Source organism: Manis javanica, chromosome 1, assembly GCF_040802235.1.
Source record: "Manis javanica isolate MJ-LG chromosome 1, MJ_LKY, whole genome shotgun sequence".
NCBI classification, from domain to species: domain Eukaryota; kingdom Metazoa; phylum Chordata; class Mammalia; order Pholidota; family Manidae; genus Manis; species Manis javanica.
In genome coordinates, this window is record NC_133156.1 from 74378119 (window position 1) to 74501849 (window position 123731).

Genomic DNA, 123731 nt, shown 5'->3' on the forward strand with positions numbered 1-123731 from the left:
TGACTATGTTTATAGGTAAACACTATTCAAGATATTATCTCATATATTGTTGAAATGTTTTTGTTTTGCCTTGTAAAAATGAAAATATCAAGACTTTTTCTGTGGTGTCCATCATATTAAAAAGCGAATACATTGTTTTTATCCAGGGCTCTAGGAAAATGCAAATCATTTTTCCTGCCACAGTGGTTCTCAACTTTGGCTTCACATTAGAAATACCCAAGGAACTTTAAAAAAAAAGTCCTAAATGTTCAGACTATACCCAGACCAATAAAATCAGACTCCTTGGAAGTAGGGCCCTGGCATCAGTATTTTTTAAAGCTCCCAGGGTAGTTCTAGTGTGCAAGAAAGTTGAGAACCATTGCTCTACCCAGGAAGCTCTGGCTCAGAGGTCTGTGGCCAACTAGTGGAAGCTATTACTCTACTTGGCCTTGGCCCAAAATTCAAATGTGCTCTTCCCGACTTAGGTAAGAGCAAAACCTTTTGCTTGGGCAAGAGGATCTCCTAGAGCCCAAAACACACATAAGCACACACACACCCCTCTTAGCAGGAGAGCCAGATTCTATCCCAGGGTCCAGGATTTCTTTCTCAAATATGATACATGAAATAGCCACACCAGAATCATCTGGGCCACATCCTATACCTGCTGACCAAATTCCATGACAGGGTCTGGATTATATACCACTTCACCAGGTGTTTCCTATCACACTTAAATTTGAGCTCTTTTGGCCTAAAGCTACCTAACACATTCTTTACTAGGCAGCACAGCCCTGGACCTTCTGACATAACCTGCCTCCAGGGGAAGAGCACAGAAAAGGAATAAGGGAGAGAGAGGAAAGCCCTCTCTCTCTCTACCCCTCCTGGAAACTAGAAAGCAGCAGAAGTCACAAAGAGATGGCTCCCTTTTCTCTCCAAAAAGAGCAACTCTTGCTCTTTGATCATATTGATCCAGCATTTGGAATTACTTTTAATGCCTTTACTAGAAACTGTGAAAATCTCTGTTAGATCGTGATTAAAGTCACATCTTTAAGTCTGACTCTACTCTGATAGCACTTCTCCTGAGGAGCAGAGTAGGTTGTGGGAAAGGCAAACAGAAGCTTCTTCCTGAGAATTGTTGATTCTCTAGTACTTGTTGGTTCCCAAGTGAAAATTCCAGATCACTATCTATTTATAGGCAGTTCCCAATTATAGCAGCAATTATGTTCCAAAGTCTATTTGTTGAGTTATTCAACCCTAAGGATGTATTTTTCTATAGAAACAGGTCATAAATGCTAGCTAGTTTCCCAGATTAGCCTATATAAGCAACAGCGTACCTCAAAGATTGTTGTATGGGGCCTCATACATCTGTAGGTAGTGACAGGGCAGAAGGGTAGAACGGGGGCAGCTGTGAGTATAGGGCATAGTACTAAAGAGCTCTATGGGGCATATTTCTCAGTCCCAAACTGATTCTTCAGACAGTCCCTTTATTTTTTCTTTGTCCCTGATAGATAAGCTTGCCAGTGCCCCACCACTGCCATCACTGGTGCTTTTTCTAATCATGTTGCTACTTGCTGACTTACTGAAGAAGAGGTGATTTTTTTTCCTGCCTTTCCTATAAATCCTTTGAAAATTTCAACGAGTTGGTATCACAAGAAACAGGAACTACTAAAAAGGCAGCTACTAAGCTTCTCTGTAGAGAATGTTTCCACCAGGGCCTACAGGGAAAGACACAGGTACATGCAGCAAGACTGCATTGGACAGGCTGGTATGGGACCTGGCCTGCTCACCTATACCCCTAAGGTTTCCTGCTGCTTTGGTGATATTATTTGGTTTCATATGACATTGCTCCATTCTGATCACAGCTAGCCAGTAACTAGACAGGGATTCTGCGTAACCTGATTCAAAGCTCCAGATTAGACTGATTCGTCTAATCTGTCGAAATGTGAACTAAGGGATATGGAAGGAACTTGCCAGTTTGAATGGGGAGCTGAAGTTGGAAGTCACATAAAAGCTGTGGTCTGTGCAGGTTGAAGGGATGAGGAAGTAGGAGCCATGAGTCAGCAGAGGAAGTCGGCTGTTGCAGAGAGCAGATCCAGAGAGAGGAGAGACATGGAGGGAAGGTGAGAGCATGAGGTCCCCTGGGGGATGGTGAGAGCTGCCCACCCAAGCACCCTGAAATAACTCACTTACTCTTTATCCAAGTGGACCACACACCTACAAACAGATATCTCATCTTACTCATTTCAAATCACACTAGATTATTCTGGACTTTTCATCCTATGAATAGACCAAAAAAGCTGCCATGAGCAAGAACCTCTTCAAGTGAGAGAAATGCGGCTGAGAAAACTAGATTTAGGACTGGTGACAGAGTTAACTTTTTCCCCTCCTATTCCCGGGTAAGGTCTCATAGCAGTTGTGAGTCTGTCCAACTCTAAAATGTTGTACGGACTCACAACTGAAATAAATTTATGAATTACATGCTAACCATCCTGTCCTTGTTCTCATTCATCCCTGGGTTCTCATATTCCTCAGGAGGCATGACCACAGAGGGAAAACAGAATTCTATTTTTAAAAAGAGAGAATTCATAACCTCAAATAATTGTTGTCTTCTTAAAAAACCAGTCACCTCGGGAAACTAGTAACATGCTCTGACAATGCTCAAGGAGGCCCTCTTTGTCGAAGACATTCTTGTCATGGACTCTTCCCGGGCACTGACCCTCTGAGTCCTTGTGAGCAAAGGAAGAAAAGAATCTCTTTCATTGGCTGAAGACACCTTGCCATCCTGAACTGACTCATTTATTTCAGCATCTCAAGCAGTAGGCCTAATACTTAGCAGGTGCTCTATGAATGTATATATGTATGTGCACATACATGTGTATCACTGCTCATTTCTCAATCTGCTTTCTTTTGTATTGACTGTTTTTAGATAGTCTCTCTCCTTGCAGCAAGATGGTAGTCAGCAGGTTTATGCTTACATCATAGAAAAATCAGGAATTCTCTTCCTGGCAGTTCAAATCCAAATTCCCAAACTGAGTACCGTGGTAGTATTTTGGTTAAATTAATCACTATGCCAAGCCCGAGTCACATGTCTGTTCCCCTGGAACTAGCAGTCAAGTCATTCCACCTAAACAACTGAGACCTGGGAGAGAGGAGTAGTCCCCTAAGGTAAATATGGGTTCAGTTTTCAAACAGGGAAAATGTGGCCATTTCCTAAAACATTTTAAACTGTTTCTCTTCAAAAGCCTTTAAGGACAGAATGAACAAGAAGAAATGCAGTCTCTCCAACCATTAGTTGAGACAAAGGATTCTGAGTTCACAAAAAACAGCAGACATCCACTACAAATCCATCATTCCATTTCCAAAAATCAAATCCACCCTCAAAGAACAAATTTTGTCACCGTTAAGGGTGCTCAAAAGAACATCCTCCCCTGAGGGGAAATCCAAAGTGTTTCCAGACCAATCACATCACTGGAACAAGCCTACAGGTTCTCTGAGGACTTACCTCCAGGGACAGTGCTCATTTTTATGTGAGAGTTTTGTCTTCTGGAGACCTAACCACTCACATTACTCTGCAGTCACACTTCATGTATCTTCAGGGCTGATGAATTGTTGCTATGCAAGTGAGTCAGGAAATTTCCTCTGGTCTATTTCCAGTGGGCCCTGGCTTTCATTATCAATGGCTGCTAATGCTCCTTAATAGAAAAGAAAACAGCTGATCCCAACAATTGAAAACAGTTGTGGCAAAACTGGACAGTTCAATAGCCTGGAGAGTTGATTTATCCCTACTATTACTGAGCAACATGCAGACCTTAAGGATGGCTCCACTCTGACCCATCAGTTGGGATGCAGTCAGACAAAAATGATTTTGGAAACAATTTATTCTGAGGCAATCCATTCTGTATCTCCCAGATATTTCCATGTATCCATGTAGTGGTTTGTTAGATGATGTCTGGAGGTAAATAGGCAATACTTAATGCAAGCCTGCTTTCATAGGGGAATTTTGAAAACACAAGTGATCCAGCAAAATACCAGATTGCCAGGTTAGTTGTAAGGTCAACCTGAAATCATAATGAATAAAACTAAAAAGTGAGGACTGTTTTATCTTTTCAGTTAATATTCTCTCAGAGGATCTGGGGATTTTGTTTTATTTATTCATTTATTGTGATTACTTGGATTTTAAAAAAATGTGTTTTGGTCACAAGGCCACTAAAATCAAATCCAAAGGCTGGGAGGGGATTTCTCTTCTCTTAAAGGTTGAAACAGATCCTTTTTAAATGATGACTCAGTAAAATACGTGTGTTAAAGATTGGGCTCACTAAAGTAGTAGACTAGATTAAGACACGTTTCCTTCATACTTCTTTCATCCAGAGCATTACTACTGGCAACAAAATTTGCATCCTTTTTATTTCTTCATAGAAATCCAAGGGTAGTAGCTCCTTGCCCAGTTTACCAGTTGGGCTCAGCTCTCACTCCACTGGAAAGATGCTTCAATAGGCTACATCTTGCCACACGGACAGCTTCATCCCAGGCATTGCAGGTGTTGCACACATTGACAGTAGGATTTACAGGGTCTAAAATGAATGGCCTAAAAAAACAAAAGCAAAACTGAAACCCCAAAACTATGCATTTCTAAGCCCAGTTTCAATTTGCTGTGTAGTTAGAAGAAAGGAGCATCAGAGTTAAGGAAGGAAGTCAGTTAAGAAAAGGTCTCCGGGAGCAGTGGATGCAAGTTAAGCCCACGGAGGACTAATGCTACCCATTAGAGAACAGCAGCTTGCTTCTGCCCTCTCACCTTCCTTTTCATCTGAGGAGGCCTTGCCTCCCTGCATTCAGCCTTCAGTTTTCTCCCCACTTGTCTCTATCCACATTCCATTCATTTTGTACAAATTACTCTAAATTCACACTTGAAAATTAAAGTTCTGGCAGGAGTAATCGAAGGGAATTGACTTATGGTAATTAAGACCTTGTAATTTACATTGAATCCCAACAAGCTACTCTGCTCCAGACTTTCTTTGATGTTGGCAAACATGCTTCTTACATCCTAAGGGCATATTAAAATAGTTACCTTGTGTGTTTCTGGTTAACCTTTAACAAAAATGGGGAACTTTCCATGATAGTATCTGTGCCAAACAGCACTGATTCCTGTATATTGTACCAGAAGTTTGAGAACTGCCCTCATTCCCTGCACCAGGCTGAAGGATGGGGGCTTTTCTCCCAGTTCCCAGATATAACTGTGAGAAGCTCCACTGTGTAAGCAGAATGATGGGCTGTTCCTAATCCCGTTAATCCAAAAAATGAAGACAGGTTTATTCAGTTGTGAGAAAAATTCAAGCTCATTAGGCAATTTGCAAAAGAAATATTTTCAACCTCACTACTTATCAAACAATAATATTTCCACCTCTTTTTTGGAGTCAATTCTATTAAAAGTTAACATGTTCTGTTCCTTTGACCCAGCATTTTTCACTTCTATGAATTCATTCTGTAGTAACATTTCTATAAATGCTCAAAGATATGTGCAAAAGTATGTTCTTTATTTTATTTTTGCTTATATGGTAAACACTGGAATGTTCATCAATAGGGGGCTAGTTAGGTAGTTTCATGATACATCTCTTACTGTGCTGTCCAGTATGGTAGCCACTTGCCACATATGGCTAGTCTGACTTGAGTATGTGCTAGATTTTTGAAGATTTACATTAAAAAAACTAAAATATCTCAATGATTTTTATATGGATTTGCACACTGAAATGATAACACTTTGGATATAGTGGGCTAAATATATTATTAAAATTAATTTCACCCATTACTTTTTACCTTTTTAATGTATGTACTAGAATATATAGTATTGCATATGTAGCACTATTTGAACCTCGCATTACATTTCTTAGGCAGCATTGAGCTGCACTACACAGGCATTAAAAGAAGTAACATAGACATTAGGTACAGATATAAAAATGTTGCCAGGCAGCTGCGCCCGGGGAGGTCTCTCCCTACTCACCAGGTGAAGCACTAGGAGAAACCTCCACCTGGATGGGGGAGGGTTCTTGACTCTGAATAAGAAAGAATTCTTGAGCAGGTCAGAGGAGTGCAGGTAAGGAAGGAATTCATTAAAGCAAGAGCAGCAGTGAATGGCAGCTGCCTTGCAGGCAGCAGAGAACAGGAAAAGTACAGAGGGAAAGAGGGAAAATTCAGCCTAGGGCACATTCCTTTGCCAGCTCCTGGCATCCTGTGTCTGCTTGGATCTGCGCTGCATGGAGACTAGCCCCTACTACCCAGCATCTGGGGGAGCCACGGAACACAGGATGGAGTGAGACTGTTTTGAGAACCTCCCAAAGAAAGGAGATATTCAGGCAGGCTACTAAGAGCAGATTGCACAGCTGCAGTTTTGTCCAGGTCATCCAGAAACATGCAGGCCCAAATCTGAGCTCTTAGCAGCCCCTTCCTACTTATCAGGAGTAAAGTGGAGATAGGGTGAAGACCTGTAAATAATGTGAAATTGCAAAAAGACAAACCTCAATTATCTGAGCAGTGAGAAAGCTTTATTTGAAAGTAAACACTTAAAGGAAGGAAAGTGTGGGCATCTTCAGAGAGGAGGCATACTGAAAGTTTGGGGACTCTGTATTTTAAGGCTTTCAAGAATGGGGCAAAGGGCTGAGAGGAGGTTGTTGGGCGTAGGCTTGATTTGTGGTCTCAAGTCCTCCAGCTAATTTTGCTAAAGAAACCCCACACAAGGGACTTACCATGTTTTTCTCTGAGATAGTGGTTACCCTCAAGCAGCAGACATACCAGTTAAGACTGATTGCCCTGCCTTAAGGTAGGCTGTTGGGTTATTATCTGATTACCAGAGAATATGTCAGCAATCTTATTTCTCAACTGTCTGCTTTTTAAAATGGAATCATAGTCTTAAGATGGGGTCCCTCCTGTTCTTACTATACTGCTTATATCTCAGCATTTTTCATCATAGGCAGGAAAACTTAATCATGAGGCTTGTCCCATGTCCTTGCCCTATGTTAAAAACACACAATATAGATTAATGAAAATAATTTTCAAACTAATACATAAACTGCAAACCCATTTGTTCTTTATTTTAAAAAAACAAAGTATATGTAAAAACAAGTTTGGAGGAATATGACCTAAGCATTGTTGGGGAAGTGAGGACTGGGATAAAGAAGGAAAACTTTTTTACATTAAGTCTGTTAAATTGCAGTTTATATACATCAGAGAAAAATAAAATAAAATTAAAGCCAAAGGTTAAAAACAAACTCAAGGGGGGAAAAAACTATCAGTTTTAAGATTTTATGTTAGTTGATACCCAAATATATGTTTTTCTTGCCTTCGATTTCATTAGCCATAACAATCCCTTTTGATTATGTATTTCAAAATCATGCAATTTTTTTCCTATAGTAGAATGGTAACACTTTCTTACTATTACTATTAGTCATTTGTTTTTACTTCAATAAAGGAAACAGAAAAAATTAAAAGTAGATGCACTTTCTTGTCCTGGTAATGAACAGTAAGCCAGATTTCAGTTGTTGCAATTCCGGCTATTTTCTCTTAGGAGTAGACAACAATAGACACACGACTGAAAATCCATCCCCTTTAACCATCTGATACTCCCAAGCGCCAAGAAGAAGCCATGGTTGAAAAGTGTTCAAGCAGCTGATGCTCTTCACATATTATACAAGTGAATTTAGAGGGGGGCAGGAGGCTTAATAAACATTAAACTACTTTACCTCACATTTTATAGCATGTTTACACATATATAATACTGATACATGTTCATATTATTTTGTGTTTTTGTTTTACTCATTTAACATTGTTTCATGTTAATCTTTCCATGTATTACTAGGTTTCCCAAACTTGTCTTGAACAGTTTCATTCCTGTAACAAGTTTATTTGTTCCTCAGGGCAATTTTTGTTGTTCCCAATTTTCATTATCTTTAGTAGCACTACTCTAAACATACTTACACAAATTACTATTTTTAATGTGATTTTCTCTAAGGGTATTTCTAAGTATTTCTGAACTCTTTTTAAATATTTACTTTGAGTACTCTCTTTTATGTCGTATTTTTAATATAAATGGCCTCACCTCTTTTTTTGGAAACCAAATAATTAACTTTTCTTTTACTTTTCACTTTTACTTTTTTTTTAATGCAGAGGGGAATTCACTTGACAAATGATTTGACTATTTTAAAATCTTTAACACATAGCAAATACTTAATACAACATTATCAGATTACTTTCCCAAAAGAGAAGAACAATTACCTCATTGTAACATATGTGGTCCAATTTCCTCACTTTTTTAAGTCTATTGTAATACCACCTTTTTAAGTCTATTGTAAGTGGAAGTGGGGCATGGGTCGTAGCAATACTTGGTTATGAGTCCTAAGGTGATATGTTTTGCTACTTCCTATTCTTTGTCAGCCTGGTCCGTGGACCTGTCTTGTCCATGTCTTGCCAAGACAACTACATGTCCTGCAGTGTGGGTTTAAAAGGACTATTTATCAGAGGAGAGCCTTAAGATTATCTGACCTGATAATATAAAGAAGCAGATTCTTGTTTTTAAGACCTATAAATCAAAGCAATAAGAAATAAGAGATAATGGGCAGAAATCCCAATTATAACTATAACTGCAATAGGCATGACACATACTTTACAACTCTGTCTGCTTAAAAGCTCAGAATATATTTCCCCATTGTGGTTTTCATGATAAACACACTGGTATGTAAAGAGAGAACAGTGTTCCTGGCGCATGAATGGGCTCCAGCACCTTCCGCTCAGTGGGGAGGCCTCCTGAGATGTTATTCACAAGCAAGGCCCCCGGAATGACTGACACAGAACAGTTGCTGTTACAGGTAGGTTAAGATGTGGACTAGTTCCAAAGGAAAAGAAAGGTTTTTCTTACACCCCTCTCTCAGAATAAAGTAACTGAATAGCCCTAAAAATAACTGCACCAACAAACAATATATCACCAAAACCAGGTATCAACTGAAACAATAAACTTCTCTACTCTCTTAGTGGGTGGGAGTCAAATCTGACTGTCAGGCTCACATATCTGCTTCTTTTCCATTTTTAATTCAATTTTCCCTTCAAACGAGATGTGGTATGGTCCTGGTTGCTTGGAGTAGTGAATAAAGCCAGAAGAAGTGACTGCAGCATAGACATCAGAGCAAGGACACAGCCTGGGACCAGGGCCTCCTGCCCTGACCTCAGGGCCCTCCCTCAGTCTGCCTGGACGTCTCATTCTTCGACAAACAGGCTCCTTGTTTTGCCATAGGAACCATTCAGCAACACAAAATGCGGGCTAAAAAATACTGTGGGCTGACTTAAAACCATTAGCCCCTTGAAAAATCACTCTGAGGAAGAGAAAAGAAGCAGGCATTTACTAGGAACAAAGGAAAGGGTGCTGGTTACCTGGGAATTTGGTTCAACTTTAAAGGCTTTTCAATTAAATTATTTAGTAAGTTAAAATAATAGAAGGAACCAAGTACAAAATGAGTTGCTTGTCAGGAACAATTAGAGCAAATGAAACAAGGTTTCTAGGGCTGTTATTTTTCATGGGTTCTACTTCAAAATTCAGTATAGAAATCTAACAAAAAATAAACTTCAAGCACTGTTTCTTTTTTTTAGGAGAAGCATGCTTGTTAGATAGAGGGGGGAAAAAGAGTTAGGGAGAGTACATGCATCCAGTTCTTTGAAATTTGGTGGGAAGGGAGTGTCGAAAAAGGACTTAACAATGAAGAAAAAAGATTTTGATTCCAAAAAAGGTCACCATGGAAAGGGTATACCCTAACTCTTATTTTTAATGTTTTGTTTTGATAAATAGTAATAACAGTGGTATAATGTACCCTTTAGTTTACAAATTTAATGGGGAAAACTTGGAAGAAGCAATGGGTAAAAATGAAAAATGCATTCTCACATTTTCTTTCTTTCTTACAGGTGGTCTTTCCTTGTCTAAAGTGTAATCTTATGTGAAACTCCATCATTTCCCCTTTGTCTTTCTAATTCCAATGTGTTTCATTATAGTCACCATTATGCCATTTATCTGACATCCTGTGCTAACTACCACAATTTAGTAGGTGTTTGGTATTCCTGAAGGTAGTGTTTTTCATTAAAAGACACATTCAAGCTAGTTCTCTATACTCAGTTGAATCAAGGGCTTGGTAATGAATCCATTATTTACATTAATTAACAGTTCTGGTACTTTGTTTTAAAATATTCATCTAGTTTAGAATTCAAGTGGCACACACCCTGTTTTTTTCCCAAGAAAAATGTTTTATTCACTTTACAACATAGGTATTTGCATTCTTCTCCATCTACAATTCACTAGACTGAAAAAATAGCGGGAGTTGTAAAAATAAAACAGAAAAATTAATAGCAACATGTCAAGGCTTTTTCTTTTAAGATCTCACCAAAAAAATAGGCCTGATTAGTTCAATATTCAGAGCAAAGAGACATTGTGTGTAATGTCAGCAAGCCACAGGCCAGAGAGCTGGGACATCGCTGAAGGGAATGTTTATCAGACAAAAGTGTCTCAAATATTCTTCACTTGGAGGCACCTTTCCCAATACTTCCTGTTTGCATTCCTCAGAGTCAGATGTCAGTTAAGGGGATGCAAATTAAATAAAGGTGCATCGGAGAAGACATAATTACTCCTTCAATCATGGAATCTCAAATTTGAGAAATTTCATTGACAGGTTAGCCAGAAGCCTTTAAAAAAAATGCCTCCAGGACAATCTTCAAGTTTTTTCCCAAGAATTTAATATTAGCATACACAAGTAATTACTACTCAATAATGCTCTTTTGTGCCAACGTAAGAATTTCCTCTAGCAGTCTTTCCCACCTGTGCAATAAAAGAATTCACAGAAACGTCGTCACCCAGACCTGTTCCCATGTGAAGTTTGCTTCAAATTTTCTCTCAGAGCATCCAGCTCTTCTCTCAGTTATTTCTTGCAAGGGCTCACATTGGCAAAAACACATCACCGAACAACATGGTGTCAATCTCAGAGCATCCTTGGGTGTCAGTCCCCTTCATATAAGAGCCACCCTGTGAAAGCAAAGGATACAATGTTGGGGAAATCTCAACTAACCTTGAGGGAAATGCAGATTTCAAGTAGCATTTTTAGGGTCAATGAACATTTTGGAAAAGTTTAAATATGTGCTTGCTTACCCCACCCCTGTTTGAAAAAGAAAAAAAAAGACAGGAAAAGGAGAAAGTAATCTATCATGGTCTACGGAGAATTTAGGTACTGTTGTAGAAAATAAAGTATAATTTTCAGGAAAAACCTGAAAAGTCTAATGAAGAGTTAGAGCTAGAAATTCTCAGATTCTTTCTGCTTGAGAACCACTAGGGTGTGAGGAATCCAGAAAGCAGGAATTAAATTGACCACCGTACACTCCGAACCCAGCCTGAGACTCACACATGGCAGCCCTCAGGGAACACCTGGATGGGCGACCGTGTTTGCCTTAATACAAACCATACCTGTGAGAGTTAGAACTGTGACTGATGTTTCTGGTAGACATTAGTTTGCTATATTTTTTAATAGATCATGAATGATTTTAATAAAGAATTCTGTAATTATAATTAATGATAATTTACTTCAAATTTCTTGCTAAATATAATTTTATAAAAATCGAAACTTTAAGTAATTAATAGCACATCTTTGTCTTCTTTAGCACTCAAGGGAAACTTTAGGTTGCCAGTTCCCAAAGGACACTCTTCAGCAGTAAAAGAAACTGTTACCTATGATTTAGGAACCATTGTGTCCATAAGGCAAAAGCAAGCTGCTAAAGGTAGACTATGACACATAGTGAAACCCAATTTCACATGAACTTAGGAAACATTCCAAAGCTCTGAACCCTTTGCTTTTGGTTGTATGTTAATAATCTCTTAAGCATTTCCAACAGCCCATTCAGTCAGACTTTGTGTGGAATCCTGAAGCAAGCAAGAATGTGCCATTTTTATGCTTGGCAGTGCTCTAGCCTGCCCTGGGAGACTGAGCTCTCCACAGACACATGGCAGCCAAGTGTCTTGCCAATGGGCTTCATCCCCAGGCAAGTTCACTATGGACTCAGTGTGACCAAAGAAATGACAGTAGAACTTTCTTGGGGTGAAACGGTTATACGCAACTTTATTTCCACAGTGGCAGGTCAATCACTAAAATCCCGTTCACTCAGAGCGAGTGTGCATGCAGCAAGCTGGTTTCTGCATCTGGGCCTCTGTCTTTGGCACTGCCACCACTCCAGCCTCTACTCTTTCTTGCAGCCTTGTAGCTGTGCCACCGTGTTGCCCAGAGTACTGGGCAGAGCTCTTTATATAGAGTCAATAGCAATGTATTGCCCACACGTGTATAGTGAGCCAGCCAACCAGGGCCAGGTGAGAATCCTGGCCATGAGAACTTTCATTTTATCCACACCAAGGCAGAAGGGAAAGTTCATGGACTGTGAAAAGTATTTACTACTAAAGAAAACAGGGGATGAACACCAACTATCAACAAGAGTTGGGTGGGTCAAGGGAAAGGGGTCTCTGCCTGTCTCTCATTTAATAGGATCATTCTTTCTAGCAACATTTCCAAAAGGAAGAGCCACAGTGTACCACAGGTAAGAAAAGCCATTCCAATTACTCTAGGTAGAAAGGGATTTAATTGAGGGAATCATTGGAATAGCTAGAAGAATAGGTTCTAGGCTGGGCCTTCAGGAATGACCTTCAGAATGATCTCAGAACTGGCCTGGGAAGGGTCCCGTTGCCCTAGCTACAATCAGAGACCTAGGAACCTGAAAGCTGTTACGGCAATTGCCAGCTCCAGCACCATACTGCCTTAGTTAACATCTAGGAATCAAGAAGCTGCTTCACCCTGCTCAGCTGGACTGAAAGTGAATCCAAGGACTGAAGTCATTACCAGAACTCTTGGCCTCAGAGTCATTCTTTGCTACATTTGGACAAGCTAAAATGGTTACCTCATGCCCTCATACCTCTCCCCCAGCTTAACTCAGTTTTGGACTCAATCTTGAACTAGTGCAACTAATTAACAAAATCTATTTCCCCTCAGAAACTACAGTGGCAAGGGAATATGGGAAATGTAGTTTTTAGCTTCCCTAACTTGAGCATCCTTAATACGCTACTGGGTACTGTCAATCTCCAAGAATGGAATATAGGGCAGACCAACATTGCAACTTAATTGACTGTTGGCCCTTGATTTGGCAAACATCTTGTAGGAATGGAACAGAACTCTGGCTCCTAATTTCCAGCTCTGTGCCCATGCTTTATCTCTGTAGAAGAAAATATGTTGTTTCATATTTAAGCTTTTGCTATAGCTATCTTAGCTAGAATTTAATTCTACTCATAAATCATATTTGCTATTGACTTACACTAAAAGATAATTTTTGCTTTTAAATAAACTTAAGATTTTTGAACAGTTATGTGTGCATTTTTAAAAGAAGGAATGGAAAAATTACAATAAAATGTCCTCAGAACTATGTTCTGTATTTTTTTCCAAACACTGTATGTACATAGGATGTACATAGGATGTAGTGATGGTATTAACAATAATAATAATCATCATCTTAGAAGTAAAACTACACTATTGTTGTTTGGATCCCTTCCCTGTGTTCAGGCCATTTTCTTTCAGAGAATTTTTCACAGAATGACTGTGCTCTGTGGACAAACCATTCCTGGACACAGTGAAGTATCTTTAAGTTGCCAGGGAGCCCATCAGGGTGTCACCTAATTACTTCCTCGGGCAGGTTGCTCAGGCTTGAAACATGGCCCTGGGGGACAGGCTTTCCTCCTTTGCCTGAAATTCCCTTATGCATTTACAAATATCTGTCAAGTGTGAGCCAAGTCCTTGGCCCTGCCATCTAAATGTGCTTTCACCCCTTGGGTGAAAATTGCCAACCTTAATGGGTTCCAGCTGTCACACAGTTGTGTGCCTACTCCACCAGCCTGCAGCCTGCCCTGGCTTTTCAAAGGGACCCATGCGGAAGGTGACCTGGCCTTTGAACATGTGGCCTTGCCTGTTGATGTGCATTCCCTCAAGAGAAAGGGGTGATTTCCTTAGGGCTGTGTGGCCTGGCCAGAGGGCTGGGGGCTCAGGTTACCTGGATCACTCCAGAGGCTGGCACCGGAAAGCAGCCCTAGGTCAGCTTGAGCGGAGAACTGAGTTCAGCAGCACCAGCAGCACGCAGTGCACGGGAGGCAGGGCAGATTTCTTCACCTGCAAATCTCTGTAGTTCTTGGGGCCTTTCACACTCCAACATGCTATGAGGTGAAAATCCTTTGGACATTCAGGCTGCACAGAGAAATAGTCAGTATTTGATATTCACTGCACAGAAATAGATGTGTGTATGTCTAAGAAACTAATTTTCTATGCAAATCATATCTAGTTAATTAGAAGGACGACCTTGTTATCATTAACAGGAATACTTTCTTTGCTGGTGGAGCATCAGGTAAACTAGCTGATTTCACTCCCTCCAGTCTCAGCTGACATGTTAACCCTAGATGTCTGTAGAGATATGGCTGAACTATTTAGAAAACAGATAGTCATACATTCTTTCGTCAGAGAAAATCTTGCCCCAATTTACGAAATCATTTTAAGTTTTCTAAATGAAAAACATGTATGTTAACAAGTTTCAGTAAAATGATCCCTGGGTAAAGAACTCCAAGTTAAGCCATCTATTTTAAAGGTCTCAAATCAGCCACAGGCCATATTCTGCCTGCAGACTGTTTGGTTTGGCCTGCCTCTTACTTCCAAAAAGAAAAACTGAGCCAACATCTAGAAATCAGGAAACATTTTTTAAATGGGGACATCAGAGGTGTGTGTTTGTTTTAAGCCAGAAGAACTGACAAGACTGATCATACCCTTTATAGAAAGGAACTGAATAACTGAATTGCTAGGTTCAGTGAATGGGGCAGGTGAACTAAATTGACAATAGATTAACAGAATAAAAGGCATACAGATTTTATTTCATTTATTTATTTTTTATGTGCACAGGGTCCTTTACAGAAAAGAAATGAAAACCCAAAGATGCAGTCAAACTTGGGGGCTTATATACCACTTTGACAAAGGACAATAAATTGTAGAGAAGTGTCTAGAAAAATGGAAAGAGGGCTGGGGGGCTTCTAGGGTGGATAAACAAACTGTGGGCAAGTGACTAGAAAATATATAGGGGAAACTAATGGAAGATACAGGTTATTTTAGTTAGGTTTGCATATTCAGATTTATGTGCTGGTTCTAGGACTCCAGTGTTAAGGGATGTTCTCTTTATCTTAGTACAGGAGAAGGGAACAATTTATGGCTTGATTTTAGGCAGAAAGAGGTAGAGCAAAAAGTTCTTCTTTTGTCTACTGTTTCTCAACTGCCTTAAGCTCAAAATAACCAATATGCCAAATTGGCATAATTTTGGGTGGCATTTCCTGATTTCTTTCCTCAGCAAAGAATAACTTTTCCCATAACTGTTGCACTAGATGGACAAGGAAAAAAAATCTCGGAGAATCTGCAGTCATAAAGTAGATTTTATGTTATGAATAAGAAACAAATTCATACTATCACTGAGAATTAATTTTAGAGTGGTCTCAGACCAGAAGCAGACCCAAATGCCTTGAGGAAGACTGCACTAATCCTCTCTTGGAGTGGATTTTCAACTAGACCTTCCTTTTTAAAGACAAATGGAACATTCACAAAAAATTGAAAAATTGAAAAAAAAATGGAATCAGCTATAAAGAAAACAACACATGTCAGAGAACAATGTCATACAGATGACATTCTCTGATCACCATAAAATTAAATAGAAATCAGTAACAAGACAATTAAAAATACCCACTCTTTTAGAAATTAAAAGTCAAGACATATTCAGAACTAAACAGTAGGAAGAAACTTCATGTCAACACTCAGGCGATTCACAGCCCCTTGCTTACATTTCATCAATTAATGCCAAATTAACAGATGGGGTGTTTTGTTTTGTTTTTTGACACTTTCTATTGTTTGAAAACGAATAGCCAATTTGTATACTACTTTCTTTAGGGATGATTCATCAAAAAATGATCACTTTTCAGTGACATACACTGTTTCCAGAGTTGATTATTGTTTCCTGGAAAAGGAACAGATTAAAAGATTTCCAAAAATAGCAACCACCTGTTTGTTTAGTGGATAGGCCGTAAGTATGAGAGCACAATGTACAATACTTAGCTTTGTGGTTATTTTTGACATGGACAGGCGGTAACCTGACTCCTGCCTGGATTCCTGACCCTCTGACCCTCTCCTAACTGGAAGCCCTTAGAAGTGTTCTTCTAACTGTGTTGTCTCTTGAACAATACCTCTGTTTCCTAGTTTTCTCCTTGCAAAATTATCCTCTATCCCTGCCACTGCAGAAGTGTGTAGTTTTGAGCTACATCCTGGTTCCATCCTCTTCCTCCTTTATTTCCTATTCCTGGAAACAAACTGCCATGCTTTGCACTGAGGGTAAACCAAAATAGGGTTTCTATGTTGTGTGAACATCCACAGAGGGACAGAGCCAGTCATCTCCTTTACCTCTTTTACTGGCTGGGAAGCGATGCTCCTGTATGTCATGATTCTCCCTACTAAGGACTGTTGCAAAGTGCCTAGAACACATCCTACACGTTTTGATATTTTTGTAGCCATATGCTTTATATTTCTTTCTTCTAGATTTTCCCAGGTTAGCTTGTGTGGCTCTGTGGTTGACCTGTCATGTACAGACTAAGAAAAAGTAAATACTTAACACAGGAATTATAAAAGCTATTGGAAAAATCTGTTGGACTTCATTTGGACTTCTTACTAAAGGCTCCCCATTCATGGCACAGTGAATTTTCATTCCAATTTCTCAAAACATAATAGCAAAGTCCTTTAGGTCTTTTGAAGCAGATGGAAAACTGCTGTAGATTAATAAAGCCATGAAACATGAGAACCACAGTGTTGAAAAAAACATAATTTTTTAAAAGTACAGGGTTTGGTTTTATAAAATTGGATGAATAAAATTCTAGTTCTTTCTGACATTTACTTTTTGTAGGTCTTGGGCAATTCATTTAACCTAACTGGGTCTTTGTTCCCTCATTTGTAAAGTGGAGAGGAGGAAGGAGGGAAGTACATGAATCTACCTCTAAAATCACATTGAAAGTAAAAAAAAGTGAGGATTGTGAACATCTTATCACTAAACAAGCACTTTGGAATAATAATTATAGTAATAGCAGTGGCCCTGGACAGAACACTTGTGCCCAGGGACATGTGCTGAGTGACCTTCACAGTCCTAGGAGATATGCCCTTCAGAGCTGGGGAGACGGGGACACACAGCTTCAATACAGTATTTATCACCTGGTCTGTGGCCACCAGTTTTGCTTTAATTTTTAATTTTCTGTTAATAAATTGCCACGAAGAGAATTAAAAACAAAACCAGCAAACAGAAAGCATGGGCATTTTAGAACCCACTGGTACCTTACTGGGATCTTGGAGCTCCTCCGTTAGGACTTCATAGCCACATTTTTCACAGCAAACTTTTCCAAGATGCTTCTGTTGAAAGTGATACCTCAGAGCTGTGCAGCTGATAAAATCACTCCCACAGTGCTCACAAGTATAGTATTTAAAAGCCCACATCCTTTCCCAGTGAAGTATTAGATTTAGAGCCTTCAGATGACAAAAACAAAAAGCATAAAACCCTTTGAAGAAAATCAAATCCCTCACAGTTAACTAGAGTAAAGATAATATTATTCTTAGTGTGCTAATTTGTGCTCTATCAAGAGTGTTTTCTAAGAAATTCATCCCTCACTAAAATCAAATAAACTATCATGAAAATATCCACTTAGATCAGCTGCTTGTAACTTGAGTTTATAAACATTAGGAGGCTGTAAAACCAATAAAAACAAATGCAAAAAATATGTGCATTTTTTCTTGAAAAGAGCTTTAAATGAATCTGTGACCCAAGAGATGTCACTAACCTCTGATTGAGGTATTACCTTTACTCAAGGAATCTCTGAGATCCATTGTTTCTTCAATTTTTATCAACCAATGAATTCCCATATTTGAGAAAATTATCACTCATGATGATTTCTACGTATCTTTGAATTACTCTCTGGATTTCTTTCTAAAGCAAGTAAGTTAAAAAAAGGAAAAAAGTAAAAGTTGATACCGAGAAACACAATCTGGAGTAAAATGGTGATTCTAATCTCCAGCTGGCTGCTTCTGAAACTACTTTTCTTGTTGCCAAGTAACTTTACTTGGCATTTGTAATAACTTGCTGGAAGCTTTCCATCCTTAGAGGTAGAATTCTGGGATTTGTAGTTATCAATTTCTTAGCAAGTGATTAGATCCAATTTATGTAACTGTACCTATAGATTATTTTGCATTTGCTGCTGTAACAGATTCCCACAACCTGGAATGGCTTAAACATAGAAAGCATTCTGCAGCTGGAAGTCTGACCTGGGTCTCCCTGGGCTACCGTCAGAGTACTGGCAAGGCTGCGCTTCTGTCTGCAGCTCTGGGTAAGATCCACTTCCTTGCTTTTCCCAGTTCCCGAGGTGACCCACCTTCCTGGGCCAGTGGCCCCTTTCCTCCAGCCTCAAAGGTAGCAAAGTCGAGTGTGTTGTTCCGGTCTCTTCTGTCTCCCTCTTCCACTTTAAGTGAGCTTGTGACTCTATTAGGCCTAACGAGATAATTAAAGATAATCTCCCAATTTTAAGGTAAATTATTAACAACTTTAATTCTACCCTCAAATTTTATTCTCGTTTGCCATGTAAGGTAACCATTTCATAGTTTCCTGAGATTAGAAGGCACACATCTTTGGGGGCACCCTTTTATTTGCCTACCACACTGTAGTTCTAAATTTCAATCAGAAATAGAAATGAATCCAAAATGTATCTGTATAGAATGGAAGAAAGCAAACTGTTTTTATTCCTTGCAAAAACTGCTTGATTGGTTTGGGAGCATGTCAAACAAATTTTGAGCTGCTGGATGATTTGCTACTGAGCAGTGCACTTCTCACTGAGATGGTGCCATTCTCCAGGCTCTAGGTCTTGTCACATTAAAAAAATGTGAAAGCCAGCTAGTGGGTTGTGACCAGTGTTAAAAAAAAAAAAATCAAATAGAACAAAAACTAGAGAATACTGAACATAGTGAAGGTAAGTAATGATTTGTGAAGCATTTGTTTTACAGTTACATTGTATATATGTGTATTGGGTTGCAAGGTAAAATGCATTTAAAAAAAAATCTCAATTACACTAATTAGTTTATTCCATATCTTCTTGTTGGTCGGCATAAATTGCTTCTCGTATTTCCCTTTTTCTCCCTATCCTCCTCTACCATTCACCTCCTATTTCCCACAGACAACCATTATTATGTATTTAATGTATTATTTTTTAGGCTATATGTATGCCTTACAAAATGTACCTTACACGTTTTTTGTATACATTTTTATACTTTCATTTTATTTATGTAAGATTAAATAAATAAGAAAGACACTATACTCTGGTCCATTTCTTTTAATTGCTACAAAATAATCCATGGTGATAGTTACTGTTACTAGTTCCTTTAGACCTCAGTTCTCTTTGTCTTCTCCAAGGAAAGAATTCAATCGAGAGTCTTAAGCAGCAGGAATTTATTAAGCAAAGCAAATGTACACTCTCCAGAAGGGTGTAAAGCAGGCTGTCTAGAAACCAGAAGCAGCCCTGTTATCAGGTTTAGGGTTGGTTTTTAAAATGGTGGAAAGTCTCTCCCTGTGTCTTATGTCATTTAACCAACATGTCGATTGATAGTTTTCAGGTTATATAACCTTCTTCCTAGTGAGCAGGCACTTACCTGTAAGTACCTAAGTGAAACCCATGGAGGGGGTTGGACGGAACCCGCAATGTAAATTTATTTTATTTATGACATAATGAGCCCTCAGAGCTCCCTTTCAGGTCACCTTTCGGGTCTTAGTGTGCCTGTGGCTGGCCTGTGGTGGTGGTCTAGGAGCCCGGTTGGGCTTTTCTGTCTTGTTTGGCCCTGATAAGGCCGGAGACTGAACCACAAACAGGAGGGGCTTGGGGTGTGTTCTGTCACCTGGTGACCAGGGGAAGGTGGGGAGGGGGAGGATCTTGTCCAGGACAGGCGGGACCGGCTCATGTCTGCCTAGCTACCTGACACCACTACATTTACTGTATGTCCTTCTCATCAGAGAAAGTAAAAAAAAATGTAGAAGTCAGAAATTGTTTGAAAGCCAGTGCTCTAGTGTGAATGTCCAGGATTCACGGGACAACTCTTGGAACAACCCTGGAACTTCCTTCATCTGAGGCACATGTGTCAGATGTCTGTTTGATTTTCCTATTCCCAGCCATTAAAATCCATGGGCGTCCCTGTTCCCAGACTTGGCCCCTCAGGAGGATCTAGGCTGAAATATACCATAAACAGGAGAGTCCTTTATGCACTGATTCAGAGTTGTCAAAGTTTTAAGCTGAAACACCCTCCTCCTGTCCTCTTCCCTGTCCCCTCCATCATTTTAACAGACAAGTATTTTAAGGATGGTTTGGTTGTAAGGCATAGAGGCCCACTGAACATAAAACGGAATTTCTTGGAAGGGTTTCACATCTATCTGGAAAATCCAAGAGTGGGAAGTCTACCAAGGCCTCAAAGCCATCTCCCTCCCCACCAAGTTGCCTGCAACAAGGTGAGAATTCAATAACCTTTGGTTCAACAAGTGGATGAATAGGTGGGTACGTGAAGGAAACAGAAAATCATCAGGAATCAAGGCAGCTGCTCTCACTGACTCTAGGTTTAGCTCCATAATGTTACATATCTGCTTCCATGTGACTGCTTGCCTTGTGTGGGGAAGATGGAACTTGCTGACAGGATACCTGCCTGGCCTTAATTGTGCTCATTGTATATATAATATGAGTGTGTTTGCACCTATATGGGATGTTTGTCGGTGACAGAGCCACCGGTCAGTCATGGGGAGTACCTGCCCAGAGGAGGGGTAGAGAGGAAACACACATTCTCTGCCTGTGTTCCTGGTATGTAATTGGTCAGGCACCCGCCAGTCACCAGGGGCCCAGCCCACAGAGTTCCTCCTCCGTGAGTGCAGCTGGAGGGAGGGAGCCGGGGAACTGTGCGAGAGGGGATTCTGATCTGTGTGAGCCAGGGGAGACTGAGCCGTGAGGGTAAGTCCTTTAATTCCCAACTTTTTGCCCTTGCCTTAAGTCGGTCTTACTGAATTCATAGGTACCTTGCCCCAGGCAGGGAACCCTTCCTTCTGGAGCAACACCTTGTCTCTTTCTGCACAGGTATATCCTGCTCTGCAATATTACCCTTCTAAGGTAACCAACCACCAAGTTTGCCTGGGACTGAAGGGGTTCCTGTGATGCAGGACCTCCCCTGCTGAATGAAGCCAGGAAAGTCTCAGGCAAACCAGAATAAGTTGGGCACTGTGACATAATGAGTTATTTTAAGAAATATACATTTGGTCATTCAGGTGAACAAAATATATTTCCCACATGTAGCTGGTCGGTATCCAGTTTCTGAAAATGCTTCAGAGGCCCCACAATGTTGAAATGGGTGTCTTGTTAGGTTAATGGAGAGTCTTTTGGACTCCACCCAAGGTTAGGGGCTGGTTGCTAGGGGGGCCAACCAAGTGTTTAGAGGGTGGGAACTTTCAGCCTCCAGTCCACAACCCTTGGGAAGAGAGAGGCCAGATGGGGTGAAGGTTGGATGATCCAATGGCCAGTGATTTCGTGGATCATGACTACACAGTGAAGCCCTCAGAAAAACCCAAGAGAAGTGAATTTTTCTCCCTCTCTCTCTTTTCCATCCTGCTTCTCTGTTGGAGAGAGCTTCTATGCTTGGGGAGTCAGGCCCTAAGCTCCACAAGGAAAGAAACTCCTTTATTTGGAACCTTTCCCTATGTATCTCTTTGCTGGCTATTAACTTGTTTGTTTTATTAAACTGGTAAACATAAGTGTTTTCCTGAGTTTTGTGAGCTGCTCTAACAAATTAATTAAACCTAAGGGAGAGGTCTTTGAAACCTCCAATCTGTAGCTGGTTGCTCAGAAATGCAGATAATATCCTGTGGCTGTAACTGGTGTCTGGAGTGAGAGGTGGAGGGCAGTCTTACAGAAAGGTGCTTTCTCTGGGCAGATAGCATCAGAATTGAATTGAATTATTGGAACTTGCTGGTGTTTGAGAATTGCTTGTTGTTGTGGTTGGGGAAAACTCCCTCCCATAAACACACACATTGGAATTGGGTCCAGGAAACTGAAAGGAGTCACTTTGTCATTGCCTCAGAGATACCTTTAAACCAGCTTCATAAATCCAGCCCTAAAACCCCTTTGAATTAACAGGTTTGGAGAACTTGTTTGGATTAGCCTAGTTTGTGATTTGTTTCTCCTGCACCAAGTATTGATTCCTGGTCCAATCAACCTTGACCGAGTTACAGTGTACAGTGAAAGTGGTAGGCAATCCATAACTCATCCACAATCCTATGTACCAAGTTCTCTAAGAAAGGGGTATTGAGGCAATGGTGGGCATTTGTAGTTCATGGAAATGACCTCTGTGTCATTCAAAGGTTCCTGGCATGAGCTCTTTCCAGGATTTGAAGGGTGAAGGAATGAAGAGAATGGTGGAATTGTTAGGTTTCCTCAATGGATTTCTCTCCTCCATTCGTTCACTTAACATGTTTTCAAGGTTCATCCATATTGGAGCATGTATCACTTCTTCACTCCTCTTTATAGCTGAATACTATATTGTATGGATATACTACGTTTTAAAAAAATCTATGCATAAGTTAATGGACATTTGGGTTGTTTCAAGTTTTCTAAAGCTATTATAAATAATGCTGCTATGCAGATTCATCTGTTCATCTACACATTTGAACATATGTTTTGAATGCTGAGCATGAAATTGCTGGATCCTATGCTGGCTTACTCTATATTTAACCCTTTGAGGAATGGTTGAACTGTCCTCTGCATTTTACATTCCCACCAGCCAATGTATGAAGGTTCCAGTTTCTTCACATTCTCACCAACACTCATTATTTTCCATTTTTAAAATTGTAACTCTCCTAATGAGTGTGAAGTGGTATCTCATTGAGTTTTGATCTGCTTTTCCTAATGACTAGTGATGTTGAGTGTCTTTTCATTTGCTTATTGACTATCTTCTTTGGAGAAATGGCTATTCAGATCCTCTGCCCGTGTTTTAATTATGTTGTCTTTTTATTGTTGAGTTGTTCAAGTTCTTCATAAATTCTGGATACCAAACTCTTACAGATAGATGATTTGAAAATATCTGAATCATTCTGTGGTGTGTCACTTCATTTTCTTAATAGTATCCTTTGATGCAGATAAGTTTTAAGTTTTGATGAACTCAAGTTTATCTATTTTTTCTTTAGTTGCTTGTGCTTTTGGTGTCTTATCTTTAAAAAACCATTGCTTAAGCCAAGATCATGAAGATTTACAACTATGTTTCTTTTAAGAATTTAATAGTTTTAGCCCTTATATTTAGGTCTTTAATCCATTTTGATTGTTAGTTTTTGAATATGGTGTTGATAAGGAAAATATTCAACACAGCCGTCAAGGTCAGCAAACCGCTTTTTCCCTCGGGTTGGCAAAGCCCTCCCAGCTCCCTCCTCCAGGCTCCTCTTTTGCCCTGCTCATGCCGAAATGCCACATATCCAAATAAGATAAATTGCTCCCCTTGCTTGTGCTCAGGGCTCAGACCTTGGGAGATCACTCCCCTCTGAGCCCGCCGGTGCAAAATAAACCTCAGCACTCCAAGACCTCCGAGTGCCACTTGGTTCTTCTGTCAGTGATCCAGTTCAAGTTTTTCCAGTATTTTCCATAACAGTGTGAGATAGTGGTCAAATTCATCCTTTCACCAGCACCATTTGCTGAAGTGACTGTTTTATCCCCATTGAATTGTCTTGACAACCTTGTCAAAGATCAATTAACCATAAGTGTGGGTTTATTTCTGGATTCTCAATTCGATTCCATTGATCTATATGCCTGTCCTTATGCCTGTACCACACTGTCATGACCACTGTAGATTTGTAGTAGATTTTAAAATTGTGTAGTGAGTCCTCCAACTTTGTTCTTTCAAGATTGTGCTGGCCATTCTGGGTTCTTTGAGTTTCCATCGAATTTTAGGATCAGCTTATCAATTTCTACAGTGAAGCCAGATGAATTCTAATAGAAATTGTGTAGAATATCTAGATTAATTTGAGGAGTAATGGCATCATAACAATATTAAGTATTCCAGTCTATGAACATAGGATGATTTCTTTCCATTTATTAAGGATTTCTTTAATTTCTTTCAGCAGTGTTTTATAGTTTTCAGTGTATAAATCTTGAACCTCTTTGGTTAAATTTATTCCTAAGCACTTTAATTTTTCTGATGCTAATGTATGTGGGAGCTATTTCTTAACTTCATTTTTGGATTGTTCATTTTGTTGAGAAACACTTTTTTTTTACTCTGCTTATTTTGCTTATACCCAATTTCATCTTAATTGAAGTATAGTTGATAGACAACCTTATATTGGTTTTAAGTATACAACACAGTGGTTCAACAGTTACCCAGATTATTTAATCCTCACCCCAATGAGTGCAGTTACTGTCAACATAGGAAGATGTTACAGAATCACTGGCTGTATTCTCCATGCTGTACTACCATCCCCATGACCAACTTACATTATGATTGATAATTTTTGTTCCCTTTTATCCCCCTCACCTTCCCCACCCACCCACTACAACTCCTCCCCCATGGTAACCACCAGTCTCTTCTTAGGATTTATGAGTCTACTGCTGTTTTGTTCATTCTGTTTTGCTTTTTTTTAAAAATTAAGGTATCATTGATACACAGTCATTATTTATTTATTATTAAGGTATCATTGATATACACTCAAAGGTTTCACATGGAAAACATTGTGGTTACTACATTCACCCATATTATCAAGTCCCCCCCCATATCCCACTGAAGTCACTGTCCAACAGTGCTGATATGCAATCTTATGAAGGTTTCACATAAGCAACATTGTGGTTTCAGCATTCACCCAGAGTATCAAGTCCCCCCAACTCCATTGCACTCACTGTCCATCAGTGTAGTAAGATGCTATTGAGTCATTACTTGTGTTCTCTATGCTGTACTGCCTTCCCCGTGACCTACCTGTCTTGTGAGTGTTAATTATAATGCCCCTTAATCCCCTTCTCCCTCCCTCCCTCCCCATCCTTCCCAACCCTTTCTATTTGGTGACAGCTAGTCCTTTCTTGGAGTCTGAGTCTGCTGCTGTTTTGTTCCTTCAGTTTTACTTTGTTGTTCTACTCCACAAATGAGTGAAATATTTGGTACTGGTCTTTCTCTGCCTGGCACTGAACACAATACCCTCTGGCTCTATCCATGTTGTTGCAGATGGCAGGATTTATTTTCTTTTTATGGCTGAATAATATTGCATTGTGTACATGTGCCCCATCTTCTTTATCCATTCATCTACTGATGCACACTTAGGTTGCTTCCATATCTTGGCTATTGTAAATAGTGCTGCAATAAACATAGGGGTACACATGTCTTTTTGAATAAGGGATCTTGTTTTCTTCAGGTAAATTCCTAGGAGTGGAATGACTGGGTCAAATGGCATTTCTATTTTTAGTTTTTTGAGAAACCTCCATATTGCTGTCCACAATGGTTGAACTAATTTACATTCCCACCAATGGTATAGGAGGGTTCCCCTTTCTCCGCATCCTCACCAGCATTTGTTGTTGCTTGTCTTTTAGATATTGGCCATCCTAACTGGTGTGAGGTGGTATCTGATTGTTTTAAATTTACATTTCCCTGTTGATTATGGATGTGGAGCATCTTTTCATGTGCCTGTTGGCCATCTCAATTTCTTCTTTGGAGAAGTGTCTGTTCAGATCCTCTGCCCATTTTTTAATTGGGATATTTGTTTTTTGTGTGTTGAGGCATGTGTAGCCCTTACTGGATAAGTCATTTATGAATATATTCTCCCATACTGTAGGATGCCTTTTTGTTCTGCTGATGTTATTGATCTGATGTGTTACATTAATTGATTTTTGGATTTTAAACCAAAGCTTGCATTTCTGGAATAAATCCCACTTAGTCATGATGTAAAATCCTTTATGTGTGTTGTTGATTCAGTTTCCTAATGTTCAGTTGAAGATTTTTGTACCTATACTTATAAAGGATATTGGTTCATAGTTTACTTGTTATGTTTTCTTCTTCTACTGTATTGCTAGGGCCAGAAATTGTTTCTTGTCAATAGCAGAGAATAGGATAAGAGTGATACATAAGGATCTGAGCAGCACCATGTTAGAAGCTTTGATCTACCTGCTGTGCTCCACCCGATCCCCAGCCACTGGCTGGCCTGCATGAAGCACAGGAGAGGATCCTCTACTTGGGGTATGCTTCTTGCTCTCCCAGCAGCGTCTGCACAAGTGGACCATGAATGTATGGAGCATCATCAATAAACTTGGTATTCTAAATCATGAAACATCTACCTTGAAAAATCATCACCTTGAACAAACACTTGTGGAACTGCAAAACCAGGAAATGTTTGCTAAGACTGCTTTCCTGCTTTCTCCCACAGAAGTCCAGGGTCCAAGACCCTCAAATACGTATCTCTTTTATTAGTCATAGAATGTATCCTCTCTGTTTTTCTGTGAAACTATTTGCAAAGGTGGCCTGGTAAGGAGTGAAAGAGAACATTTCCCTGGAGCAGCCATAGGCCAAATGCCAAAGTTGCAGTTCTCTACTATACCACTTGGAATGTTGTCTCTGAAAACCACCCTTCAGGGCAAACCGACAGTCAGTACTTCAGCCTCATTACAGGTTGAGCAGGTTCAAGGGCTAACATGGGACAACCATCTGCAAGGCCACCAAGGCACATCTCTGAGGACCAGCACTCTTCTTGCTTGCCCCACGAGGACTCTTGTCTCACAGATCCTAGGGGAGACTTGTTGCCTGGAGGGGCTTCGCCAGTACTTTCCCACTTTTGGGATGAAGTGGCCTCTAAGCAAGTCCATGCACTGCCTCCTCCTGGAAGGAATTCCGGCCATACTGGGAACCTACCACTTTTCAGAGCCCCTGCCAGAGCAGGTCCTACTCAGGACAGATTTCTAGCTGCCTGAACCAGACCACAGCTCTGTCTGGGTACTTTACAGGAAGGGGTGAGAGACCCTTTGGAGTTGGCTAACCATCTTTTTTAAAATAGAGGGAAATACTTCCATTTTTGGCCACTCTACCTGAAACTTGTTTTCGTTAGTGACTTCTCACAGGGGGCACATTTCCCAGGATTCCTTCAATTTTATCCAAATTTTCCCTAGTCTCTGTGTGAATCTGGGGTCCCTTCCATGAGGGTTGTGTGGGCTCTAAGCCAGCTCAGGACAGACAAGTCTTCCCAGCTATTCTTGGTCACTCCTGGTGAGTACTGGGCAAGGACAGAAGCCACCGGAGTTCTTCTCCCACTTGCCAGTAGAAGTTCCATCTCAGGAACATTCTGAGCCTTCCACAGACTGCTCTTAATTTAAGGAAAGGACCTCAGAGAGGTCAAAGATCAGAACTGCTGCTCTGATTGCTGAGGCTAGAAGGCAGTAATTGAAATAAATGAGGTGGGTGCCTGGCATCTCAAAGCCAAGCAGACAAACAGTGTGTTTCCTGTACTGCACATCTAATTAACCATGCTCTGGGATTTCACCTATGGGTTTTCAACTACAGGAAGCTACAGACCCTCCACCTTTTATTGAACTTCAGTGTAAGTCAGGACTCCGTGCTTTGTAAGTCTGTCTTGAAAAATTTTCCATATTCTTGCTTAACTACATGAAAACTCAGACAAGAAAGCACTCTTGAAACTTAGGTTGAGGTAACCCATGCACATTTATTGCTAATTAGAATTTAGGGGGAAACTGGAGTGAAGCTGAAACCGGCAATTAACTCCCTGCCTCTTGTCATTTACCTGAAACACCCTCACAAACGAATACCTGTGCAGTTACTCAGCACAGATCAAAAATGCCTTTGGTTCCCAATCAGTGACACAGGCATTAATGCAGATGCTTAAGCAGGATCTGGTGAGAGACCTCCATTTCTCACGCTGCCCTGCATGCTCACAGGAGCAGAGCGAGAAGTCTGGCTGGGGAATGAGTGTCCCCCAACCGCACCCCACTCAGGGTGGTTGCTGTTATTGAAGTGGCTGCAGCACCACCAGCCTCATAACTTAAAACCTCCCACCATGACACCCTTTACTTCTGTTCCTTGTGAACCCAAATGCCTGTGACTATTTACCACCCACCATGCAGACAGTGTGTATAAAACCCAGGTGGCATTCTCCCAGCTGGAGCCAGCTGCTCACATTACAGAAGCCGGCCCCATGTACCCACCTAGCACAGGATCTGGTGAATAGTAGATTATTACAAATATTTATTGAATGAATGAGCCATGAAAAACATTTTAAAAGTATGGCCTGGCTTCCTTCTACTGCTTCAACTTATGGCTGCTTTCTCTCATCCAGTCAAAGTCAGGATGCGCTCAGCTATTCCAAGCCAATTTTCATATTAGCCTAGAAAAATAAGAAAAAATCAGTTGCCAATCTAGAGGTAGGTGAAGTTTCCTTTTATGAGAACAATGTGTTTGTTTGAAATAAATAGTTGGTAAACTGCTTGGATTAAGGAGGGAGATTCCAAGGAGTTTATCCAAACGGCAAAAGGCTACAGACCAGTCTTCTAAGTCCTGGGGCCAGCTGCTAATTACAGGTCATTAGTCTCCTTGAGTCCTGATGCCCCTGGGTATAGGTGCTGAGGCACAATGCCATAGAGACATTTCAGGTTTAGGGGATGTCCAGGAGCAAGTGTAAGGCTTGTGTGTGTGTGTGTACATGTGATAGATGAGTACAGTAAGTGAAAAGATCTCCCAGAAATGGCAAAGTACAGAAGAGGCTCTGGAGAAGTGAAATATCAAATGAAGAGGAAGCTGTTCATTGTGGATGTGAGCATAACCTCCCTCTCAGGCTCTTCCCCATGTAATCTTAGGGAAAACCTGCATTGCTCAGTAATGCTCTGGCTGCAGGGGCTTTGTGGGAAGGAATCTTGAAGAGGTGCTAGGTTGGGTCTGGGTTTTCTCAGGACAGAAATGAGATTACCAGCATGAATGCAGAGCAGTGGAAGTCAGCTGACATCTAGGTCATGTCCGCCTCAACAAATACTTGAAATAGATGACTTAAAAATTCTTTGTTTTAATGTCTTTTCCCATAACTATAAACTTATTGAAGTTCCTGTCCTTGCAGCAACAGGTCTGTTAAAATGTAAGGACAGGAGTCTGCACCCATGGCCTAGAATTCTCTTGTCCATCCAAAGAGAGAAGGCCCAGCTCAAGCTAACTCCCTAGCTGGTGAGGCTAATATGTATGTTCCTTCCTCCAGCTCATCCACCATGATGGTACTTGGCACCTCACTGCTGTTAACCACCCCCCGTCCTTCTTGATGTCCCCTTGGTGGTGAGAGAAGTCTGGCTGAACCCTCCCGACATGAGTATCTTCCTCCTGAGAGAGGCTACTTCAGTGCAATCCATTTAGTTTAAACATACAGAAAAGGGCTAATCTTTTTTGAGATCATGATATTTGGATAGTTTACATCATCATTAAGTTTAAAAATTAAAATATTAAGATAGCTTAATTTAGCTCCACACTCTACATTAAGACAAAGCAACACCTCTTCAACGGTAAGTTCTAATACTCTTGCTTGTCTCCAAGAAAACAGCATCCTGCAGGCAACTAACTGCACATCATTTGTCTCAAAGGTGATATGCCTTTCTAATACAAACTTATCATATAATGTTATATTTTGGGGGCCTTACCTATGATATAACCTCTGGTGTCCTTATTTTATCCATAAAATGAGGGAGTTGGACTAGGTCATATGGAAGGTTCCTTTCAGCACTCAGAGAGATTCTAAAACATTTGGCCATTTTCTCTGTCATGCCGTAAGTTATATACAATGTTTTCTAGCTAGAATTGAGACTTGGACATCCTTGATTATTTTGCATATTTAAGGCAAATAAATTGAGAGAAAATAAAGGAAAGGTGTGTATTTATTGAGTACCTATGAAGCACCAGGTCTATTTTCCCATATACTCGTGCTTCATGCTATTCCTGCAAAGTAAATATTTTTACTCCCATTGCAGATGAGTCAACAGTCAGGATTTTATTTTGTAATTACTTGTAATTAGCTAAGTTCGGTGACAGGGAATTATTTCAGTTGTAAAACCTATAAAACTTCATGCTTTTTCTAATATAGTATCTCTTGAACAAATGAAATCTTTGAAAATGTAAGGCTTAAATTTATAAAAAGAGGATTAGACTGAAATTATTTCTCTGATTTCCTAACTGGCAAGTTATATAACCTTACTCAATTTTAGAAACTCACTTCTATCTGTAATTAAGGGTATTAACATCAGTATGTCTCAGAAAGCAGCAGTTTTAATAATAGCAGTTGATGTGTACTATGACATTTACTGTGGTATTTATAGGTACTGTGCTAGGTTCTTTACAGGTAATTCATTTAATGCTACCAGCCCTGTGAGGTCAGCAGTATCCCTGGTTTATTCATGGAGAACAGGCAGGCTAACGGGCATTAGGTAACAAGTGGGAAATGACTGAATCAGGAATCAATTCCAGTCCTGACTGATAGCAGTCTATACTCCACAGACTTTTAAACTGTAGGTTCCTAGAAATTATCTTTTGTTATGTATAACAGTAACAGTCCAATAATTTTGCTCAAATTAAAAATTAAAAAGACCTGGGAGGCAAGAAAAATTAGGATACAAACAGCCACTTCACCTATAGGACAGCAAATGTGCAATCCTGCAGCAGGCATCCAAGGATCTTTCCAACTATTTTTATGTAGGAGAAGAGCAACAGCATCAGAAAGTAATAAACAAAAAGCTTCTAATTCCTCACACTTGGCTTGTATACAAATAACACTTGCATTTGCAAGTATATAGCTACCCTAACTAGCCTTTCCTAAGCTGATTTGGCCTCTTATATGTCCCATCCTGCTTTCCAACTACTGCCTCTTGGTGCAGCCTGCTCAACAGCTCAACTTTGGCTGCATCGCTGACTTGACAATGACAGCCCTGTTAGGTCATTTTATTATGTTATTGCATCGTGGTCTTCCTTTATAGAAATGAATGGGGAAGAATGAAAGTTATTATACATGTAAGCCAAAGTCCTGATAATCCTTCAGCTCAGCCAACAACAGAAATCACAAGGGTCACAAAAGTGTATTTCTACTCCTCTGGACTTTGGCCACTTCATTGAATATCCGGATATCCACGACAAAAAATAATACAAATGAAGAACAAGCACAAAGCACTGGGGACACACCAGCTGTTGCTGACTGGAACTAGAGGGTGGACTATAACAATAACTTGGAAGTATGATTTTGTTCTCTGGTAATAACACTCCCATATAGCATGTAAGTCAACTGTTCAACTCACACACAAGCTTTAGGAGACACTGGATGATGAGAATTGAAGAAATAAAGCAAAAAGAAAATGTAATCAAACTCATCTGTTCTATGAATTCTAAAAATGATTTTGAAAAACAGAAAATGGTTTGTTATTCTCCATCCAAAAGTTCATTGGAAACAAAGTGTTCTTCTCTACCATCATAATGGGTTTTGTTCAATTGTTTACTGCAGACATCCATAAATAAAAAGTCAAAAATTTAATCAGAAGCTTTTGTTCAAAATCTTTGCAATTCCTAAGGGCATTTCTCCAACGTATTACTAATGATCATCGTAAGAGATTTTCAAAGGGTATGGCTTTAAAGTTGTTTTGTTTCCCCAGAAATAAAGTTTTAAGTAAGGCAATTAAAAGAAACTGTATTTGCCCAAAATGCCCAACTTTAAGCCCAATTACCATAAAAGAATATTAGTTCTAGCTTCCACATCTGGAAGCCTAGGAAATTCTCAATTCTCACTTAAGACGATTCATGGGCAAAAACAAAGATGCTGCATTTGTGGATCTGACAGGGCCTGCCCCTGGCAGTGTCCTTGGAGGAAGCCATGCATTCCCCCTGCCCTTATGTGTGAGCCGAGGCAAGCGACGCTCCCTTCCACCTTCCAGTTGAGACAGTGAGTGGTCCTTGGTTTCACTGGCATTAGAAGTTACATATTTCATACTGATTTAGGTACTGAGTTATTATTGTATTCAGTGGCTACTCAGGGCTACTCAGGTGACTTCAGTGTTTACAAGAATCAGTTCAGTCTAAAAACTTAAAAATTTCCTTAGATGGAGTTCACTAACTGTTGTTACTGACCTCCCTACCCATGTATCCACTGAAAATTTAATCCACAGCCCTATCCCAAGGGGATATTTGGTGAGGTCGTGTTTGCTTGTCACTGTGCGAACCGCGTACCGCTATTGGATCCAGTTGCTATTCACAGTAGAGGCCAGCGGTGCTGCTGATCATTGTGAACTGCCCGGGACAGCTCAAAATGTCAACAGTGAGAGTCTGAGAAACCTGGACCTTCATGCAGTCAGGACACTGGGTACCAGTGAGGGAGCTACAACTTATGCAAGTCAGTGAATATGGCCCCTGTCCTGGTAGAGTTCAAAATCTGAGAATTATTACATTATATATGTAATTTTTTTCATCCACATAGTCTACACAATATTTATATTTAAATACTTTTATTTTCATTTCACAAAAAAAAAAGCAACAGTGTTTGCAGTTACACATGCCTTTGAGTCAGTCAGTGCTGGTCATATGCAAAACAAGTTATCAGAAGTATAAAGAAAAATAAGCCTTTTCCCTTTATAAGTGACACAACACAATTTGCATATATAATATTATATATATATATACTATTTTCAAAATCTTCCACAAAAGACAGATTATGATATAAATTTAGAATTCCACCCACAAGCTCAGATTCAAGGAACTGGAGACTTCTCTAGATATCAATACAAAAATGTAATACTTTTGCAAGTTTCCAAGTAATTACTTTTCAAAGTGTTTGAAAGAAATTACCTTCACAGGAACATGAAACACTTGGCTTTAATCAAGACAACTGTAAGACTAAGTTTTGTCTCAATGTGAGTTTGTTGATTAATGCAAATGCTCCAATTACGCTGTAATTCTCATATATACACACATAAGTGTATTGTTGTACTGATGGTTTATATAGTTCAACTTCTGGAGCATTTCATTCAGCTAAGCCATGACCTGTACTTCCTTTGAAGTATTTCAAATTAGAACTGTTCAGAAATATCACTGACAACTACCATGACTAACTCTAAAAAGGTGCCCCCTTCTCTTTTATTTATGATCAAAGTTAAATGTGTCATGAATAAACTTTTATTTTTTCTACAGCAGCAAGTATAAGTAACAGCAAAGTATAGGCAAATTTTTCAACACTAGAACCTGAGTTTGGTATGGTAAGTAACATCTCTTTGCAAATTTTTTAGGAGTCCTATCACTCAATGTTTCTAAAAAAAATAATAATAATATGGCAAATCTTCAGCATTATATTCATTATAAATTGCAGAGCAAACAAACAATGCTCAGAAGCTGGAAGGAAGGGATGGAGGGAGGAATGAGGGGATGGATTTTACACATGCATTTGCTTTGAAACAGACAAATGTGGAGTCATGACATTTACAAGTGGATGAAGAATCAATGTGAAATATGATTGAAGAATGCTGAAAGCGAACATATGGGTCTCGATGTATGAAATGTGTGCAAAGACATACAGCTGACGAAGCAACATTGGCTTACATTGTTGATGCACTTAAAGATAACGTTTAACACTGCGGATGCTGAAGAAGAAAGGAATGAAGAACAGGAAGAGTCCAGCTGATGGAGAATGAGAGAGACGCAGCTACACAGGAGAGCCTGCCTTTCCCTAGTTGGGTGTTCACAGTTAGAAGTGGCTTGCCCCCAAGGTCTTTTTGGATTAGTTTTTGGGTCCATGTTGTCATTCACTAGAACTATGGCAATAACTCACAAGGTCCATTCCAAAAACCAGAACAATTTCTACTGGGTACACAAGAAAATGCTATTGATAAAACTGCAACAGACTCCTGTAGAAGAACCAGAATTCCAGGCTTCAAAAAGAAGCTGCTCTCAAGGGTCTTCAAGTGAGTTCTTGGCAGACGTTCTTTTGGCTTACCAGTTACTGAAAGATCAGTCACCAAAGAACTTTAAAAACACCTTCACGTGGCCTTGTCCTCTGGCCTTTCTGGAATTTCCAAAGTACAGGTCCTTTCTCACCATTTCATTCAGTTTGAATCAGTGTAAAATGCTGCATCTGATTTATTTCACAACTCAACCATATCCAAGTGTCACCTCCCATCTTATTTGCTCCATGCCTGTTGCTATTAGTTACACCACCACAACACTACAACTTTAAGTCAGGTGGCAGGGATTTGGTGGGACTTTATTTTGGTTAGACACACTTGGAGTCCTGCAAGGGACTATGCATTAAAGGAAAATAGTGGAAAAACAAAGATACATGTTTGTGTGTGTATTTTTATCTTTAAGGGCATATATCCTAAAGAATAAAAAAAAATAATCACAAAACAACAACTATCCTAGCTACTGCCAAACAAGCCAATATGGGAGAAAGGAAGTATTCTGCCACCCTGTGAAGCTCTACCTTCCTGAGGTTCCTACTTAGCCATACACAAAAGAAAAATGAAGTAACAAAGAATGAAAACATATTAGATGTATCAAGCATATTCCCCTGCCACAAATATAAATCCTCCCAAAACAAACAAGAAAGTAAACACTACACAACTATTCTACTAGCTACTGCCTACACAGGCAATGAGGGGAATGGGAGAAGGGAAGATGTCCATACACTGAGCCTTGATTTTCACTGGGTACCTATACATCTAGGCAAAGGACTAGGTACAAAATCAGTAACAGGAAAACATTTATATACATTTTTAAAAAGTTCATACCCTGCCCTTTTCCCCTACCCGCTACCCACCCAAACAATCCCTCCCTCTAAAAAAACAAACCCAAATTATAAAACTATTGCCTGTGTTAGGCAGTGAGGGAAGGGGAGTAGAGGAGATTTATCATACATCTGGACCTCCAAGTTTCATTATATACCTACAAGTTCCAGCAAAGAATTAAGTACTAAATGAAATAACATACAATGTAGTAAACATATACACACACACACACACACACCCAGAATTCCACACCCACAACCCCTTCAGAAAAAAGAAACCAAACACCTATTCTTCTGTCAATGTCTACCAGCAATGAGGGAAGGGGAGTAGGGGAGATTTTTCATAGAATCAATCTCAACCTTCACTAAGTACCTAAATAGTCATGCAAAGGACTAGATTCAAAACGTAGAGAATATTAAAAAGAGGTAAAAACACTTATATACATTAAAAAATGTATGTATTTTGCCTAACAAGCCTGTTCCTCATTAAAAACCTAAAGAACGGAAAACAAAAACCAAGCTCCAAACTACTCTGGTGCTGCCGCCCACGCACACAGACTGCAGAGGGAAGCAGAGAACTCCGACCACCTCTGGTCTGGGCCTCCACGTGGCACGGGGTATCTGCAAGTCCAAACAGAAAACTGGGTTTGGAGTGAGAGAAAAAAGCAGCGAACATTCACATACTTTAAAAAAAACGGAAACCCAGAAATCCCCCACTACCCTGCCAAAAAACAACAAAAAGCCTCTATATAACTATGCCAGAATCATTGCCCAGGCAGGCAATCAGGAAAGGGGACAAGAGGAGATTTTTTTCATAGAATGAACCTTAATTTTTTCATCATGTACCTAAGAATCCATGGAAAGGTCTAGGTACAAAATGAACTTAACAGAGAAAAGGAGCAAAAACATTTATATACATTTAAAAAAGTACATATTCCCACCCTCCCAGAGGAGGGAGTAATAAGAGTTAAAAAAATAATCTAGTCTACTCTAAGTAAAACTATTGCCCACAGAGGCAATAAGGAAAGGGGAAAGAGGAGATTTTCATACATCCGGACCTCCACGTCTCATTAGGTACCTGCACGTCCAAGCAAGGGACAGGGTACCAAATGAGTAACACACTATAGTAACAAACACTGTATATACAGTTTTAAAAAGTATAGATCCTGCCCTTAGTCCCTTCCCACCCCCTAAAACTTCAAAAACCTTTAAAAATTATTGCCTACATATTTATAAAAGAGAAAGAGAGAAGAGGAGATTGCTAAACATCTAGAACTCCATGGTTCGTTAGAAATCTATGTGTTCAAGTGAAGGACTGGGTACCCAATGAAATAATAAAGAAGTAAAAACATTTTTAAAGTATTTACCCCAATACCCACAAAAGAACCCCTGAAACTAATCAAATATTCTACAAGCCATTGCCCAGCGAGGCAATACGGGAAGGGGAGAAGAGGAGATTGTTATACATCCAGACCTCCACGGTTCATCAGGTACCTTCCAGTCTGGGCACCTAATGAGATAATACAAATTGGTAGTAAAAAACAAGTATATACAGTAAGTACATCTCTCTCCCTCAGGCGGCACTCCAACAACTACTCTAGCTGCTGCCACACAGGCAATGTGGGAAGGGGTCAAGAGGAGACTGTCATACATGGACCTCCACGCTTCATTAGGTACTTTCCTGTCCTATGAGAAGGGTGCAGGACCAATTAGCAATACTAAGGAGTAGCAAATTTATTTATATACATTAAGCACATACCCCACTCTCTCCCATCCCACAAAACAGAATTACTCTATTAGCTATTACATAAAGAGGCAATAAGGAAAAGGGAGAAAGAGGAAATCTGTCATACTCTGAACCTCAATTTCATTAAGTACATATGCATCCATGCAAAGGAGCACATATAAAATGAAATACAAAAAAGTAGCATAATCGGTACATACACTTGAAAGACGATACACAACCCAGCTGCACCCAAGACCAGATCAGAACCACAGCAACTACGACTCCTGTGAGTCACTGTCCATGCAGGCAGCAAGGGTGGGGGTGGGCGACACCGTCACGCTTCCGGGCCTCCACGGCTCACTGGGTATCTACACAGCTATGGGGGGATGAAATCAATGCGAAATGAGACAACATCACAAAACAGCAGCAAAAACATTGGTATACATTTTAAAAAGAACATACTCTGATCTCCTCCCAGTATCACCATCTCCTTCCAAAAAAAGGAACTCAAATCACTCTGTAGCTGTTGCCCACACAGGCAATATGGGATGCTCAGAAGAGACTTTCATAGGACAGGATTTCACTTTTCATCAGGACAAAATTTACAGAATGAAAGAATATAAAAACATATCAAAACACATATGTACATTTGAAGAGTACACACTCCCAAAAAGCCATTCACAATCAATCAACTGTTCTGTCAACGACTGCCCGTGCAGGCAGCAAGGGCAAGGGAGAAGGAGATCGAGCTCCTTTCATTTGGTACTTACTTGCCGATGCACAGAATGAAGCACAAAACAAAAGAACCCAAAAAGCAGCAACAACATATACATTAGTTTTTTAGAGCACAAATTGGGGTGTTTTTTGGTAAGGGAGGGAAGCTCTTTAAAAACAGAGTTAATTCTAATTTAAAAAAAAGTAACAAAGGCCAAGAGGAGAAGAGCCACATCATACCTAGGCAGCTCAGGTCTCCTTCTGCAAACCCAGCTGCCCTTGGCAATGAGACATCTCCTGAGAAGCATACTCCTTCCCTGTAGCCCCAGGAAATGCATGAAGTGCATGTGAGCAACAATCTGAGTGCAAATTACCGTCCCAGGAGCTTTAGTCTGAGGAGACTCTATTTCAAAGTCCAACTAACAGGCACTAGTAATCCAACCATCTCAGCACTTAGCTTTCATTTCTTACTTTCCAATAATCGGAAAGGATTCTGTTCTGTCCCCAGTAAGATTGATGCAGCTCAACTTCCTCTACATACCCAGCACTCTTCTGATAGCTCTTTTGTCCCTAAGTGGTTAAAGTACAATAAAATGAAAACATGAAGGGCAAAAAATATTAGTCAAGTAGAACCTGTGATGGTAATAAAGTCCATGAACACTGAGACAATGGCAAACAACACAATTTCACTTAGAGACTTAAAACAGCAAGGTGGAAGGAGGCACGAGATCATGGTGGAAGCTGACACCACTTGCAGTTTAATAGATCCAAACACTTGATATTAACAAAACAGACTGGACTCCTTAGATTTCTACATTCATAGTCTTTCAGATCTCCAAAGCACAACTTTTTGCTCTACAACTCCACATTTCCAATTCTGTCTTTCCTGTCACCTAGGATGACGGAAGTGCCTTCTCTACTACATTCACGAGACGATCTCTGCACTGAGTGCCCTACTTGTCAGACAAGAACTTCCTTGCGCCGTGGACCCAGCTCCTGGAGCAAAGGGCAAACTGACTGCTGTGCTTCCATCTATCTGAGTTCTCAGAAATACAGAGACAAGGAAGTTCGGGGGGGAAAAAAACCTTCAAAAGCTAAAATTACACTTATGATACTACAGGTTCTGTTACTTAACCTTATATTACTAAATTAGAGTTAGTTTTTGAAGTCCCATATAGATGGATTAGCATGACATTAAAAAATAAGGGAATTCTGTGGGAAAACTTGAGGTGAGACTTTACTAAAACTACACAGTATGGATCAGGTATCAGGGGAATGAGCAGCTTCTGAGTAGAAAGATAGCAACAGTTAATGAATTTCCTCTTTTTTAGCCCATGTTTTGATAAAATTTTACTTATAACAATACCCCCTGCCCACTACACACACACACACACACACACACACACACACACACACACACACACAGGGGAAAAAATGATGTGATTCAAAACAAGATTTGCCATATTCAGAGCTAATATATATTACAGGAGCAATGTAAAGATGGGCAGGAAAAACTGAAGAATCTTAACTGTTTTCGAGAAGTAGCAAAATTTAAACTCTGTATCAAAGTGGAATTTAGTAATATAACAGTAAAAAAACAGCAACAAAAAACACCCTCAAAAGTTTAGTATTTTTCCCCACTCTAAAAATATAAAAACATAATAACTTTCAATATCGACTAAATAATCATTCATTGACTGAAGCACAAGAGGAATAAAGACCAGTCATCCCAGTTTCGATAAGACATCTGTAGATAGTTCTGTGATTCTCAGGATATTTGCTACTCTAAAACAGAAAGATAAATGTTGTTTAGAAAATACTGAATTGGGGAAAAACACTAGGATTAAAGAAGGCTATCTTTTAGCTTGCCAATCTTTTAAATTTTGTTATATAAAAATATTTTCATAAAATAAAAATAAAATTTTATACACAATCCATGTATCCTTACTTTACACCTGCTGAATAAAAAAGATGACCTTTCCCACTGTCTCATTCTGTGGAGTGTTTTAAGTGCTTTCAAATGGGTAAACTACCCTTTTTATGTACAAAGAAGATATTTTCAAGCAAAATATAAAGTACTCAAGAATTTTTAGGAAGAAAGCTTTTCTTCTAAGAATCAAAGAAACACAGCAATCTAGGTATAAGTCTGCATAGCTCAGAAAATTCAAGTACAGTATTCCTCCTTTAGAAGGAGTAAAAATGCCATACAGTTTTGGAGAGCTTCCTCATTTTTCTTTCTTCCTTTCCTTTGCCATTCCTTTTAATGTTAGTTTGGCCATGATAAAAGAAAACTATGATTTTTCAACTAAAGAAAAGTACTGTTTTGGTAACAGAAAAAAAATCCAAAGCCCACCATATTAAAACTGAATCAAGTTACTCCTATCCTACATTCTCTTTATTCCTTTAAGGTACTGTGGTGAACTTCAAAAATGTTCAGTTTCTTAAAGGCCCTATTTAAAAATATGCTACTCTATCATATAAAGTGAAAACACCTACAGATATGATTCAGAAAGTGTCTATGATTTATTATGTATGCCAAAGGCAACTTAAACAAATCATATTCTTAGTGATAGAGTCATGACAAAAGACACCAGTACTAACAAAATGCTTGCCATAAATGTAGAAATACTTATTTATAACATAAGGTGTGTTTATGGCAGGGAGTGATAAAGGTGTATAGATTTGAAGAATTTGGATTTATTTGGCTTATCAATAAAACAAAAATTTTTTAAATTTGTAGCACCTGGCTATTATGCAGAAAAAGATATAGTAGTTACAGATCTCTTTTAAACTTTTTCCAGAAAACAAAGGATTAATCAAAACCCCAAACCAAAGTAGAGGTGCACACCTGAGGTCAGTGGGCTAGCTGCATGATTCACTGACTTTATTACCATACTTTTTGAAGCTAACTCTGTTCCACATTCAAATAACATCTGTCAACAAAAGCAACAAATGGCTGATAAACCAGAGCCTGCAGCGATGGAGGCACCCACGGCAGCTTTTTCCTTTTTCCGCTTTGTCAATACCTTCTGGGTAGTGAGAAATAGAACAGAATTCCAAAACAGATTTTTCCCACATTCGTGTATCTTCAAAGTAGAAAAATTACTCATTGTTTTTGTAGATGGTTGGCATATAGGTGAATATAATTTTGTAATAAATAACTACATACTGCCAAAAACTTTCTGAAAAGACAGATGAAAAATACAGATGGGCCCTGAGCTAACTAGAACTCCTAAGAGTGCAAACAACTCAGCAGCAATCTGGTGTCACCTTGACTTTTGCAAAAGCAGCAGAACCCAAGTTAACAAGCTCTCTGGATGGATGACAAAACGAGGCGCAGTTGTGCATGCTACAGCCACCATGTCAGAGTTTTGAGGTTCTTTTCCATCCACTGGATATTCAACTGAATGATTTCCAAAGCCTCCTGGACACAGTGAAGCCGAAAGGTTGCCTCTGACTGATTTTCAAAAAATGCCTGGACCTGTAAATTGCACACAGGGATTTTGAAAGAAGAAAAGAAAAGTAAATTTCAGGTAATTCTAAATATCCTTTTCAAATAAGCTTTAATAACTCAGCGATAGCTGTGTTAATGCCTTAAAAGAAGTAGACTCAAGAAATACTTTAATATTTGAGATGTTTACACTGAGTTCCTGATCAAGTATGGTGAAATCTTTTAAGTAATTTAAAAACTGAATTCCCCTTACTCTCACAAAGATGAATTTCTTAAATTAAAGAGAAAAGAAAAAAAATATGGCTAAGTAACAGTAAATGAGATAGAGTCTAAAGTTAGGTGTGAAACCCAATTTTACCTTGGAGTAGATCTCTTAAAAACAATTTTATTACCACTTAAAAAGAGACCGGTATATGATGGTCTTAATTCAAAAAATTATGTGTATCAGGAAGATAAGGGAATATTGTTGAGAATGGAATCAGAATTTTTCCTCATTGTTCTATGTATATCACCCTTCAGAAGTAATCTCAATGCAGAATCATTTGCACTGATGAAGGCAGGCAAGAGAACAGAGACGGGAATTGACGTGAAAGGGTACCATCTGACTTAAACTGAGCAGCCTGAGAGGAAAGGGTTACACGATCTCCCTCCTAGCATTTTACCCAACCGACCTCAGACAGATGTGCCTTTGTTGAAAACAGGTGTGTTGATCCAGCAACAATACTTTGTATGGTATAGGACCCCAGATGGAACCTGAAGAAACACAAATACAAGAGCAATAAGAACAAAAAAATGAGGCAACTGTCGGTAAGCGAAGTTCCTGAGTGCAAAGGAAATGCTTTACTGTATGTTATGCATACCGAGCTGCAGCCCCATAGGTCAGGAGTCCCACACACACTTACTGCCAGAGGGAGGGAAAAGTGGGCAGAAAAAGGCAAGAGTTCGAGATAGCCCAATAAATTATTAATCCATTTAATCTACTTAAAAACTACATCATATGCCCAGAAATGTCATTTTTGCTTTAAAAGAAAAAAACCTACATGTGCTATCTAACTGTGTGAGTTCTTACCTGATCCCTTGGCAATGAAGAGATATTTTTCAACACTTGTAACTAAATAGCTATTCTGAAATAGTCCATGGTTATTCGAAGCTAAGTGACCTGATGTCAAGCATGGTTGGGCTTGATTAAGTCTCAAATGGAACACCACTATTAAATGACTCATGTTACGGAATTATGTTTACAAAGATGAAAATTTCTAGGTGTTTCAGTTAAACTGTTACTGAAGCATTTTATCTCTCAAGCAAATCGTAACTCCTGTGAACCAATACAACTCTGAGACCCTTGTTTCAAATAAGGAGCCTGAGAATATTAAAAACTAATAATTCTCTGAGAAACTTACTTCTGTACAAGCTTGTTCCAGTTTTCTTTGACAAAGTCCCACGCCAGCAAGTAACCAGGAAAATGTCGTCCCACTGTTCTAATGATAAAGGAAAGCTTTTGTGTTCGGATGGTATCTCCACTGAGGCTAGTCTTCATTAACCTAAACAGCAAAGCAGATTTAGCTTCCAGAATAATTATTCACAATGAAGTAATCACTGAACTTCAGTTAGAACCAACCTCATAATTAAAGCTTTACAGCAATTCAAGGGATACAAATTTTGGGTTAGTTTAAGATTGACGAATAGATTGAAAACTTGTCACTTTTTTAAATGAAGGAAGAACTCACCAATGAGATAATAAGAACTTAAATGTACTGTCACATAATAATAAGTAGTTCTTGATGTAGTAAGGACATTTAGGAAATAATTTCTTGTAGATAAAATTGTAATTCTAAGATAGTATTTTTTTTTCTGATAAAAATTATATTATTACTCAAAAAACTGAGTTACTTGAATGATGTGAAAAATGAAGATACATTTCAGAATATACTTCTAATATTAATAGTTAACATTTATTTTCACTTCATATGAACCAGGTAAACTCCAAGTTCTTCAAACAACAATGCTTGAAATAGGTAATTATTACCTAACCTCATTTTATAGCGTAAGAAATGTCCCAGTTACACTGCTAACCCATACTACAGCCAGGCATTCAACTGTAAGCAGTTCTCATCTACTATCTATAATATCTGCTTATAGTGAAAAAACACATACCTAAAAAAGAATGGAGCAGTATTTTTAATAGTAGGACAAATCCAAAAGCCTGTCAAGATGTGATGTGTTAACTAAACTGATAGAGCCATACTATGGTATATTATGCAGCCATAAAAACAAATGAGATAGGCTTTATGAACTGACATGACAAATCTCGAAGACTGGTCATTCACTAAAAAGGATGTCACAATACACTGGGTATGGTGCAAACCTGTATTTATGTATGTAAATTACAGACCAGGACTGACACTGTTACCAGAGAAGAGAGAATAAGATTGGAAGTGAAGGATCATATGAGAGATGCTTTCACATTTTATTCCGTTTTCTAAGGTATTGTTTAAACACTTTACAATGGGAACTTGGTGTATTACTAGTTTGAAACATAATTATTACTAATTTAAAAACAAAAGCTTTTCTTTGAGTCAGAGGCTGGCTACTACTTTAAAGAAAATGACTACTAACAGTGCATCATCTGGAAAGGGGTCCAGGAGGTGCTGAGAACATCTCTGGGATACTTAGGATTTATCTGAGCAAAATTATACAAAAGCAGCAAGGAGACCCACATGCCTCCCTCTGTTCTTTCTAGTGTTGACTTTCAAGATTCCTTCATATTTCTCTTGGCTGCTTAGAGCTTCTCTCCCCTGCTCTGACTGTTCTTCCTGTCAGGAGGCCCTATTTATTGCTCGTTTTTCCTCCATGTGAAACTCCCATTTCCGGCTCTTCATCAGCTGAGTATTAAAATGTAAAGTTCTGACAAATTCACATGAAGGTGTAACCTGTCAGCTTTTACATGTTACCTTTTTCTGAAGTGTCTGCATTTTCAAAAGGACATACTGGGTGGGAAAATGCCTTGACCAAAAAGAATGAAGCACTAACTGTGCAATTAAAGATAACATGCCAGGGGATGAAGAAGTTTTTAAGCAGAAACTAGGAGGGGGTGTGATTCTTGGCAGCTCTGAATCTCTTCTGGGCAAAGTACGTGCTGCCTCTCTGTACAGGTCCAACCCTGAGATGAAGCCCCCACATATATAGCCTCCTTACCACACTGTCCAAGTCAGGTCTGGCCTGTGAGTCAGGGGAGGAGAAGGGAGATCCCAGAGAAAAAGAGTTCTCCACCCTCGGAGCACAATGCTTTTACACTTTTGGCTTCTAGATATCATATTCCTTGGGTGGTTTCATACCAGTAAAGTTTCCGTACATCTTCTGAGCTGGCCAGAGCTTCAAGTATTTTATTCTTCTCTGCTTCAGAGCCTATAGAGACGTACTTGCTTAAGAGGAATGACCAGCCTCTCTCAGTTTTAGCTCCAACTTTGAACACAGTAGTCATGACATCAGTAGGCAGGCTGGAAGAGAGACGGTCGCATATGAGAAGAACAAGCTAAAAATCCTGAATACAAGGCAAGAAATTACTAGTGGTGGTGTCTCTGGGGTCACAGCATGCAATAATTAGAAGTCTTTACTATATAATTAATAGTTGAGAAAATGGTCATTTCACTGGCTGCTACTTTCCTAGTGATGTGACTATAAATATTAATTTAATTTAATATAATAATTATTCACTGAACCCCCATAAGAACCAGGCAGGTAACTGGCTAGATGCTGGGGAAGGAAAGAGGAATGAGACATCTCTGCCCTCTGGAAACTCACAGGCTATCACAAAGTATGGCACAGTAAGTACATACATTACAGTACAGTGGAGTCAGTTCCGTGGTAGAAATACAGCAGCAAGTGTCAGCGGGAGGGTGAGGGGAGCAGCAGCACAGTTTTCTGTCTTTATTAAGATCTCAGAGCTGGAAAGAACCTCAATAGTCTATCCAAATCCCCCACCCCAACTCTCCATCTGATGCTTGACTCTTTTTCTATAAAGGCCAGTAAGAAGCCTGGAGAGAACCAAACATCATCAAAAACACTTCTGCTAGCTGCAAACTCCACCTGAGGTTTTATTCCTAAATTACAAGAAACTTGTTTGATACTACACATGCCCGTGAGGATGGCTGCTAGCAAAAAACAGAAAGTACAAATGTTGGTAAGGATGTGGAGAGATTTAAGCTCTCTGAACTGTTGACTGGAATGTAAAATGGTGCAGCCACTATGGAAAGCAGTATGGCAGTTCCTCAAAAGATTAAAACTAGAATCACCACACTATCTAAAAATTTACCATTTCCAGGGATATATCAGAAAAAATTGAAAGCAGGGTCTGGAGGAGATATTTGTACACCCGTGCTCATAGTGGCATTTTCCTAAGAACCAAAAGGTGGAAACAACCCAAATGTCTATCAGTGGATGAATGGATAAACAAAATGTGGTATATACATACAACGGAGTATTACTCATTATATATATAATAAAAAGGACATTCTGACATATGATACAACATGGATAAACCTTGAGGACATCATCTTAAGTGAGATAAGCCAGCCACAAAAAGACAATTACTGTACAATTTCACTTACATGAGGTACTTAGAGCAGTAAACTCACAAAACAGAAAGTAGAATGGTGGTTGACAGGAACTGGGTGGGGGAAAATGGGGAGTTGTTTGGGTAAAGAGTTTTAATTTTGCAAGATAAAGACATTTTGGAGATGGTTGCCCAATGATGTGAATATACTTATACTGCGGAACTGCACAGTTAAAAATTATTAAGATGGTAAATTTAATGTTATACATATTTTACCACAGTTTTCAAAAGGCAGCCTAGTTTAAGAACACAGGTACTTGGAGTTCACCTATGTTACCATTCAGCTTTGTGACATTTCTGACCCAGGATGAGAAGGTATTGGTGTCAGTAGACGCTGTGAACAAAGAAGAGGAAAAGAGTCTATCTGAGTAGAGGCATAGGTCACCTTTGAGTTCCGTTGGATGCCACCCAGTCGCTGAACAGTTTCATGGCGGCAGTGGTGCAGTTCTCTAGGCTGTGGGCACAAGCGAATTCCAGCAAGGCTGACCGGAGCTCTCTAACAGATGGTGTGCCCTCATCAGTCCAGGTCTGCTGCTGGATTTGGCTTTGAAGCAATTTAAATACCCTGGTCTAAAGAGACAAAACGGATTATAATGGAATAATAATAATTAGGACAGACAAGCTTGGATTAATACTTAGTCTATAGGCACACACCTGATCATCTACATTTGCCCTCTTACAGCACTAAACTATGTTTTCTACCTTAATCTTGCATCTACCTATCACTCCAGCATTTTATTAAAAACAATAATAATAATAATAATAATAATAAGGGAGAAATGTGGGATTCACATATAATCAGGTATAAAAATCAAACGAATATTCATATTTAACCTGATTGTTTATAGTTCATAATGCGTGATCAAAACCGAAAGTTTCTGTGATGACTGCCCATGCACTGTTCACCATGTAAGAACTTATTCACTATGTAAGAATTTGTTCACCATGTAAGAACTTGTTCGTTATGCTTCAGAAGATTGGAGACTGTTGAGAACTAGGCTTGGGGTTGATTAATGATTGTGCATTGAGTCCCCTATACAGAATTTTATTGTTGTTAACAACCATTTGATCAATAAATATGAGAGATGCCTTCTCAAAAAAAAAAATAATAATTAGGACAGACAGAAAAAAGTCAGGACACAGATATCTTTTTGTCAACATTTATGTAAGGAGAAAAAAAGGGGCATAGACACTGCTCATTAAATATCAACTGACATGTGAAGCCCACATACAGCTGGGATGAAACCATTCAATAACAGGCTATATATACATAAGGCTGTCATCACCAGGGGGGACTTTTAATGACATAACAGAAAGAATTAATGACTTCTGTGCAGTAGGGACCTTTCTTCTGTATGTACTCAGCTAGAAGTTATTTTCCTGCCAAAAAGTATCACCTATAACACTGTTGGAAGGAAGTTGGAACTTCCTGACTTCATGACTTTACAATCCATAAATATCCATAAAACAATGAGAGAAAAATACACTTCTTTACTGACAGGCAGATGTTTAAATGTTTCTGGATATATTTGAGGGAGGTTTAAAATAGCAACTAGCTTAATGCTATAACAAGTTTATCTAATCAAATTATTAAGAAAATGAGACTGGCTGGGAAGAATAGTTGATTATAATTATTTTTACTCCCTGCCCACAACTTTTTATTTAAAAAATTTTCGAACCTACAGAAAAGCTATAAGAATAGTGAATACCCATGTACTAGATTTTTTTTTAATACTCTTAGATCTGTTTTGTTTCTATGTGCATATAACACACATATACACACACTTGTTTTTCTGGTTTTAGCTGAAGCATACGAAAGTAGGCTACAGATACAATATTTCATTTATAAATACTTTAGCACACAACTCATAGAAATATGAACGTTCTCCTCCATGACCTTAATTCCTTATCACACTTAGGAAAATTAATTTATGTAGTAATATCATCTATTATTCAGTACATTGTTATAGTCACTTTTGAATGAGATGTCAATCTTAAATGTATACTTTTGGTATTAAGAAAACAAGTCTCTTCTCTTTCATCTATCCCCACAACAAAAGCATAGAAGCTGTTCACAATATATGGAAATATTTCAGTATTGGAAGCTGAAGGGCATGAGGAGGAGTGAGGACACATGGCATCTAAAAAACTCACCATATGAAACATGAACTTATGAATGCCACTAAAAGGAACAAAAAACTCTAACATAAAAATGCCAATAGGTATTTTTTAGAAAATCTTCATGGCTATAAATAAGGAGAACAAAATGAAAAAAATTATAGGCATGACCCGCCCTCAGGGTTCTCAGCCCCGGGAATTTCTTCCCCCTGGTCCTTCTTTAACATCACCACCGTCAGCACGTCTCACCTCAGGTAGTCAAGTACCACAGGTGCCCACATACAAAACTCTTAACCCAAGAAAATTCACTCAAGTTCTTCACAGAGCATCATATTCTTCCAGAGTACCACTGTCAAAATGGTATGAATCCTAGAGGGAGAGTTTTCAACTGCTGAGGCCTTTTTCTCAGCAGCTCTTCTCTGACGAAGTTTGCTATGGAGCTGACTATGAGAACGGGAGAAAGAATCAAGGTGAGAAGGGCTCAATGTTTATGATAACTTGCTTTTGTTGGTTTGCTTCGAAAGCAATTAAATAGAGACCAGATACTTTGTGGAATGTGTGAGTCACAAAGCCTGCCAGTCATTGGGAGGACATGAGGTGGAAAAACACTGCCATGCTGACTGATAATGCAGGGAACATAAAAGCGGTGCAGGAGATCCTGCTGGATACACCCGACTGCACTGGGGCCTGCCGCTTCCCCCAGCCTGCCTCCTCAGTGGCAGCGCCACAGCAAACCACCCCAAAGGACTCAGGAATAAAATGAATTTTAAAGGTACTCATACCTGCCAAGTAGAAACAAAGGAAGAATGAGAGAAAAAAAAGTTACATGCTTGAAAAAAAAAAAACTCAGTAGAGTAAAATGCTCTTTGAGAGTTAACTAAAACATAAAAAAGCCAGTGGGAAGAAATGGCACTTTACAAGTACTGCAAGCAGGGGAAACATGACACTGAAGATGCTCACGCTGACTCCTGAGCAGCTACTCCACTGAATTACAGGGTGCAGCTTTACCAGCTGGTCCCTGTCCCAAAGGGTCAAGAGGAATTCCCAAAACAGCGTATTTTAGGCTGCAAGCAAATTCTTAATATATATTTAAATATATTTCAAGTGATAACATAATAGAATAAAATATTTTATTTAAATAGTAATTGTTTTTAGAAATTTCAGTTGTTATACAGTATCATTTTTGTAAGTAGTCCACGTTTCATTTCTAATATTAATAAACCATACAGCAAGTGCTTCAAGTTATCTTTCCCTTTTAGAAATAAAATTAAATGTTCTACTACAGTTCAAAATTAAATTTTTGAAATTTAAAGTCATTAAATAGAATCCAATCCTCTGATTTCCTAGGGTGAAAATGGCAAGGGGAGAGAGGGAATAAATTGATGGGTTATACAAGTTACGGACACTGAATATTTGGGGAAGGGATGGGGGAAGAAGAGACAGGCAAGATGCTGGCATTTATGTTACATACTACATTTTGATTTACTGCTTTAATTTTACACTGATACACTCAGGGAGCTCTTTCTTGGGTTAACTGAGTTTCTTAAAAGTGATGTGTCAGCTTTTATTGCAAAAGGTTTATTCCACCAATCCCTCATATGTAAAAGAATGATAGACTTAAAAGTGATGAAGCAGGAATATAGCTGGGATCAGATATTAACATCAAGTGTGTTCCATCTGTGAATTGAACGCAATTCAAATGTGCCTTGGACCTCACCCACCACACCAGCACAGCATACATCACAAAATGTGATGCACAGGCATGTGTTACAGAGGCATGTGCAGCCTACCTACAGAACAAACTAATGACCAATAAATGTACACAATGCTCTGGTGACAATGACATAAAAAATTAATTAGACACCAGTCTTAATCACAAATACCATTTGAAATTGCATCCAAGAACTCAGAACTGCCTGGCATTCCACTCCCACTACAGTGTATCAGATTTCATAGTTTGAGAGTTTTGATCCTACCAGAATGCCCTAACATTAGAATAACAGAGAGGGTTTCTCCCTCTGGATGAACTAAAGCTAACCTACTACCTTTTAACTAACAATCGTATGATGATCTACAGCAGTAAAAGGGTCTGTGGTCCTACCAATACGTACTAAGCCTCCTGCTCTTGTCCTCTAACCATCAGTCCCTGGGCCCCTACCCTGAAGGATGTTCTTAATAAACACATACCTACCTACCCAGTAAACTAGAAATCATCATTTGGGATGAAGATACAGAGTTACCTGAGTGTCATCACAGAAAAAGTATTCAAAAGATCTAACTCCTTGAATTGAGTTCAGCATCTGTATTCTCAGCACAGGGATAGTTTGAGGGAAGTATCAAGTGCTTCCTGACACTAGGCCCTCAAAGTTATGGAGAGAGGCAGGGGGAAGAATGGCATCTGCCATCATGGGATTTAACTAGTTGGGCAGCTTCGGAGTAGGCAGATACCTGCCTCCTGTCAGGGTAAATTCAGTACCAACATTGTCCTCTAATAGGGAAAAATGTGAGTGATACGTATTAAAGCTATTTATTGCTACCTAGACTGGGTTGAATGGCATTCCTCCCAAATTCATGTCTGCCTGGAACCTGAGAATGAGACCTATTTAGGGAACAGGGTTTGCAGATGTGATCAAGTTAAGATGTGGTCTCATTGGATTATGGTGGGCACAAGTCCAGTGACCAGTACTTTTATAAGAACAGGGAACTCTGAGCACAGAAACATAGGGAAATGCCATGTGAAGGCAGAAGCAGAGATGGTAATGATGCATCTACCTAAGGAATGCTGAGGAGTGACAGCAATCACCTGAAGCTAGGAGTGATGCATGAACAGATTCTCCCTCAGAAGGAACAAACCCTGCCCTGCCAACACCTTGATTTTGGTCTTTCAGCTTCTGTAACAGAGAGAATAAATTTCCATTGTTTTAAGATACCAAGTTTGTAATGATTTATTACAACAGCTCTAAGATATTAGTTTACTACCTCAAATGGTATTGATTTGATATGGCACTAATAACCCCTAAACTAATTATAGAGACTCTGTAATGAAAAATATATGCATACAATGAAGGAAACAGTGCTGGATCAATTGGATATCCATACTGAAAAAAAAAAATCTTTCCATCTACCTCACACCATATACAAAAATCAACTGCAGATGGATCATATATCTAAATGTAAAGGGCAAAACACTAAGTTTTCAGAAGAGAACAGTATCTCGGGGTAGGCACATTTCCAACATTAAAATTAAGAATTTATGCTAATCAAAGAAACATCATTAAGATAATAAAAAAGCAAGCCAGACTGGGGGAAGATATTTGCAAATAAACATGATCAACAAAGGAATAAGCTAGAATATATAAAGAATTCTTACAAATCAATTAGAAAAAGGCAGACCATCCAACAGAATAACAAATGAAAGATTGGAAACTTCACAAAAGAAAACATTCAATGGTCAATAAACATATGAAAAGGAATTCATCTTCACTAGTTACTAGGGAAATGCAAATTAAAGCCAAAATTGTAATACCCCTATAAACACATCCAAATGGCTAAAAGGGAAAATATTTATTATTTATATTAAGCATTGGCAAGATTATAGAGCCAAATATCAAGAAGCTGACATATAGAAATCAAATTCTCATAAACTGCTGAAGGAATGTAAACTGGTAGTATAACTTTGAAAAATGATTTGGTAGTACAGTAGTATTAACTATGCATATGTTATGACTCAGCAACTCCACTTCTGGACACATACCAGAAGTGGATACCAGAATGCATACAGATATTCACCAAAGACATGTATAAGAATATGCATAGCAATGCTCCAAACTGCAAAGAACACAAATGTCCATCTACAGTAGCTGAGCTGGTTCATAAATGGCTCACTTCTTTAATATACTAACAGTAGAAAGTCTGTTCCGGATTCTAAGTTTGCCCTAAAGAGACCAGTAAGATTATCTGCATACTTGTTGGAAATGCACATAAAAACTGAACAAAAATATTATTACTAACATTATGGATATAAAATAAATCTCAAATAGTAAGTTGACAACTTCATTTTCAAGAGAACAACGATGTGTTTGAAACGTATCAGTTATAGGTTTCAACATAATGATTTGATATCTGCATATATTGGGAAATAATTACAAGAATAAGTTTAACATCTATCAGTACACTGAGGTACACTTTTTTTTTCTTGTAATGAGAATTTTTTTAAGACCTTTCTTAGCAAACTTCAAATATACACTATTACTCGTTTATTTATTTTTGTACCTCTTTATCCTCTTCACCTATTTTGCCTGACCCCCTGGCTATCTTGCCTTGGTAATAACCACCAGTCTGTTCTCTGTGTTTATGACTCTTTTTTTGTTTTCTTGTTTCTGTTTATCAGAAGTTTTGTTTCAAGACCATGTCATGTTAAGCCTTTATCAGCACTTCACAGTAAGTGGTGACATTTTAATTCAAAGTAAGGGTTTCACAACTAGGAAAGTGAAGAAAATGGAATATAACTGGTTGCTCTTTCAGCCTATTACAACTGAATGGAACTATAAATAATAATATTAAAGGCAAGCAACCAAGAGAAATCGGCAAAAAAAAGCAGACTTACCACTAGCCTTGAGGCTAGATCCATGTATCCCAGTTTTTCGAGGAGGTCATAGATGAGGTCTGTTTGATACAGGGCTTCAGTGATGGGTGCTGTACAGGTCTCATTTCCGAGATAATCAATCAGATTAAAGGCTCTCTGGAGAGGAACCTTGCCTAGGCTAAAGGGTAAAAGAACAGGAAAGTAAATATGCTGAGACAGGCAGATGAACTGCGTGCTGAGAGAGAAAGTTTATGGCTAGTGGTGAGTCTTGAAGACCTAAATTTTAAGCTTAGAGAGGCATTTTGTAAAGTTAGACTAAATATTATTATCTTTGATTAAGTTCATGTGTGTGACCCAAGGTTAAAGACACATTTCAGGAGAAAGATAAACAATAGATCAGTTTTTATTCTGGGAGTCAACTGTAAATTTCTACTGATACAAGAAAAGTATTACAATGTCTTAGTAAGAAAAGATGAAGAGTACTAATTTTATTTATTTTTTAAAAAACCTTATTTCTTTACATATTACTTATTTTTACCAGGTCGTACAAAAGGATTTGAATCAGAAAAGAAAAACTGTCATTTGTAATTTATATGGGAATTTGTCAAACTTAAGGCAAGGTATACTGTGAACTTATGGTGAATTAATCATTTTACAGAAATCTTAACAATGATGGTTGCTGGATGATAAAGGTCATTTGATAAAAAATGAACCAAAACAGGAAGGTCAAGAGAAGTCAGAAAGAGCACTTTTGAATGTTCCTTGTGTCGTCAGACCCATCTACAACATAGACTGGTGATCTCCCACCATATGTGAGGCCACTGCCATTCTTGGCTTTGGGAATGTTATGCACAGGGTGGTGACGGAGGCAAGCTGGACAAATAAGGAGGCTGCAGCTCTGAGAGATGTCCCTCAAACCAGAAGGCAGGCACTAAACATGACTCTTAAACCAACTGCTGTTTGAAAAGACTTCTCATGAAATAAAACAAAGCCGGAACTCCTGCATCAATTTATTCAGCTAATATGTGTCTTGCTTATTGGTATTTACAGTCTTGAAATTTTATTTAAATCATGTTATTTAATTGCTCAATATGTTTATAGCTGATGTTTGTATATAGATTATAAAGCTCCTGGGAGCAAGGAATATTTCTTACACTTTCCCAATCCTCCAAAATGATTCTACCTAACAGGCAGTACACACTAGTTCTTTGAACTGTTTTTCTAAACTGTTCTTTCCCTCAATAACTTGTTTAAAAAAACAAAATCCCAAACCAGGTATACTTTACCCTGCAAGTTCAAAGATGTTGTTGATGAGGTTGGCTCGATCTTTGTCACTCAGGACATATGGATTTATTTTGAGCTGTTTGATTAGTGCTTCCCAGTCTTCATCTGCATAGTGTACAATATAATAGCCATTCATGTTTGTATTGACCTTGATCCACTGCACTTCTTCTGTGAGATTGATGACACCTAATAAAGACCAAAAAGTTAGAGAGAGAGAGAAAGAGAGAGAGAATAGGGCAAGAAAAAATATTAAATGGATGCTTTCTTTGTCTCAAAACTTTTAATATGGCATATTTTTATATTTAATTATTCTACTAAGAAACTAAATGCTTACCTCCCTGAGCAGTTATTTTCATGTTAATACAGATCACAGTCATTCATTTAACAATTATTTATTCAATGGTGAAAAAAAGTAGATATGTCCCTTTTTTTCTACAGTCTAATGTAAGCTGGTAAATAAAATATCATTTAAATGTCATCACTGGAAAAAGAAAATATGGTGTTCTATGTAAGAACCTAGGAGAAACGCTTCACCTCCCAAGGGAGGTTAGGAGACGTTTCTTGGAAGAAATGACATCTAAGTTGAGACTTTAGGATATACAGGTGTTAGCCAGTTGAAGAGGGACCCTAAGTGTTCAAGGCCCAGAGAGAAAATATACATTCTGTCACGCACTGAACTGGTTGACAAGCTCACCGTAGCTAGAGAAGAGAAGCAGAGAGAGAGAAGTGCGTGTAGGGTGAGGCTGCAGCGTAAGACAGTGAGAGAACTACAAAAAATGTGTTCCATCTCAGCCTTTGTCTTTCATTACATTAGCAAAGGAAGAACAAACAAAGCTATTTAGAAAAGTCATATAATCCAAAGCTAGCAAAATAATCATCAGGGAAGAATTAAAATCTCATTAGGCACAAATAAATAACTGAGTTAAAACAATAGAAAAGTGATGTGCACTTCTTGGGCCCCTACCATTATATATACAAATGCTGAGAGAATCGTTAGAAATTTATATGGAATGATTTTAATTAATGCACAAGTAATAAGAAGTTACAAATATATGACTACAAAAACTATGAAATATAGGTAGAAATTTTTTACATCCTTAAAATTACTAATGAAGAAATATGCTTCAATGGCAACAAGGACATGTATTTAATATAATAGTCAAGGGTTTACTATTAATTAGAATATAAATTCCATGAGCTTACTATTTTCTTCACTGCTAATCCCTTAGCATCTAGAATAATGTTCCTAGCAGGCACTCAAAAAATACTTGGTGGATTAATGAATGAATGAACAAAAGGACTATGACATGGTTTCAAAGCAAATCTAAATAAGGTTTGTAGATGCTTATGATGTAAGACTGTTCCATACTTTGAAGTAAGGAACACTCATTTTTAAAATGATAAGAGAAAGAAGAGATCAGAAAAACAGCCTAAACTCAGTCAGTGATAGCCTTGTGGGGTGTATGTCCTCTAAGATTTCTCCTCTACACATTTTAATTGATGTAATATTTTGTACAGTGGATCTATATGCATTTAGTCTTTTATTGCTTTTTCACCTATGAAATTCTATCCTCTGCCATTTTTCTCTTATTTTCATATGCAGTGTTCAATTATCTTCATAATATGAAGAATATTATCTTCATAGTATTCTATTTCAAGCCCTACCACAGTTTAAGCAATTCCCTATCTAGAAATATTTAGGATGCTGTAAAATTTTCACTATCATAATATTTCTATGTGATGGCTTTTGCACATAAAATGCTTTAGAAACACATTTAAATACTTCAGTCCTGAAGCCTTAGGGTCTATCAATTTCAAAAGCATGAATTATTAAAATTCATCAGAATCTCTTAATACCTAAGTTACTCCAACTGAACTGAAACATGACCTATCACATAATTGGTCTTTCTCATTAAAAAATTCCATACTAATTTCCATGTTATTGGTGTTATAACAACAGATGGAAAATATCAATTACATTAATAGTTTATTCCTTTTTCTGCAGCAGAATGCAGTTCTAAGGAATAAATGTGATGGCAACAGTAGCTGTTCCAAGTTGAAGACATTTTTTAAAAACCTATGACAATGAAATTAACTTTTTCATTAGCTAATGCAAAAATGGCATTCGCCAGGTCACCAAACACAATTTCCTCAACGCTTTTTATCAAGAAAAGATTTTGTAAATAAAGGACTGAAGAGCTCCAAATCTCCCTTTTCCAAAAAAGGAGGCAAGAAAAGATAACTATGGCTATTTTTCTACTGGATGGTGTGGGAAAACACTGGACCATCTTGGCTGATAAGCAACCGGCTGTGTTGTAAACCTAGCCAAGTCCAGATGGTAGAAAAAAGGAGCGCAGCTGGGAGTGTACTTGAAATTATTACTGTCATCTTGATGACATAATATAAAGCAATAAGGACAGCCAACAGAATAGACAGGAGAGTTATCATTTAAAAATTAACATATTAGTTTCTTTTGGGTCTTCTGAATGATCCAGAATGGAGGATCTTAAAACCACAGACAAAAAATAATAGCCTTGCACACAAGGGAGCAAACTACATTCTGCTGCTCAAATGTGGATGAGGCCACCCTCAGATGTCCTTAATTTATTATAATCATTAACAGATTAACAGTTCAATTTTCACAATCCAGTGGGTAGTAAAAAAGAGCGAGCAACTCCAACCTTAAATGGCAGAAGCCCAGATGAAGTAATCTAATAGCGATCTTGAAAAACCATTGGTCATTGAGTTATGAAAATCAACTCAACTACTCTTTTATAAAGAAACATTACAGCACAAAAACAAAAAACATGTTATTATTACAATGTTATTATTACAAAGTAGCAAAATTTCCCCTGCAGTTTGCCTCCAGAGGGCTAGCATGGTACATGCAGTTGAACTGTAACTCCTCTTGTTCAAAAGTATTCCTTTCTCCAATACTCCTTTCTTCACCTTTATTTTATTTTGGGGGGGAGGAGAGAAAGGGGGGAGATGGCAAGAGCAGAGAATGGCACATGATAAATATCTTAATTATATGCCCTTCCTTCTTCTTCTTTTTTCCAATTGCTTTTCACTCCAATGACATGTCTTTTAGTTATAATGAAGTATTTATGGCACAGAGGTATCCTTTTTAGAAACATGAATGTTTCAAGTTAGAGTTAATATAAAAATTTCCTATAAAGAGCTTAGATCTGAGTTAAGATGTGGATAAAAGGAGGAATAGGAGGGAGGGAGAGGGGAAAGGGTGAGGAAGGAAAAGAAAGGCGAAGGGGACACTCAGTTTTTTAGTATAATTTCCTCAGTACATGGCTTGAAAAATGGACCCTTTCAGCCCTTCTTAGGCACAATTACTAATCACTCAAAATTGAAGTATATGGAGAAAAGTGACAGTGATACTGACCAAACAACCCCTACATTTGATGGGACTATTGGACTAACCCAGCAATCCTGGCATTAGAACTCATAGAAATACACTCCAAACTTAGCAATCACCAAGATAACACACTGTACTAAAGTCATGTGACATAAAATAAGCCTTTGTAGTTACCATCTCTGCTACATTTCTTTTGAGAATAGAAAAAAATTAAAATGCGGTAAAATAAGATTGATTGTCATTGAGCAGTAGGAACCAAGAATACCTAACTGTCCTCAAGAGCCAAACATTTTTTGTGAGGACAGAACTTTTTCAGTGTGGACTCTCCAAATCTGAACTGCCAGAAATTAAAGCAGTAGCATCAAGGGAAATAACACAGTTGAGAAGAAGAATGGACACTTTCATCATGTATTGGCTTAGTTTCAGCTCTAGATCAGAACAGTTATGATGCATTTCAGATATTCCTCTTTAAAAGAATATTTTCAGGTGAAGGAGAACAGAAAGTGTCATTTCATCAGGCTTTGAAAGCTCTTTTCCTAGAACTTGCTTACAGTGAGATTTGAAATTGAATCACTTCATTATAGATTAAACTTTATTCATTCAATAAATTTTTGCATGCCTACTGAGTGCTACTGTTGCAAAAGTGATTCATATAGCCATAATCTATCTTCAATGGGGGACATATCTAATGTGAGGACAGATATAAGTGAAACAGTACTTACAGTATATTAAAAGTAGAGAAGAAAAGAATTTTATTAAAACACATAAGTAGGGCATCTAATTTGCCTTGGGGTGAGGGAAGGCTTCCTGCAGCAAGCAATGGGTGCACTGAGATCTGAAGAATGAACAGGAGTAAATCAGGGGAGTCAGGCAGTAAGAGTACTCCTCCAGGAGAGAATATGGCATTCAAAAAGGCCCAGGGACAGGAAGCAGAAGGCATGCTTGAGTTGCTGAAACAACTTTTTGGGCAGCAAAAATATAGAGTGCCAGGTAAGGACTTATGAAACAAAAGGCTGTAGCAGGAAAATATGAGCTAGACTGTGCGGTGTAAACATCAAAAGTTTAAAAAGCTCACATATAAACTGAGCTAAAAAAAAGTAAAGAGCTAATAAAAGTAGATTTCTTATTGTCCAATTATTTAGAATACCACCCAAAACTTAAATACTATTGGAAGGTTTGCAAAATTTCCTCATTGGTCCCTTTTTCAAAAGAGGAGATAGAATTACTCTCTCTTAGGTCAAAGACTATCTATTCAGAGCTCACTTAAAGTATGGAGTTTTTTCATCAAAGAATGCAGTATTTCCTTGTACCTCTAGCTACACAACGTTAATCAAATATATGGTGACATCATCAACTGTTCTTAGTTTTTTAAATAATGAGATTGTTGTTGAAACATGCTCTAGTTAAATTGCATCATATATTTCAACTGGCATTACAAATTGTTACCACACAGAAGTGCAGCTTAGAAATATGTATTAAATCACAAAAAGTAACAGAATTCATTTTTGAGAAGCAATCCTATGAAAAAGTTCGTATTATGGAAAAATATTTAAGAGATGGTGGTGTTTTTTGGAGACAAGGTGAACTAAGAGTCTAACAATAAGGAAACATTAAGTCAATTACTATATATGTTGCTGATTAAAAAAATTTCACTCCCTATGTATATGTGAAGTTTAAAAAAAAGGCAAGAGAAAGTAATCACATGTACATGATGATATGAACTAAGGGAAAAATATTTTTTAAATGGCTATAAAAATAATCATGACAGTAATTATGATAGGGTGATAATATTCTCCATTTTCTGTACTTCATGTGATGTGGATATGTTTAAAAATTTTTTCAATAATAACATTAATAATAATAGCTAACATTTATATAGCACATAACACTGCCAGACATTGTTCTAGGTGCTTCATATAAATGAACTCAATCCTCATCATAACACAATAAAGTAAGTAAGTATAATTACTATCTGCAGCTGAAGGAATGAGGCTCAGAGAGGTCACATAACTCACCTAGCATCACACAACTCAGCCAGCAGGCTAGCTCCAAAGTCTTTTATGTTAACCACTAAGCTACACTGTCTTCTCAAAAATACAGGACTGAATACCAGTTTCAAACTCAACCAAGAAAATTACCCTTTCAAAAAATCTACAGTATCACTAATGGTTCTTGCAGAATCCAAAAGACTTATGTTCCTTCAGGATATAAATTAAGAAGATAGATGGTGCGGCGTTTGTGGTGGTATTTAACAGATGGTCAGAAACTAAATTTCAATGGCTTTTTATAGAATCCTTGTGGCTCAGCATATACAGTGTTTACAGTTTATTTTCCCCCTCCTTGCAATCATAATTTCTTGCCCCATTTTCTCATTACAAAGAGATGTATACTATATCTACATGACATTTTGTAATAATAATTTACTACAAATCTAGATTAAGAATCATCCTTCATTGTACGTAAGAATCACTTAGGGTGCTTGTTAAAATGCAGTTGCCCCAGTCTTCCCCTAGAAAGTAAGACAGCAGAGCAGACTTTAAGAAACTGTTCTACTTCCATTACTTACTTCATAACATAAAATATTTATCTAGGATATAAAAACATAGCACTGCCATTTTCTAGGAGAGCAGCTAGTACGTTGAGAGTGCAACTTCAATACAGCATTTCACATGACTAAGAAAGGTCAGTTTTATGCATGATACATAGAATCAACCTCAGTTTCATCACTTCTTGTACAGGTGACTCATAAAGCCAGCTTAGAAAGTCTGTGCACTGGAGTATGATCTTTCTGCTGCTTGGTCAGATTTTTAAAAAATAACACTGTTTCCAATTTCTTATCAGAAAGGTGTTAATTATAGTCAAACCTGATTTCTTGTCCAGTAATGATATTGATGGATTTTGTGAGTAATTTCTTCCCTCAGTGACATAGGATATTGGAATATGCCACAGATAGCTGTAAAAAGAAAATATTGGAAGGTTATTAGTCTTTCCAATATTCTAATCAGTTAACATAATTTGTTGAGTCTTTTTTTGGCAGGAAGATGAAATTTTCAATCGATTCCCAGAAAGAGGTAATCTTGTTAGGTTTCATAAGAACCTATGATTACAAAACATTTAAAAATAATTTCACTTGAGGGTGCAAAAGAGAGAGAGCAGGGAGGGAAAGAGGGGATGCACCTTGCATCCAAAGGCTGAATTTCAGGCTTCATATTTGAAAAGAATCTTTCTTGTTGTATAAGAAGTTCCTTTCCTTTTCTTTGAACAGTCACTAAAGGAAATCCTTTCTGCAGGGTCCAGGTTTTCATCATTTTCTTTATATCTAGTGTTTTGTTTGTGACCTATTAAAAAATAAATTATTTTTGTTTTAAGATAAACAGGGAAGAAACTTAATAGTTTGTACTTAACCCTTTTTGCTACCACATTCTATGAAGACTACATTTAATGTTAATATAAAAAAGAAGCATGTAGGCTGAGTTGAATTTACATTTATAACTTAAGTAAATGAACAATTGCTAAAAGGAAAGTAACATAGAACAGAACTAAGTGATAGTTAAACTGCTGAGAGGCACTAAGTTGAAAAAGCGTATATACCAACCATGTCATTAATCCCTAAGAAGGTATACGCACTCTTTCTGGTCACAACACTACCATTTAGAAGGTATGAATAATGATATACCCTACACTCTACAGTCAGAAGCACTGCTACTTACTCCTATGAATCAGCTGAGTCCAGATTTCTCTTTATTCCCCAGACTGTCTGCTTTTGTAAATGTTAAAGTTCCTCTTTTATAGAACTAATACTGGGAATGCCCAGGAGCACAGCAGTGTGAAATATAAACAGGTCTGTTGCCTTGACTTTAAATCTCTCCAGAGAATAGTGGTAAACTTTGATGGTCATAGACCTTTCCTTTCCAGAAAATACATGACCTTATCTACAAAACCTGGAATCCAGTGCCAGACGTTCCCAGACACTGTACAGCCCACTGTCCCTAAGACATCTGCTTTTAATGATTAAAAAGCAATTTTTGAACAATCCTCTCTTTAAAGCAGGTGAGTTAAACCTGTGATTCAAGTTATTTTTCTAGATTACATATGGATTTGAATTGCAAGCCACTAATATCATCAAGTACTTAAAGTGTTTGGTAATACCACTCCACTATGGCAGGCCTGACCTTGATCATCATATACCTATTTATTTAAAGCACAAAAGAATAGAACAAACCTTCCCAAGTTTATTATGGTATTCATCTTATATTTCTCATGGCTCTGACCTATTTATTTCTGGACAAGGGGTTGGGAAAAAATAAGCTTGCCCAAAAGCAAAAAACTTTTGGGTCTTTCAACTGGAACTGAAATGGGGAGACCAGTGCATAATTTGATGTGGAGGATGAAAGACCTGAGGATGACATCAGACACTGGGTTGGGATAGGAAAATACTGTGATGGGAAAGATGAAGTCAGTGGGGAAAGCAGAAATATATTATAAATGCCAGCAGATAATACAATGCATATAAAATAAATGATGTGGCTTCTACTTCAATGTTGCTACATGATAGGAGGAAAAACAACTCTTTGGAAGCAACTCTTAGGTAATAAGGACTGGTCCCTCTTCTCAAAGAGAACTGAGACTAGGGAAGTTATATCTTCTGGGCAAAGGGTTAACACGCAGAAAATACCAGGTTTCAGATAAGGCAAAGAAGCAAAAAAAAAAATATGAAAAGATCCAGATTAGAGGTTCTTAACCCAGGTCCATAAAGCTTTCAAACAGTGTGTGTTATTTTGGATATATGTGGTTTTTCTGGGGAGTATTTCCGAATCTTACACCACATTTTCAAATACACCTGAGATCTTCCACAACATTAAGAACCATTGATCTAGATCAGGGTAACAAATTCAAATGTTTGTAAGGGTTATGCAGTCAGCATATATGCCCAATGCAGGCTGGTTCACGCACTGCTATGAAGCATTACTTGTACCTAACTATACTGCTTGTCAGAATATTTGCAGGCACAACATAATCCAGACTAACAAGATGATCCAAGGGCAGCATGCAGCCCGTGGCAGCCAGTTTGCGATATATCATCTAGTCTAGAGGCACATGCCCACATAAGACAGGAGGATTCATAGGGCAGAGTGTAGAAAAAAATGATGAATGGGAGGTAGAAAAAAATGCAAAAGCATAAGAATAAGAGATTCTTGAAAAAAATCAAACAATGAAAATACAGTAATATCCACTAATTCTGAAAAGACATCTTCCCTAAAAAGTAGGAATGGAAATTAAGGTATAGAATAAAAATGGCTACACAAGTCCACACACAACTGCCTTCAACAGTTAAGACTAGCACTTCCATTTCTTGACTTTTAATTCTGTGCTATATTCATAAATATTCATATACTAAGCTCCATCCCTCTCCCTCTTAAATAACTATCCCTGGTACCCTAAGTTATTTACACGTTAAAAATATAAACAGAACTCCTCTCTTCTTACTTTAAGGTCTAAATAAAATATCCAGGTTACTCACCTCATTAAAACTCTCCCACAGATCATCACTTTGAATAGATGCATAGCTATGATTATGCAGGTAAAGAATAACAGCATGTTGAAATACATCTTCACTAAGATAAGTTTTCAGCATCAACAAGAGAGAAGCTCCCTGTCCAAAAAAAAAGAGGTGAGAAAGGGAAGAAAATAATAGGATACAATAGGTTTCTAGAATCAAGAATCAAAATTCAAAACAATCATTCTAAGCATATACTTTCATAAATTGAACTAAGTTATAATACACTGTCATTTATTCTCACATAACCAGATCTGAATTGTGTTGAGATTGTCTTAAAAATGTTAAGGGATTTGGAAAAGAATTAATGGAGTTAGATTCCTATGTGCCCTAATTCTTCTCTGAGCTATTTTGTGGTATCTATCACTTACTCACTGTTTCAGTGTTAGTGCTAAGAAGTGAAATGTTTATAAATATATTTTTTAACAGAAAAACAGGCCAGATTTTCTGCAGCAGTCCCATCCTTATTCCCAGTACTTAAAATACTGGTTGAATCCATGGGCACATTGCTTGTGCAGAGCTCTCAGAAGTCTCTCTGCTAGAAAGCACTTTAAATTTCCAATTTTGTTGTATCACGTTGCTGAAGAAACCAAGATCTCTCTTCTTCCTGCAGAGTCACTTCAAACATATTTGGAACTAACGAATGTGTAGGGCAGCATGCAGACAGTAATTATTCAGAATGAGGCATGCAACTCTTAGGGCCACACTATATTCAATGCATACTGTCACTTCCAATCTTCAAACAACCACTTCCCCTGCGAAGCCTTCCCTGATTGGAGATAGAAATCAGTATTTCTCCATATTCAAAAATAACATATCACTTCCTGCATCTGCTATAGATACATATTTATTTCCTCTTCTAGACTATGCTGGTTGAGGGGAAAAAATGAAAAGCTCAACTTCAATGACTAAAGCAATGTCTGGTACACAGTAGATACTCAAATTGTTTTTGAATGCATATCACTTCTGATAAAAATGTAGCAATGCTAAGACCTCAAGATTATCAGATACACATAACTAAATTTAATACCTATTATTCTCTCATTTCTATATCATACTTCAAAGTGTCACTTGTCCTATAAATAGAAGTACTCAGACTTGTTCCCAACAGTTCCCCTTCTCTTTGGCACCACTAACATTCCCTCTCTACCCTACCCTTCCCATTAACAAAAAAAGGGTAACAGTCTTCACTTTAAACAAAGAAAAGATGCCCATCCTTCCCTCAACCCCATGCCTCCTCTGGTTAGTGCCCAATTTCTTGTTTTCCCTCTTTGTAGTAAACTCCTTAAGAGAGTTGTCTGTATTTGTCATCTCCAATTTCCCTCTTCCCATTTGCACCTGCCATCTTCCAACCATCACTCCACTAGAAATGCTTTTACGAAGGTCCCTGGTGAACTTCATGGTGTCAAACCAATGTCAATTCCCAGGCTCATCAAAATACTAGTACCATTTGATATGACTGATCACCCACTCCTTGGAAATCTTTCTGCACTCGGCGTTAGGGCACCACTCTTGATTCTCACCCTATTCACTGGCCATCCCTCTGTCTCCTTTGCTGGATCCTCATCTTCCCAAGGACTCAATTTCGGTATCCCCTGGTATTTAATCTTTACACCTCTTCTCCTATAAATTTACTTTCTAGTTGATCTCCTCAACTCCAGGGTTTTGAATGACTCCCAGATTTATATATCTAACCAGACTTTCCCTCTGTGTTCCAGACTCATAACAACTGCCTGCTTGGTATCTCTACTTGCATATTTCAAACATACTCAAAAATTGAACTTCTTATTTTCTTTTGCCCCAAATCTACTCCTCCAATAATCTCCTCCATTTCAGCAAATAACAACTCCCAGCTACTCAGGCAAATATCTTGAGGGAATCCTTGACTCCTCTCACATTCCATATCTAATCCATTAGCAAATTCTATGGATTAGACTTTATAATATATTCCAAATGCAACTATTGCTCATCACTTCCACTACTGTCACCCTAGTCCCTGCCACCATTATCTGGCCACTGGTCCATTACAACAACCTTCTAACTAGCTATTTTGACTCCATGTGATGTTGAAAGTTAAGTGTCTTTTAAGAAGTCTCATACTATGGCACTTCCCTAGTCAAATGGATTTTCATTTTACTTAATATATAATGAAGGTCCTCCCCATGTCCTATCAGACCCTACAATGATCTAGACCCCTATAACCCATCTGACTTCATCTAGTACATTGGGGAAGACCACTGATAAGGTGATACACTACCTGGAGGATGTGAAGGGGTATGAGGCTTGTTGATTTCTGGGAGAAGAATGTTCCAGGCAGAGGGAATAACCAAGGTATAGGGCTTATGTGCAGAAATGAGTTAATGTAGCAGGTAATATAACAGACTGCTATCCTTATAAAGGCCTGCCTACATAGCGGCCACTAGCTGGTATCTGGGACCTTGGATTTTGGGAGAGTTCCCACAGTCCCCTGACAAGTACAACTCACTGTGCTTAAACTGTACAATGTAGTTTATGCTAAACATCTCTTTTCCTTCCAGGAGCCTGGAATTTTGGTATGTGCGAGGCCAACAACTCCATGACTAGCCACTAATAAAAATCCTGGGTACTGAGTCTCTAGTGAACTTCCTGGTAGACACCACTTCATACATTTTGTCACAACTTGTTGCTGGGGAATTCAGTGCACTCAGTCTGACTCCACTGGAGAAGCCTCTTGGAAGGTCCCTGGGCCCCCCACTGAAGGGTGTTCCTGGGCACCCCACTGAAGGGCGTTCCTGGGCACCTCACTGTAGGTGTTTGACTTGGTATCCTCTCTCAGAAGTAACCCACAGCGGTGAGTATGATGATACACCAACTCCTGTGAGTACTCTGAGCGCATCGTCAACGCTGGGACTGGTCTTAGGGAACCCACCCAACTTGAGAGGAGAGACGACTTGGCATGTTCAAGCACCAGCAAGGAATCAACATGTCTAGAGCAGCACCAGCAGAAGAAGCTCTATCTTATGTAAAACAGCATTTCCCTTGCCACCCTCATTTCTTCACCTGCTTTATTTCACAACAGCACTTATTGCCAACACAGTACCTATTTAATCACATTCATTTGTCTACTGTCTGTCTCTATCTGCTGAAACGGAAGGTCCGTGATAGAAGCAACATAGTCCGCCTTGTTTCCTGATGTATCTCCATCATCTAGGACACTGTGAGGGTTGGTACTTGTAAAACATGCTAAATGAACAAATTCTCACAAGACAACCCTTGTCTTTAGGCTTTACGGTTAAGAAGACCAACTAGAGTATGTCTTTCAAACACATTTTGCCTACTGACACTCATTTCTTGCACACAATACTGGTAAATTATCCAACGTCCTACCTTTCTCCATTATGTAGGTTATTTGCCAGATTCCCAATTCTGGAATAAGTAGTTATAACCCCATAATACAGGGGTTATGCATGCTATGGAGACCTCAAGATTAGAGGACACTAAATTCTGGGCTTAGAGGGTGGGGGCTGGAGGAAGACACAGCTCTGTACCACCAAATCCTGAAATAACTGCTCTGTAGAAGAACAGAACCACACGTTTTAAAGCTTTTCTTCACTGATAGTTCCAATACAGGCTTTAAGAATCACAGCAGTAGCTGTAATTGAAATATACTTAATATAACAATTTGACCTCCTGATTTCCTTCCTTGTTAACAGTACCAGCATTCTCTCTGCCAGTCAGGCCTGAAGCTCCCTCCTCCTTTACCTGCCCTACCCTAAGCTTTAAGGGCTTTTTTCACACCCGGCATTCTCCTTGCACTCTCACTATCACTTCTAATTCCAAATTTTCACCATTTCACACTTGGATTTCAGCAATTTTCTGACTTTAGGTCTCACTCCATTTAAATCCACTTTATAAACAGAAACAAATTAGTTTTTGTAAACAGTAACTTTAATCAAGTCATTTCTATGTTTGAAAATCTTCTAAAGCTTCCCATTGCTTACAGGAAAAAGTTCTGATAGCTGACAGCTGTCAGGGCCTTTACAACCCGCCTGACCCTTCCTCTCATCTTTCCCCCACTCTACAGGAGGATTCCGGTGCAATCAAACATTTACTCCCTAAACAAAATTCCTTGCCCACTAGTATTCCTTTTTCTTTTCAGACCTCATTGTCCCATTCCTGCCCTACTTTACTCTCCTCATTCCTCTTTACCTGTATTCTTCTTATTTAATTTCAATTCCTATTTTCCCCAAAAAAATTTCTCCTCATAATCTCAGGCAAAATCACTCTGTACCATTCATTTAGCACACATCATCGCTTGTCAATTCACAAGTACCCACCACCTAAACTTTGGGTTTCTTGATGACACAGACTGTATCTCACATGTTTTGTGTATTTTCTTCTTTCACAATTTATTAGTGAATTAATCTGATAGCCAGAGTAAGGAGGAAAATAAGCCATAACATTCACCCCTCCTGCCTACACAAATCCCAGTACTTCTGTTCTCTGACCTGTGGTGATCCTAATCAGGTTTCTAGTTTCCTGACTTTCTTTACTCCCAAAGCTGGAGTCTATCTTTCTGACCTGGCATTCCAGTCTTCAATTCTTAAAAATCTCTTTTGCTTACATGTTTTGGCATTCTGACTTAGGAACATACCTCAGTTCTGAATAACACAGCTAAGGAAGGGCTTGCTTAAAACCTCCCTGGACATACTCTATCTGTAGATCTGGAGAGTGAACCAACTTTAAAAGATATAGTTCTGTAAGATCTGGTTAACTACTTAGCGTACTAGTCAGAAAACTTAAACAAGAGGCAGAGAAAGAAAGAAAAATCCAGAAAAAGTTAAGACCAAGATCCAAATAGAAGCAAATTCATTTAAAAATTTAAACAAGATCCCTGAAAGTAATACTCATTTAATCTTTAAAATAATGTACATAATGCAGCTTGTTCATATATGTGATTAATTTGAAACCTACTCCAGGTACTTTTTGTGCATGGCAGTACCTTAAAATAGGAAAGAGAATCAAACATTTCTTCAATCTGTTCTGAAGACTGAACAGATGATGACGATATTGGGTGAGATGAATTCAAGGAATCTTTCTTCATGGTTTTAAACCGAGCATCTAAGAAATCTTCATACTAGCAAAAAATGAAACTGATTAGGAAATCATGAATAGTATCTAAGGCAAAGCAAGTACTATACAGCAATTATTTATATGAATTAGTCTAATTACTGCTTAAGGTTCTTATAAAAAAAATAACCACCACTAAAATCTGGTCATAAGAATAGTGTGACATTTACCTATATTCCTTAAATTCAAAAATAAAATTATAACCTCTTGGCCACATGAAAAACCGTGCTTCCTAAACAACAGCCTAAGATGAATTAACAAACTATTACTAAAGCATCCAAATGCCAAATTGAATTTTCAAGATGAATTTTCTAAACAGATTAGTTTATATTTTAAAAATAAATCTAAAATTAATAAACAAAACTAAAAACTGGTCCATTAAGCTGTTTCTCATATATAGTCCAGGTTTTCTATTAAGATAATACACATTTCCCTCATCTAAGGTTCACCTGGAATAAAATGTAACTTTTAAACAGAGAGAAATTTTTGACAACTCAGCAGATGAGGTCTCCTAGAATATATATTAGAAGTTTTTAAACATTCTGGGCACCACCAAGTGGTGAAACTGTATATCTCGTTGCTTAATTAAGGAACATAGATTTAGGATACGTCGCTTAGCATTCTAGTTAAAATGAGTTCCTTCTATCACTTGAAATTTATGAACAGCCCTAACAGAAAATTCAGATTGACAGCTCTAAGAGCACTCCTGTTTCGAAGCAGTCTTGGATCATATATCCAAGAAATTTAATAAAAAGTCAGAATTTTAGGTTGAAAGGGCTCTTCATGCTTTCCTACCTATTGCTTGAATTATTTGACAATATCTGTCATATCATGGCCTGGTGTGTCCAAATATCTCTAAGGATAAGAAACATCTCCAGAGAATCTAATAACACAGACAACATTATTATGTGCTCTATAACAGAATGGTGTTCCAAGTCTTTGAAAACAGCACAAAATATGGTTTGTACCTCAAAAGAGCAAATTAATTGTCTGTATCAACCTATGTATCACTGTTACAAGAATGATCACAGTAATAACAGAGAGACAGCATTGCTATGAAATATCTTAATCTCTTCTCTCTTTATACAGAGGATAATGAGTTTTGTTTTGCAAAAAAAAAGGCTTAACTCAAAATTTCTTCAAGCAGAAAGGTCTGAACCTATTAAAAATAAAATGTAGCAAAGTGATTTAAAGTTTTCATCTTAATGACAAAGTGTAAAATAATTTCACATAATTTCAACTTTCAATAAAATATATCAGTAAATAAAGGCATATTTTTCATTGTCAAATCTTGAGAGGTATAGGTATCAATAACAAGGGTCAGTTTTACTGCATCTTTCTAGGTACATTTTCATTGTTCCAAATAGTAATTGCATGGGAAATATGCCACAAATATGACTTGCCTATTTTTCCCCAGCATTCACAGTTGGCCTTAGAAAACTACTTACACTGGAGAGTTCTTTAAATATTTTTTCCAAAGAGAAATACTCCGTGAAAGTAGCAAAACCTTCATTTAGCCATAGATCATTCCACCATTCCATTGTTACCAGATTACCAAACCACTGTGGGGGGAAAAAAAAAAACCACTAACCAACACAATATTTACATTCTCAAGAATTCTCTAATAAATTGAATTGACAGATCAATCACCTTTAACCAGATTACAATACAAAATACAGTTATTACAGTTAAACTATGTTCAAATTAAAGACTTACTAGATGCATAAACTTATTTTACAAATAAAATTAAAATTTTAACATTTTACCTTAGTTGAATGGGAAGACAATCAAGAAAGACAATTAGCATACATATCAATTTAACATACAAGTTATATGTTATTCAAACAAAAAGTTTTTAGCTACCTCAATAAAAGTGCAATTTCCAAGATAATGTAATTTTCTTCTACCTTCTAATATCAAGTTAGTAGTTTTATTTTTCATTGTCTCAACAACTATCCATGACAACTAAAAAAATTAATTTCTAAATGAGAGATTTTCCTATATTCAGAGAGCCCACACTCCACGTTTCTCCTCAGTTACCCGAGTTGAGGACAGTATTTACATGATCCAAAACAGAATGCAAACAAGATTCCTTAAGAAAGTTGGCATGCATACATGTAAGTGAAAGCAGAAAGATCTTTAAATACCTTCTATAAGGTAGTAAGAAGGAAAAATAATGGAAGACCCTCCTAAAACAATGAATCCCATAAATCCCTAAAATAAGGCATGGTAATAGGGTATGCAATTTAGTCAGTGAGGTGTAGGGCTTGTCTCAAACCAGTAGCAAATGTTAGGGTTACAAGATAATGAAACAAAACATTTTGAAAGTTACAATAGCGTATTTTTTAAAGGTACTATCTTAAAACCTGTTTCAGTGGAAGATGATTTGTAAGTCCTAAAGTAACAGAAATACTCTTCAAGTGGTGATGGGTAGCCTCAGAAATAACAGACCCAGGGAAATCCCCCACAAGACAACTTGTTTACATGCCTAAAAGTAGAATAGTAAGTAAGTATGTGCTTCACATGTCAGCTTGTTATGAAGTCTTCACAGGGAGCTATAGGGTCATATACCGACTGTGCTGAAGATAGGGAGTAAACTGCCCAGAGCATGTCCTACTCTTCTTCCATATCCCCCCACCATCATGACACTCCCAAACCAGACCCAACACTGATAAGCATCTCATCAAGGGCATGAGAGAGCAGGTGTTGGGGAAGAAAGAGCCAAGCTCATGTACCCATATAATTTTCTTTCTTTTTGCTCATGTTATATAAAGAGTGCCTTCCCCCTCCCAAATTAATAAAAGAACCCAGTTCTAGCAGGAGTTAGACAGATGAAAGAGAGGAAGGGACGGATGGATGGAGAAAGGATGGAAGGAAGGAAAGAAGGAATAAATAAATATAGTCCTGACAACTACAGTCCAAGAGGTGTGAGAATAGAGTGCAACTGAGGGAACATGTTTCTCCCCCATACTGAGTCACACTGAGAAGCTGGCATTTGTCAGAGGTGAAGCTATGCATTAATTAGGGGGGGAAATACAGTGAGATCTTGATGACAGAGTGGTTCTTCAAGAACCAGGGCTGCCACTTACCAATGCTGTGACTTTGGGCAAGTCATTTACTTAAGCTGCTCAGTTTCCACATATGTGAGATAGTTTTATCACCTGCCTTACATATGAAAGGTAAGTGAGATAATGGATGTAAAATTGCTTTATAAACTATACAATCCTATACAAACATTAGATGGCATTTTCATCTGAAAACTAAGTTTGTGTAAAAAGCATCATTTTATTATGGAAAAGGCAATGCTATAATAAAAAGATGAATTATTACTAGCCTCTAATTCTACCCTAAAACTCTAGGATATGAAATAGACAACAGGTATATGAGATACAACAGTCTTGGTTGCTCATACCTGATGGGACAACTCATGAGCAATGATCTTAATAACCAGTTTTCTATCCGCCACTGAAGAAGTGTTGCTGTCATACAGAAGTGTCTCTTCTCGGAAGGTGAGCAACCCCCAATTTTCCATTGCTCCTGCTTCAAAGTCAGGGATAGCCACCAAATCTGGACATAACAGGAAAGATGTGATCAACCTTCCCTCATTTAAGGTATCCCTAGTCAAATTAAAATATTTTATCCATTGGTTATCACTGTGAATCAGGAGGCAGTGAGCTCATTTTATACTACTAATGAATAGAACCTGCCTCATTCTAGCCTTTTATGCTCCTCACCTGTCTGTCAGTTAGGGAAGACCTGATCAAACCCCTGTGGCGTTACTGTTCCTCTGTCTCTTAGCAAACAAAGAGAGACCTTATTCCTTTATAATGAATTAACTTCTCAGAGCAAGGCCAGAGTCCAAGGGCTCTCCTCTTGAATAGCACTGAAATGCTTACTTTCCTGAGCTACCATTTCTCAGTTATCTGAATCAGGAATTTCTGAGGAAGTTAGAATTAAGTCAAATACCAGACTAAGCCCTAAATAAATTCCCATTTACACAGCACTTTTCTAACAGCCTCATAAACTTCTAAGTGTTTAAGGCTCCACATTCAGACACATTTATGGGATCTAAACAATCTTAACAAACACAAACAATTTTAAAGCATTAACAGTGTTTCATGGTTTTCTTTTCAAATAACCTCAGCAAAAGGTTTTTCTAAAAAACATTTGCAAAATGAATCTAGGTTATAATGGTAATGAAAATCAGAGGCACTGTTTGAATCTTACCCAGTTTCTTAAGTGGGTATCGAATTTCAAAGTAGTTTTGATAAAAGTCAAGAAGCTTCACAGTTGTTTCCAAGGCATAGTGAACTTGACCAATCTTTTCTGGTACAGCATATATAGAAACCTAAAAGGAAAGATTTATGTTGTAAAGACAGGTACAACTAAAATTAGCATGATATTCAGGTGAACACCGAGAACTGCACAGAGTTGCATGAGATTTCTCGGGACAGAAACCCGTGTTTATTGTTCTTTTGGGGCCCGCAGTTTTGCAAGTCATTTCCATACATACAACAATGTTCAAAAAACTTACTGATTCCCTTTTTTTAAAAAGTTAATACAACATCCCAAACAAAACATTCTGGACCATATTATAGTAATTTCAGCATTTGCCTATTTAATTTTATGATGCTCTTCTCTTTCTCTCCATTATCTACAGTTGCCTTTCCAGGCCTATCAGCTATCAAGACTGTGAATTATTTGAAGGACAAAACTAGGTTTTCATCTTTTTAGCACCTAACACAGAGCCTGGCATTGAGCATACACTCAGTACAGAGGAGTCATATTTTTCGAAGAAGTTAGTTCTAAGGTAAACACACAGCCAGAAACTGTAAATTGTTGAAATTACCCTGGAAAAACCTACTAAAGACCAACACACGGTCTTTCAGTTAAGTGTGGCACTGCCAGTTTTTCTTCCAGCCCTGGAACAGCATACTTTTCTTCTAGATATTTGCTTGTTTTTATGGACCATGTTATATAAAAAATTAGCCGACTCAGCAGAAGGAAACCTTTAGTGAGCAGCACCTGGCCACCGAGACCAACTAAGGGGACAACAGGCACTGCTACCACTTCCCATGCACTCCAGGGCCCGTGCTGAGGGGGAAGGTGCATGCAAGCACCCATTTATTCAAACTGTTTTTCTTTTTCTCTAAGAGGATAATTAAACACATATGTGACTAACTGTAAATGTCTTATTCAGTAAACATCAAGATGCAAAAATTCAACTATATTAAAAGCCATGGGTTTTAAAAAGCAGTATTTATTTATTTTTCAATTAATGAAAAAAAAAAGCCCCTCTATACTCAATGGGGAAAGTGGGATGTAGACAGGACATAGCAGAAAGTTAAAAACCTCAGAATAGATATCTCAACAGGTGGGAAATGGAGACTTACTGAATAAATTATCTTTGGACAAAATACACTGGTGAATTCTAACTCCAAATTAATTTAGCCTCCCATTAAAGGATGAAAAAACTTCCAGTGATGTCTAAGAAGTCAAGTAGATGTCAGCTGAAACTGCCTTTATGTGGGGCTTTGGTCTACAGAACATATGCATTAATCACAGGGCCATGGAAGCAAGAAGGCACAAAAATTAAATGTAAAGAAAACAAAATTTTAAAAGCGAAATTAAATGTACAGGCTGTGTAGTGAGAGTGGGGTTCAAATCTCTGCTAGTTGTGTGACTTTGAACAGGTTAACCTCAGTCTCCCTATCTCGAAAATGGGGATCAACTAGCTCCTATCCTCACAGGCCACTGGGAGGGTAAAATAGGCACTGGCATTTGGTGCTGGGTCCAACAGCTCCCACACGCATTTCTGTCCATGGATGGAGGACAAACTGTTGTTGGGGTGTGATGACACAAATGAGGGACATCTTGTTCAGCCATGTTGCTTTCATCTAATTTTAATCAACTTAAATTTAAATATCACATAAAGCTAGTGACCTCAGTCACTGTATAGCAGTGTCCTAGAAGCTCTTTTACACAAACGTTGTCTCAATCAAATTCTCTTGTAAAAGTAAAATTTTAAAAAACTTGAAAATCATTGACTTTCAGGTATTCAATTAATAACAGTAAATAAGTAAAAAGTAACATTTCTTGTATAAAATGTCAGAGTTGTAATTCAAAAGCTTGTTTTCTTTCATAAAGCAGTTGCCAGAAATCATTAAAGAATTCCTCTTCACCTCTTGTGAACAGGCTCCAAGGACAATCACAACATACCAGGGTTCCGTTTACATCCTGACTCAGGTTCTTCATCTCCCCCACGAGGAAAGCGACCAGGTACGTGCTCATTTTCACGCTCTCGGAAAACTCATCCTGAACAAGCCCATCTTCCATAATGACTGATGACTTCTACAAAAAAGGGGGAAAAGATGACAGCTCTGTAACTATGGGACAAAATGACAGTGGCAAACGGAGAAACTGAAAATTCAAATAGGAAATAAGAAGTGAAGACGCTGGCATGTCTTGATCTCTCAGCACAAGTTTCTAAACAGCATGGCCCTTACCTCAGCCTGTTCTACCACCCTTCATCATGAGGACATACTGAGCACAGTGAAAATTCTTAAGGAGAATTTAGTCTCAAAAAATGGCTTTAAATAAATGTAAGTCAGAGAGCATAAGTAACAGTGGTTCTGTTTGTCCCCTTTAAAATACCACCAGAACCAAATCCCTCTTTCCGGCCTAGAAGTGCCCTGCTCTGCGGCTACCATGTCCACAAAAGGAGCTGTGGCTGCGATGTCCTTCCAAGGATCTGAAATGGCTTTTGAAGTGCCACGCTGACAGCCCCAACCAGGCCCCGTGGGATCAGAGGCAACAGTCACTCAAGAGCCTGCAGTGGGCACAGATGAGGGAACACAGGCGACCTTGCGGGGTTTTCCAACCATGAACTAAGTAAGGTTTGTTTTGGGAGACTAGACAAGTAGGCATCCCACCTTTTAAAGAAAGATTAAGGTGAAGAGGACGGCTAGGAGAGGAGCTGCGTAAGTGACAGCCCTGCTGAAGGACGGTTCCAGTCCCCTCCTGCCTACAAGGATCGACACCATAGTCTGTGGGAAGTGGCTGCTCCTCTCCCCTGCGGCCTAGGTTTGGAGAGGTCTATCAGGCTGCACACAGCTCCTCAGGGGTCACCAAAAGGATCGCCTAGTTCTGTTTAGCATAAAAACAATTCTGCTTGGTTCATCCTCAATGCCTCCCCTGCAGAGCTCACATCCAAGAAAGAGGTTGGAGTTCTTGTTGTTATACCTCCAGGTTCCAATGGCTATTTTTTCATAACCAATAAAATACCAAGGTCAATCATGACTCAATACTACCAAATGTCACTGTTAGAACAGCAAATTCACCATGTCTCAGGAAATATCACTGCAATCGTTAGTACTAGTTCACACAGGACTAATGTTTGTACAACTTTAGTATACAGCACACACGTCACTGTTCCTTCCCACACATTCCACATCCAGCAGGTCTCACCTTCCTCAAAAGCTCCCCAGCCTGACTTCCCAATTGATTGCAATATATATTTTAACTTTTACCTAAGTATTTTAAGAAAGAGTAAGAATATATGACTTTAATCATTCTCAACAGTATCGCAAAGGGAAATTCAAGTAATCATAACAAAGAAAGAGACCCACTCAAAGATTTTACATTCTAGGAACAGAACAGTACCTTAGGCATATTTGATAAAGCAGTGTATTGCTCATCCCTTATGATCTTGATGATAAATGTAGCTTTAAATGCTGGTTCATCAAAACAAGGAAAAGCGGATCTTGCTGCCAAGGGTTCAAACTGAGTTGCTGCAAAGTACCTAAAACAAAGGCAAATCCATCCAACAGTTATTGAGCACCTACTATTCAAGGCACCTTGCCAAGTAGGAGGCATACTAAGGTAAACATCGTACAATCCCAGCCATTAGATCTGCAATCAACTGGGAGGCGCAGAGATTAACTGCTGGATAGAAACTTCTCAGGCTGTAAATCATGTCACAACAGTGAAAACAAAGCAGGGGAGACAAAGGGTAGGAAACAAATTCTGACTAGCAGTTGAGACACTGTAAGGAAACTGGTGATATAATTTGAGGAGGACCTTACAAAATAAAGAATATTTGAAAAGGTAGAGAGAGGAAGCGAGTATACTCCAGCAGAGAAGCACAAGGGAAGAGAGACGTGTACGTTCAGGACTGGGGTGCCCAAGGCGGCTGGAGATGGAGCCACAAAAGGTAGGCTGTGATGGGTCACTGAAATCTTAAAAAGGTTTCTGATGGAAGATCAGTATGAAAGTGGTCATTAATTAACATTAACCATCTGTACAAACTCTGGCTTTAAAACACTAAACCTCAAATTCACAACTTGCACTTTCATGACAACTAGAAAAAACAGGTTTCCAGGAGTATGCTGGTTTTCTTTGCTCTTTCAGAAATGCATCAAAAATGTCCTCCCCTGTCCTACAGCATAGCAACAAGACTTAAGAATTTAACTCATATAAAAGGCCTCAGTTAGAGGTTGTTAGAAAAGCACAAAAAGAAAAAGAAATTCAGATTTTCAACTAAGCAAAGGAATAAAACTTCAGGGCAGGTGCAGACCTGGTGTGCGTACTTCAGGCACTAATCGATAGGGTGCATACACAGCCACCTCTCGGAACAAATCAGCCTCATTTGCTTAGGGCTTAGTTTCCACTTTTAAAAGATAAACAGAAAAAAGTGGGGGATTTGGAGTTAGAACACCCAAATGCTGCAGTTACCAGCCATTTGACTTTGGGCCAATCAATGGACCTAATCTCATTTTCCTTATTTATTAAATTAGGATGGAGGTAGGATCCCTTGCAAACACCCACAGTTTCTGTTAGAGTCAAATAAGACTATTCATAATAAAAACTACTTGGTAGGCCATAGAGTCCACATAGATGTTTATTATGAATCTTAGAAACTCAGAACTCTTCTTCCACACTTAAAATTATTGTACTATTTTCCTGGTAAGGATTTGACCAAATAACTTTCTGTTGGGTAAAACTCAAGACAGCAATCATAATACGCAAAACAATTTAAGCTTGTTAATGTTTCTAACATTGTTTCTTCTTCACCCCACTCTCAAATTCTTACCAGTTAACAGAACATTTTGAAAATGGGCCACAAGGGAACAGCAGATAAAGTTTGATGATATCCATGTTGTTCACTTAAGAGAGTTTACTTGGACCCATCACTTTGAATAGAAATAGGATCATAGTTCTCTAAGATAAATACAATCTTATTGTTAAAAGAGATGCAATAATAATTATCTCACATAAAAGCCCCTTTGAGAAGCTGCTTCCTGATGATACTTAAGAGTATATCCCCTCTATGCTGAACAAGTTGAAACTTATTCTTTCATTAGAGACTGTATTTGCTTTCAGAAATACTAGCTGCAGTTTGAGCACTACCTCCAGGAGTCCTGAAGACAATTATGAATTGTCAGGAGGTCAGGAAAGAGAATTCCAAGCTCTGGGGATAACACTGGGCAGAGGAGAAGAACTAGGGAGGCACACATCACAGTGGTTAAGAATGCAGCCTCTATTAGAATGGCCTTGGGTTTGGGATCCTCCTCTGCTCCCTGCTGGCCATAAGATATTGGAAGAGTTACTTTATGTGCCTCTCCTCCTCAACTGGAAAATTAAGAGAATATTAATATTCACCTTTTACTGGGTTTGACAGGATAAAAGACTAAACATACAAAGTGTTTGGAACACTTCCTAGCACTCCATTCTCAGTAAATAAAGGCCATTATTATCACTGTAATTCAGGAAGAGCACATGGAGTTCATTATGGCAGGAGAACTGGGAAAAAATAAGGGCAGATCTGGTAAGACTAAATAAATCCTGGGAGAAATGAGGAACTGCTAAAGGATCATAAACCAGAGACCAATATGGTCAGATCTGCACTTTGAGAAATAAGAGCCTGGCAGCAAGAGGCTGGGGAAAGCAGTGGTGCGAACAGAGGCCAGGAGACCGGTTAAGAGGGTACTTTAAGAGAATTCAAGAAAAAGACACTGAGAGATTGAAGAACAAAGAAATAAAACACATGCCCACCCTAAATTTGTTCACTAGTTCTTTTAGTATCAGTTATTACCTAGAACCTGAAGTCTATCAACTTCTAGATTTAACTGCAAGGTTACTCACCACCTCCACCTCTTGGGTAACATGGGCAATGTTCCCCCCCACAAGCAGGGTCTTTATGTGTTGTCATTTACATATACTCTGATTTTCCAGTCAATAAGGAATATACCCCTTAATTATTTAATCTACTTGTTTAAGTGACTATTCTTAGCTATACCTCTTGAGGGAGCAAAAGTTTGCAGAAGTCATCTAATAGAATTATGCAAAATTATAGGTCTGAGAAATACAAGAAAATTGCTTTGAATTATAGTTTTCAGACATATACAAATAGTTTTCAGACACCTTGAAAGGTATAAATAATCTAAACTTTTCAACTTGCTTTGAGATATATCATCATGTGCGGCATTCATTTTACTGAACCAGGTAGGTTAATGGATTTATGTATGTTTTTTCTAACAGCAGAGTTTCACAGACTATTTTAACAATTAGAAATACTATTTTTTTAAATACTCTATTTCTTAATTTTAAGATACTGTTTTCCATTCTTCTCGCACTTTCACAACTCAACCCAGTTCAAGGCAAAAGTCAACAAGTGACCATACTAAAATTCACCTTAGTCTGCCACTCATTTATTCCTCCCATTATATAGCGGCAGGCCCAAGGGACTCCAAGGGCGATAATCTGACTGGAATAGATAATCAGGGAATATGTCTTAAAGGTTGTTTGCATACTATGAATGTCATTTTTATGTGTCTACTGTAATACCTAGAGATGTTGGAGATTATAGAAGAAAAGGCCAAGAAGCCCTGAGCTGCTCCTGCAATTCGCTTTTCATGTCAAATCTCATGCAAGGGCCAGCATGCCATTCATTTCATAAGAAAACTGAGTTATCTGAATAGGACTACAATCTTGCTTTGTCTCTTTCTCCACTTAAAAAGGGTCAAAGAACTTCCTTTAGATTTAAAATATTAATTTCTATTTTTTTCAATATACCAACATACACTAGCCCAATGGCCAGCATCAGCAATTCACATGCTGGTTTACAAAGTAATATGAGACACTGCTCAGCTGCATTAAGCAAATCTAATAAGGACTTTAGTGCACATAAGAGAATTGACATAATTGCTTCTTAGGAATCACCCATACACAGTGTGTGTGACATCTTTACAGAAATTTGAACTATATGCTATGAATATTAAGATTAAAGTACAAAATATAGTCTAAATAAGGGAGCTAAATACTTTCACGTTTTGAGTCACTGTCTTTAAAGCCAAATTCTTTCCTAGATTTTTTTATATTTTAAATTTATTTTTAAAGTTTCTGTGAAAATAGGGTATCTTTTTTATAGACCAGCAAATATTGAGGATACAAAAATGATATATTTAAGTGTACAACACTTCACGCTGTCTTTCTCCATCTCACTAAGCACCTCTAAAGGTTCTGCACATTAAGAAAATAAGTCTTGGAGAATAATCCCTACTCTTCTTTACTCTGCTTCCTACAGAGACCTTGTAAAGTGATAGAAAACTAGATTCAAGTTAAAAGATATGAAAAGTTCAAGATTACTTAAGTCTTCATGACAGAGAATGTAACTGACATAATCTTTTTCCATTTCCTTTCATCAGCATGTTCCCACCCCTACCATAATATATGATATATGCTCAAGGCTCGACTAATATAGAGAAATAATAAACTCTTCCAAATCGCTCTTCTATTTTGCACATAATCTCTTCAATTTAAAAAACTGCAGTTAATTCTTTGGTGTGGCAAAGAGATCCACATTGCAAAAGTCATCACAAAGCAAAGACGCAGAACCATTTAAGAAGACTACGTACTTTTTCTTATTATTTTCATCTGTGTAGGAAGTGCCATAAAACCCATAGTAAGAACTAGATATATTTGCCGAGTACTCTATCTTCAAGGTATAATTGTGCCCTTCAAGAAGGGCTTCAGGGGCAACAATGGCAATCTGCTCATGAAACGGATATTCCAGGACCTCAACTTGTTTCTCTTGGCTTGAAACTGCTGACATAAAGGTCACTCTTGAAATATTATGGCCTGTGCTGTGAAGAACGATATTCCATGTGGCCTGAAGAGCCTGAAGTGAAATCATCACAGAACCCCTGAATGTCATCGAGGTCAGGTTGGGGTGCAGGTTAAGCTCGTAGAGTAGTGGCGTAATGGCAGTGGGAAGCCTGATTTGTGCCCATGGAAATACCTTCCCATTTGTTGCAATTGGCTGAATTAGTCCCATTGATTGGTTTTTTTTATGGCAGCCTTCTTTGGTAAAGGTACATCTGGGCAGTAGATAAATCACCATGATTACAGAAACAGCAATCACAATGACAAAAGCACAGACCACCACGGTCCTCACAGAGGGTGCCGAGCAAGTCCCGTCGGGGCTCTGCCTGTAGCCGGCTGCACTGTTCCGAAGGCCCGAGCTTCTGTTCATAAAGGACATGCCCAGCAGCTTTGCAGATGACTCGTAATCCTCTTCATCCTCATCCATCTCATGCTCACCAAGACCCCGCACTAGCAGTCGTGAACCCCGGGGCTCATATTCCACTTCATCAGGCTCTAGAGGATGTAAACAAGGCTCTTTGGCTAAATCCACCACATCTGGTTCTTCCTCAAACATGCTGTTTTCAATCATATTCCTGGGGAGCTGAAGCAGATCTAAAAAACCAAAACATAAGGACAAGCACAGTTAGAAAAATAAAAATCTCATAATAAAATGTCTACTAGCATAAATCACATTCAACCTCAGAATTTTTTTTATCATTAAGACATTTTCATCTTAGAGCTACTGAATTTAACAAGATGCTTATAATTTTCTTGTATCATCCATTAAAAACTCAAGCATAAATAAAAGCATACCACAGAGGCAAAACAAGAAGCTAAATAAACAGACTAGTATATCAAAAAAAAAAAAAAAGGGCAGCTGAGACTAAACACTAATTTCCTTACACTTCCACCCTTGTCCTGAGCTTTAGAGCCTTAGAGGGTCCTGCCTCAGCCTGCCTCTGACTCTGTCTGTTCCACAGAGAGAGGAGGCAATGAGATCAAAGAGACGCTCTCACCTACAGTCCATGATCCCCTCCTGGGGTCTGGGTGCCAGAACCTGCACAATTCCTGCCTGCAAGGCCTGAAACCTGCTTTTAGGGCTTCGGTCACTTCTCTGAGTCCCATTCTCCCCAGGGAGGACCACACACTGGTGTGCCCATTTACAGGCTTGAATGATGGCTAAGCAACAGGCTGGGTTATTTTATTCCCCCTGGAAGAGGGATGTTCCTTCCTGTTCCACAATAAACTAAAAATGGAAAATTATATAGGAAATTTCCATAATCAAGAAACTTTAGACAATAAGACTATAAAAAGAACTATAAAAACCAGATAAAACTACAATCCAACCTCATGTTATGCATCCAGAGCATTCAGAAATACAATATATTCCCCTCTGTAACAACCATCTTATACACCATTGAGTATAAGCAGATCTTGGGGTTGGTAGTGGTAGGAGTTTTTATAAAGTACAAAGAACCATACTCTCCAACTTGCCAAAAATCACTGTGGAAACAAGATTCAAAAAGTAGAAGGTAAATTATCTCACATAGATCAGTGATTCCTAGATCAGTCAATGTTCTTTACTTAAAAATCACAGAACTGTAACTTTTCAGGAATATCAGAAGTTTGATAAGTCAAACTTCCATGAACTTTTACCGACAAGGTACTTTATAAACACCATTTCTGAACCTCACAACAATTCTTTAAGATGGCAAGTAAAACTGTTTCAGGCACAAGAAAAAAACAAAGCAAAAACACCAGAAACAGGTTAATTGATTTTCATAAACTAAGTCACAAAACTGATATTGGAGCCCCGGTCTAATAATTTGATTTCATATTTTAGACTCTTTCTATTATTACTTTACACCTGTCTACTCAACTAATTCAATAAAGGATGAGAACTCATACCTAATTTATTTCTTTTATACTAGGCAATGAAGTTGTTAGGAGTAATATTTCACCATCAACAGAGCAACTTAACACATAAAATTACTTAATATGTGCTCAACAGAAATGTCATGTATTTTGTGTTATTCAACAAACATTACCTAAATAGTGGCAATTCATAAGCCACCAAACAAATTATCAAAAAATATTAGGTTAAAATTTACAGTTTTACTTCTCAAAGTGTGGTCAAGCGACTAGAGCATCTGCATCACGTTGCAGTTTTTTTGGAAGAGCAGACTCTCACGTCCCTTCCCTGAATTTGAAGTTTAACAAAGCCTCTGGTGATTTATGTGCACACATGCTTAAGAAGCACTGGTCTACACCTTCTCACTGTACACTTCTCAGATCCCAGCCAGCACAGCTCTCCATTCTGGGTGTGCTCCGGCCACCCCAAACTGCTTACTCTTCGGGAACAAGCCAGGCTGCAATTTCATGCTCTTCTCCCTGGGCCTATTGCCCTCTGCCCCCTTTGCCAGCACGGTCATCCTTTCTCTCCTCCATCTCAGTCAGCCTGGCCAGCAACTGTTACTCCATAACTCAGCTTAACTTGCTACAATGTAAATTAAGAAAAGTTATTTTCCTTTTGTTTTTCCCTTTTCTGTATTACCTTTTAAAAATAAATGTTCTTTTTCACTTCATCTCACCCCTTTCTGCCTTGGGGAGCACAGAGACCCCAATGAGGTTGCCTTTTCCTCTCATCCTGAACTTCATAAAAGCTATGTTACTTTGAAAGCTTTCTTTGAATAAAACTTCTAATCATATTAGAGATGTGACTTAAGCAAACTCCCTTCTGTCCACCACCTGTGAATGATCTGGAGATGGAAGAAGGGTAATTACAAGATCCAGATTTGGGAATTTGATCTCCTACACTTCTTATAGTGTCCCAACTTCTTGTGACAAGGTTCTGTTTCATTTTGATAGTTAATTCTGTTTGGGGTCATTTACTTCATTAACAGAGAAAATACTGCTATAATTGAACTTGGATGTTTATTTCTTAACTCTCAATAGTTAGAAATTCTCTGTGGTAGTCTTCAGTGCCTGGGGCCATGCTGCCGAATAGTAACTTACATTGCTTTTTCATTTTAAAGTGGCTAAAGGGCCACTTCTGGCTTTTCTTTTTTTTAAACTTCATTTGAGAAGATTATGTTCTCTTAGACATTTGCCCATGTGTTTTATTCTGTGTTAAGTCTTATCTCTACAACAATGGGGTTTGGGCAATATGGCTTTATTCAATACATTTCTAAACTAACTTAAGATATATCTCAGCCTAATATTTAGAGCATTCCCATCCCTGAGTCCTATCCCCTTATAACTTTTTTGATTCCTCAGCCATGCTATGTTTAAAACAAAGGGGTATTCTGCAGTCTGACCATTTCAGCATCTCCTCTCTGCATTTCATTATGTTAAATTGTTTGAAAAGGGCTTAGTCAGATGCCTGCCAAAATCCAAATAACTTACTTTTATTATTTATCACATCAGATTAATACTTACATAGAATTTTAATCTTTTAGAGAAGGACTACACTGACCCATCTGCTGTGCTGTACTGCACATTAGAAGCATACTTTTATATGTATGTACAATCGTATTATGTTAAATACATCAAACCAGGGGAAGTCTCTTTTCTTACAGGTACCCCAGGAAAACTGTATACTTCAAGCCTATTTAAGAAAATTTTGTTATGGATTCGCAAGTCAGTACACATTGACGTTAGCATTAAATTGTAATGTAACACATGGCTGCTACCCCTTGCTCTAAGGGGATTTATTCGTATTGAAAAGATGGATCCTAAAGAAATAGGAAATTTTCTAAAATCTCTTAAATCTACACATACAAGCTTTCTATAAGCCAAAAGCAAAGACAATCCCAGTTGAAATGTTTCAGTTTCGAATAACACAGGCCCATGTGGTTACAATCTAAGAAAACTGAAGACATGTCTTTTCATCAGATGACATGAACTGGCTGGTGCACCTCGGTGTGTTCTGTGGGGCAGCGCCAATCCACAAACTGTTTGTTATCCATCTGTGACAGGACATATATAGAAAATCAGTACTTAAAAACTTTTATAGCAATTTGACAGTAATTTTATGTCTATCAAATTTAATGTCTAAAAAATGGAGTTTATATTCTGCATGTCTTTTTTCATTTCATTTCCTATGATTCATTTTCTTATCTGCTATAAGATTTCTGCAACAGATTAAAAACAAAACAAAACAAAGAAACCTTCATTTTTTAGCTTAGATAATATAAGGAAAATTGAGATGGATTGTCACTATAAATGGCAACCCAGGCTGAAACAAAGTTCTCAACTATGACATTAGCAGTGGAAATGAAAAGGAGGGAACGACTGCGAGTCACGCTAAAGAGGGAGGGCACACAGGGACTGAAGCTCCCTGGGGCGGATGGGCTTGTAAGGCGGAGAGACGGAGGGAGGTCTATGTCAAGTTCCCACACCTGTTCAGGCTTGGATAACTCCAAGAAGCAATGGTATTCTCTGAGACTGAGAATATAGGTTTTCATATTCTCTCTCTCTCTCTCTCTCTCTCTCTCTCTCTCTCTCTCTCTCTCTCTCTCTCTCTTTCTCTCTCTCTCTCTCTTTTACTCGGTAGGGGGCAGGAGAAAGGAGTAGTGAGAATGGAGTTATGAGATGATATTTGGTATGAGACATGGTGTGTTTATTCAAACAGGCTACCATATCCCTTAGCTTCGATTCCCTCACCTAAAATGTGGAAAACATTAATATTTTGTAGGACTGTTATAAGGATTGTGTTCTGTGGGTCTGGACTCAAAAAGAGGGATCTGGGTGGAAGATTCAATTACCTGGGTAGACAGGGTAATTAAAATCATGCAGATGGGTGAGACTACTGAAAGGATGATGAAAGTCAGAAAGCATCAGCATTTAAGAGGTAGGTGGAGGAAGAGATGCAGCAAAGGAGAAGAAGGAATGCACTAGAGGTAGGAAAATCAGGACAGTAGCATCCTAGAAGCCAAGGAAGGCTTTCATGAAGGAGGATGCCATCATCATTAAATGTCTTAGAAAGGTCAAGTAAAATGAGGCCTGGAGGGCCACTAGATTCGGTAACCAGGGAACCAGTGACTTTAATGAGGTGATTTAAGTGAATTAGTGGGACCGGAAGCCTGATTTCAGTGGCCCAAAGAATGGGCAGTTAACAAGGGAAGGCAAGGCCTACAGACTGTCCTTTCAAGGTCCCTAGCTGTGTATCAAGAAAAAAAAACATAGGGTTAAACTAAAAGAAAATATGGCATAGGGAATAATTCTTGTTTGAAGTTTTTGCTTTGGTTTTTGTTTTAAGATGACAACGTAAGGAAAATGAAGGAAAAGTAAAGAACACAAAATGTGGAGGTGGAGGAGCAGATGAGAAGAAATGCTGGGGTAATATCCTGAAGGGACAAGAAGACGGCACAAGAACCCCAGCAAAGATAGGCATCCTGTTGGGAGCTAGGCACTCTCCTCCTGCAAGCCAGGAAGAAAGGAGGTGAAGACAGAGAAGAAGCGTGTGTGTGAGCATGCAGAGCCGAGGGTGTGAACAGCACAGGGCCTCCATGTTCTCTGTGACACAGGAAGCACGACTGACTGCCCAGAGACAAAGGCAGTCGTACGGAAAGCATAGGTGGCTTGAGGAGACACATGCTAGGGAAGAGGACCAGGGAGTGGTGACCCAAGGACAAAGCATGGCCTGGTAAGTTTAGTAATAAGCCCAGGGGAATTTGTCATACCACCAGTCTCCATGAACGTCTTCTGCAGTGCTTACTGGCCCAAGTCTAAAAGAAGAGAAAGCATCCTGTGTACATTTTACCACAATTAAAAATGAAAAAAAATTTTAAATGTAGAGAAAGAAGATGGTTAATGTAGGGTTAAATATAGAGAGAGGATGTGGTGAGGAACTAAGGGGAAAATGCATAGAGAATGCTGGCAAGAGAGTAAGTGATTAATAGAGATGTGCAATTTAGAAAACAGGACAAAAAGTAAAGCTATGGCAAACAACTTGGTGAACAACTTGAATGAAAAGAACAAACTTCCCAGACTTTAATCCCTTTAAACTAACATCACATTTTCTGAGAAATGAAATGAAATGGTATGTATTTTCAAATCAACATGCTGAAACAACTTTAAAAGAACAGGCCTAATTTAAATAAGGCTTTTGGGGCAGAAAAAGGATCAGCTATATTCAATTATGTAATAGTAACCTAAAATATTCAAATTAGGCCCTACCAATAAATGATTATTCTTCTTATGACATATTTAAATATTTAAATAGAGCTAAAAGCTTCAAGCGTGAGATAGCATTTATATCTTCTGATCATTTCCAAATGGAAACTTCTTTAAATTTCTCAAGTGATGGTCAATTATCAAATAAAGTAACTCCTTCCCTAATGAGCAATCCTCTGCCATCAAAAAGAGACTCTATTTTAAATAAGTTTCAGCCTAAAAAGAAATGAAAACGACCTAAATTTAAAACAAAAAAAGTGATTTTTCTGTACAGATCAATCTGACAAAACATTACCCAATGATCCACACTCCACATTCAAAGAAAACCTATTCCTATTAATCACGATGCTTATGCTCAGTTGCAAGTTTAGTATATCATTATCTCATCAGTCTAAAGGGCACCCACTAACAGAGAATAAGTTTTGAAGATGTTCTAAGTAATCCCTTTCCCTAACACATCCTGTTTGTTTACACCTCAATGTACAAGCAGTATCATAAAATACAAACACAGAAAGGTCCTGTGTGCATTCCTGCTTTTACACCTAACATATAGTGTGTTTTCACAAACCACATTTAACTTTTCAGTTGGCAGGCCCAAGGTCATAATCCAGGATGCAGGATCCAAGTAAGATGTTTCTCTCTTCTGTTCCCCTCTCCCCACTTGTCTCCCTTTGAAGAGGAAAGAGAAGTAAATGGATGACCAGGGCTGGGAGGCAGGGAGATCAGAAAGAGATGATTCAGTTCATGAGTACCATAAACTCACTTTATTCTATTTAGTTCTAAGAGAGACTAAGATTTATTTTTCCCTTTCAAGCTACCCCTAAAGTTACTTAAACAAATATAAAAATGCTGTAGAGACTTTCATTTCCAATATGACAGAGTGAGAGTAATTTGTAGCAGACTTTTCTTCCTCTCCTAAACAACTATGGAGCCAGACGAAATGATGCAACTATTTTCTGTTACTAGAACACAGGGTAAGAATGTAACCTCTGAAAGAAGTACAAGGTGGGCCCACATTTGCTCTGGTTCTTTGCTTGGGACAATTTCATAATTGTAGTACAACAAGCTGGAATCCAAGCAGAGCAGAGCTGGTAAGCAGAGAGAGAGCATCAGGAATGAGGGAACTGTGCAGAGAGGGATCACAGAAAGTTTTTACAAGAGTTTCCTGAGATTCCTTAACCAATGCAGGACATAATTACATGAAGTTTACAAAAGAGTGGCTATAATATAGTTAATATAGAATAAAAATACTAGAGGTTGGGCAGTATAGGGAAACACTAGCAGTCTAACCCAGCCCAAACAAAGAGAACTCATTAACACTCAGGGGGGCTATCAATTTGAACACTAGAAAGCTTTCACTTTAGGAGAAAAAGCACACCCTGGAACACGATCTACTCCAGAATCAAATTAACAAAGTCTAAAACCAAACTCTAATAAAATTCACAGGGGACACAGAATTTGGAAGATGAATCTTGCTAAGTTAGAGAGGTCCAAGAAAAAAACCTTGAGCTTTCCATAGATCTGCCTAGCAAAATACAAAAGCAACTCTACGCAAGGTGATCAGCCAGTAACTAAACTGCCTATGAAAACAAAAACCAACACTCTACAGAGAATTAAAAACAAAAACAAAAACCCAGCATCTCTAAAATTAGCAACACTATCCAATATGTAATAAAAAAATCACTACACAATCAATGAAACAATAAAATGTGATCCCTAAGAAAAACTAGTCATTAGAAGCTGACTTAAAGTTGGCCCAGATATTGAATTTAGTAAAAACTTTAGAGCAACTATTACATGCCTCAAAGAATAAAATAAAATATGTTTAAACAACAAATGAGAATATATGACCAGATGGGAATCTGAGCAAAGAAACTGAAACTGCAAAACAGAACCAAATGGGAGAAAAAAAATCTAGGACTGAAAGGGCCAAAAACTAAAATGAAAAAGTCACTGAATGGACTTAATAGTACATTTAAGATAGCAGACGAAAGAGTCCATGAACTTGATAGATAACTAGCAATTATCAATTTGAGGAACAAAGGGAAAAAGAAGGACTGAAGAAAAATGAACAGCCTCAGGGATTTCTAAGACAGTATCAGATGGTCTAACACATATGTAATAGGAGCCCCAGAAGAAAGCTGTGAGAATGAGGCAGAAAAAATATTTGAAGGAATAGCAGTTAAAGTTTTATTAAGTCTGATGAAAACACTATTTACCAGATCCAAAAAGCTCATAGAACTTCAAAGTTGATAAATACAAAGAAAATCCTATCTAGTGACATTATGGTCAAACTGCTGAAAACCAAAGAGAAAGAGAAAGTCTTTAGAAGAAGCCTGAAGACAATGTTTAATGCCAAGAGAAAAAGTATACTGAGAACCCTAATTTCTCATTACAACAATGGGGTCCCGAAGATGACAGGACATTTTTAAGGGGCTGGAAGAAAAAAATTTTCAACTCAGAATTCTATATCCAGAAAAACAAGAAAAGGGCATTTTCAAATAAATGAAAGCTGACAGAATTCATCTCAAGCAGATATGCATGCACTATAAGAAATTATGAATGATATTCTTTAGGCTGGAAGAAATGATAACAAATGAAAACTCAGATTGTCAGGAAGGAGAGAAGAATATTAGGAATGATGAATAAGTTATTAAAAGTTTACGTTCTTTATTCTTCTTAACATTTCCTTAAAAGACTATATTTTAAAACTATCTGCTTAAAATTAAGAAAAACATGTGAGCAGTTTTTAACATATATGTATATAAAATATATAACAACAAGTGTGCAAAAATGGAGAGGGTGAATAGGGGGATTATATTAAATTTATTTGTGAATTGAGAATTAAATTTGTGAATTTAGAATTAAATTTATTTGTGAAGTGTCAAGTGAGAAGTAGCAGGTGTGAAGCTGAAAGTGAGAACTATTAGGTGTAAAATGTGAAGTGGTACAATACTGAATATAAACAGACTTTAATACATTAAGGATGCATATTAGCCCTAGAGTAATCAATGAAAAAGTGATTTAAAAAAATGTATAGCTAAGAAGCCAATAGAGAAAATAAAATGAAATATTAAATAATGCAAAAGGAGGCATTAAAAGAGAAACAGAGAAACAAGAACAAAAGGGACAGAAAACAACGGCAAAATGGTAGACTTAAACCCAACCTCATAAATAATTACATTTACCATAAGTGGACAGAGATTGTCACACTGCATTATAAAAAGCAAGATTCAACTATACACTGTCTATAGGAAACACATTTTAAATTTAAAGACACAAATAGGTTAACAAAGTAGAATGAAATTTTACAATGATAAAAGGAGAAATTCATTGGAATAAGATACCAAACTTAAATATGTATGCATCTAATAATAGAGATTCAAAAACTCATAAAAGAGGAAATGGCAAAACTCAAGGAACAGAAACATCTACAACCATAACTGGAGATCCTGTCACCTTTCTCTTAGTGACTGACAGAACAAATAGATAACAAGTAAGTGAAGCCATAGGATATTTGAACAATTCTAGCAACCAATTTGGCCTAACTTACCTTTACAGAACATTACACCAAACAACTGCAGAATACCTATCGAACATTCATCATGATAGACCCAGTACTGATCCATAAAATAAATCACAATAAACTTCAAAAGACTGAAATAAAACTTTTAGAGACTATGTTCTTTGACCACAATAGAAACAATTAAAAAGAAAACAATAGGAAATTATCTAGATAATCTCTAGATATTTGGAAAATAGAAAATAAGCTTCTAAATAATTCATGAGTCAAAGAAAAACCACAAGGAATTAAGAAATATTTGAAAATAATAGTAAAACACATCAAAATTTAAGAGAAACTTACTATTTTAAACACCTATATTACAAAAAGGTTTAAAATCAATGCTATAAGTTTCTACCCCTAAGAAGCTAGAAAACAGTAGCAAATTAAACCTAAGTAGAAGAAATAAGAGCAGCACAGAAATCAGTGAGGTAAAAAACAGAAACAACAAAAAATTAACAAAGCAAAAAATGCTTCTATAGGGCAGGCTATTATTGGCTGCAAATCACATTCTCCTAGAAACTGGCCTAAAAATCCACACATATCAAGTCATAGTGGATAGTGGATCTTTTGAGACCAATTTTTTACTTCTCAAAAGCTGTTAGGTTCATTAAAGAGAGAAATCAGAATTGGGGCTTAGGCTGTAGACAGAGATCCTCTTAACAAACCCAACAGTCTTACATGTGTTCTTTCAAGAACATCTGGCAAACATAAAATCATTTAGCCAGTGATAATGCTAGTGACCTCCAAATTTTTAAACTACATATATTCTCCCCCTCCTCTTAAATAAAATGCTAGGGAAATTTTTAAAAAATACATCTAAGTATTTAAAGTAAATGAGAGCTACTATTTATAAGAAAATTTTATGATCTTTTTAAAAGTAAAAAAGTACTGACATGCAAAAAACTGTACTTAACTCATCCATTTATGAATTTAGATTTTTGTGTATTTTTCTTAAAAAGGGAAACCTCTTAAGTGTCCATTTAACATTTTAACTGATGCTTCTCAATAAGAAAATTCAAAAGGAAAACAAAAGCCTCATTTTTAAGCATTTGATTTAAAGTATTCACTGCATTTTGGGTAATCACACTTCAGATTCATTTTGTAGAAATACAACCACCCTACAGTAGTAGCTCAGGTTCCAGTTAGGTGAAACCAATTTCCATAGCTAGCACTTTTATTCTGAATCTCAGTGACCCAATGGCCTAACCTACATATAAAGTAAATCATTCCTTGGCTCCCAGCCATGTTTGCACAAACCTCTGAAGCACACACAGCTGCGCAGTGCCTGCTCTGCCTCTGATATGGGAAGCCACACATTTGTTGCAAGCACCTCGGTTTCTCTCAAGCATGCATGGCTGCTGTGGCCACTTCATGTCTGTACCCTTATCCCAGCCTCTCCACTCTCCTCAACCCACACGCCTCTCTTTTCTCCCTCTTTATTACACTAGTCCAATGCAATTTTGTCAAATCCTCAGTTCCTTTCACCTTTTAAAATCAACCCTACTATTGGAACAAATGTCCTACTCTGACCAGTCCCCCTACTCTCCCTAAATAGTACACCATAAAAATTAAGAGGCCTAACTATTCTCTTAGGATGAAAAGATTAAAAGGATTGCAATAAAGAAATGCTTAAATGGGCTCTGATAAGGTAACTCATGGAGACTTCCACAGGTATTACTTTTTCCACCTATGGTAACTTGAACAATCCAGGAAAAGCAACTTGACTTATAAGCTTGACCTTATCTAGCCATCATTCTAAAGTAATTCTACCAACGTGGAAGATCATCCAGTACAGGCTTGCTTCTTGGTAGTCACTGTCCATAGGCTTGTGTTTATAATTAGACTGTGCAGTGTTAATTATGCAGGTCACCCTGCCAATGTTCTACAGAGGCTGCAGGGAAAGATCAAACCAATAATTCCCGAATTATGAGTCATCTCTCTCTCTCCACACTCCACACCGCCTCTCAAACCTGGAAAATGGGAGTTGTGCGCACTACAAGCTTATCTGGCCTTTTGCATTTAGGATGAAATACTGAGTTCTGAAACCTGCTCCACATACTTTTCTAGAATAATGGGTACATTTTAATCCTAGTAACTTTTTGCTTATTAAAGAATTATGGGTTGAAGGAGGGAGGTTTGGAATAATTTCAAGGTGTAGCTTACCCTACAGAGAGGGGAATTCTGCATAAATAAACTACAATTATAAATTTTGTTATATGCTTAAAAAATTCCTCCAGGGAGGGGTTCTTAGCTCATTTATCTTTGTATCCCTGGTGCCTAACAGGGAAGAAGTCAGCAGAAAATGTTGAAATTAAGGTAACCATACCCAACCCATTAAAATGAAGTATTAATTTATGAAAATGACCTCCACCTCCATTCGCAAACAGCTCTTAAGGGCTGAATCTAGGATTACTGGAGCTTAGAGTAAGACGGAATGTATGTTAGCTAGGAGGTTAATAAAGCCAGTCTAACATCTGCTAGGTAGCTGGGTCCTTGATCAGCAGGGCTTAGTAGGTCTGCAGTGATTATAGGCTCTGGGTCACGGCACTTCATGTCTGCTGGAGACTGGTTCTTCAGGCTTACCACATTTACTCTTCTTTCCTCAAAACCAGTTCATAATAAACCAGTTACAGTTTGGAAGGCATAAAGTATAGTGAAGAGAAACGGGATTATAGTTCTGGCTTTATCATTTAGTGTGTGCTGGAAGCTGTTTTCTCATTGGTAAATGGGGATGATTGCCATCTGCTTAGATTATCAGAGGGCTCAAATATAATAAGTGGTCACAACAATTTGCAAACTGTGAAGTGCTACATTCATAGTTTATTGCTAACATACTAAATAATTAGGGTAGGCACTCCAAAATCATAAGCAAATAAGCATTTCTTTTACTTTTCAGCCAGCACACTAGGTATTTCTCTTGAAGATCCATCAGTACAATTTCCCCCTCACACCTTTTACTATATAAATATGATGTTTAAATGTTGCTTATAACCAAGATCAGTAGATAAACTCATAAAATAAGAAGAATCCCCAAACCCCCATTGTCTTCTGAGCCACAAATACAAATGATAATATAAGCAACAACCTGGCCTCTTGGTGTCTTTTAGGATCAGCTAACAGCAACGTCCATGGAAGACTTCAGCTGGATGGAGCAGGATAATTTTAGATAATGCAATCTGCTTCACAGAGATTTTGATATACAGGTTTTATGTTTTAAGTCATCTGGTTTCCAAGACATTTGTAAAATGGCTGTGTTGATTGTAAAGACACTATGACACTTCCCAAAATATCCCTAGGGATTAGGTGTACCTACAGGCCATACTCATTTGTTATAACTCCATTTATACAATAAAACTCAGATGTTCAACAACAGCCACAATTTGAAAAATAGCAATTTAAATTAATATAATGCTCAACATTTCCTGGTTGAAGTAACCTAAAGGGCAGCACTACATTGACATTGATTTTACTCTACCAAACTGAAACATTCAGTTGATAGAAGTACCACTTCAAATTCTATCCTGCATTTTACTGAGTCTAATCACAGCTGTTATTTTCTGTGCAGTGCTGTAGTCCTATGAGCAAAATCAACATTGCATCCTGGAGGGAAGAAGCAAAGATGAATTACTTGCAAGCTTAACGCAGCTATGAAGCACACTATTTTAAATACCTATCATGGAGAATGATGAAAAGGAGGTGTTCTTTTAGAGAATGTGAATTCTAAGGAAAGTATACAGAAACAAGAGCTATAGCACAAAAAGAATCCTGTCGTGAAATGCTTCAGATATAGAATTTAACATAAAGGATCAAGAAGAGGGACAAACACCTACAGTTTAATACAAACATTAATTGTAAAAACAAAAATTGAAAAAAAATGAGGGAGGAGTCATTTCCTTTAGTATAGGAAGGAGCTTTTCCACCTCAACAAGGTACATGTTCAAACCTCCAAATTAACCAATGTTCTCCATTCCCCCGTCAGACATTTTCTGATGCCAAGTGCCTGCTGAATGCCTACCATTAGAAGGCTCCTCTCTAGAAGGTCCAAACACTTATGCTCCCACCAGAGCAGCTGTGTTCTTACCAAAATTTCATTGTCTGTTCTCAAATCAATTTATGCTAGTTGAAATTATAATTGTAGTTACGTAATAACTAAGTATTGCATTAAATGAAAAAATTAAAAAATAGTTTCCATGAAAATGGAATTATGCATCAGAAAGACCCTACAAAGGTGAGTCACCAAAATAACACTGCTGCCAAATTAAGTATTAGGAAGAAAAGCAAAAAAATTGAGGGAGATGGTCTTAGAAGGCTTTTTGCACCCAGGTTTCAAAGTGTGTAAGTTCTCAAACTACTTGGAAAAAAAGGGACCTGGAAGTTGCAGATGCATCAGGGGCAGCACATGTTACACACGAGAAGAAAGATGCAGGACTGTCTCATGAATGGGCTCACATGCAAATAAAAGCTTTAGTCAATAAGACAATATTAGCAACTAAATTTAACATTTTGACTTGAAATGCTAGAGCAGTGTATTTTTCTTTACAGTTTCCATTTTTTACTACATTTTAAAGACTATGCATTATGTTTGAGATGTTAAAGAGAAACTGATGGTGAGTCTAAGGCTCACAACAAGGCATTCATCCTAGTAGTCAAGAACACACATCTAAGTTCCCCCAAACACAAACCACAATGTGCACATTTACTTATGAATGTCTAAAGAATAATTTTACTGGAACACTTAACCTATCTCCGTAAAGTTATACTCACTGATGAATTTAAACCAGAGAATTTTAAAAATCATATCTCATCAATACATGCCAAAAAGGCTAAATTGTGTTCTTTGACCAAGTAATTCCACAAGAGGAAATTATCCTGAATAATTGCAGAGAGAGATATATGTATAAGAATGTTTACAGCAGTTTTGTTTACTTACATAGCATGAAAAAGGAAACAACCCCAATGTGTAACAACAGGGGGATAGGTAGATTCAAAACCAATGAAATGTTATGCAGACATAAAATTATTTCCATATATTTGAAACATGGAAAGGTGTTCAAAATATATTATTAAAAGGCAGGTTATAGAATTTTAAATAAATAAATATTCATCCAGTTACGTACATTATAAATTAAAATGTAAACAGTGGTTATTTTGGGGAGTTGAAGTTATGGGTACCTTGGGTATTTCTATTACCTATATTTTCCACTTTTTATATGTAAAAAATAGGAATATCCCTTCAAACATGTACAGATCATGTTTTAAATAGTCAAGATACAAAGTTAATAAATAAATGAAAAATTATGAACACTGTTGGACATTGTAGAAATGGCCTGGAAAGAACTTGCTATTAATCTCCCATGGGACCTCCTATTGTAAGATGGAGTCTGTGCCTCCACCCCTTTAATCTGTATTAGCCTTACAGTTTTAGTTAATCAATGGAATGAAGCAGAAGTGACACTAAAATTTCCAATCCTAGACTTTCAAAGGCCTTTTTGCTATTTCTCTTTTGCTGACCTGAGAGCCCCATGAGAAGAAATACGAGCTGGCGTCCTTGTGAATGAGGAAAGACATGGAAAAAAGCCTAGCCAAAAGGTAGCACCAACTGTCAGATAATGAAGCTACCTTAAATCTTTCAGCTCCAAGTTAAGCTGCTGGACAATGGCTGCTACCTCAGGCAAGATGGGTAGAAGAAACACCCTGCTGAGCCCAGTACAAACTGCTGACCTACAAAATCATGAGCAAATAAATATGGTGGTTGTTTTAAGCCATTAAGTTTTGTGATTTGCTATGCAGAAATAGATAACTGACTTAGCCATCATCCACACGGTGTGCTATTAATATTTTGGTGTACTATTCTTACACTAATTTATCCCCTAAGACAAAATTGAGATTTTACTGTTCATACTAGTTCTATGATTCTGTGGTATCTCTGAAATAGGAACACATTCAGGACCTCATAGTTATTTTAGACTTCAGCTCAGACATAAGGAGAGAATGGAACACTTGGCATTCAGAACATTTTGCATTCTTTATACAAAAACCCCTGTGTGCAGCTGGGAACTCTTCCTCCAAAGCCCAAGGGCCTTGATGCACATGACTATTGTTTCTCACTCCCTCACCAAGGAATGTGAGGATGCTCTGCCCTGGGTCCTAGAAGGACCAAGACAGAAAAAAAGTAAAAGCAAGTTCATCATTTCTACTACCATCTTAACGCCACCACCAGTAATGATGATGATAAAAATCAACATTCACTGACAGCTTCAGCGCATGCTAACAATGGGCTGCGCACAGCAGAGCACTTAAGGATGTCTCTGGAATCAGACTGCTCTGTCCCTTCCTGTGTAAATTTGAGCAAGTTATTTTATCTTCCCTAGATCAGTTTGCTCATTTGTAAAATGGACATAATAACATTATCTATCTCAATGAGTTGCCAGAATTAAATGAGGTAAGTATAAAACATTTAGAACAGAGACTAGCACATAGTAGGTACTCAAAAATTATCTTTCTGTATTATTAATCAGCATGTTACCTGTGTCATCTTATTTAATTCCCACCACATTTCATAAATGATGAAGTGAGAGTTAGTTTAAAGAGCCTGCTAGTTAATGGCATAGCCAAGTTTCAAACCCACATTTTTCTGACTGTAGTAGCTAAACCCTTCAACATCACATGATATGACCAAAAGTAGCTCAGGAGTGTCAAACCAGGTCCCTCATGCCAGGGAAATGTTTCATGTCTTCACAGCCTGTGGAGTTGGGCTGGGGGGTGGTCCCAGAGCCACCTCTAGGGCAGAGCTGAGGAGCAGCAAGGAGGTTTAGGATAGCCCCAGAGACTGACACTACTACCACATGTCAGAGGCTGACTGGTTTCTAAAACTCTCTCAGCTAGGCACTTAGTAGGTATTCAAAATATGCTGTTTAGTGTTGCCCATTTATATTCACTATATTACTACGCCATCAGAGACAGTTAGCTGGATTGTCCCCTTCATTAAAATTTTGAAGTTATCCAAATATAACACAGTTTCCATTTCACAGAGACTTTATTTTTTGCTATTTTGGAAAAGTAGAAGCTTTCATAGAGACTCTCTAAACCTATTATGTTTTGCAGATAAGACAATTATAACTTTTATCATTATATAGGAGGTTAGTAAAATGACTGGAACTAAGATTTCTTTTTTCAATTTTTAATTTATAAATTCTCTACAGGAAGATGGAAGTGAAACAATGAGTGAGTTTAACCCACAGAAGTACTCAGCTAAATTTAGTTCTACCCAAATTCACTCAGTGATTTTGAAAACAACCACTTTCTCAGACTTACAGGAAATAGTTAAGCAACCTTAGAGAAGTCCTTTGTTCCCACACCATGGTAGGGAACTTTTGTTTTTTAAATGAATCTTTTTTCAGGTAATAGAACATCATAACATTGTCCAAGTACTCATCAACCAAAACAACAAATTTACAAGATGCTATAAGTTATTGCTCTATCCAGACATCCTTTTTCCTTTAAAAAGAGCAAAGAGTATCAGCATTTTAAGACCAGGACAGAAGAATAAAAATCATTGCAGGGAACAGAAAAGCTGATAGTTCAAGACTGAGCAACATGGTTGCATCCTGATCTCAGACAAAACAGAAACCTGAAACTTAATATGTAAGCCTTTAATTTATCAAAATTAAGGTAAGTCTAAGAAATCACTAATGGGCTGAGAGGTTTAATGAGCAGTTAAATGATGTGTCCATAATATGTATATGTTGAAGGGATGGGGTATTGGGAAAGAGGAAAATTGTTGAAAATACTTCAGATATAAACAGAAAATAGATAAAAATAAATTATCTATTAGAGGTAATTAAATAGTTTAAAAATTGTTTGTGTCCTCTCTAGTTTAGAACCATTCAGGGCTGCAATGAATGACTGTAGAATCCTCAAATAACCAAGACATCTGATGTGTGGATTGTCAGATATGCCTGGCTAGAACATTTACTTCTCCTGTGACCTAGATCTATCTTGGGAAACTTGGTGCCCAGTTCCAACAGCTCCCACTTTCTATCTGCTGTAGACTCCTAAGGTATTCCTCCCCAGCCCCTGTAAAAGGCAGGTTTAATGTTTAGAGTGACAGCTCTCAAGATGCGGTATGTGTATCCTGGGAATCCCTGATACTCCATCAACAGGTCTTAAATGTCACAACTATTTTCATAGTAAGTAGAGGCTATTTGCCCTTTTCCCTCCCATTCTCTCATGAGCAGAGTTTTCATTCTCAGAGTGGAGTTTTCTACAGGCTACATGACACATAATATAACAGATGAAATGCAGAAGTATGAGAATCCAGTTGTCTTCTATTTAGTTAGGCATTAAAGAGATTTGCAACAATGTAAAATAATGCCTCTCACTAATTTTTTGTTTTGGGAAAAACAGCTATTTTTCATTTAAAAATGTTATTCATGTTAACATGTAAAACATTTTTTGTTATTATGAAATTAATAGTAAAAAATGTTCAGTGTTAATTTATAATGCAATAAATATCTAGAGCTATAACCCACATAAACAAAAGCTCTTAAGGCACACAATAATTTCTAAGAGTATAAAAGGGGTTATGAGACCAAAAAGTCTGAAAAGTAGAACTCTGCCTTCAAAGATAAATAAAAAATTCCCAGACTCTCCAGACATTTTGATCCAAGCATGGAAGCCTCAGCAGTACACTGTTTGAAAAAGCATGTAGAATGTACATGAAGTAAGAAAAACTGATACAGAAGGTCTGGATCACGGTATAGCAGAGAAGGAAGGGACAAGGTATTTGGGTCATCCTGGATTTCCAAATCTGGAAACAAATGACTGAATTTAACCATATATGCTCCTTTGAGCACCCTCAGGCAGGAGGAATGGAGACACAACAAGTTGTTCCTATGGAAAAACACAATCTTCTTTACCTTGAGGTAAACAAACTGTCCAAAACGAAGGCCGCCTGTTATGGACGGAATTGTGTCCTGCCAAATTTGTTTGTTGAAGTGTTAACCCCCAATGTGACTGTATTTGGAGACAGGGCCATTAAGGAAATAATTAAGGTTAAATGAGGTCATAAGCGGGGGGACTAAAAGGCCTGGTGTGAGGAAGACACGCCAGAGCTGGCCCACTTTCGCACACAGGGCGAAGGCCCCAGGAGGACACAGTCTGCAAGCAGTCTGCAAGCAGGAAAGCTCTCATCAGAAACCAACCATGGCGGCACCTCAGTCTTGGACTCATCTCCACAACTGTAAGAAAATAAAATCTTCCGTGACTGAAGCCACCCAGTCTGTGGTATTTTGTTATGGCAGTCCAAGCTAACACACTGCCCATACTCTATTTCCATATAAGTAGCTCCATAAATATATTAGGAGGAAAAAAAAAAAGAGATTTGTTAAGGGGGAAGGAGATGTTGAGTAAATGACTTTACAGTTCACACTCCATAATTTATGTTATGTGAACACTAAGAAGTTGTTTAGATTTTGTTCTTCTCAAAATGTCTTTTGATTAACATCAGGACAGAAACATCCACATTTTTTCTTCCTGGTTACTGTCAGGTATAAAATTCAAGCTTTCATATCTTAGCTCATACTGTAACTAATTCATATCATTGGTTATTCTGTTCTGTTAACTAACAGAGAGCCGTGCCTCCCAGTGGCTTTGCCTAACTGATAGCCATGCTGTAGCTTCACCAGGTCACTCTTTCTGTAACACCACATGAATGCTTATCCATGACCAATTCATGCCTTCTTACCAATTCTGACATAGTAGGAAATTCCTTTTAAAAAGTTGAATCTAATTGGCCTGGGATTTGTTTCTGTGGCTCGTTAATGAAGGGCAAAGTACCCCAACAAGCAGGTCCCCAGAAGGCCCTACAGTTGTGCAGCATAGAAATGGATTCAACTGAGCCACTTTGGTTTCAAACGCACAGCAACATTCTGACTGTGCAATTAGCACAGGAGATGAAAGGAGAAAGGCAGAAAACGTTGGGTCATTCTCTAATTTTGATTTTGCAAATGCTTCTGAGTATGAGATTCCCTCCCTCTAGCCATCATCTTCCCTCCCCTAAAACACAGAGACCATGTCTTACTTAGCACTGTCTTCCCCATACAAAGCACACAGCTAGCCCTCAAAATACATTTCAGTGGAAGGGGAAGCTGAATGAATACTGATAAGAATATTCCAAAAAAGTGATTTGAAATTACTCTAATTTTTGTAGAGAAGTTTATAGAAAAGGTAAAAGTAAAAAAAAGCATTGAAATTTACTCTTATTTGGAAAAATTCTCAAGAGTACGAACAAAACACTGTTGTTATTTAAATGTTTGTTCTGGAGTTCTTTGAAGTGATACTAGTCTCAGATAACATTTGTTGGGCATCTAATATGTGTGGGTCACTATGTTAGGTGCCACCTCTAATAGCAACCAAATACAAGAGAACTGTGTTTCTGTCTGTTGTAACTGATGGTTCCTGGCTAAACAAGCATATAAACTCTTTACATAAAACTCAAAATGTAGTTTTTTTAAGAACTCATAAACCTATACCCAAAAAGCAAATATCACTATTAAAAAATTGTCAGAGGATATGAACAGACAATTCTCCAAAGAATAAATTCAGATGTCCAACAGGCACATGAAAAGATGCTCCACATTGCTAATTATCAGGGAAATGCAAATTAAAACCACAATCAGATATCACCTCACGCCAGTTAGGATGGCCAACATAGAAAATAATAGGAACAACAAATGCCGGCGAGGATGCAGAGAAAGGGAAACTCTCCTACACTGCTGGTGGGAATGTAAATTAGTTCAACCATTGTGGAAAGCAGTATGGTAGTTCCTCAAAAAACTAAAAATAGAAATGCCATTTGACCCAGGAATTTCACTCCTAGGAATTTATCCAAAGAAAACAACTTCTCAGATTCAAAAAGACATATGCACCCCTATGTTAATCACAGCACTATTTATAATAGCCAAGAAATGGAAGCAACCTAAGTGTCTGTCCATCAGTAGATGAATGGATAAAGAAGATGTGGTACATATACACAATGGAATATTATTCAGCCATATGAAGAAAACAAATCCTACCATTTGCAGCAACATGGATGGAGCTAGAGGGTATTATGCTCAGTGAAATAAGCCAGGCGGAGAAAGACAAGTACCAAATGATTTCACTCATCTGTGGAGCATAAGAACAAAGCAAAAACTGAAGGAACAAAACAGCAACAGACTCACAGAACCCAAGAATGGACTAACAGTTGCCAAAGGGAAAGGGACTATGGGGGGTGGGAGGCAAGGGAGGGAGAAGGGGAATAAGCGGCATTATGATTAGCAAACATAATGTAGCAGGGGGGCATGGGGAAGGCAGTATAGCACAGAGAAGACAAGTAGTGACTGTATAGCATCTTACTATGCTGATGGACAGTGAGTGTAATGGGGTATGTGGTGGGGACTTGATAATGAGGGGTAGTAACCACAATGTTGTTCATGTAATTGTATATTAATGATACCAAAAAAAATATTAGGAGATACTTTTGAAAAATAAAAAAATTTAAAAATGTAGTTTTAAATACTTATAAAATGGAGCTCCAAACAGGTGGTACTTTTGCTTTCATAACATACCATGTATGCTTCTTTGAGCATCCTTTATCAGAAATGTGAATTCCAGTAACTTATTTCTTTGGAAAAACACTATCTTCTTAACCCTGATGTTTCCCAGGAACAACTGTGGCCAAAGGTAAGAAATGCCTCTACTTTGTCCCCATGTAATCCAGCCATATAGCCAACAAACAGTTAAAGGATTATTTCTTACATCCTTCACCTTGCTATTTAGTTAAAATCATGACCTTATATATTTCAGAAGTTCAAAATATTACTTTGTGGGAAAGAACAAAACCAACAGATCCAGAGAGTCCTGGCAGGGCAAAGGTAGGGAGGGTATGCCACTATGATTCATAATAGATGCTCAGAGCCAAAAGATGCTGCTATGTTACACTTATTCAGCAAAAATAAAAATAATAAAGTAAGGGTGCCACAGTCACTAGAATAAATACAAATCCATTAGCAAAACTAGCTTCTCATTAAGCTTATGTTAGGAAACACAACGAAACAGGTATGAATTTAAACACACATGATATTACAGACATGTTTGTTTGCATTCTTGGTGCCTGTGAAATACAGGCCTTGTTACCAGTTAACGAAGTATGCTTATTCTGCATCTTCATGCTAACACTACCCTTTCTGGTCTTAAATTCTATTTCAACCCCACCTGACAGACAAAATATATTTAATATCTGTTTAAAATGGAAACAAGTTCTACTTGCATGAATAATGAGGTATTGCATATTATATTTGCTTGAAGGAACCAGAAAAACATATCTACATCAAATTAAATTGGATGTGGAAATGAAAAGTTCCTCTACTCTTACAAGGTAGAACAGGGACATGATACAAGCATGATTAATTTTTCTTGACTTTGATGAAAATGCTGAGATATAAATACTATAGTAAGAACAGGAAGGACTCCATCTTAAGGCTAAGATTCCATTTTAAATACCAGGGAGTTAGAAGGTAAGGTTCCTAATATATTTTATGGTGATTAGCCAATAACCAATACTACCTTAAGGCAGGGCAAGCAGTCCTAAATGATATGTTCAGTGCTTAAGGATAACCACTCTCTTGGACAGGAACAGGATCAATAAATTCCTTGTGTTAAGTTTATCTTACAGAACACGTAGAGGACTGACTATGGATGATGACATAATGTCTCTCACTGGAGACAGACATCACGAGACCACATGTCAAGCCTACGCCCCCACCCCCGACCCTTTGCCCCATTCTTGAAAGCCTTAAGACAGAATCCTAAGCCTCTGAGTGTACCTTCTCTCTGAGGTTACCTGCACTTCCCTTTCTTTGACTGTGTGCTTTGCCTTAAATAAAGACTTCTTGCTGCTCAACTTACTGTTTTGTCTCTGTGCTCTTCCAGTGGTAAACATCTTTGTTACTTTGCTATTTCGTTCAATTTTCTAGACTTAAGTGCAAGTCTCCACTCTCTCTGCCCTAGTTCAGGTAAGTAAGAAAGGGTTACTAAGATCTCTGATTTGGGCTTGCAAGTTTCAGATGAGAATGCAGCTGTATGATCATGCTCTTTGGTAGCCTGCCTGAAAATCTTCTTTCTTTGCTTTGGGAAGTTCTCAGAACATAATCTCACTCCATCCAGTGCTCTGTGGCTCCCCCAAATCCTGAGTGGTAGGGGTTTAGTTCCTATGCCATGCAGATTCAAGCAGACACTGAGCGCCAGGTGACCCTGGCTTCAGAAGTTGGCGAGGGATTTGCCCTATGCTGAGCAGACATTCAATGAGCTTCCCCTTCCTCTCTCTGCTCTTCCATGCTCTCTGCTGCCTACACAGCTAGTGCCATTCACTGCTACTCTGGCTTTAATGATTCCTTCCTTACCCACGCTTGTCCGACCTACTCGAGAATTCTTTCTCCCAACAGAGTCAAGAACCCTCTCCCATCTAGGTTGAGGTTTCACCTAGTGCTCAGGGAGAGACCTCCCAGACACAGCTGCCCGACAACACTTAGGCAACACTCCACTGAAAATGTTACAAATGCATAATAATTGTTAATAAATATGAAATGGAAAAAAATCCTCCTATACTGGTCTCAAGCCTTTAGTAAACAAGACACAGGAAATATCATTTGTTCCCAATTTTGAAAATCTTATTATGGCTGGAAAATGCACAAATCATCATGTATCTCAGACCTCAACTAATATCAGAAAGTTTTCAGTTTCTGTGTACATTTTAGTTTTTTAATTAAAGATATTAAAACATCCTGGTAATATCCTTAAATGAGAATCACAGAGCTAGTGAGTGAAGAGCAATGATTTGTCTAAACCACTCTTCAATATTATACTATGTTATGCAGCAATCTTACAAAATAGGTAGGTTCATGGATAGATCTCCAAAATGAAAAAAAATAAAAGATACCATATATATCTAAAGAAAGCAGTGTGGGATGGGACCTGTGCTTACAGAAGTCTGACAGCTTTCGAAGAAAAAGAGTTGTTGATTGAGACAGTTTAAAATGGTATCCAAGAAGACTGTATTAAATTGTCCACTCTCTGCTTCTTCTCTGGCCCCACTTCTGACTCCCCAGTAGAAGAATGGAGCTAGGAGACATGGAAAACTAATTTTGGTTTGCTTAATTCTTTAGTCTTCATGATAAAAATAAGAGATGAAGAAAAATTATCAGCATGATATAAAAAAGAATTCAAAATAGAAAATAACCAAAAGAAAAAATTCAGTAGCTTTGAACCCCAGTATTATCTGGTTTCAATAAGACTGAATTAAGCCCAAAGCACCCATCTTCTAAAAATGTTTTTATACAAAAAACTGTATATATATTTCAGGATTTATTTTCTCTGTTATTTACAAAGGAGTTACATAGATCCAAGAGAAAATATAAAATTTATAATAATATACAAAGATCTAATAATAGTTATTTAGTTGTACTGAACAACCAGCGTTCGAAAATTGTGTCAGTTCCAGAGAGGAAATATCTAGTTAAAATTCTGGCTAGGGGACAACTAAAAAGCATCAGGTTAGCAAGTATAACATCATATTCCATGGACTGAAGAATACAGACAAACAGCACTGAATACTGAGAGCATCTGGTTCCCTTACCTTTATATTTACCATGAAAGCAATGATCAGAACTCAGATAAAGATATGCCATCTTAATCACTTAAAATATCCTCATGGAGGGAAAATAAAATTATTTTAGCTCAATGTTCAATTTTCTTTTCCTTTTCTAGGCTAAATTATTTATCCCAGTATTTATATTTACACCCAACTTGTCCTCCAAATTTATAATCTTTACCTTCTATAGGATTTTTAAAACTCTTCCCTCATAATATAGGTCCCACAGTCTTTGACAATCCTCAGAATACCTCTTAGATTTAGCTATAACAAGTTATTGAAATTGTCAACAATACCAAAATATTTGTGGTCATTAATCTCTCAGGCAAATCTCATAGCTATAAATATCTTTGTAGGATCTAAAGCTAAAGAGTATATTTTTAATTTTATCAACTATTTGGATATAGTTTCAAAAGAATCCCAACCTGTCATAATTCCTTATTTAAAATGAAAATTGGCATTAGGCATAACAGTACCTGTGAATAATTTAACAGAGAATGCACATCACAGAATAAGATCTGCAAAGTTATAAGGAGTCTTCATTGTATATAGAATGCTTATGAGTTAGAAAATAGCTCAACTGGTGAATAAACTTACTGAACTTGATCTCAGATGGGTATGAACAATGAATTGTTTTGCTGATAATTCTCTGAAATACTTTTCCATCTGAAGCATGAGACTGATAAAACACAAGGTAAAATGACAGTCTTAAATCTCTATAGCAAAAATTTTGCTATCAATTTACATTTCATAATGTATGTAATTGTCAAATCACTATGTTATACACCTGAAACTAACACATCAACTATATTTCGATTAAAGAAAAAACGACTTCACCACCAATTACAACTTACTGAGGGTCAGTTTGATTATCATCAACCAATTAAAAAATAGTGATGAGTTGGAGTAAGGATTTAATATGGGTAATTGTTGAACCACTGTGTTGTATACTTAAACTAATATAAGATTACATATCAACTATATTTCAATAAAAAAAATAGTGAATACCCAAAAGTATGGATTTGTAACCACATTTTTTTCTATCAACTAGTCACTGTCATTTCATTATCTGCCAAGAAAAGCTTCTATGCATGAGTTCCTCAAGTTTTTCTTTCAACAATGTTTCCTGAATTGGTAATTGATTAAAACAGAACTATGTACCCAACTGCGATGAACAACTGTATGAGAACAAAGTTAACCACACTTTGGTGAATATGTGCGTATTTCTATTTAACTCACCATACTATATTATTTAATCCCCAAGACAGACTAGACCCTCCTTTCTACACTCAGTTATTTTAATATGTGCTTCCTCCAATTGGAAAGTTACCAAGCTTCTCAGTAGCCTGTATTGATGCAGATGGAAGTGAAGCTGTTTTAAAGAGAAATGCATTTTTATTCCCACTAACATCCAATACTCTATGCTCAGTCTGAGTTTTCTTAATCCAGCCACCCAATCTAGACACTGAAAGGAAAATAAAAGGCTTAGGTACTGAGCATTTAAAGAGCAGAGAAAGTACTGCTAATAAGTATAAGGGGGAACCAGCCCAAACTCACAGACATGATCTTGGTAGTCTAGGACACACTAATACACACTAATTCTGCCCACAAGTCCCAACGACCACAGCAGCCTCCCTTACTTAAGTATCGACAGCCTTTTAATTATGGGACAAGAAGAAACTAGACAAGTTATTACATTATTCCTGTCTTCAAATCATACTACCAACACCAACTTAAAGATCTTTTAAACATTTAACTCTCCTCAGTCACTCCCACCAATCTCCATTCATTTTTCCTCTAAAGAGAACCTTGGAATGGTGTAATTGCAGTTAAAATGATGGCTATTCTAACAACTGTTTTACATCTTATAAAACAACAGTTTCAGCTGTGAGAAAGATCATGGCCCAAAGCCTCCTTGCCCACAGAAAACTTCCTCTACAATAGCCAGTGACACCTGAGGGAGTTGTCTGGGAAACACTACCACACAGCCCTGGTCATCATTTGCTGTGAGTTCCAGGAAGGAAAAAACACACTCAACTCACAGAGGTACCAGTTCTCTTATCGCACTTCCCATTCTCCTGCAACCCCAGTTTATGAAGCTGTCCACATCAGGAAGAAATATCAGGAAGACTTCTTTAAAAGCCTTCATCCCAGATTATTGGCTTGACCTCCCCCAACAGCACCAGGAGTCTGGGGAGCCTTCAGACCATCCAACCCCCAAACCTACAGAAGTCCAGACAATTGGCCTGGGTTTTGTTTTGGTGAATGCATTCTTGAAATACATGGGAGGACTGACCAAGAGGACCTTCATTAAGCAATACACGCTGAAAGGAAAAGAACTTCAAAGGGTCTTCCACGGTTGAACTTGACTCTCCATTGTTTTTTCAAACTCCCTTGGAAGCCTGAATTTTCTTTATTTGGCAAATGAACTGGTTTCCTCCTAGTTTAAATGCTAAGGTTGGAATTAAAAAAAAATCAATTGGCTCATTGTTCAACCACAAGCATCAACAGAAAAGTGAAGCAAAACCAGGCAATAAATAACAGTTATTTCTACCATAATGCTCCCACAAGGTCAATAGCTCTGTAGTCCTTTGTACTTTTTTTTCTTGAAATCTAAAACATTCAGAAAATGAACAGTCCTACCTTACATGTAACTATGAATTTTCTCACTATGAAAGAAGTACACAGTCTGATAAACTCGTGGCAGATGTTTTCTCTTTTCAGTACCTCCAAATGCCAGTCTTAAATCATCCATCCTCTCACTTATCGAATCCTTTTGTCCAACCAGAACCAGTTAACTCTGCTTTCCAACCCTGATTTTATCTTTCAACCTCATACTATGGTGCCCTACTCCCCAAACTAGGCTCATTTCTGAGCCAATAACTTACAAGGCTCAAGATACAACCACTGTGAAAATCTCTGCCTGTCAGCTTCCTCCTTTACCTTAAATTTCTACATCTCTTTCATCTTTATCACTAATTCTATATAGTCCCAGTTTTCCTAAAGATATCTGGACTCAGAGTCCTACAGGTGCTCCCAGGACAATGACACATGGATTACAATAGTGAACCAGGTTACAAGGGAATCCTGGTCTCCTTCCATAGACAAAGGAACTCTCACCATCACATTTACTTCACAGGAACAGCAGGGCAATGTGCAACCTTCTCCACAAAGGCCACTAGATATAAAAGGAGCTGTATCATTATAAGGGCCCCAAAATTTCCCTTCATTCCCTATCCCAGTTTCCTGTGAATATTCAGAAGACAAGCATATCTAGGGATTCAGATTCAAATTAAAAAAAAAAAATTGTTCCTCTGGTTGCCCCAATAGTATTACAGAGAGGCCTACTAGTCTTGGCTCAAATTCCAACCACTCCATCTTACAGTTTTTAAGACTGATAGAACATGGCTGCACACTGTTCTCACCTCAGCTGAACCACAAGCCTATTCTAGCTCCATTCCACATTTTGCAATAACCTTGGATAAATTCCTCCATAGCTCAATTTCCTAATGCTTTCACAGAGCAGGTTCAAAATATTATTCCTTAACAGGACTATTACACTACATCATTAGAAATGTGAACTTGTGACAAATATTATGTGAACAGGTTATAAAGACAATTCTGTGCATTTATTTCATAATTACAAAGCTGTCTTAAAGTTTTATTGCCTTTCACTTCTTCTATATTTCTATTTTTTATATTAGCAGGAAAACTAAACTAGATTCTTCCATTTCATTTCTCTTGAGGTTATCTGATGACAGGTTTGTGGGTTCCTTGTCAACTGTGCCTAGCGGAAAATCTGCTTGTAAGTGGCCATTCACAAAATGGTGTTTCAATCAAGTGCTGAGGAGGAAATTACCCCTTGCTCATTTTCCATATGATAATTTCCTTATAACCAGCCTTTCTGGTTATGTATCTTTCAGGCTGAATTCTCAAGGATTGTCTATAGACAAGTGACAATCATGGGTTTTAATCATTTCTAAAATATGTTGTCTGTTCAACTTGTCCCAAGACACTCTTTTTTGGAAGTTGTTATGTAAAGCAAAGCAATTTTCCACCACAGTTTTCCTTAAAAACTGGTTTCTAGTTACACCCTCAGCCTTAGACTATTAAGCCCTATTTCACTTAACTGAAATAAAAAACAAAACAGCAAAACAGGAGGATAAACAGAATTTAACTTACATTCTATCATACAAAGAAACTGTGATCTTCCATTTTTTAAGGGTTTTCTCTCAGTGGGATAAATTGTGATAGAAAAGAAGAAAAAATATATATACACCCAATGTAATAAGTTCACATTTTTGACAGATGATACTAAAACTTTTAAGGAGAAATGCATACCTATAGGACAAGTGCTATTTGTAAGACAAAAAAGATGAAATCACAATTATATACTGTTTTACAATTCACAAAAATCTAACTTGTTTTCCAGACTTTCCACTGTGGAAGCTGGGTGCCAACTGGATGCCAATCTGAAAACAAAAACAAAAACAAAGACAGAGTCTCTTGTTCAACTATACAGGAGGCTATTGCACTAAAGTGATTCCTAGATGCTTGGTTCATATAAAAAAAATGACAGACTGTGTTTTCAGTTCTGGGATATCAATGCTTTTCCACCCTCTATTTACTTCAGACTATACCACAAACTAGAAAGCACAAAGAATATATATATAATAGCAAGAAAATAAGAAGCCTTCCTCCATCAATATGCTTTTAAGTCCTGAATTTGCTTGCCCATTAAACCCAAAAGCTCCTTCTGATGAATACTTCTAGTATCCTCAAAATGAAATCACAGATTTCTAGGCCCAGATTCCGAGAGTTGTGCCCTAGCATTTACATTCCTTTACATGAATTTAAGTTATTCTGAAATATCCTAAACACTGCATGCAAATGCGATAGTCATCAAATAATAACTTGCCCTAACCTAGCACATCCATCAAAAGACCTGGACAGTTGCCATCAAGTTTTTTTTTTACTTTTGGTAATACATCAATTACTACTTCCTAATATTTCACCTCTACCTAACAGGACATAATAATTACTGACTAACCAATCCTGAGTACTGGTCCAGCACATTCCTCTCTCCCCATAAAAAGTCACCAAAAATTCAAAGCCAAACTGGATATCTACTCTTCAGCATTAAGAGTCAGCAGTGTCTCCCAAGGACAAGATCAAACTATCTCTGGAACCAACTGGGAATTCCTGACACTAAGGTCTCTCCTTAGATGCCCTTTCTGGAGATAGGCATATTAAATGGGTTACAGTAGTATTTTTACCTGACAAGGTAACATAGGATGTTCATCAAATAAACCCATTATCAGCAGACAAGAGAGCAGGGTCCAAGAAAAATGAGCCACACCAGCAGCAAATTTTGACAGAAAACAAGGAGCCCTACTGTAATAGATTAATACTGAAAGTATGAAATAGAAACTAAATGTGCCTGCTTTGCAAATTTATAGGTCAAAGGGTGAAACCACTGACAAGATTTTTAACCGAAAGGTATGTGGTCCGGAATAGCTGAAACTTTTTTGTAAGGCTTTCACACCTCTCTCCATATGCAGGAATATATGAGAAAGGGTTTAAGTGGTGAAGATTCTATTAAAGAGGATGAATGTGTAACAAAAGCCAATATCAAGCTTGATAAATCCTGCAATCACAAATGCTATGCATGAAGAAATATTCTATACCAGAACACCAAGACCTAAATAAAGAAGAAATAGATGTACATACCCTTTGTACCTAAAAGGATTAAGTACAGAGTCAAACATACTTTCCGCTATACGATGAGCTTTTTAAAGACACTAAAAAATTCTACAGCTATTCTTCAAAATTTCTGAAATAACCAGTTCACCTCAAATTACTAGGAGCTAATTTCTTGTTGACCTTAGATGCTGTTTCTATTCTCTTTGTTAAAGGACACTAGCTAAACCTCCGAGGAGTGATTAACACATTCACTAAAATGATGCACTGCCAAACTGTCTCCAGCACACTCTGAAAAATCTGGAAGACAGATAGGAAAAGGATTAGAAATCAAATTTCATACATGAAAGTTGAAGCACTGCTTCCTTTTTGTTCTCCTCTCTGAAACTTCTCCATTGCTCTCCTAAATGTGACAGTTTGCAAACATTCACATCTACAGAAACATATTTTAAGAGAAGAGAAAGGCCCCAAATTTAAGACTTGAGAAAATACTTTAAATCTGTAGACAGAGGCTCGCCAAATCAGTTAGCAATAATCCCCACTTAATGGGTGACTCAACCTTGCTCTCTCCTTTTTTTTTTAATTTAGTGAAATCTCACATTTAAAATCCTACTAACATTGGAGCTCCAGTCATTCTACCTAAAACAAAGAAAAAGCCTTATTATATTCATTTGAAAGGATTTAATGATTTGTATTAAACATTTTTTTACACCAAAGTACTAGACAGTCCTGTAAGACTTCTTTCAGCTCAAATCTTCCTTATTCTCTTAGTAACTTTATCAGACTATTCTTAGAACCTTAGTAATTACAAATAGACCTTAACGAGAAAAAAATTTCAGAATTAAAGTTGTCATCATTAAGCCTAATTAAACAGTACAGACAGGCAGATGTGAATAGAAGAAAGCATTCTGAATTAGGGACAGGGAGAATATATGAGTAGTTTGTAGTCCCATGAATGAAACAAAGCACAAAACATAATCTGGTTGGGGTTTGGGATATAGTGGATAATATCTCTATCTCTTGGGTGGCAACTGACCCACCTAAACGGAGGTACAACTTTGGCTTCTATTAATGCGACAAACTGTCTACTTTAAGTAACCTCCATCCCCTGCAAGAAAACACGTCAATTAGAGAGTGAATCGTCTAATCTGAGTGTGAATTCTCCATTACTAGCAGTTTTCCTACTTTCTATCCCAAAAGAGAATCCATACACTCCACGCCACAAAATGGTAGGTTATCTCACCCTTATAGGTGACTCTGGCACTTCTGGTCCAAACAAAAGCTACCGGAACTAGGATGGGATTGATTATGTTTGCAGGGCATGCTGCAGGTTCCTGCTTTGACTCTCGCCTCAAGTCACCGTGACGGATTATTGATATTTAATGAGACTTCGACTGAAAAACTGATATTATCAGGAGCTGGGTAAAAGAAGCTTGAACGCCCTGCGGAGTGCCTCAGCAACAGTCAGGAGGGTGGCAATGCGGGCAGGCACCTCCTTGGCACTGAGCGCCGGTGAGCCCAAGCCTTTCCGCAAGTTCCCTTCCTTGCACTAAATTAACCTGCCAAGCCCCCCATCCCCACCCCGCCCGATTAGGAAAAGTCACGCGGAACTCGCTGAAGGACAGGGGGACAGCTCCCGGGGCACTACTCAAGTTGGGCTAGGCAGTGGCCGAGACTTATAACCCTCCCCTCCCGAGAGCCGTAGCTGACATCGCCTCCTCCGGGGGCAAACCCGGGGTGCCAACTTTCCCGCTGCCCCCTCCTCAGAGCACAGCAGTCCAAAGTTTGCCGTTCGTCACCTGGCCGCGCAGCGGAGCTTCGGGTCCGGATGTGCCCGACGCCCCTTATCCAGGGCAGGCGGTGGCACTGACCTTCGCGCCAGCCCCCGGCCCCGCGCCGCCAGCGGCCACCCCCAGTCCTTTCCCACCGCCCCCAAACCCCAGTGGGAAATCCGTCGTGGGGAGGACTGCAGCCCCGTGCATGACGACTGCCCACGGCCTTCTGGGCCCCAGAGAGCCACGGTGCCCCTGGCCCACCCACTCACCATTGGTGAAGGGATCCATTATCCCCCCGCCGCGGCTCTTGCAGCCGGAGAACCCAGGCTTCCTACTCCAGGAGCTGAGCGGCCCTGCCGACTGAGCATGCCCAGCGCGGCCGCCGCGGGCGGGGGAAGGTGCCGCGAGAGGTGCCACTCCGCCGCTCGGACGTCCCACCGCTCCAGGTTTTCACTACAGCCACAGAAACAGCCAGGGGAGGTGGAGGGAAGAGCACCGCCCCGCCCGACTCCCAGGAGAGGAGGGGAGGCGTGGGTCAGTACTGGGGCCGGTACGTGGGCGGGGCCTCGAGAAGGCCCGCCCCCACAGAGACCCACCCCTTCTTGGTCTGGCTGTGCATGGAAAGGCGTTCAGTCGTTCAGCAAACGAAGGGCTTAATGCGTTCCGGGCCCTCCGGGTTCTAGAGCCTAGAAGCGGTCACTGGCCTGGAAAAGCACTGTTGTCCCATGGAGCGAACATTCCAGAGACAGAAATAAACACAGAAGACATAGGAGACAGAAAGAAATGCGGAGCATTAAAATCAGGGTGATGTGATAGTGACTAGCTAAGTTGGATAGCTTGGCGAGGTGAGGCCTCACTGGGCGATGCCACTGAAGCCGAGATCTGAAGGCAGAGCAGGAGCCTGTGGGCGATGTACTGGGGAGTCTGGCTCTGGGGAGCTCACTTCGTCCACGCCCGACGGAGCCGGCACGGAGAGTCATCTCAGCGGGGCTGCTGCCCAGAGCAGAGTGGTCCCGAGAGGTCGGGGGCCAGGAGGCAGGCGGGAAGGCGGGGACTCCCGCAGGGCCGAGGCACTCAGGGTCCAGCCTTCTGGCCAGCAGCTTGGGGCGCGGCCTCTACGTGCAGGAACATCACAAAACCCGGCGCCGGATCCTCTGGGAGCCGTGCGCGCCGCAGGATGTGGGGAGAAGGCCTGCTGGAGCCTGCTCTTAAATCAACACCTGCGGTTGCCAGGGGTGCAGCCGTTGGGGCCTAGGCCCGAGAGGCGGAAACGCCCTTAGTCGCCCCCGACCCCCAGCACTGGGGCCATTTTCTTTATTCCCAAGCCATCGTTGTTTCCAGTCAGATCTGGGCAAACCCGGCGAACCTTCGGGATGCAACAACCTGGGGCCCCTTAAGCTCCGAGGAGGCTCGTTGGGGGCCCCTTCATCCCTATCACTGTGCGCATAGCTGCCACGCTTGCAGAGGCCTCGGCCCTTCCATCACGCTGCTACCTAATCTTCCCCATCCTCCCCTCTTGCAGCCCTGGCTCTTTGAGTTACTTGGCTCTGGCTGTGTCTCACCGCGCTTGCCAACTGTCACACGCTCCCCAGAGACTGTCAACAGCATGGAGTCAGGGTCAAACAAGCCTGGCGAGCACAAACAGCCTGGGGCAAACGGACAGAGGACTGGGGTGTCCTCTGACCTGCACGGGAATTAGAAATTAGGTTTCAAAGAAATAAAATAGAAGTGCAATACTGTATTTTGCAATAGTGAATTTTTAAATGTCAGTTGTATTAAATTACCCATTTCCCACTCATGCTTTAAAACTTCCAATGGATACCAATCACAGAATAAAAGCAAAACTCCTCATCTAATTCCTGGACCTCATCTACACGTGCTTGTGTTGCTTTGGCCACAGAGGACTTTACTTTTCCCAAAGTCTCCAACCAGCACTGTTAACCATTCGTCTTGCACGCTTCTCGCTCAAGAACTAATCCTTCTGCCTGGTACTTTGCTAGGTTCTTCTTGTCATTTAGGTCTCAGCTCATGTGTCACCCTTCTCTGACCGCACAATCAAAAATAGCCACAAAGTTTTTTGGTCTGTAAAGACTGGGCCCAGCTTTATTTTCTTCACATCACTCACTACTCTAAAACAATGTTTTTGTTTATTGTTTCGTCATTATCAATCTCCCTCTCAAGAATGCAAGTGCCATGAAGGGTAGGGTCATTGCCTCGTAAAGGCCTGTATCCTAATGCTTAGATAAGTATGCAATAAATAACTTTTGAATGAAAATGGGAATGGATGCAATGGAATTTAGAGTTCAAGTTCACTTGCAATTTGAAAACCCTTCCAGAGAACAACTGTTTACTGAATGGTGTGTTTCTAATCAGTACAGAGAAGGTGTCTGTCATATGATGCCTCAGAGCAGCTCTCTCCCCACTATTAAAGATAATCAAAGCCCTTAAGCTACCCTCCACCCCCTCAAGGGCACTTTTGAACCAAAAATAGGGAGTGAACCACAGGAGCTGGTGCCATCAGTGTTCAGGTATTATATAGTATATGTATGGTATATTTTGTTCAAAAGAACCCCACATTTCATGGCTTGGATAAGAGGCTTTTTCCTATATTTTAGGTCATGTTCCTTTGAGTTATTTTTGCAGCCAAAAGCACTTAGTATCAGAGATATTTAAAACTCCACAGCTTGTTAAATCCCTCCACCTTACCTCATCTGTAAGTTAGTCTATCATGCTTCTAAGTGTGAAACACATTATCTGTGTTTTGTGCCAAAACTTCTTTATCCCCTTTTTGCCAACCACTTGACACCCATCCCTCCTATTCCTACACACAGACACAAAGACTTAAGGAACATTTAAACACTTAAAGTTTTGTATTGGAGGTGAAAATAATAAAACCAAAATGTTTCAGATTCCACCAGTCCTTAAAAGAAATAATAATAATTCATTTTGTTATGTTTTATTCTGGGTTATTATGCTTGTTTTCCTTATTTTTTTTGGATGTGATACCATTTCACATCTGACTTTATAAAACCTTTTTGAGGGAGCACCATTTCACAAATTCACTACCTAAACTGATTATGTTTTAGCCTCCTCCTATCCTCCTACACAGAACTTCCTGTTTCATTTAAGGGTATAATGCTTTAAATTATTTTAAAGTTACTATCTATTATCAGAGGAGATAGTATGACATTATCCACCATACTCATGTACTATTTTCATATCCTTGCTACTATTTAACATTTGAAAAATAACAATTTGGAGGGCTATTTATAACCTACAATAAATAGCATGAAAGGAAAAATATGAGCTCTCCAAATAACAAACAGCATTTATTTGTTTATTAAAACAACTTGCAAGTTGATAGGAACTTTTTTTCACCAAAATAAAAACTTGGTTTGCCACATAGATCAGCTAATCCAAGCTTCAATTGAACAGATGAGGGAACTGAAGTCAAGAGAGGATAGAGTCCCTGGATTACAGATGGTGGTGTAGGTAGAGGGAGAGACAGAGGCTTCCTCCTAAAACTGGATACAATTAGAAAATTTAATTGGCGCAACTAATCCTGAGAGAGCAACAGGAAAGAGGACGGTGTCAGACTGCGCACACCTGGAGAAAAGAGCAGACCTCAGCTAACGGGGTAACATACCAGAGCTGTGGCTCCGCCGGACTCAAGCCCCTTCCCCACCCCAGCTCACCGGCGGGAGGAAGAGAAACGGAGCAGGGAGGGAGTGGAAGGCTTGGGACTGCTGAACACCTAGCTCCAGAGATCTGCGCTGGGAGCACAAACCTACATTTCATGGTGCTTTCATGAGACTGGCATGACTACCGGGTTGGAAAGTTAATACAGGCAGAGTTCCTGAGGAGACTGGGATTCCGGCTGCTTGTGGAAAGCAAGGATCCATATCCGGCTGCTCTGGGACAGAAACATACCTATGTGACTGGCCCACTGGCTCAGGCAGTGGAGACAGGCACAGGAGCCAGGAGGCGGGGAACAGCTTTTTCCTCCCCCCAGGTACCAGTACAGCTCCCCTGCAATCCCTGACATTGCTTCAGGGGCTGAGCAGCTCCAGAATAGAGCTTCTGGACACTAGAGGGCACCATATACAAACATGAAAAGCCAAAGGAACCTTGTCTAGAGTAAAATTATTAATACAACTCCCGAGAAAGATTTAAATGATATGGACTTCGTGACTCTTCATGAAAGGGAGTTCAAAATAAAAATCATCAACATTCTAATGGAGGTACGGAAAGACATCTAAGAACTCAGGAATGAATTCAGGTCGGATATCCAATTGTTGAAGAGCACAATGGAGGGTATTAAAAGCAGGTTGGATATGGTGGAGGAGACAATAAATGAAATAGAAACTAGAGAAGAGGAATAAAAAGAAGCTGAGGCACAGAGAGAAAAAAGGATCTCTAAAAATGAAAGAATTTTGAGAGAACTGTGTGACCAATCCAAGCAGAACAATATTTGCATTATAGGGATACAGATGAAGAAGGAATACAGAAGAAGAAGGGATAGAAAGTGTCTTTGAGGAGGTAGTTGCTGAAAACTTCCCCAATCTGGGGAAGGAGATAGTCTCTCAGGCCAAGGAGATCCACAGATCTCCCAACACAAGGGACCCAAGGAAGACAACACCAAGACACATAGTAATTAAAATGGGAAAGATCAAGGATAAGGACAGACTGTTAAAAGCAGCCAGAGGCAGAAATAAGATCACATACAAAGGAAAGCCCATCAGGCTAACATCAGACTTCTCAGCAGAAACCTTACAGGCCAGAAGGGAGTGGCATGATGTATTTAATGCCATGAAGCAGAAGGGCCTGGAACCAAGATTACTTTAACTGACAAGATTATCATTTACATTTGAAGGAGGGATTAAACAATTTCTAGATAAGCAAAAGCTGAGAGACTTTACCTCCCACAAACAATCTCTACAGTCTATTTTGGAGGAACTGCTATAGATGGGAGTGTTCCTAGGGTTGGATAGCTGTCACCAGAGGTAGTAAAACCATGGTAGGGAGGGTAGAGCAGCTAATTGAGAAGCAAATGCAAAATTAAATTGACTATCCCCAAAGTCAATCAAGGGATAGACAAAAAGTACAAAATTTGATAACTAATGTACAAAGAATGAAGGAGGAAGGAAAAGGAGGAGAAATAGAAAAGAACCTTTACATTATGTTTGTAACAGCATACTAAGTGACTTAAGTTAGACTCTTAGATAGTAAGGAAAGTAACCTGGAACCTTTGGTAACCATGAATCTAAAGCCTGAAATGGCAGTAAGTACATACCTATCGATAATCACCCTAAAAGTAAATGGACTGAATGCACCAATCAAAAGACATAGAGTCACTGAATGGATAAAATAACAAGACCCATCTATGCTGCTTACAAGAGACGCACCTCAAAACAAAGTCAAGGTATGGAAAAAGATATTTCATGCAAACAATAGGGAGGAAAAGCAGATGTTGCAGTACTAGAATCAGACAAAATAGACTTCAAAACAAAGAAAGTAACAAGAGATAAAGAAGGATATTACATAATGATAAAGGGCTCAGTCCAACAAGAGGATATAACCATTATAAATATATATGCACCCAACAAAGGAGTACCAGCATATGTGAAACAAATACTAACAGAACTACAGGAAGAAATAGAATGCAATGCACTCATTTTTAGGGGACTTCAACACACCATTCACTCCAAAGGACAGATCCACCACACAGAAAATGAGTAAGGACACAGAGGTACTGAACAACACACTAGAACAGATGGACCTAATAGACATCTATAGAACTCTACACCCAAAAGCAACAGGATACACATTCTTCTCAAGTGCACATGGAACATTCTCCAGAATAGACCACATACTAGGCCACAAAAAGAGCCTTAGTAAATTCAAAAAGATTGAAATTCTACTAACCAACTTTTCAGACCACAAAGGTATAAAACTAGAAATAAATTGTACAAAGAAAGCAAAAAGGCTCACAAACACATGAAGGCTTAACAACATGCTTCTAAATAGTCAATGGATCAACAACCAAATTTAAATGGAGATCCAGCAATATATATGGAAATAAATGACAACAACAACACAAAGCCCCAACTTCTGTGGGATGCAGTGAAAGCAGTCTTAAGAGGAAAGTATATAGCAATCCAGACATATTTAAAGAAGGAAGAACAAATCCAAATGAATAGTCTAATGTCACAATTATCAAAATTGGAAAAAGAAGAACAAATGAGGCCTAAGGTCAGCAGAAGGAGGGACATAATAAAGTTCAGAGAAGAAATAAATAAAACTGAGAAGAATAAAAGAATAGAAAAAATCAATGAAACCAAGAGCTGGTTCTTTGAGAAAATAAACAAAATAGATAAGCCTCTAGCCAGACTTATTAAGAGAAAAAGAGAATCAACACACATCAACAGAATCAGAAATGAGAAAGGAAACATCACGACGGACCCCACAGAAATACAAAGAATTATTAGAGTCTACTATGAAAACCTATATGCTAAGAAGCTGGAAAACCTAGAAGAAATGGACAACTTCCTAGAAAAATACAACCTTCCAAGACTGACCAAGGAAGAAACACAAAATCTAAACAAACCAGTTACCAGAAAAGAAATTGAAGCGGTAATCAAAAAACTACCCAAGAACAAAACCCCTGGGCCAGATGGATTTACCTCGGAATTTTATCAGACATACAGAGAAGATATAATACCCATTCTCCTTAAAGTTTTCCAAAAAATAGAAGAGGAGGGAATACTCCCAAACTCACTCTATGAAGCCAACATCACCCTAATACCAAAACCAGGCAAAGACCCCACCAAAAAAGAAAATTACAGACCAATATTCCTGATGAACGTAGATGCAAAAATACTCAATAAAATATTAGCAAACTGAATTAAAAAATACATCAAAAGGATCATACACCACAACCAAGTGGGATTCATCCCAGGGATGCAAGGATGGTACAACATTCGAAAATCCATCAACTTCATCCACCACATAAACAAAAAGAAAGAAAAAAACCACATGATCATCTCCATAGATTCTAAAAAAGCATTTGACAGAATTCAACATCCATTCATGAGAAAAACTCTCAACAAAATGGATATAGAGGGCAAGTACCTCAACATAATAAAGGCCATATATGATAAACCCACAGCCAACATCATACTGAACAGCAAGAAGCTGAAAGCTTTTACTCCGAAATCGGGAACAAGACAGGGATGCCCCCTCTCCCCACTGTTATTTAACATAGTACTAGAGGTCCTAGCCATGGCAATTAAACAAAACAAAGAAACACAAGGAATCCAGATTGGTAAAGAAGAAGTTAAACTGTCACTATTTGCAGATGACATGATATTGTCCATAAAAAACCCTAAAGACTCCATTCCAAAACTACTAGAACTGATATCGGAATACAACAAAGTTGCAGGATACAAAACTAACACACAGAAATCTGTGGCTTTCCTATACACTAACAATGAACCAATAGAAAGAGAAATCAGGAAAAAAATTCCATTCACAATTGCATCAAAAAGAATAAAATACCTAGGAATAAACCTAACCAAAGAAGTAAAAGACCTATACCCTGAAAACTGTAAGACACTCTTAAGAGAAATTAAAGAGGACACTAACAAATGGAAACTCATCTCCTGCTCATGGCTAGGAAGAATTAATATTGTCAAAATGGCCATCCTGCCCAAAGCAATATACAGATTTGATGCAATCCCTATCAAATTACCAACAACATTCTTCAACGAACTAGAACAAATAGTTTAAAAATTCATATGGAAACACCAAAGACCCCGAATAACCAAAACAATCCTGAGAAAGAAGAATAAAGTGGGGGGGATCTCACTCCCCAACTTCAAGCTCTACTACAAAGCCATAGTAATCAAGACAATTTGGTACTGGCTCAAGAACAGAACCACAGACCAGTGGAACAGATGAAAGACTCCAGACATTAACCCAAACATATATGGTCAATTAATATTTGATAAAGGAGCCATGGACATACAATGGGGAAATGACAGTCTCTTCAACAGATGGTGCTGGCAAAACTGGACAGCTACATGTAAGAGAATGAAACTGGATCACTGTCTAACCCCATACACAAAAGTAAATTCGAAATGGATCAAAGACCTGAATGTAAGTCATGAAACCATAAAACTCTTAGAAAAAAATATAGGCAAAAATCTCTTGGACATAAATATGAGTGACTTCTTCATGAACATATCTCCCCGGATAAGGGAAACAAAAGCAAAAATGAACAAGTGGGACTATATCAAGCTGAAAAGCTTCTGTACAGCAAAGGACACCATCAATAGAACAAAAATGTACCCTACAGTATGGGAGAATATATTCCTAAATGACAGATCTGATAAAGGCTTGACATCCAAAATATATAAAGAGCTCACGCACCTCAACAAACAAAGAGCAAATAATCCAATTAAAAAATGGGCAGAGGAGCTGAACAGTTCTCCAAAGAAGAAATTCAGACGGCCAACAGACACATGAAAAGATGCTCCACATCACTAGTTATCAGAGAAATGCAAATTAAAACCACAATGAGATATCACCTCACACCAGTAAGGATGGCTACCACCCAAAAGACAAACAACAACAAATGTTGGTGAGGTTGTGGAGAAAGGGGAACCCTCCTACACTGCTGGTGGGAATGTAAATTAGTTCAACCATTGTGGAAAGCAGTGTGGAGGTTCCTCAAAATGCTCAAAATAGACTTACCATTTGACCCAGGAATTCCACTCCTAGGAATTTACCCTAAGAATGCAGCAGCCCAGTTTGAAAAAGACAGATACACCCCTGTGTTTATCGCAGCACTATTTACAGTAGCCAAGAAATGGAAACAACCTAAGTGTCCATCAGTAGATGAATGGATAAAGAAGATGTGGTGCATATACACAATGGAATATTATTCATCCATAAGAAGAAAACAAATCCTACCATTTGCAACAACATGGATGGAGCTAGAGGGTATTATGCTCAGTGAAATAAGCCAAGTGGAGAAAGATAAATACCAAACGATTTCACTCATCTGTGGAGTATAAGAACAAAGGAAAAACTGAAGGATCAAAACAGCAGCAGAATCACAGAACCCAAGAATGGACTAACAGTTACCAAAGGGAAAGAGACTGGGGAGAATGGGAGGGTAGGGAAGGATAAGGGCAGGGAAAAAGAAAGGGCATAGTGTGATTAGCATGTATAATGTGGGGAGGTGGGGAAAGGGGAGGGCTTTGCAACACAGAGAAGACAAGTAGTGATTCTATAACATCTTACTATGCTGATGGACAGTGACTGTAATGGGGTTTGTGGGGAGGACTTGGGGTAGGGGAGAGTCTAGTAAACATAATGTTCTTCATGTAAAAAATAAAAGAATTACTTCCCCCCTCCAAAAAAAAGAGAGGATAGAGGATTTACTCACAGTCAGGGGCAGACACAGTCTGGCACTCAGGTGGTCTGTATTCTAAACTGTTTTCTGGGGTTCACTGTTGCTTCCCTATTATCATAGGTGAATCAGAATTAATGACAATAAGACACAAAAGGATATGGAGTAAAGAGAATTACAGCTAACTTCAGGCTACTATAAGGCTATTCTATTAATTATGCAATTGATATTTCAATTGATATTCCATGGCAACTTTAGGTTTATCATTATTAAGTATTCTAATTATTTTGAATAGGCAGTAAACAATATATTTATTCAGTGTATACATTTGAAATAGTTTATTCAGCACTCTTGAATAAATGGAGGATGCCACTTATTGCCAGAACAAGGATGATCACCAGGAGATTTCCAGCTACTGCAGACCTTACCCAGCCACCCCAAGGACAGAGGGGTCAATATCTCACTACTCCCCATAACCCATTTGCAGCACACATGCTCTACATCAGTTAGTGATATTTGAAGTTATACCAATTTAAGAAATGTTTAGAGCACTAAGGAAAGAAGAATAATTATTCAACAGATTTCTTGGAGGGTTTAAACATGAGAAAAAAGATTCAGCTAATTGGGAAGGAACAGTTATATAGTAGTTCAGATGCTTGGACTACAAGAACTAAAATGTTGTACCAAACTTGCTTGGAAATTTATCATCTCACATAGCAAGTCCAGAGATAAATCAATCTCCAATCACATCTCCCCAGCCTCATCAAGAAATTCACTCCCTGAGTAATTTTTCCAAAGGCCAAGTATCATGTGGTCAAAAAGGGGGCTGCCGCAGGGGAAGAAGAAGGAACATTTCCTTTGGCATCTCTTTCCAAGAACAAAGGAACTTTTCTCAGAAATTCTCCTTTGGAATTCTTCTTAGGTTCCTTTGCCAAAGCTGTATTTTGCACATTTCTAACCCAATCACTGGAAGTAAAAGCAGTTTTACTATGAATGGTTTTAGACAAAGTAGAGTTTAGGAGTGCTGAGTTTAGGATTAGTTCCCTTGTTTCATATAGGGGACTTTGACATAATCATTTTTCTTATTCAGAAAGGGAATAGAGGGTTAAACTGAAATGTCAGGTAGGCAACCTAAACGTCCACTAAAAGTTATAAGCACTGATACATTTTAATAATATTTGGTAACTTTTTTTACCCTAAGGTTACTTGTATAGGAAAAGTAAAGATAGAGCCCAATTCAGTAATTTTTCATGTAATTGAACAATGTAATAGGATTATAAACCAAGAAGTGGTATATTATTGAACCTGGAATTCTGATCTGAAAGTAACTAAAATAGAAAGGTAAACCTTAGGCATTTGTACTAGTTTGCTATGGCTGCTGTAAAAAACTACCACACTCTGAGTGCTTAAACAGCCGAAATGTATTGTCTCATAGATCTGGAGGCTAGAAGTCCAAGATCAAGATTTCATCAAGACAATGTTGCCTCTGAAGCTGCCAGCTTAAGGTATGTTCCAGGCCTCTCTCTGAGCTTCTGCTAGGTCCTTGGCTGGTGGCAACATAATTTCAATCTTCCCATGCCATTCTCCCTATGTGCATGTCTTTGTCCATATATCGCCTATTAAAAGGACACTTGTCATAGGATTGGGGCCCACCCTACTCCAGTTTGGCCTCATCTTAAATAACTATATCTGCAATGACCTTGTTTCCAAATGAAGTCACACTCGAGGTACTGGGGATAATGGTTTTAACATGTGAATTTGGGGGAAGCACAATTCAGCTCATCGTAATGGCATCTTTCTAACAGAATTATGGTTGAAGTATCAAGAAATATTTGCTCAAAGAATAGCATCAGGAGTAAAGAGACAACTCACAGAATGGTAGAAAATATTTGCAAATCATATAACTTACATGAGACTTGTGTCTGGAATATATAAAGAACTCTTATAACTCAGTACGAAAAGACAAGCCAGTTGGGTAAAGGACCGCCTGAATAGCATTTCCCCGAAGACCATATATTGTACCACTCCATTTGTATGAAATGTCCAGAATAGGCAAATCTATAGACACAGAAAGTGGATTAGTGGTTGCCTAAGACTGAAAAGACGGAGGAATGGAAACAGGGGGTTCTTGCTGAGGTGATGAAATGTTCCAGAATTGATCATGTCTATTGACAGGTACAACTCTGTGAATATACTAAATAAAACCCATTGCCTCTGTGACTGGAGCAAGTTACTTAACCACCCTCAACTTCATTTTCTCCCTGGTAAACTGGGGATAAGTACCCCCATCACCCCCACTTTAGGGTTACTTTGAGGATAAGATGAGGTAATACACCAAAGTGCTCTGAACAGAGACTGGCACAAAATAAGCACTAAAGATGTATTTGCTATTACAGTGAAATGTGAATTGTGAAACTTTAATACCATGTATACTGCATGCAAAAAAGTTTAGATTTGCAAGGGATAGTGTAAGAGCAACCAAATTTGTATAATGCTGACATATTCCAACCTGGTCTTTTAAAATGATGTTGTCCTGAGGAAACCAAGTTTTTGGTGTTTTGAATTGGCATCTAAGCCCTGCATCATATGGGGCTGAGCCAGGCCTGGAAGTGGCAGGGATGATGGGCCCTGCTCCAGCCATGAAAAACAATCATAAGCCCTCTTCTATAAAAGTCAGAAGATAAAAAGATATTTTTATAAATGATCTCTAGCTGGAATTTTTGACTGACTTGCTCTTTCTAGGGAGATACACTCCTGAAGATCCTGATTCAGTTCCAGTTTTCCTTAGTTTCTCACGAGTATGCTGAAACTGAGCCTGTCTAAGGCTCATTCCTGTAAAAT

At 38.4% G+C, this 123731-nt stretch overlaps 1 protein-coding gene across 6 annotated transcripts; it reads right to left on the reverse strand.

The window, feature by feature from the left end:
- Nucleotides 1–32612: 32612 nt before the first annotated feature.
- LNPEP (leucyl and cystinyl aminopeptidase) lies at nt 32613–111915 on the reverse strand. Of its 6 annotated transcripts, none has more exons than XR_005059606.2 (19): nt 104598–104616; nt 79341–80181; nt 75088–75226; nt 73645–73776; nt 71653–71773; nt 70838–70992; nt 68874–68987; nt 67298–67432; nt 62281–62412; nt 59937–60097; nt 59624–59712; nt 53392–53575; nt 52127–52283; nt 45788–45972; nt 44126–44287; nt 42191–42331; nt 41462–41543; nt 40610–40820; nt 32613–37001 (listed from the first exon to the last, which is right to left on the reverse strand). XR_005059606.2 is itself a non-coding variant. In XM_073233574.1 (19 exons), exons 3-19 carry the CDS (start codon nt 80156–80158, stop codon nt 40689–40691), a joined length of 3039 nt encoding a protein of 1012 aa, XP_073089675.1. In that variant the 5' UTR covers nt 80159–80181; nt 80985–81072; nt 111745–111854; the 3' UTR covers nt 32613–40688. The 6 variants fall into 6 exon arrangements, 4 of the variants coding, with proteins under 4 accessions (XP_073089675.1, XP_017507414.2, XP_017507416.2 ...); XR_005059607.2 differs by having other exon boundaries at nt 32613–36409; nt 36844–40820; XM_073233574.1 differs by lacking the exon at nt 104598–104616 and adding exons at nt 80985–81072; nt 111745–111854 and having other exon boundaries at nt 32613–40820.
- Between the last annotated feature and the right edge of the window lie 11816 nt (nt 111916–123731).

What these genes read in the sequence shown, in the direction of transcription:
- LNPEP (XM_017651925.3), bottom strand. An exon ending in ATTACTGGACAAGAAATCAG is followed by an intron (nt 53,576 to 59,623) that starts GTTTGACTATAA and finishes GGTCTTTATTAG; the next exon opens with GTGTCATCAATCTCACAGAA. An exon ending in ATCTAGCCTCAAGGCTAGTG is followed by an intron (nt 45,973 to 52,126) that starts GTAAGTCTGCTT and finishes TTGTCTCTTTAG; the next exon opens with ACCAGGGTATTTAAATTGCT.